Source organism: Phoenix dactylifera, chromosome 1 (assembly GCF_009389715.1).
Source record: "Phoenix dactylifera cultivar Barhee BC4 chromosome 1, palm_55x_up_171113_PBpolish2nd_filt_p, whole genome shotgun sequence".
Lineage (NCBI taxonomy): Eukaryota > Viridiplantae > Streptophyta > Magnoliopsida > Arecales > Arecaceae > Phoenix > Phoenix dactylifera.
This window is the reverse complement of record NC_052392.1, coordinates 20,829,962-20,964,461: the sequence shown is the minus strand read 5'-3', so window position 1 is coordinate 20,964,461 and position 134,500 is coordinate 20,829,962. Positions and strand designations below refer to the sequence as shown.

Below are 134,500 nucleotides of genomic sequence, written 5' to 3'. Positions count from 1 at the left end.
TTGTATTGTACTATAAATATAATATTATATTACATTATATCATAATACATTAATATGTTATGTTAAATAATTTAATATTATATTATATTATGAAAAATTAATGTATGCTAATAATTATAATATTTTGTATTTTTATTATTGTATTATACTATAAATATAATATTATAGTACATTATATCATAATACATTGATATGTTAGGTTAAATAATTTAATCTTATATTAAACTATTATGCTATAGTATACAATGTTATATTACTATATTATAATAATATTATATTACATTGCGGTAATATTATACTATATCATATATTTATATATTAATATATGTTATATTTTATTATGCTCTGTTGTATAATACTGTGCAATGTCCTTTATGATCATTTTGTCATACAAAAGTACTTTTACGGTTTGTTTACCAAACACATGTTAAAGTGCCGTAGCACTTTAGAAATGTAGTTACCAAACAGCAAATAGCTTTTTATAAAAGCTCTACTTCAGAAAGCTCTACTTTCAAAAGCTCTACTGCCAACAGCTCCTCCAAATAAAGCCTAACTTGTTGAAGAATCATAACCAGCCGGAAATGGACCTGACTCGATTGGATTCATTAAGATTGCTTGGATATAAACCTACTAGTTTGGCTCGTGTACTCTGTCCACTATGGTTTCGATCACAAAAAAATATTGGACTTTATCTCTTCCGGCCCCAATATATCTAAATTGGTAGAGATATTATATCCTACACTTGGTGCACTATATCGGTGGTGTCTAAGATTTTGCCATAAGGTTTGGATCCCGCCGATCATGTAGATGTCCTCCTCGATCTCTTTGGAGTTCCATTCCCATTTCTAGCCTTTCTAACATATGCCGTACATCAAGATCTTGGAGAGACAATGGGTTGGGAAAGTATACGGTTGGCACGAACCAAAAGCTATTAACTTTGCCCTATTTGGCATGTCAAATTGGTGAGAAGTTGGACGGAAAATTAAGGAGACTGAAATTAGGGAGCACTTGCCAAGCAAATTAAGGTGTCGTCGTTGGACTAAGGGTTCGAATTCATTCAAATCTAATCACAAACATTATGATCGGCCCGTGGTCAGCCTCAATGGATTCGTACTGTAGTATCCTCTAGTCCACATAAGTTATGGGTCGAATCCTCTCAGTATCATTTGTAACCATTCAGGACCTCACTCAAAATAACTAGCCGGAAGGTATTATTTAAATTTTTTGATTCTGTATAAGTATTTAAAATTTATCCAGCGAATAATTGATGTGTAATAAATATATATTCGTATGGATTTTTACGGTATTTGTTCAGAAAATCACCAATAGATTATCTATGAGTTGGACAGATCTCGACATTGTTGCCAGATGAATAACAACGGAGAATCCTGTTGCAAAGGACCAAGATTACGGAAATCGAGGACAGAATGCCGGAAAGGAAATGATGGCGATCTAAGAGATCTTCACGACGAAAACCAAAGCCAAAGGGGAACCTTTCATGAGGGAGAAGCTGGTCGGGTGGAGTCGTGCCAAGAGGATGCCTGCAAGCTCGCACAACTTTTTTTGCCACAAAGCATTGATAGGGTTCTGTACGAGTTAAATCATGGAGTACTCTCAATTGGAGGTCTCGTGATGACAGCTATCTTTACAACCAATAAAGAATTCGGAAGGGAAAACTGAAAAAATTTATCCATCCCTTTTTCTCTTGGGGCTTCGCCCACACATGAAGAAAAAGAGTATGGAAAACTAGCCGAGCATCCGTCCACTCTGAGTCTTCCATAATTTCAAAATAGTCAGAATTTTTCTCATATCTTCGATATGGTCGAATTATATCACGTCCAATTTCATCATAAGCAGTTGTTGTTGGAAAAAAATTAGGGAAATTTGCTTCGCGGTCCAAAGTTAGACCTCTGTATAACGAATAGTCCCGGTTGACTGTGCTTTTAATAAGCGGTCCATTGACGTATGAAATGTCATAAGGAGACCAAAATACCCCTGACCTGTTTCCTCTTCCATCGTTCCTCGTATGCATGTGTTCATTTGAACGAGCCCTATTCAAAGTTCACCAATTCCAGCCCTCGTTCGTCCCCAATCTTCGTATCCTAATCCTCTCTTCCGATGGAAAGAATTCCATACAAATCTCGCCCGATTCCGCTTGATTTTTACGCCCCGGTTTCGAACCCTAGAACTGCAAATCACTTCCCAACGGTACTCGATCTTCCTCTTTTTCCCTGTTAAGCCGTTCCCCTTTTGGAAAAGTAGAACCCTTCCGATCCGATTCTGAGGAGCAAAGAGATATTTTCTGTCCCGCCTCGGAGTCGACCTTCGAACCGACTTCGCCCTGTTCGTTTGTAGCGGAAGCTTAGGTGGACATTGGTCTCTCCAACCTTCTAATAGTCGTCTCTGCATTCCTTCAACAGGTTTGTCACCGCATACTTTCTCGAATAATGTATTGAACACGGAGGTGATATGCAGTATTGTACGGCATTCCAGGTAGTTGTTGGAATGGTCCAGTGGTTTTGCGGGATTAATGGACAGAGAGGTTGTGGTAGCACATTTGAGAAATTTGTTGTGAAAAATTTCTTCCATTCCGTACTAATTGTGTACTTTGTTTTAGTTTTTAGGATGATTTATTTTTTGTTGATATTATCAAAAACATAATTTGTAACTATATTTGTGATGCAGAAATCTAAGATGGCCCCAAAGCAGAGTATCGGCAAAAAATCCTCTGTTGGCCCGAGTACTATGATTAATGGAAGATGTTATTTCACCCACTTTGTAAATTTTATGGTCACCCTAATCCCATTCATGTCTGATGAACAGAAGGAAAGAATACGTGGCACTCCATTTGGGCACATGCTAGGTCTACCGTATATAAAACAGAGTAGGCCTGTCTTGGACACATTGCTCTCCCTTTGGGATAATGTTGAGGAGGGTTTTTGGTTTGGTAGGGTTATAGTGCCTTTTGTAGGGACTGATTTCGCACTAATCCTTGGTTTGAGTGCGACGGGTGATGAGGTGCAACTGCATAGGAAGGGGAGGGTTACGTGTGACCTCATCATCCGGTTTTTTGATGGTGACCACCAGAAAGCCAATAGAGATGTAATTAAAAGTAGATTACAATTCCTTGTCGGTAAGAGCAGTCGACAAGATATGGAGGATTTTACAAAATTATGGGTTCTTTATCTTTTTGGGACTATCCTCTTCCCAACCGTACGCTACTATGTCCCTAAGACATTATGTTCATATGTCGATGATTTAGACCGCTTAGGTTCGTATAGTTGGGGTCTTGCCGTTTTCTCTTTTCTTCGGCAGCAAATACCTAGTCTAGCCGATAGTGTGAAGTCTAGAAACCTCACAGGCCAAGGGGTTGGTAGATACATGGATGGCTGCACGGTCGCCTTGGTGGTAAGCATCATAAGATGTTTTTTTTAAATTTCATTGTTACGATATATATATTTAGATGTAATTTGATGTTTACAATGCATTTTTGGCAGGTATGGGCTGTTGAGCATGCTAACAACATTGTTGGAAGGCACCGGCCACCGTTCATGTATCCACGTCTCGTACGCTGGAAGAACACCCCATTTTCCCACAGGGTGGACGTGATTGCGGATGTTATGAAAAATTTAAAACGATTTGAGGTTTGAATGTTGAATTCTTACATTGGAAATATTTTAACTTGTACGTTAATTTAACTGTTCGAATGCTTTAGGTTATTGAGAAGTTAGAACCAAGAGAGGAGGAGTTGCACCTTCTCTCGCAAGGAAGGCCACAATTACTAGGGCCTGATGAGAGGCGTACGGAGACAGAACATCAACAATCCGTGCATGACGGAACTCAGGTATTAGCAGCTTACTGTGACATAGCATTTACAAACACAAATATATGCACTTTTGAATTGGCATGCACTTTTCACTTGTCGGCACATAGTTCAAGTCTGCACACATGGATGTATGCCTACAGTTTGTTGAATTCATACACCACATTCATTATTGTGTTGTTTTAGATTCCGTCATCCAGCCAAAGTGATCGACATCCACTGCGGGAAATTCACACACGTATCACAGTGCTTGAGACGTGTTTGGTACAACATGGTTTTAGTTTAGCAGACCCTCATCCTATTGGGGATGTTGAGAATACCCGCATAGAACAGCTCGATAAGAGGGTGTCGACAATAGAGAAGGTCCTACGAGATAAGGGCCTTCTGGTTGATGACAAACCTGGTGAGCATGCTACAGTTCCTCCTGAGGTTAGCATGCTTCCTCTGTATAAGGTCTGACAAGTTAACTACCAGTTCTAGTATGAATCGACTTGCTTGATTTAAACAACCTCTTCCTTGGTTACGTGAAGGAGCATACTATAGTTGATCCACCTATTCACGACGATGCTCTTCAGAAAGATCATATGCAGCATAGTGCTGATTCGGTGGAGGTATGTAATTTTTTGGTACGTAGTGTTCGCAGTTTTAAGAATGGTAGCATAAATTGTCTTGAAATGCATTTTCAAATCAGGTTATTTCGTCCACTGATGCTGAAGCTAAGAAGAAAGCTGGAGCTCCCAGCTCATATGTGTCCTCCTTATGCAAGCGCGTGAAGCTGGGAGCACGCGAGCGCAAGCCATCGGAGAAAGCGAAGGCCATATCACACCAGGCAAAGACCTATAAAAGGGCTAAAAAAAGGGTCAAAGTTGCCGAAAAAGGTGAGGTTTGTACGGGAATTACTATTGTGTCCGAGGATTCGCCCGCTCGGTCAACCAACATATTCGACCCACCGACAAGTTCATTAATGGAGCTCCAAAAATCGGCTCCAACATGGGAGGAAACCTCTCCCCCAGGAGCGGTATAGAATTGTTGTCTCGTCCATATGTGTTTATTTATCAATATTGAATTTGCTAAGTCTATACAGTTAAGTTTCCTAACCAAAATATCTGTCGTCACCATTTATTGAACTTAGCATATAGTGTCGTCCACTAAAGTTAACGATGTTCAGAGAGTGGCACTGAAACGTAGCTTTCATGGGAAGGGGACAAGTATACTCCCTATTAGTTATGAAGAAGCTATTAAATTCTTCCTCGAACAACATGAGTTTGGGTAAGTTAATTATATTAACTGACCGTTTTTCACAATTATCGCATTTAAAGTTGCTTAAACATAACTGTGTTATGTAGGGATATAATATGGGAGGACGAAGATCGTACCAAACCTGCATGCAGCCCTGATGCCTTAGTGCAGCTCCTGCATGACAAGGCACTACGGAGTGACGTATGCTCCTACAATGAACTACTACTGCAAATTGTAATTTGGTACTGAGTGCGTACTTCTTTTATTGCGTATAGGTAATCAATGTGTACTTTCGCATTTTGGAGCTTCTGCCTCGTGCGTATAATGAGATTATTGACAATCCATGTTTATATTTGCGCTGCGAGATCCAGGTTTTGAATTACTGCTCATGATGTCTCGTTCTTACATTTTTCCAATTGAAATTCAGCGTGCCAACTAAGCTGTGTTAAATAAATTGTATGCAGGCTGCCGTGCTCCAGCATCTACCATTGGATTACCTCTCAATTACCACTGATGTTACCAAAAGAATCATAGAGTCATTGGTGCCCAGTATTCAAACATGGCTTCGGGAATTCAGATGTGCCGATCTTCAAAAGTGTAGATATCTCTTCATTCCGATGAATACGGGATGGCATTGGTATCTACTTTCTCTGGACTTGAAGGACCAGCGTTTCGAATGCTACAACTCCTTGTGGAGTTTCGACGTTGGGGTGGACGCTGTTAGATATGTTGGTATCACTTGTGAATCCTAATATTACTGAGAACCTTCTTTACCAGGCGTATGTTCTTAAAATTTTGCATTCTTCACATTATTACAGGCTTCTTTTGTGAGATCGTGGCTAAAGGACGTTGTCGGATTTCGTATCCCTGAATTAGCATATTCTGAAATTCGACAATGTGCACAACAACGAAATGATAGTGTTGACTGCGGGGCATACATGCTTATGTTTGCAGAGGGACTTACCCGAGGCAGCACGAGACCATTAAAGGAAGAATTGAAGGATCCATCTTTATACAGGAGCTGGGCTGCAGGGAGTATTCTATTGCATTTCGGGAGCGTTGCCAGCGTTAGGTTTAGGTCAATGTACCCTGGGAAGACTTGTATAGAGAAATCGTAGACTACGTGTTGTATCTCATGAATGCAAATTAGTTGTAAAACTTGATTGTAAATGTGTTCTAAAGGATGTTTGTCCAACTGTAATTTTCTTGTTCTCTGTAATAAAACATTTTCAGACATAATATCATTATTCCCTGCAAAGTCCTTATTTATTGGCAATTTTTCCAACTCCCTGTCATGCTCATCGCTTAACCGAAAAGTCTACGGTGACTTATTAAACTGAGCCACTTAAAAATCGATTTGTACAGTACGAGTTTATCGTAACAATATCATCCCGCACTAAACTAACAATGATATGCATCAACATTTGTGGTTTCATAAAGCGTGTCGGAGTTTGAGAAACTGTCTTGCCTAACATTCATGTGGTTGAATCCTAAATTCAGAGGTCGACACTGGCACACTACGAGTCGAGTCTGGCACACCATCCTAAATTCAGAGGTCGACATTTGTTTGCGACGAGTCAAGCTAACTCACCAGCCATTCTTAAGGGATGCAAACCTAAATGTCCGGAGGTCGACTCTGGCACACCAGCCACTCTCTGTCTTCGCTCTGTGCCACTTAAGGGGTCGACTCGCCATTCACTGGAGTCGACTCCCTTAGACTGGAGTCGACTCCCTTATGTCCAAAGGTCGACTCCAGTATGCCTGAGGTCGACACTTATGCGCTGGCTATTTTTGGGTGCTCTCTGTCTTGTCTCTGTGCCACTTAAGGGGTCGACTCGCCATTCACTGGAGTCGACTCCCTTAGACTGGAGTCGACTCCCTTATGTCCAGAGGTCGACTCCAGTATGCCTGAGGTCGACACTTATGCGCTGGCTGTTTTTGGGTGCTCTCTGTCTTGCCTCTGTGCCACTTAAGGGGTCGACTCGCCATTCACTGGAGTCGACTCCCTTAGACTGGAGTCGACTCCCTTATGTCCAGAGGTCGACTCCAGTATGCCTGAGGTCGACACTTATGCGTCGCTGGCTGTTTTTGGGTGCTCTATGTCTTGGCTCTGTGCCACTTAAGGGGTCGACTCGCCATTCACTGGGGTCGACTCCCTTAACTGTGTTCCCAGACTCCTTAACTGTGTTCCGAAACTCCTTAACTGTGTTCCCAGACTCCTTAACTATGTTTCCAGACTCCTTAACTGTGTTCCCAGACTTGCTAACTGTGTTCCCAGACTACTTAACTTACACAAGTTCAGTTTTAAATTTTAATCTAGTTAACTTTTATTTCTTTCCCCTTTTTTTGCAATCTTCTGGATGTTACGAATACACAATTACCATAGAATAAAAATATCATTATACAAGCCATGTTGGTCAAAAATAGAACATTTCATTGCACTTGTAGACATTACATAAATATATTACAATGAGTCTTCTCGAGACCTATTAAACTCTTGCAGACAAAATAACCTTAGTTTCTAGGAAAAGAAGAAATCATGGGATAGTGAAACTCGAAGAAGCTCTTGGCAGTCTCCCCAATACAAGACCTAGAACCTCTGAAACTTTCTGCAGAATGGCTGCAACTTCAGAGTTGGACTGGAGATAGGACTTGTTCAGGTCAGCTAAAGTCTGATTGATCTTATGAAGTCCTTGTAGAAGTTTGTCGCATACATCCTGTGTATTTTCATTCAGATTCTCCATGTCCTTTCTGACAGATTGTTGAAGCTTTTTTGTCTCCTCTTCTATGTCCACAAATCTCTGGTACTGTCCTTGAACAAGACATCGAAGACTGACCATTTCTGCCCTCATATCAGCGACCAATTCACACACGGTTGCGTTGGAAGGTACCAAGTTTGTACAAGCAACATCTCTAGAATTTCTTAGCTCTTGCACGATATATTCCCTTAGTGCTCTGAACTGCTCAGCACTAAGTCTAACTTCAGTGGGCTGCTGAGGTTGGGCAATTGGTTCTTCAGTGGGAGGATGAAATGATTCTTCATTTTCGACAGGTCGCTGCTCTTCTCTATGGCACGCACTGCTCTTCCCTTCATCTTTTCTTATCCACTGACCATCTTTCTTACGAAAACCCATTCGATGTAGCGACCGGTCATTGTAAGTATCCCAATGACCAAGACTTGTAGATGGTTCCCCTTCAGTATTTACACCGAACTCCTCGAAGACTAAGGTTAAGAGCATTCCATATGGCAAGGATGCCTTAGCTCTAGAGGCAGACTCTAGCATGTGTCTAATCATCAGGTGAGGTAAACTAAGGGGGCTACCGTTCAGAATGTGGAACATAACAAGAATATCTCTTTCGGACACAAAATCAAACCTACCTGTTTTCGGAAAGAGGATTCGGCTAACAATATGATGTAATAGTCGATTTTCCACACTAAGTCGGTTGGCTGAAATTTGCTCAAGTGGACTGACATTTTCTGTGCCAAGAAGATATTGAATGCCCAACACTCTATTTTCTAAAAAATCTTCGGTTGAACCAGAGGTTGGCATGTTCACAAGACTCCCTAGGGTTTCCGGGTTTAGCAGAATTGGCGTTTTGTTTACCACACTTTCAAAGCTAGCAATTCCGGTTTTGAGATTGGCATAGAATTGGCGAACAAGGTTCGGGTACGTCGGAATGTTAAGGGAACATAGGGTTTCCCAACCCATGGCTTTCAGCTTCAGACCTATGGTAAAACCCTGGGCTTCTAAGAAGTCGAAATCTATTTTCCTACCGAGAGAAACACGACGAGTTACCAAGGATACTTGCCTAGGAGGAGATGAAGCATGCGGACGAGGAGGAGGAACGTCGTTTCTTGCCTTGGACCTTCGCTCGGTTGCTTCCGGAACATTACTTCTCTTCTTTGAAGACCGCACGACTTGCTTCCTCGGCATGGCGATGGATGGATGATAGATAGAGAGGAGGGAAGTAAGGAATTGGACGAACGAAGAGACGCAAGGAGCACGGGAAGGGAACTTAGGTCGACTCCACGAAAATAGAAGGGAAGAGGGAGTCGATTGACCTCAGGTTTTATTTCCTTATTCGAGTTACGGGTCGACTCGAATAACTGCCCGAGTCGATTCCTACGAAATGGAGTCGACTCCCTCATGATGAGAGGTCGACTCGTAGCTTGGCTGCGTACACAGGCGCTCTTTGGAATACTCTGAGAGAGTTATGGGGTCGACTCCACAAATCATTCGGGTTGACTCAATCGTAATAACTGTGTTCCCAGACAGGCTAACTGTGTTCCCAGACAAGCTAACTGTGTTCCCCGACAGCATGCTAACTGTGTTCCCAGACAGGCTAACTGTGTTCTCAGACAAGCTAACTGTGTTCCCAGCAACTCCATAACTGTGTTTCCAGACAAGTTAACTGTGTTTCCAGACAAGCTAACTGTGTTCCCAGACAAGCATGCTAACTGTGTTCCCAGATAGGCTAACTGTATTCCCAGACAAACTAACTGTGTTCCCAGACAGCATGCTAACTGTGTTCCCAGACTGGCTAACTGTGTTCCCAAACTAGCTAACTGTGTTTCAAGACAGCATGCTAACTGTGTTCCCAGACAGCATGCTAACTGTGTTCCCAGACAAGCTAACTGTGTTCCCAGACAAGCTAACTGTGTTCCTAGACAAGCATGCTAACTGTGTTCCCAGACAAGCTAACTGTGTTCCCAGACAGCATGCTAACTGTGTTCCCAGAGAGGCTAACTGTGTTCCCAGACTAGCTAACTGTGTTCCCAAACAGCATGCTAACTGTGTTCCCAGACAGCATGCTAACTGTGTTCCCAGACAAGCTATCTGTGTTCCCAGACAAGCTAACTGTGTTCCCAGACAGCATGCTAACTGTGTTTCCAGAGAGGCTAACTGTGTTTCCAGACTAGCTAACTGTGTTTCCAGACAGCATGCTAACTGTGTTCCCAGACAGCATGCTAACTGTGTTCCCAGACAAGCTAACTGTGTTTCCAGACAAGCTAACTGTGTTTCCAGACAAGCATGCTAACTGTGTTCCCAGACAAGCTAACTGTGTTCCCAGACAGCATGCTAACTGTGTTCCCAGAGAGGCTAACTGTATTCCCAGACTAGCTAACTGTGTTCCCAGACAGCATGCTAACTGTGTTCCCAGACAGCATGCTAACTGTGTTCCCAGACAAGCTAACTGTGTTTCCAGACAAGCTAATTGTGTTCCCAGACAGCATGCTAACTGTGTTCCCAGAGAGGCTAACTGTATTCCCAGACTAGCTAACTGTGTTCCCAGACAGCATGCTAACTGTGTTCCCAGACAAGCTAACTGTATTCCCAGACAAGCTAACTGTGTTCCCAGACAAGCATGCTAACTGTGTTCGCAGACAGGCTAACTGTGTTCCCAGACTAGCTAACTGTGTTCCCAGACAGCATGCTAACTGTGTTCCCAGACAAGCTAACTGTGTTCCCAGACAGCATGCTAACTGTGTTCCCAGACAGGCTAACTGTGTTTCCAGACAAGCTAACTGTGTTTCCAGACAGCATGCTAACTGTGTTCCCAGACAAGCTAACTGTGTTCCCAGCAACTCCATAACTGTGTTCCCAGACAAGCTAACTGTGTTCCCAGACAAGCTAACTGTGTTCCCAGACAGCATGCTAACTGTGTTCCCAGACAGGCTAACTGTGTTCCCAGACAAGCTAACTGTGTTCCCAGACAGCATGCTAACTGTGTTCCCAGAGAGACTAACTGTGTTCCCAGACTAGCTAACTGTGTTCCCAGACAGCATGCTAACTGTGTTCCCAGACAAGCTAACTGTATTCCCAGACAAGCTAACTGTGTTCCCAGACAAGCATGCTAACTGTGTTCCCAGACAGGCTAATTGTGTTCCCAGACAGGCTAACTGTGTTCCCAGACAAGCTAACTGTGTTCTCAGACAGCATGCTAACTGTGTTCCCAGAGAGGCTAACTGTGTTCCCAGACTAGCTAACTGTGTTTCCAGACAGCATGCTAACTGTGTTCCCAGACAAGCTAACTGTGTTCCCAGACAAGCTAACTGTGTTCCCAGACAAGCATGCTAACTGTGTTCCCAGACAGGCTAACTGTGTTCCCAGACTAGCTAACTGTGTTTCCAGACAGCATGCTAACTGTGTTCCCAGACAGCATGCTAACTGTGTTCCCAGACAAGCTAACTGTGTTCCCAGACAAGCATGCTAACTGTGTTCCCAGACAGGCTAACTGTGTTCCCAGACAGGCTAACTGTGTTCCCAGACTAGCTAACTGTGTTTTCAGACAGCATGCTAACTGTGTTCCCAGACAGTATGCTAACTGTGTTCCCAGACAAGCTAACTGTGTTCCCAGACAAGCAGGCTAACTGTATTCCCAGACAGGCTAACTGTGTTCCCAGACAGGCTAACTGTGTTCCCAGACAGTATGCTAACTGTGTTCCCAGACAGGCTAACTGTGTTCCCAGACTAGCTAACTGTGTTCCCAGACAGCATGCTAACTGTGTTCCCAGACAGCATGCTAACTGTGTTCCCAGACAAGCTAACTGTGTTCCCAGACAAGCTAACTGTGTTCCCAGACAAGCATGCTAACTGTGTTCCCAGACAGGCTAACTGTGTTCCCAGACAAGCTAACTGTGTTCCCAGACAGCATGCTAACTGTGTTCCCAGACAGGCTAACTGTGTTTCCAGACAGGCTAACTGTGTTCCCAGACAGCATGCTAACTGTATTCCCAGACAAGCTAACTGTGTTCCCAGCAACTCCATAACTGTGTTCCCAGACAAGCTAACTGTGTTCCCCGACAGCATGCTAACTGTGTCCCCAGACAGGCTAACTGTGTTCCCAGACAGCATGCTAACTGTGTTCCCAGACAGGATAACTGTGTTCCCAGACTAGCTAACTGTGTTCCCAGACAGCATGCTAACTGTGTTCCCAGCAACTCCATAACTGTGTTCCCAGACAAGCTAACTGTGTTCCCAGAGTCTCACTAGTCGACCTCACCGAGTTTTGAGTCGACCTCCGTGCAGTGGGAGTCGACTCCTTAGGTGGCACAGAGCAAAGAGAGAGAGCAGCCGAAATAAGCGAAGCCAAAGTGTCGACCTCACCGAGTTTTGAGTCGACCTCCGTGCAGTGGGAGTCGACTTCGGTGAAAGACGAGTCGACTCCTTAGGTGGCACAGAGCAAAGAGAGAGAGCAGCCGAAATAAGTGAAGCCTAAGTGTCGACCTCACCGAGTTTTGAGTCGACCTCCTTGCAGTGGGAGTCGACTCCGGTGAAAGGCGAGTCGACTCCTTAGGTGGCACAGAGCAAAGATAGAGAGCAGCCAAAATAAGCAAAGCCTAAGTGTCGACCTCACGGAGTTCTGAGTCAACCCCTGGGCAGTGGGAGTCGACTCCGATGAAAGGCGAGTCGACCCGTTAAGTGGGACAGAACAAAGTCAGAGAGTGGACCTTAGCTCAGCCAAGCCTAAGAGTCGACCTCTTTTCCTACCGAGTCGACATCGGGACAGATCGAGTCGACTCCAATATTTTCGGAGTCGACTCGTTAAGAGTCTCAGATTAGGCAAAGTCGAAGGGAAGCCGGGAAACGGGATTTTAGGTGTCAATATAAATTTTCCCACGCCATATTCAACTATTGTAATTGTCAGAGCTGACGTCGAATGCTACGCCAACTGTTGATTAACTGTGTATCATTACGTGTTAGTAACAATTTTTTAACTGCAATCCGGTTTGAAGTAACTGAATTAAAATCTAACAAAAAATCAACATATACAATTCAGTTTGCACTTCATTAACATCAATACAAGAGATTCCCAGTTAATATGCTGTGACTAACATGAAAATACATTGCAGGTATCTCGATACATTCTTCATAATGTCCATATTCTTTACTTGATGATCTCATTACAAGTCCTTCTATTGTGCCCAACCTTCCCGCATCGTCCACATCTCATTTCACGTACTGACTCCACTTGCGAAGTCTTCTCTTCTTTTTAGGCCTGCCGGGACGTGTCTTTCTTATAGGGGGTAGAATGTGAATCTCTTCAGAGGCACTTTGGGGCTTCTCCATGTCAGGAATTGGACTGATTGCTTCGGCATATGTTCCTCTATACAATTCAGCTTGGAAGCAATTGTCAGTGAATTGGTATAGTGATCTGCCATCCTTCTCGATGCATGCACAAGCATGCTTACATGTCATGCGGAAGATTCGCCACTCTCCACAAGAGCAGCTACACATATGCAGGTCAACTTTGCATGAGTAGTTGGTATCCTTTACGTCATATATCATTATGTTGGACGTAAATACAGCTAATCTCCGACCATCTTTCGCATTTTTTTGCAACACTTTCTCCGCATCAGGACAAAGTTGAGATTGAATGCTATATCCTCCATTACGCCGTTCATGCATCATCTGCATTATTTGGATCCTTATATGGTCAACCATCTGAGGCACAGGGAGATGACGAGCCTCCAGGACCCAATTATTAAAAGACTCTGCCACATTCGATGTCATGATGCCCCAGCGTGGACCTGAAAATACAGCATTCGCCCAATGCTCCGGCTTTGCATGTAGGAGAAAGGTGGTAGCACCAGGGGCTTCTGATGTAAGCTTTGCAATTAGCTTTCGGAATACAGTAAGCCTTGGTGTATAGGCAGCAGCATTTAGTAAATCAATGAGCCTCTTTCTCTCAGCTGCACGATAATGGACAAGGACCTGCATTGATAATTAAAATTAGATATACCACATGCTACATTACTTAGATACTTTGTAGTTTAAATTATTCATAATATGACGATGCAAACCTGATTCTTGAAGTTTTCTTTCACATGACGTATACAATATGAGTGGTAAGAATCAGGAAAGTACTTCGGCACGGATTTAATAATGCCCTGATGTCTATCCGTCATAAATGTGAACTGTTGACTACTATACTCAGTACAACTATGAATAGCTTCTTTCAGAAACCGGCAAAACCATTCCCAATTTTCATCACATTCTGTATCTACAACACCATAAGCTATAGGAAACATATCATCATTTCCATCTTTGGAAGTGGCTCCAAGCAATACACCTCCATCCTTATACTTTATAAATGTGCCATCCATAAAAATCAGAGGACGACATCCTTTTATGAAACCCATTAGTGAAGCATGAAAACAAATGAATAGACGTCTGAATCGACCATCAATTGTTTCATACTCTGCAATGCTGCCGGGGTTGGTCTGACGAATGGCATCGCAATACCAGCGAATCCGTTCATAAGATAGCCGGCTGTTACCATAAAGATCCATCATGGCCACCTCCTTACCACGCCAAGCTTGATGATACGGCAATTCAACACCATATTGTCGTCGAATATCCTTTACAATATCACTCGGCTTATATAACGGCATATCTTGAAGTTGATCTTTAACAATTTTGGAAACCCAACGTTTTGAAGCCTTTGGATGAGACCGCACTTGCAATCCTCCTCCACATGTGTGGTTACAGTGCATTTTTTTAATTGCAAACTTTTCACCATTCCCAAGGCGAGAAGCATGAATACGCCATTCGCAACCTTCATAAACACATTCTACAGTAACTCGATCACGATCGTTCTTCACGAAGACAAAATCCCTGCATTTTGCAATGCAATAGTTGCGAATGGTGTCACGTAGAGTTTCCACATTCATGAACTCCTGACCAACACCCTCTATACTATTTTTCCAATCATCCAACGAATTTTTTTGACTTGCTTCCTCTTCAATTGCGGCTCTTGTTTCTTCAACAACTTGACCAAAATTACTTGAGCTACCCTTCGAAAAATTTTTCCCTCTCGAACTGATTTCAGCACAATGCGATGAGCCACTGTTCATACAATAGGATAAACATTATTTTAGCAAACTTACTAAAATCCGTTGCACAAAACAAAATTTAAAAAAGGGAATACCTCTCAATTACCACAACAGCACCTTCGATCAAGGTTGGAGAATGAGTAACAACCATCTCGATCACCTTGACATTTAAGTTGACGTGTATTTAATGCATGTTACGAACATCCTTATCGCTCATGAGCATAACAAGCATTTTAGATTTGTTTGGAATATAAAACTTAACTTCTATCATTGTAGAAGATAAATGTCTCCACCTTTCAACTATTTTCTTAAAAATTTGATCAAGAATTGTGTCTTTTGAGATTGAAATAATCACAGCTTCGCTACCATAAGAACAAAATGGCCATAAAAACAGAGCTACCAGTGTCTTCCGAAGCCATGACAATGGAAAAAAGAGGAGGCAATGAACAGATAATTTCGAATTGCAAACAGACTTAGGAATATAGTGGAGCAGAGTCTCACTACACAGAGAAAGAGGGACTATCAGCATTCTCTCAAACAGGGAACAGGTAAAGAGTAAGATGGAGTCTCAACGTTTTTAGGTCAACACAAAGGCTCGACATGCTCTCTCCCTATCCATCTAGCATCCATCCTAATGGGTGCTTGTCTCTTCCCAGACCAAACAATCTCCATTGGCAAAGACAAAACAGAGAAGAACGGAGACAAAACGATACCCTGTTGCGGCCTATTTTTACACCTTTTTCCCGTTTCAAAATCTTCCTCGAAAGCCATCTTCGGTAAACACCTTCCGTGGGATCACCAGGGGCATCCACGCTTAAGGGCTGCAAGTGGGATTTTTACTTCGGAGCATCTTCGGTAGACAAAAACAGAGTGTCTTCCGGTTAGAAAACAGAACGCGGTACCTATTTTTTTCCCGCTTCCGGTATCATGGGGGTACTTAAGTAACCTGGGGGCACTTTGGGTACTATATTTTAACGCAAACAGTAACTTAGGGACCGGGAATTAAAGATCCATGAAGCGGTGGACCGGAAGTTCTTTTTTGGGTCAATCGGGACCTCCTGTTACATCGGGGTCTTTAGAGGGATGGGAAAGTACCCGAAAAAATTAACCGCGTGCACGATAGCCAGCAAGCGCTGGCTGCGGTTTTTTTTTTTTTTGAATTTTGACATTTGCAAGATTACCGCGAGCACGTGGCAAAAAAACCAATATATTTCTGCTTAAAACTTCTATAAATATTTCTTGTTTTCATCCTAATCGAAACACAAAAAATTAGAAAAAAAAATTAAAAAAAAATTGGAGAAAAGTTCTTCCTCTTAACCACTTCTGATTTTCATTTTTGCAATTATATTTAATTTATTTTATTATTTTTATTTCGTTCTTCGCTGGATCTGCAAGTTCGATCGGATTCGTTTTGACTTCTTCCGATACGTACCGAAAAAAAAGTTGTAAGGTCGTCGTATCTCAGAGGAGGATTGTCGGGAGACCCGTACGTGGGGCAAACACTTCTTTGGGACAGCGTCTACGCGCTTCGACCTACCTTCAATCAGGCTATTTTCTCTAACTTATATTTTTAATTTAATATTAGTAGATCCGTAGGATTTACAATTTTGTGATTTAATTTTATTAAATGAATAGATTTATTTTGTGCTAGAATAGATTTCTTTTGTGTTAAAATAGAATTATTTTGATGTCAAATAATATCTATTTATATTATTCTCTATAAAAATTTTCCATTAATTGTAATATTAGATTCATTTGTTTATTTAGATAATATATTACTAACAATCCAAAGAAGTGTTTGTTTATTTTTTTTTGTTAGTAATATATAATTCAGTAAATCATTATAAAATGGTAATAATTTGTTTAACCTTCAAGAGGTTTATCATACCTCCATTTGGACTCCTCAAGGAGTAATTTCTAGATCCCATTCAAACAGAAAATTCAGAAATTGGTTAATACATAATAATTAATTCATTGAATTGATATTTTAGATCTCAATTACAATAATTGATTTGCTAACACAAAATTACTAATCAATTATTCTAATAAGATAATAATTCTTATAATTCATTGAATTGAAATTTTAGATCTCAATTACAATAATTGATTTACTAGCACAAAATTAGTAATCAATTATTCTAATAAGTTAATAAATCTTATAATTCATTGAATTGTCATTTTAGATCCAATTACAATAATTGATTTGCTAGCATAAAATTAGTAATCAATTATTATAATAAGATAATAAATCTTATAATTCATTGAATTAATATTTTAGATCTCAATTACAATAATTGATTTGCTAGCACAAAATTAGTAATCAATTATTCTAATAAGATACTAAATCTTATAATTTATTGAATGATATTTTAGATCTCAATTACAATAATTGATTTGCTAGCATAAAATTAGTATTCAATTATTCTAATAAAATAATAAATCTTATCATTCATTGAATTTATATTTTAGATCTCAATTACAATATTTGATTTGCTGGCACAAAATTAGTAATCAATTATTACTAATTCGAAAAAGTCAAATGAAAAATTTGAAAATTAGTTAATTCGTGACAACAAATTTAAGTTTGCACTTAGGCTTTTGCAAAAATTGAATTTGTGTGATTTCTAGTGATTATATCCACTAACTAATAGTGTTAAAGAAAAACTTGTCAAAAAGGCATATGTGCCTAAAAAAAGCTGGTACTTAAATGAGCCTAGTGCTCCACAACCAATCTGGAGCTGATTTGGCTATTATTTTTTGGATATATCAACTAGACATTCAAAATTCAATACAAATTTTAGTGCAATCTTTTGACATAGACTTTTTGCCTTCATTCAGGTTTGTGTCCCTTCTCTATAACTTGAACCTATGACCTCAAACACTAGTGACCACCTTAGTGCCAAATCTGAAAAATTTGATGGTCATAACTTTAGAAGGTGGCAGAACCAAATGCAATTCTGGCTCACCATATTAGGGTTGATCTCAGCCATAGGTGAGAGCACCATTGAAGTTGATAACGGGTCCAAACTAACTACTTCACGATATGCTACTCGCCAAAACTCAAACTGAAATTCATCCTCCTCCCATACTGAATCTTCTGCCTCCACCAGCACACCCTCTAGGACACCTGATGAAATAGACTATCATTGCATTCATAGAATCCTAGGTGCCCTTTCTGAGAGGTTGTATGATATTTATTACACAGCTAAGAGTGCCAAAGAACTCTGGGACACCCTGGAAAGTAAATATGGTCTTGATGATGCTAGGGTGAAGAGGTTCAAGGCCTCGACTTCAATAACTTTAGGATGGTGGACTCAAAGCCTATGAATGACCAAATTCATGATTTTGAAATCCTGATCCACCAGCTTAATGCTAATGGAACCAATTTAGATGAATCATTCTAGATAGCCTGTCTGATAGATAAACTACCTAAGTCCTGATCTGATTTTGCTAAGATTCTGAGCCATACATAAGGAAGTCTCACCTAACCCAAGTTTTGAACTCCATTAAAATAGGTCAAAATGAGTTAAATGGGTCAAAGGTCTAAATCTAAATCCAAGCGATTTAATAAACAAATTTAGATAGATTGACTCGTTTATGATCCAAATTTATTTATATCAAATTCGAATCTATTTAAAATAGATCGTTGGTGAATCTAATTAACGAGTTGGATTATCAATTGTCATCTATTTTACTTATGGTTATTATCCTCTCCCTTTGCCCTCTTTACCTACAAATTTGGCACTACGCCAACCTTTTATGCGAGCTCCTCCGCATGTGCATGCCCTTCAAATGTTCCTGCACACCATATCTTATCTTTTTTTTTTGGTACAATGGCTGCTCATCCTATCTTGATGTAGGTGCAGCCAGCAGAGTCAAGAGTTACAAAATGGCATAACTATGAAAGACTGGTCCTCTGATGCATCCAGAGGACCTTTCCGAAATGTTGCATTGTATAGGAGGTGATCCAGTCAGCTGCTCTGTTTGTCCTCTTATACATTTACACCGTCTGAAAATTTCTGCAGTTTTGCATCATTCATTGAATGCCTTTAATAAAAGGGCATCCGTCCGTCCTTCTTTTTTTTTTTTTTTTTCTTAACAAATTGATCACCGAGGCCGAATGCGCCGCATCCCACCTTTGAGAATTCACTGCTTCGTGACTCACTCCACCGTCAAACGTTTGACTCCCAAGTTCCTAACTCGCCAAATTCATTGATAGCCCAAGCTCCTTTTTCTTTCAGAAGACACTCGCACCGGTCTTTCTCGTGATCACATGAGCGTGCACCTAAGAAAATAACGGAAGGCATTTATCAATTTGCTTAAATAACAAATTTCTTCCGGGATAAGATAATCTCGACCCGATATCCCATTACCACTCGGTAACGTCACCACGCCACTATCTAGAGTAAAATCCATTTATTATTGGGCCAATGTATCGGGACATCATTCGGTGAGCTGATGGATCCCTGGTCCCCCGCTCACGGGCGCCTCCAATGTTTCCATAATACCCAAAGTACCCTTACAGCTCACGCGACGCCGCGACTGCCTTAAAATAAACCATCGCCCCGCCCACAGCTTCGCCGTTGCTCCGTCAGTCCTTATCCGTCTTTTTCCCCAACCTATATAAACCCCCATGGCCGCTCCTCTCCCCGAATCCCATTCCCTTCTCTCGTCTCTCCTCCCTCTCTCTTTCGAGATCTTTATTTTCCTCTCCGAAACCCTAACCCTAAATCTGATGGAATATGAGCCCACCTCGTCTGTCAAGAACAAGCTCCGGTCCTCGATCCGCTTCTCCTGCTGCTTCCGTGGGGCCGGCTGCGAGATTCCAGTTGCCGTCGCCGCCGCCGGCGAGGAGCGGCCGCTATCGCTGATCCGATCGTCGTCCGTGTGGCTGCGGTCCAAGGCGCAGGAGCTGCCGGAGATCAAGGACCGGTGCTGTAGCCTCATCTCGCGGAGGGGGCGGCAGCGCCGCCACTCGAGCGACTTCGGGTACGATCCCCTGAGCTACGCCCTCAACTTCGACGAGGGGTTCGAGGATGACGCCCTCGCCGACGAGGAGTTCCGGTACCGCAATTTCTCCTCCCGCCTTCCGGCGTCCCCCCCGCAGCCCCCGCCGCCGTCAACGGCCGTCGGGATCGCGTGCTAGGATTCTCGAACCTGCTGTTTGCTTGTTCATTTAATTCTTCGATCAGATCGTGTGTTGTTTTGTGTGTAAATATTGGTGTACCGTTAAGTAACGATGAGAGGATGGAGCATTGTGGCCTCCATTGTTTCATTTCTGGAATTTTCGTCTTGCTAATCTCAAAGCGAGCGTCGAAATTTGAGCGTGCCCTTTTCTCTCTTCTCTCCTCTCCTCTCCTCTCCGTCTCTGTGGGTGCATCCAATCTGGTGGTGCTAACGTGCGCCAGGGTCGGGTGTTCCCTACCATTAACAGGAGGTCGACAGCTCCTTTTGTAATTTTTTTAGATAATTCATTAATCAATTCAATTGATCTCTTTAAGAAAAATAGCCAGAAATACGCGTTTGGGAGGAGCCTCTGGAGACCGGCTGATCGGAAGCGAAATGAAAAGGGGAAGATTTCGGATCGGCGAGGAAGAAATGGAAGGGTGATTACTTGAAGGTTGAAACGGAGTTTTGGCTGAAATATTTTTTTCGAAAAAATGATATATGATTATATAATATTAAAAAAATAATTTTATATAATTGATTGATCATAAAAAAATTTGATATATTCTAAAATAGGTTTGTATTCGGCCAGATATTTATTTTTCTGAAAAAATTATACAAACAGAAGGAACCCATCTCATTTATATCTAAAAACTTAAGCATTCTTTTTTTTAAAAAAAAACTCAATTTGCAACCAATAAAAATTAAACTTTTTAGTATTTTATATAATTTTTATATAAAATATAAATTATTTTTATTTTTAAAAAATTCTAACTAAATAAAAGAATATTTCTCAATTTTTTAATTTTTATTATTTTTTCCGGACTAAACAAATTCTAAATGAATGGATTTTTTTTTTTTTTTGCGCTAGGGTGGGCGTATCATACTATACGAGTACGGATATATCTAATAAAATCTAAAAACAAAACATCCAGAGTGCTCTAAACAATTTCTCTTTCTGGGTCATAGAGCAACGAACGAATGTTATTTTTTTTTGGTAAAAGTGGCTACTCATTTCATATAACTCTAACATGAGTACAGCCTGCTAAATCGCGGGAAAATAAAAGGTGCAAAGAAGGATGAACGTCTGATACAGACGTCCAAAAAAAATTTCCGGAGCGCCGAGCAACAAAGGAGGCGACCTAGTTTGCAGCCCTGTTCGCTTCCTTGAACACGTGTCCTATATGAACATCACCCATCAACCGCGCTATTCTACGGGTCTTCCGAATAAGGGGATGACCATCCCCAAACCGATCCGTCCCTCGGAGCCAGTCGATGACCACAGATGAGTCTCCCTCGAGGCAGACCCGTTTCACACCATGTACCTACCACGCATAGGATATACCCTTCCAAACTATCCGCAGCCCTGTCCCAATCACTGTAAGTCCAGGCATGGGCCGTCCTCCTCCTCCTATCATTCTACTAAAATGGTTCCTGATCACAAATCCAACCCCTCCGGTCACATCAAAGTAAGAAGGGGACATCCAAGGAAAAGAGAAGAAAACGGCATCAAGTGGGACGCTGTTTGTGGTGGTGGTGGGTTCCCCCCTTGCCCAATGATTGTACCTTGCTGTGGGAGAGAGAAGCGTGCCTCATGTGTAACGCAAGCATTAGAGACGTGCTTGATGTTATGGTGGCTGAGCCGGCATGGGAGCATGGAATTGCTGTGGAAGTGAGCCAACCAGCGAGGGCCTTCTTCTCCCACTTCCAGAGCTAGCAGAATTATATAATATTCTTGCGGATAAGGCTATAATAGGAGGATATCCAACAAATTTTGCTCCTGCTAATCTACTCAATCCTACTTAAGAATAAACAAATTAAAGGGGCTTTGATAATTGGATGGGCTGAGTATAAAGTTTAGCCCTTCGACCCACTAGATTACCATGAACTGAAAAAAGTTCTTCAAATCATTCTCTATACCTCTGAAATAGTAATGATTGTTTTAGATTAGCAGTGAAGGTTGTGCAATTAATGGTTAAGAGAATTTATCAAATATTTCGAGGAGACAAGTGAAGGAATTTAACATAGTTCTTTATCCACTTTATTTTAGTTTTTTTTCCTCCATATTTTCTCATTTTATTTGGATGCCTATTCCTAAATCTCCTATTTGTGATCCATTTTGTTTTTAGGTTCTTAACTATATGGTTGATGTGTGATGCGTTAGTTCGGTTGGCAAGTTAGGTTTATATAGGTGCATGTAAGATGGGTTAGGTATAGAATTATTTTTTCACACCAATTAAAATAGCGCATATGTGGGTTGAGACTTTTTTTATCTAATTTAAATTTAATTTCACCTAAATTGGATTTGATCCAATATATTGCCTTCTAATTGCACCATATCTTGAATTAATATATGCCATGTGGCAGGTACGTAAAAGAGGGCCAACATCAATAAGTTGCCTGAGATGAATAGGTGCCAGATGTCAATCATTGCACCAAAAGGGTAAACTTATTGGAAATTAGTAAGCCCAAAAATATAGCCCGCGGATGTTAGTGCCTCAACGGTAGAGGCGGGGAATTGAATGGGATTATGTCCAGATTTAATATTGGTTAATAGTTGGATGGGATTATGTCCAGATTTAATATTGGTTAATAACCATTGTAAAGGTGGGTTAGTGGATGTAACAATAAGTGGGAGAGTTCTGAGATACATGGGTGTATAAAAGGAAACGGAGTATGGAAGAAGAGGCCCGAACAATGAATGAATCATTATTTCTCATATTCATGTACATTTTGTTTTACACTGTAGTTTTATGGTAGCTTAGGTAGCATTCTGGCTATTAAAAAGTTTTCGAAGTTTCAAGGTGTTCAAACCAAGCATCACTCTCTCTAGATCTCTACAATAAGCCTGCGGCACGCTAGTACGCCCTTGATCGGCTATTAGCTTGTTATCCCATCCTTGCTATAAAATACAGAAAATAAGATTTTGGCATGACCGATGGGACCATTATATAAAATGCGGCTTAAAAAGAGATTGGATGTACCATCCTTCGGTACGAAGAAGAACATTCCTATATGAATGGTTATGATATGAAGACCGACTGATAACAAGCCTCAAATGGTTGTCTATAGACTGGCTAAGAGTAAGTTTTTAGAAGGGACGATTTTTGCAGGCAGAATAACAAGTTCTACAAGAATGACAACATTTGATCAAATACTAAGGTACGGATCGAAAATATAATTAGTAGGCTGAAGTACTTGGCCAGTACGCTGAAATACATGGTTAGTAGGCCAAGCTGTACTTGGTCAACAGGTTGAAGTACATGGACGGTAGGATGAAATACATAATTACAAAATCAATTACTAATAGAAGGACACCAACCTTAGACCAAGTATCAAAAAAAGTAGGCCGATACGCCAAGAATTCAAGCCAATATGCTAAAGGTGCAGGTTGATACGCCAAGAGTACATGCTGAGTAACTAGGATGTAGACTTAGGGGTGAAAGTTATCAGCCTAAGACGAGTTCTTAATGGAGCGAAGTCATAGGATGATAACTAGCCAACAGTTACCAGTACCTACGACATGGTAGAGGCATTCACACTACCTACCATGTATGCGAATAGTGGTCCATGTGGCACATGATAAAAAGATAAGTGTCCAAAATGAGTGGTGATACCATCTTTCCACTACTCATGACATGAGAGGAGAGTAACACTACATACTTAGCATAGCAATAGAGGTTTATGTAGCACACAATAGCAAAAATAAGTAGCCAAAATAAATAGGGGTTTGCATCTTTCCATTATCCACGACGTGAGAAAAGAGGAAGTGCACTGCCTACTTGAGTAATAGTAGCCCACGTGGCACAAAATAGCAAGGATGAGTATCCAAAGCTATGTATTAGCATATATCTTGCTAGTTAAGAGCACTCATAAGTATCAGGTTGCAACTATAGAAAGAGGACCACTTTTCTAGATAATGAAATGCGTCTTTTATCATTAGTATATATTTCTTCATTATTTCATTCCACATTAGTTTTACAGTAGTTTAGACATATCCCATCTACTAAAAGTTTCTGAAGTTTCAAGGCATCCGAACTCAATATCATCTTCTCCAAATTTCAATGACAAGCTAGTGGCACGCCATGCAAGCCCTCGATCGGTCATACCACCATTGAAAATTATCCCAACATAAAACACAGAAAACACCATCCCTAGTAGGGATTAGTGTGATACATGGATCGTCTAGGTGAATTTTGAACTTCATGCTAGAATAATATGGTTACATAATGTCACTCGTAACATTTTATATTGCCAATATTTAATAGAAAGTTGCAATTAAACTATCTCAAAGCCAATATTTAATAGAAAGTTACAATTAAATTATCCCAAAGCCCTATGGAAAATAATTCTTAAAGCAATTGATTGGGTTTTTTTGATGGAATGGAAGAGTCATATTGTCCTAGTATGAATACATCCAACAAAATTAAAAAATAAAATATCACGAAAGGTGGAGAAATCAAGTCATATCCATTCTAGCACTATTCACCTTAGTGCTCCTCTATGTAGGAGGCAACCTAGTCCATGGTCCAATTCGCCTCTCAATATGCATGAAATGCTCTAAAAGAGGGGCAACTCCTTGCAAGCCTCCAGATATCCTAGAGAAAAGGATGTCCGTTCATCAATGGTGCTTGTCTTGCAATCCACCAGATCACCATTGTTGAATCACCCTCAACATGAATGAGATCAGTTTTAAGAATATGCCTCATGTAGCTGATCCCCTTCTAAGCCGCTTGTAGCTCTGCCCTGGGTGCTGAGGTGTCATAAATCTATCTACCTCCTATTACAATGAATTTGGAGTCAAGGCCTCTAATCATAAAGCCTGTCTTTCCTCTATGACCACCATCTAATATACTTCCATCGAAATTCACTTTGAAAAAGCTCGGAAGTGAGGGGCTTCCAAATGATGAAAATCATTCAGATCGCAGCAACTGTTGATGAGGAACTCTAATTGTCCCTCTCTACCAATGGATATCGGATAGTAGAAAGGTGAACGATCTCAATAGCCTAAGATAGGTCTGCTCTAACAATTGATTAGTTGACTGGTTACAGTCTGCTACTAAGCCTTTGCCTCTTTTCTTATTGTTATCTTGATTGCGGACAACCCTTAATACAAGATTAGAATATTCTATTTAAAATGCACCTTTTACTACAACACAAAAAGGTCAGGTTACTCATCGATGAGTCCCATATTAATGAGGAGCTTCTTAACATTTTTATTAGTTTTTATTTTCATTTTTCTGAAAGGGGAATGGAGGAAATAAGCCCTAGAACTTGTTGGGATAACAAAAAAGTGTGCAAGGACCCATTGCAAAAGGAGATTGGCTGCCTAAGGTGCTACATATATCGACCCAGCTATCTGATAGCTTAGGTTTTCATGCTGAAATCTTCCACAGTTCTAAGGATAAAATTTTTCATATCACAAAGCACAAAAAGTAGATTTATTTGATTTTTTTAATTATTTTTGCTCTTCGATAGAGACCGTTAGACTTATCTCGTAACAACACACTCTCTCTGCAAGCACCATTTATGTGTCTTATAATTACTTCCCGTCACTACTCTTTTTCTCACTCCCTTTTAAGACTTCCTTCTTGGTTCAATTCGTCTTCTCCTTTCCTCCTCTCTTTAAGAAGAGAAAAAGAAATTCACTGGCCAAAAATGGAAATATATTTACCAAGATATATTTTTTTAAAAAATAATTGAACAGGGATGCAAAGTCATCCATATTTCTTCTCATGTCTCATGCTCATAACATTCTTGGAGTCCATGGCACGCTTCATAAATTTATTACTCAAAATTTTGCTCCACGCAATATTCCAAAAAATGAGAGGCCTCCAGGCTTCATGATTATATTCCTCAAAATTTTACTCTACATAATATTCCAAAAAATATTCAAGAAAAAGATATAAAATTTATAGATTCATAGAACGAGTAATAATCAAATGCTTCAACCACTAATAAATATTGATTTATTAATTAGTTGTAATTGTCATTGATGCTTTTACTTATTTATTGTAAGCACGATTAGTTGCTAAGTGTTTCGTTTGCCCAAGCATGCCTTCATGCTAACTACAATGCATCTTTTCAAATATTTTTTCTTACTTAATTTGTATTTATCAAGGATTAATATGGCATCAGCCATTTGCATGGCTGGCTGGCATCATGGACTTAATGATATGAAAAAACTTGCCAATTGTAAGCCACAACAAATAAATATATTTGTTAATTTTTCCCTAATTAAAATAATCATGTTCTCATTACTAGGAGAATAAGGCAAGTAATCTTAGCAAATGATCGTTTATTAAAAAGTATGCAAAATATGCCAACCATATGGTTACCAATATTAAGAGATTAAAATTATCGATTGAGACTATTGTGAGCACGATGTTTGTTAAAAAGGAGTTCCACTTTTTAATATCAATCCAAGGATCACTGTTCAAAGAAATATTGGCCTTATTTCCTGGTTGTTCACAAAAAAAAAAAAAAAAATCTAAACCATAAATAGCCATTTGTACCCAAAGTATTATAATGGTCATAAAAGGATTGCAGTTAAGCAAATTATTATTGGTTAGGATTTAAAAAAAATATTTGCTAATAAGGGAGTCCATCTGGAGGAGAGTCTGAGTTCAAATATTGGGATTTATTTCTCCAATGATTTGTAATTAACAAAAATTGTAAGAAATGCTATGTTAAAAGTTTTTAAAAAGAAATTCTTTAACTTGTCTGCCAAAAAATCACAAGATATAGCAGTTGAGGCTAATATATGATGATTTTAATTAATCAAAGCAGTTTTTATAGTCATTAACAAGTTGTAAATATATAAACAACAAACGATTATGTGCTATTTGTCTTAGAGACAAGTGCTTTAACTTGTAAAAGCTATGTGAGGGCTTCGAGACTGATACATTCCTTTGGCCATCAAAACAAACAATTATGTGGATATACATCCAAATATATTGTCTTAGTCGAAAAATGAAGATGAATAATTATATATGAATCAACCATTATATCATTCCAATAGAAACCCATGACCTAAGGCTTTGAGGCAATATCATAATAAAACACGATATATTAGTCTTTAAAAACAAATAATACACAAGCAGCATTTATTCCATTGTAGGTATTGTCCATACTCACGGGTAGCAAATTTTTTTTGTCCAGTTTAAATCTATTTTATATAAATGTTAATATGCTACGGGAGATCGATATTTATGCATGTCTTCTTGTAGCCACTGAGCTTATAGGATGTTGGGGGGCTACGGAGATAAATATTCCTCTTGGTAATTTATAACCACATCTGTTGAATGGAAGACACTTAAGAAGTTGATTATTTGAGTATATTTCTTGACATTTACTTCTGGAATTAGAAATAGTTACTCTGTTTCTCATGTTAGATCCCTTCATTAGGTTACAAACAGAAGTGCCAGTCTGAAGATAGAAATTATACATATAATCACTATAACTTGGCTATAGGGTAGTCATTTCTTCAACCTATCTAAGAAAAGCTACCCTTCATATTTTTCGTGAAGTTTTTTAACCAACATTCATATAAATTTACAATTTTATAATATTATCATTATATTACTATAAGCTGTATAACAATGAATATCAACTTCTATGTTCTATCAGATGAAAACTGCTAAAACATAGAAATACTATTCTCCAAGAAGAAAAAAAAAAAAGGGAAAAAGGGTTTTGCTACAGTATTTCACTATATTATTTTCATAGAATGAAAAAATAAATTGTGCCATTGCTTGTCCAATAATGCCATATAATATTGAAGTTTGTTGTTAAGAATGGGGAGCAGCACTTCATGTATCGAAGTTACTTGGCTGCCAGAGTAGATTATAATCTTCGAAGAAAAAAAATAAACTATTAATTTTTTTTATATTTCTTTGTATTATTTTGTTATATTTTTATTGTTAATGAGGAATTGAAGTGCAAAGCAGAAAGAACATGCCCAAAAAATGAAAAAGATAGCATCAAGGGGTTCCTTAGTTGGTTAAGGAGGAACATTGCATATCTCCAAAACATTATGTATAGAAATCTATAATTACTCCAATCTCGGGAGAGTTAGTATAATTTATTATATTATTTAATATAAAAATATTAATCAAGCACTGGGATGCGAATAAAAAATAATAATAACGAAACCTGTGTACGAAATGGATTAGAATATGTTTTTTCCATAACCTTTTCACCAAAAGCTAATCAAACCGGAATCTAAGTTGCAACCGTTTTTTACTCCGAAAGCTGTGCATAAATCCATGAGGGACAGCTCATACTCCCTTCATTCAGTTTACGTTCCCTCCATACGACGGGCGGCAGCCTTCGCTTCTCCACACCCTCCGTCTTTCCCCATGTAAACTAACGAATCCCAGCTCTTCTCCTCTATTTCACCCCCGAATTCCGTCGTTTCTCTTCCAGTTCTTGTTCTTCCTTTCGTGTAAATAATAAGACGATTCCATCGTGTAAATAATAATACGATTCCATTCATTCGTTTTCTCCGGGTCTCAGATCTTAGGCTAGGGTTTCCCCAATTCTCCTCCCCAAAACCCTAGGTTCCTATTTACCAAAAAAACCCTAGCTTCCTTCCCGCATGGCCGCCGATCCCAAGGACCTCCGCCTCCCTCCCGACGGCGGTGCCGACGACGACCACGCCTCCCCCTCCGCCTCCTGGAAGATCAAGCTTCTCTGCAGCTACGGCGGCAAGATCCTCCCCCGCCCCAGTGACGGCGCCCTCCGCTACGCAGGCGGCGACACCCGCATTATAACCGTCAGACGGGACTCTTCCTTCCCTGAGTTCGTGCGCAAAATGGCGGACGCCTACGGAGGGCCCACCCTGATCCGCTACCAGTTCCCCGGCGAGGACCTCGACAACCTGATCTCCGTCTCCACTCCCGAGGACCTCGAGAATATGATGGAGGAGTATGACAATCTCGGTCAGGTCTGCCCCGATGGCGCCACCTCGAAGCTCCGCGTCTTCCTCTTCCCCCCCTCTGACCTCTCCGCCAATTCCTCCTCCTCCTCCTCCGATCTCCACGACATCGGTCTATCCTACATCGAGGCCGTCAATGGGCTTGACGGTGTCATGTGGAGGAAGGACAGCATTGCGAGCTTGTCGTCGACTCAGACCGAGGCTGCTGCGAATGGCCACATTGAAGGTACGTCACCATCTCTTCTGTCTCCCACCGCCATAGCTCCTCACGACCCATCAAGATTGGTTTTTTGGAGCGCTGGTGGGCCAGTTGCATCGATCCCGGATGCACCTGGCGTGTCATCAGTTCCGAGTTCCAGTGTTCAAGCACAAATCTTGAACTCTAATGGCTCTGAATTGCCTCCTTCGATAGCACCTTATGTCCCTCAGGGCTACGTCGAATCTCAGCATGCCCATATTATGAATCCCCAATCTTTGGGGATGGCAGGAGTACCTCAGTCGGTTAACATACTTGGTGTTGCACCGCCACATTCATATGTGCCGGCCATGAACTTTAATATGGCTCTTCCAACTTCCCACGTTAGTAGCACAGGACAAGTGCAAACAAGGGTGGACTCTCATATAGAAGACAACCCATTAGGTGGAAGTGGAAGGTTAACACAGCTCCCCAGTGATCCAAACAGTAAGCCTCTGTCCCAGTTCCCACCTTTGCCACCAGTGTACTTGCAGCCGCAGACTGGGGAGCCATATGGGTTGCGTCCACTCTTGCCATCGGTAAATGGGCAGACAGTGAGATTAGAGGATTGCAACCTTTGCCAGAAGCCCTTGCCACATGCCCATTCTGATACTCTGATAACCGAGCACAGGAATGCGCCAGGAAGTGTCATTCCTGAGACTAGCCCGGTGCTCCAAAGTCACCATTCAGAGAGCATGGTGAGGCTGCAGGTGATGCCAAACATAGTTACTGGAGCTGTGGCAGACAGTGGAGTTGAAACCCAGGCTGAGAGTGTTGTCCCGGCAGCTGAGGTTGGGGCCTATGAGTTCACTAAAGTCCCTGAGATACAGCATGACAATGAGAGACTAGTGCTTCCAAATGCAGCAAGTCTTAGCCACGCCAAGGTTTTTATCCCACCAGTTTCTGTTGGTCTGCCAGGCAATAAGCAAGCATCTTATGGAATGTTCCTCCGTCCACAATCTCATCATGAAGAATTCGTGCAACAGCAATTGCCGCAGACTATGAGATTACCTCAGCATCTGGCTAAACAGGACATAATCAGTAAACCTTCTTTTGCCAATGGTGGTTCAGTTGGAAAATCAAATATTCAGGAAGCAGAGCAGTCAGTCCAAGATTCTGTGCCTGTACTCACACATGACTATGTTAAACCTATAAATGGGATGATGGAGGTGCTTCCTGCCAGTCCATCTGAGACTTCTAGATTTCCTGAGCAGTGGAAACCTGCTGTCGTACCTGATATTGGCATCCCCAATGATCTAAGATCAAAGAACTCGCCTCTGGTTGTAGATAACAGTCATCTGGTCAGACCCCAAGTTGGAGGAAATGTGATCCCTATCAGTAATGGCTCTATCAGTTGTAGAATTGTTCCAGAGGGAACGACTGGTATTCCAGTTGATCCACTGCCATCTACTTCTTTGGATGTATCTCGCCTGCATAATGTTCAACTGCCAAACAACAGCGGGGTGTCACCCATGACAGGTAACAATGGGGCATGCCCATATAATCTGGAAACTAGGGTTGGACCTGTTAGTGAAAAGTTGCTTGGAGTGTCCAAATACTCTAGCAATTTTGCCTACAGTGATAATACCATCCATAAAATTCCTAGTGGGGACTGCAAAAATGAAAATCCTCAGTTCCACCCAAAGGAAGTGATAAATAACATATCCATCACCATAAGTGACAACTCTCAGTTACCATCGTCTACCACCAGATGTCACTCTGGGAATGAAGAACGGTTGCAAGAAAAATTCTCACTGGACTCACTATTTTGCAATGAGGATCCTTGGAAAATTGTGGGGAATATGCATGGGCTGCTACCAAGACCTAGAAGGGTTCCTAGCAAGGAGTCTGTGACTATGGAGGATTTCTGCACTGAGAACCATTCAGTAAACAGCAAAGGGTCACATATATCCATTGCGTTAGAGGAAGGTGGTCTACACCATGCACAAGATTCTCTGAACAAGGACTCATGCACGGAACCTGTTCCACCCATGAAAGGTTGGGTGCTTATTTTCCCTTACTGGCAGTTAGGCTTGCATTCTCATGCATTTAATATTTAAATAATGTGATTCAATGATTGTTATTTTATATCCTTTTTGGACTAATAATTATATAGGAGATAAACATATTAAACAAGACGCAGGGTCTTTTACTGAGGGAGCAGCGCCATCAACAACCCAGTTGTCTGAACCTCCAGTGCCTGACATCTTTTCTAGTGAACCGAAGGAATCTGGTCCTTCATCCGATAAAGGAAGTGGGACTAACAAGACTAACTTAAACACCAATGATCTCAAGACTGGGGTATGTAATTTGTCCTGTAACCTTTTCTTATATTCCTAATGTCACTAGGTGCTGAATTGCATCATAGTTCAGGTTGTCAAGTCCAAACAGTCGGAGAAGATTATTCTTGGATTTCCAAATGCAGATGTCTTTGGACGCCTGCAGGTTAGGAAATAGAATCCTGTGATTCCCTTGGTTACTTCTTTCATGTCCAATTCTGTTAGATGATCCATGCTTGTTCTTTGCATTTCTTTTTTGTACAATTCCAGATAATAAAGAATAGTGATCTGGAAGAGTTGCAAGAACTGGGTTCTGGAATGTTTGGAACGGTGTATCATGGAAAATGGAGGGGCTCTGATGTTGCAATAAAAAGAATCAATGATAGATATTTTTCTGGGAAGCCATCAGAACATGAACGCATGGTCTGTGCCTATGTTCTGAAGATTTTCTCATCCTTTATATCATGTACATGTGATTCTTATAGCTATGCTCATGCATGTCCCCAGAGGGCTGACTTTTGGAACGAGGCCTGCAAGCTTGCTGACATGCACCACCCAAACATTGTGGCATTTTATGGTGTTGTTCTGGATGGGCCTGGGGGTTCCATTGCAACGGTAACTGAGTACATGATCAATGGTTCTCTCCGACATGCTTTGCAGAAGAATAACAAGTATGTTTCCAGCTCCTACTTCTATAATTGCTCCATACATTCTGTGATCATGCTATCAGTTGTCATCCTACCATTAGTGTAGAACATGACTACAATAGGAGGTTATGATTCATTACTAGTTCCTGACAGGCCATTTGATCGACGTAGACGCCTTCTAATTGCAATGGATGCGGCATTTGGAATGGAATACTTGCATAGTAAGCAAATTATACACTTTGATTTGAAAAGCGACAATTTACTAGTCAACTTAAGGGATCCTAAGCGGCCAATATGCAAGGTATATTTTATGATTTAAATGAAATGCTGTCCTGCCTTACTTTGTAGTGCCACTATGGGGCTATTCGCTTTTTTGTGATTTGGGAAAGCTCCATCACAATGACCAAGGTATTTATTGTTAGGATATTCTTGGTTACCACAAGTATGTTTGAACTCAAAAAAATTACTTGCATTAGCTAATCATGATGAAACAGAAAACAAATTAGATAAAAACTATTCTTATTCAAATACACTACTAATCTGATTATAGCTAGACTCAGTCATATATGATATCTTGCTATATGTTCAGAATAAATAATTTTCAAGCAAATTCCATTAACTGATTTCCTTGCTAAAGATAACGTATTTGGGATTGGGATGAGACCGGGGGCGCGTTTGGTGGTGGTGGTGGTGGTGGTGGGGGGGGGGGGGGTTGTTGATTTCATGTTGCCGTTGCTAAGCTATTTGTGTTTATAGTGGATTAATCTAGGGCACATATTTCTTATTTTTAATTATTCCAAATTTCTACTGTTGAACACGACTATACACAAAATTCATCTACTCTCTTTACGGAAGGAATCCTACCAACTCAAAATCAATAATGGACATTCTAAATTGAGAATCCACATCATTGCTCATGATCTGCATCATAAAAACTATCAACAAACAAAAAAAATGTTTTTTGGAAGCCTCATACTCATATATTAAATGGGCACAAACACCAACAATTGTAATAGTATTAGTGCAGCAAACTATAATGATCTACATATCATTAAACATGTATATACCAAATTCAATATATTTGGATGCTTTCAAACTATAATTAATTCAAATATCATATCGAGCCATTAAAATATTATAATTTTGGACCACTTGATGCATAGGCAAATGACCTCCAAAAAACATGATTTAGTATTAGTGTGGGAAACTTGTAACGTAGATAATAATCAAAACTGTGGATCCTCCAGACAGTCTCCATCATTGATTTTGGATTGGTAGGTTGAGTGTGTGTGTGTATATATATATAAACAAAATCAGAAGGTGGCTATGATTCTGAAAGGCTACAGAAACTGAAACAACTTGATTTATTGCAATGATCTGAGGAATTGGAGGAAATAGAGAATGCAAGGACATTTTGGTGACGGTTATCAGTGCTTCGAATGGAGGGGTGTCTAGTGCTTGTTTCTTCTTCATTTCCTGTAGTTGAAGAGTGTAGATATAAGGCCTTATCTTGTGCTAGTTCATGTTGATGGTGTCTCATCAGTGAGAAATGGGGTTTCCACCTCTAGGATGTAGAGGATTGTTAAAGTTCTTCACTACCAAGAGGCTGGGGTATTATCACATGTGGTTTTGTGTTGTCTGATTTGTGAATCAGGTTACTTTGGCCTATTGTGCTTAAGCAACTTACTTCAATAGCATGGTTATCAAAGGCTTGAGGTGCCCAGGTCTATTGGAGCTTATTTGCAAGGTGCAAAGTGAGGTTTGTAACTTGACAAATGAGGCATGAGTACATACATATATATACAACAAAAAGACAAAGACGCTATGTAACTAAATTCCGCATATCATACACAGATAATAAAAATAACAACATAGTCAAACACATGTATTGTAGCAAAATTATACACCCACAGTCCTTGCAGCAAGTCAAACATAAGCAGAAACAGTTAATATAGCACATACACAGAATCACAACCAGAGTCATCTATGCAGTCACACGATAAAAAAGCGCCCTTACAGTCACGAACACAAATAGAAACAAGGAGATATAGAGGGAAAGCAGGTCTATAACACAGACAGACAGATAGATACACACACACAGAGAAAGAGAAAGGCCACCAGCTTTTGTCAGTTTCTCTTCTTCTTTTGGTCATTCTTCTTTGGCTGTCAGAAAGAAGGATGGTTGATAGTCAGAAAACCCTATTGTAGATGGCCAGAGAAGCATGACTAGGAGATGGGAAGAAGAAAGAGAGGAAAAGAGGAAGAAGAAAAAATGATCACTCTAAGGAGGAAAAAAGAGGAAGAAAATGGGGAAGAGAAGAAGTGGAGACTTACCAGTTGATGCAGTGATGCTGGAAGATCACCATCTAGAAATAATGAAAACCATAGAAGGTCACCACTTCAGTCCGCCTCTTTTGCCTCTGCAATCTCTCCCCTTATCTTCTTCATTGAGGACCCTTTTTTTAAAATTTTTTGGACACTTAAGCCTCAAGATTTTCAATATGAACATCTAATTCACAACTGAGATTAACATAGATAAGGCCCACTATTTTTGCACTTTTTCCACGATATACATGAAAGGCATACTTTTGAGGGTGTACATGAACTTGCTTGCCTCGGGGGAGGAAAGGCATACTTTTGAGGGTCTACATGAACTTTATTGCCTTGGGGGCGGCAATGCGTTAAGGTGGCACCTAGGTGCTCCTTGTGCCTAAGGCATGCCTTTGATGACACAATTCCATAGTTTGCCTTCGTAACCTTTGAGACTGACCTGTTAAGGTTAAATTTGGTAATAGCTTTCAATTATGACCTGACCTAATTACTTGACTCATTTGGGTTAGTTAGGACCTTGTTGGATCCTGTTTCGTTTATGGGACAGAGTGGTCTCTTGGTCTTTTATATGATTATGTGTGGATTAAAGGTGTTAAGAAAGATTAAAGAGTTGGAAGGGTAGATGCAATTAAACAAAATTCAATCAAATCACAACTAAAATCTCAAGGTCTATGGTTCTTATTGTTAGTACTTGGTGCTCTATTGCAAGGTGTTCATAGTGGCAGTAAATGGATTTCTAAGAGGTTGAGCATTTGTTTTTGGAGGCATATATTGATCCCTGTTCGGCGCACAACCGGCGTTACCTGTTCGGCCCGCATCTGTACATCTTGAGGCATTCGAAAGGAGCATAAGGCGAAGGATTTGGTGTGGCGACTTAGGGCCGAGAGCCGCCCTCCATCACCTTGGCCGGCGCGCGCGCAAGCAAGGAGCAGGCGAGCGGCAGGCAGACCGTGCGCACATGAAGGCAGCAGGCGCGCGGGCTGGCCGCGCGCGCATGCATGGAGTAGGCGCGCGGCCGGCAAATCGAGCGCGCGCACAAGGACCAGGCGCGCGGCCAGCAGACCACGCGCACGTGCAAGGAGAAGGAGCGCGGCAAACGGCCCGCGCATGCGCAGCTCGAGCGCCTCAGGCCCCGGTGTTGCAGACCCCAAACGGCCACGCCGTGCAAAGGTCACACCAAGCCAAGAACCAACAAGATTGACCGAGGCCAACCTCGGCCAAGATCCAAGCTCAGGCCATATCCACTGCTTGGAGGTTTGTCTAAGCAGTGGCCAGCACGTCCAGCCCACGGCGCAGCCCCGCGCAGGCCATGCACAGCCCCTGCGCGAGGTTCTGCGCCCACTGCAGCAGCGCGCGGCCGACCGCGCGCACGGCCAGCCACAGCAGCGACAGCCCGCGCGCCCGCCTGCACGCGCCCAGCCCGCGCGACCGCCCGCCCGCGCGCCTGCCAGGCCGAACGCCCGCCAGCCTGCGCGCCCATCTGGGCGCGCCCGCCAGCCCGCGAGCCCGCCTGCGCGCGCCCGCCAGCCCGCGCGCCCGCCTGCGCGCGCCCGCCAGGCCGCGCGCCCGCCAGGCCGCGCCCGCCAGGCCGCGCGCCCGCCCGCAAGCGACCACCCGACAGCGCGCCTGCCTGCGCCCGCGCGCCCGCCTGCGCGCGCCCGCCAGACCACGCACCCACCAGCGCACGCCCGCCAGCGCGCGCCCGCCTTCCAGCCCCCGGCGTCTGCGCCCGGGCCATGCGCCCAGCGCCCTGCACCCGCACCCGCCTGGCGCGCCCGAACCTCGCCCAGCAAGGAGACGACCAGTGCACAGCAAGGCCGCCTCCCCGCCTCTCGCCAACACTCGGCGCCCGTGCAACGATGGGTTGCACGCACGCCGGACATGGGCATGACAACGGGCCTCATGACAACGCCCCGCCTCACCCTTGGAGGCCTCATGGCCGACATGCATGTGAAGGAGGAAGGAGGGAGGAACGGGTGAATCACTTTGATGAGGCTAGGGTTTTCGGTCCACATGAGAGGGGAGTCCGAAAACCTAAGATCGAGTTCCCAACGTTTGGAGGGGGAGATCCATATGAATGGCTCGACAAGGTCGAGCAATATTGTCAAGTTTATGAGATCCCTAGAGAAGAAAGAGTCACCCTAGCTAGCTACCATCTAGAGGGAAGAGCCAATCGGTGGTGGAGATGGCTAAGGAGTATCTATGAGAAAGAAGGGAACTACTTGGGGTGGACGGCCTTTGTCCAAGAGTTTATGAGCCAATGGGGACCCTCACCAACAATCAACCATCATGGTCAATTGGCAAAACTCAAGCAAGAAGGCAAGGTACAAGCATACATTGATGAATTCCGGCAACTACAAACCATGGTCGACGGTTGGTCGGAAGAAGCCCTACTTGGTACCTTTGTAGATGGACTCAAGCCATGGCTCGCCAAAGAAATAAAGCTCAAATAGCCCGGTCGCCTTCAAGAAGCAATGAGGATGGCAGAGATCCTTGATCTAAGCTACAACCAAGACCGGCGGCTAACACAAGAGCGAGCCAACCGCAGCCCGCTGCCACCCAAACTTCAGCCGGCAGCAAGCACATCCACACCCCATTCGGCCCCTGCATCCACTTCAAAACAGCAGCCCACTGATGTCAAGAGGCTCAGCCGGGAGGAGCTTCAAAGGTATTTCGATAAGGGCTTATGTTACAAATGCGGCTCAAATGGGAGAGAGGCCACCGCTGCAACCGTGGCCAAAACTTTGTCATAGAGCTCCTCGAGGAGGAGGAGCCAGAAATTTCAGATGGGATTCAAACCGAGGACCACTCATCCGACGAAGAGACCGGCCGTGCCTTTGCCATCCATGAATGCCAAACCACGGAAGGCCTAGAAGGGTCGAATGCCATCAGCACCACTGCAGCAGAAAATTCTGCAACCATGCATGCAGCCGGCGGAACCAAAAGGGAGCCAACCATGCCACCGTCAGCTCAACCACTTGCAGAACTTCCAGCAGCAACCAATGAGTCTTCATGCCATGCCATCAGCCGTGCCGATTGGAGAATCTGGGACCGGATCCAGGAAGCCGTCAAGCTAGACGTTCGGGCCCAAGAAATCCTTGAAAAACTTGAAGCGGCAGCCGATGGAGTGATCAACTTCAAAGTCCGGGATGGCCTCATCTTCTACAAGGGGTATGTCTATGTTCCTAATACTCCTAACTTAAGGCAAGACATCCTAGACCATTTTCATAATAGCAAAGAAGGGGGACATTCAGGGTGGTTTCGAACCTATGTTAGAATCAAAAACTTTTTCTTTTGGGAGGGTTTAAAAGCCGAAGTCAAGAGGGTAGTGACCCAATGTGATGTATGCCAATCAGTGAAATATGACCCTAGGGCACCCCCAGGACTCTTACAACCCCTTCCAATACCCGGGATGATTTGGGAAGACCTATCCATGGACTTTATAGAAGGCCTTCCCAAGAGCCACGAGTTTGAGGTCATTTTAGTGGTAGTAGACCGATTGAGCAAATACGCCCATTTCATAAACCTTAAACACCCCTATTCGGCCAAATCAGTTGCCAAAGCCTTTGTAGAAGGGGTAGTCCGACTCCATGGCATCCCAAGGACCATCATCTCCGACCGTGACCGTATCTTCCTAAGTGACTTTTGGAAGGAGATGTTCACACTTCAAGGCACCAAGCTTAAACCAAGCTCTTCATACCACCCCCAGACCGATGGACAAACAGAGGTTGTCAACCGAACATTGGAGCAATATCTTCGGTGTTTTTGCCACAACAAACAGAACCTTTGGTCAGAATACTTGGTGTGGGCTGAATATTGGTACAACACTTCATATCATTCGGCGATCAAGACAAGCCCCTACCAACTTGTCTACGGCCGGCCGCCACCAACCATGACTACCTATGAACCCGGGACGGCAAGGACTCATGAAGTGGAGCAACAACTAATCAACCGGGATGAAATGCTCAATCATGCCAAGAAGGAACTTCAAAAAGCTCAACAACGCATGAAGAAGTACTATGACACCAAGCATAGAGAGGTAACCCTTCAACCCGGCCAATATGTCTATTTAAAAACCAGCCCAAAGAAGCAAAAGGCACTCAAAAGAAAATTCAGCTTCAAGCTATCAAAGAAATACTATGGGCCATTCAAAATCTTGGAGAAGATCGGGGAAGTAGCTTACCGGTTGGAGTTGCCACCCAATTCCCAACTCCATCCGGTCTTCCATGTTTCTATGTTGAAGGAAAGAGTAGGAGACCCTTCCCTCATCGAAAGAGAGCTTCCAACATTCGATGAGGAAGGAAGGTTCCTCCTACAACCAAGAGAAGCCCTCAATTACAGAATTTGGAGAAGGGGCAGAGGAAGAAGACCCATTTGGCAAGTCCTTATACATTGGCGGAGCACCTCACAAGAAGAAGCCACATGGGAGGATTATGATGAGATTGCCCTTCGGTATCCAAACTTCACCCTTGAGGACAAGGGTGTTCTCCAAGAAGGGGGGGATGTTGCAGACCCCAAACGGCCACGCCGTGCAAAGGTCACACCAAGCCAAGAACCAACAAGATTGACCGAGGCCAACCTCGGCCAAGATCCAAGCTCAGGCCATATCCACTGCTTGGAGGTTTGTCCAAGCAGTGGCCAGCACGTCCAGCCCACGGCGCAGCCCCGCGCAGGCCATGCACAGCCCCTGCGCGAGGTTCTGCGCCCACTGCAGCAGCGCGCGGCCGACCGCGCGCACGGCCAGCCACAGCAGCGACAGCCCGTGCGCCCGCCTGCACGCGCCCAGCCCGCGCGACCGCCCGCCCGCGCGCCTGCCAGGCCGAGCGCCCGCCAGCCTGCGCGCCCGCCTGCGCGCGCCCGCCAGCCCGCGCGCCCGCCGGCGCGGCCGCCCGCAAGCGACCACCCGACAGCGCGCCTGCCTGCGCCCGCGCGCCCGCCTGCGCGCGCCCGCTAGACCACGCGCCCACCAGCGCACGCCCGCCAGCGCGCGCCCGCCTTCCAGCGCCCGGCGTCTACGCCCGGGCCATGCGCCCAGCGCCCTGCGCCCGCACCCGCCTGGCGCGCCCGAACCTTGCCCAGCAAGGAGACGACCAGTGCACAGCAAGGCCGCCTCCCCGCCTCTCGCCAACACTCGGCGCCCGTGCAACGAAGGGTTGCACGCACGCCAGACATGGGCATGACAACGGGCGGCAACCAGGGGCACCAGCCCATGCATGCGCACAGGTGCACGCATGCACAGCAAGAACAAGGCTCGGCCAAAACCACATCTGACTGAGCGCAATCAGACCAGCCAAATCCAAAGCCAGCGCACGGGTCAGGCGCAACCAGGAGCACAGCGAGCCAACCGAGCCCGCACACATTGGATCCAGACCAGCCCGCGCGCCTGCCCAAGAGCCAGACAAGGAAAGCCGAGGTCAGCCCGACCAAGCGCGCGGCCAAGGACAAGTGGCAACCATCCGCGCACCAGGCGCAAGGCCAAACAAGGAAGGACTCGGTCAGCCCAGCCGTGCGCGCGCCCAGCGACAAGTGGCAGCCATCCGCGCGCAAGGCCAAACAAGGAAGGTTGTCACCGGTTTGCGCCCAGCCCAAAGCAACCAACAGGGACACTTGGCAGGCCGCCCAGCATCAGCGCCCAGCCAAGCAAGGAAAGCGCACGCGCAGAATCAAAGGAGGAGCCGGTAGGCTCTTCCATAGCAAACCGGCAAGGATGAACATCAGCGGCCGAGATGCAGCAGGCCAAAGGATGGACGTCCAGCAGCAAGCTAGGGCAACAGGCCATGGGAACCAAGGCACAAGCGGCGCATCCTTGAAAATCAGCAAGCGCCCCTCGACCAAACAGGAAAGGCAACCAAATCAGGCCGCGCCCGGGCAGATGGCAGCATCAGCTCGTGACACGCGCGCAGGCCAAACCGAGGGCCAATCCCATGCGACCACCCATTGCAGCACATGGCCGAAGAGGGCCAAAGAAGGACAGCACCAGGCGGCCAAAGGAGGCAGCCATTTGAATTTCAAATTAGAGTCCAAATAAGCTAAGGCATTCGGCCTACAAAAGGAGCCATTAGGGCCCTTAGGTTATCATCTATCTTTTATCATATTTTCCAGCAAAGAGTCAAGGGTTGTATCCCTTTTGTATGTCGGCCGAAAGGCTTGGGCTAGGGTGGAGATCATCAACTCTCCTTAGATTGTTTTAGGCAAAGCAAGGTTCCTTCCGGATCTTGCATTGAGTCCTTGTATTCGTTGTCATTGGAATGAAGTTAAGTTCTTTTCAACATTAAGCCCCATACTTGATTTCTTCCCAACGCCGGCAGCCAAGAGGCAAAGCACACGGCTTGGATTCCAAGGCAGCAAGAAGGAAGAGAGATACCCACAAGCAAGCCGGTCCCATCACAAGCAAGTCCCTCTACCGTTGGCGCGGGGTTTGGGACCGCAAAGCCCCGCGGGTTCCAACACCCGGCCGGCGCACGCGCGCGCAAGGGAGGATCGCGCGGCAAGCGGCCCCATGCGCGTGCGGCCTTGGCGCCACCAGCCCAGGCCGACGCGCGCGCGCCAAGGAACGGGCGCGCGGCAAGCACGCGCACATGGAATGGGCGCGAGGCAAGCGGGCGCGGGCGCGAGGTTCTTGACCGCGCACACGGCCCGCCCGACCAGGCACGCCCAAGTCAAGCGCCGAGGCGCCCAAGTCAAGCGCCCCAACCAGCAGTGATCAGACCAAGCCAACCGGCCAAGCGCAAGAGGCAGCGAACGACACCAGGCCAGCCCACACCCACGCACGGACTGCCAGACCGCGCACGCCAAGAATCTGGCCAGCATGCCATGCCAGCGCCAGCCAACAACCATCAACTGCAGGGCCACAGCAGGATGCAGCGCCAGCCAACAGCAGGAAAGCACCAAGGCCACAGCCAACCGCAAAGCCACAGCAACCGCAGGGCCACAGCAACAGCAGGGCCACAGCCACAGCCAATCCGCAGGCCACAGCCACAGCCAAGGCAACGCCAAGAACCACCAGCCAAACCAACCAGCAACCAAATGAAAACTATGCCATCTTATCAGCCATCACAAGAGCAAGGTTTGCAGCGGTTACCATCAAGTTATCAAGCCATGAAGAAGATAAAACCGCAGCAACACATGGCGGCCTCCCATGCAATGTAAAGGCCTATATAAAGGCCTAAATGAGAAAAGTTTAGGAGACTTTTCAGCCATTGTATTAGCCACCATTGAGTGTGTTCGGCCGCATAGGCTTGGGAGGCATAGTGCCTAATTCAGTCCTAAGGGACTTGGGCTAAGGTTGGGTAAATCAACCATCCTTAGATTAGGCTAAGGTTGGGACGCCATTCCCTTCTTAGATTTCTTTGTAATTCCTTTCTATTAGTGGAATCAAAAGCAACCAATTGTTGCCTTCTTCATTACATTGAGTTGTCTTCAATTGCCGAGATTGCCTAAGGTTCCAAGGAAGGTTTCATCCTCCATTCTTAGCCAAGTGGAACTTGGAGTTAGGAGTCACAAGTGCCAAATCTCCAAATCAACATGGCGCTGCCTCACTTCGGTCAAGGCACAACAACATCAAAGGCCAACGCCGAAGGAGCAAAGGGAACACATTGGTGTGGTTGGCGAGTGACCGATGCTAGACCCCACCACCAAGATGGAGATTCATAGTGAAGCATGCATGTGTTAGATCACATTTCTTTGAGTACCTTGTCTAGGGTTTTAGGATTCTAATATTTGTCATGCCAAGTGGGAAGTTGAGGATCAAGTTGGAGGGGATTCTGCTGATAAATTTCTAGATGTCTAGTTGAGGAAACTCAAGTATGTCACAGTAGAGAATGGTTGGTCATTAAAGTTGGGGAAAAAACAAGTTGCCTGGAGAAATGAAAACAATTGACTTCTAGGAAGAATTGGGAACTTAGTCTAAAGAGGAATTAATGTGAAAATGGCTATTATAGTGGGCTTAATAGCTTAGTAGCAGGTATCTTCTACCTGGGACAATGAATTGGCTTGGAATCTTCATGGAAACTCAAACCCACTTCCTTGAAGTGCCTTCAAAATAACCACTTCATCGTGCCCATAGCCATCCAAGTTCTGATAACGAAAGGCTGTAGTATTTGATTCTAAAAAGACTATCATCAAGTGAAAAATTTAGTGTCAGCTTAGAAAGGGATTATCAGCAACTGATTTTCAATATTTTCGCTTTGCGACCAAGGTCTACTGGTACCGGCCCCAACCGGTACAGTTCGGCTGTGGAAAATGGTTCCGGCCTTGTGGGGGCTGGAATCGGCCATTTTTCGCTGTGACCGGTACAAACTAGTACTGATGTGAACCAGCCCAAGCGCGGCTTCCCCGCGCGCGGGGCAAGGTGCCCACACGGGCTGGCAACCCAAGTGGGCCATTTAATGCCACTCTGTGGCATTTAATGTGATCGTGCATTTTTTTTTCGTCCGTGCGCGGACATGCAAGCGGGGAATTGCGCACCCGCGCGCGATTTCCCGCGCAGGGAACTGCAGCCGCGGCTGGTTCCCCAGTAGGGAATCGCACCCGCGTGCGATTCTCCGCACCTGCGCGCGGTTCCCCGCACTGAGCCGCACACGCCTAGGCCATTTAATGCCACAGAGTGGTTGCGTAGTTTTTTTTTTGCGTCCGCACGTGCAGACGCGTGTGCATCTGCTCTGTTGGCCGGTTCGGTACCGGTTCCAACCAATGCCCATCGGTACAGTTGGTCCGGCGGACCTTGATTGCGACAAAAAAAACTGCAATTAATCCTTTGTGAACAATGGGATCTGGTGATAGGGGGTTTTATTTCGAAAGAGCTTTAGCCTTTCTCCATGAAAATATAAATAGAATCATTGAGAAGCAAAGCAGAGATTGATGATTTTGTTCCCTTAGAGTTTATGTTAGCCTTGAGGGCAGGCCTTGGCGTATGGTTGCTCCGTGACTCGGGTGTCATGAGTTCAAAACAAAGAAATATCTTTTCCTCACGCAAGGCTAACATAAACCCTGTAGTGGCGGGAGCTTCGTGCACTGGATGCCCTTCTTTTAGAGGTTATCTTGACCTTAAAAAGAGATGAACACAAACTACCGGTTGCCAACTGGTTTTTATCTCTAAGAATGATTGTGTTAACCTGTCCTTGAATGCTCGCCCACCTTGCCCTCATTTCCTATCACTCTGTTGGCCTACTTCTCAGTATATGGCCAGTTGATGCCTTCAACCGCAAAGACTATTGCCATCTCCAATATCAAGATCTGCCTCATCGGGGCATCCATAGTAGCCCGCCCTTGCAAGCACATCTCCATGCTTCATTGAAGTGTCTTTGCCTTCTTCTACCACCACCCTGCTCTTCGTCTCCTTCCTGGCATTCTCATCACTCTTGACCCCATTCCAATCCTCTACAGCAAGCAACATCTCAACCAGAATTCTGCCTCCACTATCGCCGCCTCCATTGGCATGCTGTCCACCCTCACTACCGACATAGTTAGTGATGCCGACGGCAGCTGCACCAGGACTTACATCTTAGCCACCGCTAGAGGTGCAATTGTGGAAAAAGATAAAAAAGAAAGGAGATAGGAATCAAAAAGGGCCACAATTTTAAGTCTAATTACAAGAATACCAATTGTAGTATCCAATTATCCAATCATTCATCTAAAACTATCCAGTTTTAAACAAATGGCCAGGATTTTGTACTTGTATGGAAAGAAAAAATGTACTGTAGCATTGCCACACAGAGTCTAAAAATTCTTGGAAGCAGATCTTTATGTACTTTGAGTGAATTGTTGCTAGCTAGCCATGGCAACTTGGGCAAGAGAGGGCTTGTCATGACATGAAGGGAAACCTACCTTCTTGGTACAGTTTTAAGCTTATGCTATCTAGAGCCAAACCTCCATTACCACCTAAAATTGGAAAACGCTCAAATAAAAAGAGAAGCCAATTTTTTATCATGGAGACATAAGCTAACCATGGCAACTTGGGCAAGAGAGGGCTTGTCATGACATAAAGGGAAACCTACCTTCTTGGTAAGTTTTAAGCTTATGCTATCTGGAGCCAAACCTCCATTATTACCTAAAATTGGAAAAAGCTCAAATGAAAAGGGAAGCCAATTTTTTATCATGGGGACATAAATTGATTTCTTAGTTTAAAAACCATAAGTGGGAGCTATTTTCACACCCACACACACAAAAAAAAAGAACCAATACAAGTGACAACATGGATCATATCTAAACCTTTGATACTAAATAGTGAAAGGCAATGTACCTTTGAAGGTGCAATTTGGGATCTTAGCCTTGATTACCTGCTAGACTCGGAAAGAGCTTAGACAAAGAGGAAAGGAGCCAAATTGTCACATAATCAGTACAACATGGTTCATATCTCAACCCTTGACACTTTGAGGACAACCGTTATTTCCTTGATATTGAGTTAATAGTATTTGAATTAGACACTATTATTACCCATAAATGAAGGTTTACTTTGCATAACAGATTTCTCTCTCTCTCTCTCTCTCTCTCTCTCTCTCTCTCTCTTCTTTTCCTTTTTTTTTATATTTTTGTACAGTGAGCCTCTTGGGTTCATGGTGGCGGAATTTGGTAGAGTTTATTATTAATAATAATATACATGTTGACGTTCCAGGTATTTGGTTGTATATTCTGCCAATTTTTTGCAGGCTTGGCAGTGAGCCAAATTGTGGATTAACTCTTAATGACATGTTAGCATGGGTCGTGAGTCAAGAGTTTATTTATGACTACTTTATGTGTGATCTGTAGTACAGACTTTATTCTTTTTGGTATGTTACCAAGGACAGTGTCTGCACAGATCTTTTATGCTTGTGGAGGCAATTGTTGTCGAAAGGCATTCAAGATCTCATCTAGGATCCCCTCACATCCAAACCCAAAAACTGAAGGGTTTTAGCATGTTATAATGCGCAGCGGAAGCTAGGGATTTTAAAACTTTCTTAATAAAATCCCTATGCATGAAACCCTTTTAAGCCTAGATCACCTTAATGATTACAATCAAATGATATAAAATAAATGCAGAATTAGTAGAATACCTCAAACGCTAATCCAAAGTGTACAATCTCCACGAGGCGTCCAAGTGTCCGCCCTCCAATGGTGATCCACACGAAAACTTGATCAAGACTTTAGCTCCAAAGACTTTTGATCCTTAATGCAGAATTCTTCTAAAGAACTCTAATGGCTTGCTTTCCTTCCTTTCTATTTTTCTTTAGCCTTCTAAAATTACTTCTAATCCTTTTGTCCTAAAGAAGACCACCTTGTCTTGGCTTAGGACACACTAGAAGCAATGCTAGAAAGAAAGAAACTAATATAAGAAAGAAAGAAGAAAGGAGTGGGGTGGAATTGGAATGATGAAACCCATGGAGTGCTAACCTATTTATAATAGGTGTAGGGATGCATCTCCAAGGGATGCATCCCGTCCACACATCCTCTCATGAAAGGGCATCATCTAAAGGGCCATATCAAATAAGAGGAGGTGCAGATCAAGTGAGGAGGTGTATCAAATGATATGTCCTTTCATGTGGTGCCATATTTTGACCAAGTCAACATCACATGCTAATCACATGTCCATCACGCCTCACCTCTTGATCTTTCATGATGATGATCCAAGGGCTCCAAAGCAAGGCGCCATTCACTTGACCCATTATGTCTTCATCCAATGGTGGGATTAAGATCCAATGGTCAATTATGGTAGCCATCCTCTAACCCAATCCAATTGGGTTAAACCAACTCTCCATTATGTCTTCATCCAACGGTAGATCAAGATCTAACGGTCTAGATTGAATGATTTATTAAATCTAATCCAATTAGACTCAAACCAAGCCAATTAGGTGCCAACTCTTGGCTAACCCATATTAGAATATGATCTAATCAAATTAGATCAATTAAGAATCAGATTCGAATCCAATTCGAATCAGATTCGAATCCAATTCGAATCAGATTCGAATCCAATTCGAATCAGATTCGAATCCAATTCGAATCAGATTCGAATCCAATTCGAATTAGGAGCTAAGGTTTGCAACACCTGCTAGGATGTTTATCTTGCAAACATGATCTAATCCAATTAGACCCTTGATAAGTTTCCTTGTGTGTGACCCATTGGGTTCCATACTTAGCCAGCAATAGGTGTGAGTGCGAGTTGACCCAACTTGATTAGAACTCTTCTAATCGATTTAAGTCCAAACTGCGCGAACCCGAACTTAACAATTAGAATCCTTTCTAATTGGTGATCGAATTAAACTCTTTAATTTGATCAAACCTATAAAACAAGATTGACGTCTAGCAACGTGTCATGTCTACCCGGAAAATATGGAATTTGGTGGAAATACCAAAAATACCCTTCAGTGGCAAGTTACCATGCAATTCAATCCTTTAATCAAACTGCATCCCAAATATATATATGAGTATGAATATATGTCAAACTCAATTTCATATTCATATTTTTCTCAATCTTTTAATGATAATTCAAATAATGAAACATTAGAAACTCTTTCTAATTTTCATTCTGCTATGATCAAAGGCTTCCTGAATTATCATATGATTAGAATAAATAGGATGCTATCTTCTCTTACTAGAAGTGATTAATTCCTTGTTGACCTACTCATAATCTTCGTACACAATTCACCATATCCAGAAGACCTCGTACATAACTTATTGTCATGAATGAGTGTAAACCAAAATATGGGTTCATGTGCACAAGATACCATGGTGATCTTAGGTCATAGGATCAGTTGCACAACTCCCACTAAGAGAATCATCTTTTGACATGTAAGTAAGACTTCATAAGATTTCTCTTTGTAGGTCAATTCAGTGAACTCATTCCTCTAATGAGCACCCACATCTTTGTATTAGTGTCTTCACACAAATGATTGTGAGATCAATCATCCTCTGCATCGAGCATACATAAGACATGCCAGTCTTTCCGGTAATCATTGATCCCCTACTCAATGTACCAATGACTGGGAATATTTAAGATTAGGATTTTAGGATTTTAAGTCTCACTAGTATGATCTCATCATAGTCTTAAAACCATTGCCCTAATCTAAGGAGTTTATCATAAATATAATCAATAGCATATGATAAAACATAACGCCTTTATTCATATTTAAATGTCATATACATGATTTGGACAAATCAAAAGAAAAAAAAAAACTTTCGCAATACATATTGCGATTGGCTTGTAGGGCATCTACTCTTTCAAAAACCACAGCGATCAAAAGAGTATCTGAATCATTTATAGTTTTTGGTAATTACTGTGATAGCTACTTTAGCTTGAGCTTCTTTGAGTTTTCATTTAATGTCTTCGATTCTAAAGCTATTAATATGCGGGTCACAATGTTTGCAAGATCTATTCGAGAGTTTCTTGGGTAGCATTAACTGCTGAAGACTTTTTGCCATACCGCAGGCTGTGGTGGCTCCCATTTAGAGGGTTAAGACCTTGGTACGATTTTGTGACCTAATATGCTCCATTCACATTTGCAGGTCTGTGACCTTGGCCTTTCTAAAGTGAAATGCCAGACCCTAATCTCTGGTGAAGTGCAGGGAACACTCCCCTATATTGCTCCAGAATGTCTGCATGGTAACGAGAGTCTGGTATCAGAAAAGGTTTGCTGAATCCCCCATCTTTTATTCTGTGAAACTTATAATATTTTACTTATCCTCTGTTGAAGGATCAGGTAGATATGATATCATTTATGACTGTTAGGGAAACTCTGTAGAAGCTTCTATAATTGGCAACTGAGGATCCATAAAGCTGATTTAGATATATGGGAGAAGGCTTGATGTTTATGGTTATGGTTACAATTTGTTTGACTCTGTGTTGTTATCCCAGATCGATGTGTTCTCTTTTGGGATTGTGATGTGGGAGCTCCTTACAGGAGAAGAGCCATATGCAGACCTGCACCATGGAGCCATTTTAGGTATCGTTTTGACCCCTGATAAGTTACAAGTTGCCACCAATTTTGAACACATCCCATTGTTTTTTGTTTAACTGTGATTTAGTGTTGGCCTGCTAAACAGGTGGGATTGTGAGCAACACCCTCCGGCCCACAGTTCCTGATTCTTGTGACCCTGATTGGAGATCATTGATGGAGAAATGCTGGTCTGCTGAAGCATCAGAGAGGCCAAGCTTTGCAGAGATTGCTAACCGGTTGCGTTCCATGGCAGCTTCTCTTCCTCAGGATTAGGCCACTCACACCCAACAGTCTGGGCACAGAGAAATGATTAGGGCTTACACTCTTTTATTTTTTTGCGAGAGGCTCACTCTTTTATCATCGGGGTACTTGGCTGCCTGCATGTGGCCTTCTCATGCCGCAAAACCTTTGGGAGGAAAGGGTATACCATTTAAAAAATGTAATAGAAGATTGTGTCCATAGTACTTGTGAATAGTGCTGTTGATTTTTTCCATTTTTTGTTATAACAGTACCCACCGATGTTCTCAGAACTACGATTTTGCTCTTCATCAATTCTCTTGGCTGCAACTTGATGGACAGTGACCATTTAATAACTCAGCCTAGTCTTCATGGCTGAAGATGTTTTGATTTGGTTCTTTCTTGATACTGAGTTTGCAGACTAATTTAAGTTCTGTTTGTACGATATCCTTGAATGTTTTGAGTGGGATCTATTTCATTGTTAGAATGCTGAATCTGTTGATACTGCGAGCTTCTTCAATGTTACTGTTAGCAAATTCGAAATGTGACTGAAATGAGAACTTTCCAGGTCATCAATTGCAGCATTACTCATGCACACGTGTAATCACCAGTTTATGGAGTATCCGAGGGATCCAGAGTTCTAGTAGTCAGCACAAACCCTGTTTCAATCAGCTAGCTTATTTGGAAAGAGCTTTAAGTAATTTCAGTAAAAATTACACTCTCATGATCCATGTTTAAGACCCTTTTTTCTTATTTAAAATTATTAGTCGACAAAAGGTTTTGGCATAGTAGAAATGAAAGGAAGGATGGATGATATTTGCATGATATTTTTACTAAACTACTCTTTGATAAAAAAAGGTGAGGTGTGGGTCTCTCATCTTTTGTCAAAAAGAAAATAATGAGAGAGAATTTTATCAAAGTAGAAACTCATTCTTTATGCACTCCATTCATTCTTAGGGAGGATGCAAATTGGTGGATCAGAATGGATGGATAATCTTTCCTTTTTCATCCATCCATTCTAAGATATTTTGAACCAAATGGTGGATGAAGACTATCTATCCATCCAACCTCATCCATCCTTCCTCTCATAACCCATCCAAACACAAGGTAATGAATGGAAAGGGCATTTTTATTTAATATAAGGTGATCTCTCTTTAGTTTGGACCGGAGTGCCTGGAGGTGTTGGTAGAATGTTTAATGTTTGCAGGTGTGATTGGAACTTTGTCATCCCTAGAAACCATCAATTGCAAAGAGGTGAGAAATAATGGCAGCAGCATTCCTTGGTTCCATTTTTTGATACTAGCAGCCCGGGTTGGAGTCCCACCTTAAACCCTACTAGCAATTTGGCACCTGCAATGCACGTGACAGTCCAAATGGATTTTCTTTTTCCTTTTTCTGTTTTCAAAGAAGATGGGGTGCCCATCATTTTTATTTCGGTGCACATCAACTACGGCAAATATACAAAACGTCCATGGGAGTAGAAGTTTTCTAAATAGTCTAGTTCTATATTACGTGGTTTGATGGTTCGCTTGGTTTCAATTTAGGTTCATTGGGAATTTTAAGACCAAGCAATTTGCCCTCAGTACGTATGTACCAGATTGTTTTCCTTAAAACACAGTCAGACAGATGTGTGGGATTAGACAATAAAAAGCACCTTCTTTTTTTATTTAAACACATCATAAGTGTCCACTTGCAGGATAAAAGTTGGACTCTTGTTTTTATTTTTCGATTCATTAGTTACAATCACAACCATATATCAAAATTGTCATCATTCAAGGGACTTAAATATAACAATTTTATTGAGAGCAATGGCTAGTGCTTCACCAACCATTTCAGAAAGAGAGAAAAAGATATGAGAATATTCAGGTTAAGCAGTAGGAGAAACGCCTCCCAAGAATTTCAGAGATGCAGGGCAAGAGCGGACACATCATAATATCTCAGATTGCGGAACCTCCTCTACGTAACATAGCAAGGTATGGGAAATTCCACATCAAGATCTAACCACTGTGCTCATATCCTTACTGAAACTTCATCTATTCCTGATTCTTCATTTTGGCATCAGCGATCAACTCATTAATGTATTGCAAAGTTCAAAGCTGTTATATGTAATTGTTTCAGAAAGTTGAAGGAAAAATGATTACCGATGACCTTTCTATAAAAAAGTTCTGTTTCAAGGGAACATATCAGAGCTTTCCCATAATCCTACTCCTTTTTCATAATAATACACCACTTAACAAGCTTGAGGCTGTGAATGATATACATTGAAACAGCAGCAATAATTCGAAGCAATTCGAGTAGATGCTTACCAAAAAAAGGGGAAACATGTATCATGTAGGATAGATATCAAATGCATGCATTACTCACTCCGAATCCACCAAACTGTTGATTGCATGCTAATAAAAATGCTCTGTTCATCAATTTTGTTGCGTGCCATGTAAACCTGATTTCCCTATCACTCGAGCCTTCAGCAAGGCCAAGCCCCAAAGGTTCCTGTAAGAACTAGTGCCTTTTCGACTATTGCAGCTTCGCAAGCAGACAGCATGCTTGCTTTGATTTTAAGCATAGAATAAGTCAGTGACAACAACTTTCACATATGAACACATATAACAAAATACATACATGTATATTTTAGTCTACTCCACTACACATTATAATTTAAAATCACTATTATCATGATAATTAATGCTAACGGTGTATCGTAACAATTTATTGCACTGTACACCCACACCTCTGTCTTTTTATTCAAATACATGAATAGGGGTAAAATAAAACTTGGTCCAACAACACTTGGGTAACGAAAAGGTTGAAGACAATCTTTGCACATTATAATCTTAAAAATCTGATAGTTCAATTGCACTACTACCGCTACCGCGCACATTAGTATATCTGACACACTTGTGGAAGCTGCTGCAAGGTTCAAATCAAGCATTTCTATAACTATCTCCTATTGTCTTACGTGCTAACATTAGGTTTATTTATAAATAATTTATGGGTCTTTATATGACGATCCCCGCAGATTCCTGTGCATCCCTTGATTTAGGTTTGTCATGCATAGATATTTGTCAAATTGTCCACTGTGACAGTGAGCAATGCTTGCAATCGAACATCGCTTCTAACCTCAGCTTGCCGTCTACATGAAGCGCCCAGCATTGTTGTCACCTGCATTACTTCTCTTCAAATTTAAATAGGCAGAAAGTAAAATTAGGGCTAGAAATGGGCCGGGCTGGGTCAGGCTATACCCCTATCCAAATCCTGCCCAAATATTCTTTTGGGCTTCAGACCAAGTTTAGGCCCGAAAATTTTTGGATAATCCCGAACCCGATTGGGTCGGCCCGAATTATCCATTTGGGCCAAAAATAGGTTCGGCCTGAATCCAATTGAAGTTTAATATTTCATAATATTACTTCACAAGAAAATAAGTTAGTTAAAAATTAGGCTCTCTCCTATAATGCAAGACATGATCCATTATTCTTAGCTAAACCCAGTTTAATTTGTCCTTTACTTCCTTATTATTCTCTCTAAATAACAACATATAAAAAAAATTGATTCAGGCTTTGTTTTGGGCCTTGTTTGGGCTCAGGCCGGGTCAGAGCCAGGCCAGTGACATACCCAAGCCCGTCCTGAAAAACATATGGGCTCTATATTTAAGCCCAAACCCAGTTCTAACTCTTTCAGGCCTAGATCAAGTCTATTTCCGGCCCTAAGTAAAATTAACCTTTTTAAGGTAAGGAAGTTTGCTATTACCGCACCTTTTGCGCTTACTCTTCAGAGTACTGGATGAAGATGGATTGTTGTGCCAGTTCCTTTTCCTTTGGTTGATGAACCAGTTATTGATCTGCTTTAGTTGTAGTCCTGTTTCCTGCACTAACCGTGCCTTGTCGTCCTCCTGGAAGCATGCAAAGCATATAAGAGATTTTTCGAAGCAGTGATGGACCACAAAACCAGTACGATGCCAAAGAAGGGGGAAAAATATGATTCATAAAATTAAAACAAATATAGAAGGATCAAAGGAAAATAGATTACAGCAAATAAGCTAGAGGAAGATCTTCCTAGTCTGTAATTAGATTGGAGTGACAAGGGCTAACAATTGATCTCTTCACTTACTGTTGGGTATGGCCACTTAGAATGAGACTGCCACCAAGCCTTTAGAGTAGAAGTGGTATCCCCTGGGAGTTTTCCAGCTCTTCGCTTGCGTAGAATCTCCTCCCTTATGTCTACAATTTTTTCTTTGTACCCCTACAAATTTATAAACTTCCATCAACAATCTATCCTTGAATGCAACCCTATAAAATGTTACTTTTTTACCTGTCTCAGTTCGTGCTTCAGCTCTTGCCTTACACGATCCATCAAGGACCGTTCAGTCTCTGTTGGAATAAGGGGACCAAATCCCATGCTATCAATTCCATCCCCCAAGCTTCCATCAAACAAGTTCGTGTCACTGTCTGCCTGGTCTTCATCATCATCAGACATAGTAGCACCTGTGCCTTCGCCAGGAGAGACACCTGCCATACCAACACATTTTAAAATAATCAATGCTCTTCAGTATTCCACACCATAACAGTAGGTAGACGAGTCGTAAAGAATGCACAACTAGTAAATCCATCATGAATTTGTAAAAGACAACACCATTGGTTACATAGTATGCCCATGTAGCATATCTTGGTCTAAGATCAAAACAAATTTGGGCAGTCTATCACATTTGCTCCTAACAGAAATAGAGGAAAGAGATTATTTGATGCAAGACTGCAGAAAACATCTAAATCAGAAAGAAATGGCATAGAAACAGGCTGTCCCAAAATGGTGCATAATGCTACAACCAAAATTCGCCGTACCGGCCCGAACCGGACAATATAGAGCATATCGTTCCGTACCATTTCGGGTGTCGAGGTACCGATATCCGGTGCACTCGGTACGCCAACAAAATCTCATACCAATCGTACCGACACTGTGCTAGTATGGCACCGGTACAGGGGTACCAGTATAGGGCCCGGTACTGAAACGGCAAACCTTGGCCACAACCTTCTTTGATCATGACACGTGCTGGAGATGACATAAACATATCAGGCTTTTATGGGAGATTTGGCAGTATAATCTTCATAAAGTTGCTTATTGAAGATGATGAACAAAATCTGGCTTTTATAGGAGAATTGCAGAACAAGAAAATATTTGAATTTGTTTTATCTAGTCAATCATATAAAAACATTGAAAGTATGCCAGGTGGGATATGATGGGGAAGTAATATTTATGCAGTCTAGAATGAAATGCATCATTATTCTACTAATGCAAAATAAACAAACTACTCCAGAGATTTAATTTCACAGATGACATTTAATTATTTGTTGCTAGCCAGCTTCAAGGATTGAGGTTTCCATCTTTTTGTTCCACTTTACCAGTTATATCTCCTTGGTACATGCTGGCTGTTTCAAGCTCTCGTTGACTTGAACAACCTTCCTTTCTAGTTTATAATTTCAATATCTCATCTCTTCTTCATAAAACTTGATGTAACTAAAATGCAATTGCAGAAGTAGGTTGAAAGTCTCATAAGTCTTATGAGCGACATGGAATTCAATATTTGCTAATAAATAATGCACTTAACATGTGTGTTTTATAATACACATGCAGGGTCGAGGAATTCCTTCTAATTATTAGGCTCGTGTTGCTCAAAAATAAAATAATAATAATGAAATATGACATTATGTGGGATAATGATAGAAGTATAACTTGTCAGAGATGAATAAATTAAAGATAACAACACCCAAATTTGCCATTACATATCATGTATTGCTGATTTTCACTCAAGAATATGTGGAATGCTAAGAAGAAACCTTCTCAAATGATGTTTTGGAGAAATTTAGAGCATCGATAATGTTCTGGATGCAATTTTGAGGAAGTATAACAAGAAACAACCAATAATGATGGCAAGGCAACATACATAAAAGAAGATAGATTAGATAAGGAAATATAGAATGAGCTCTCCATCACATGCTATTGAAGTCAGAAGGAAAATACTCTCAGGTATCCGTAAGTCCATATTTGTTGTAAATATGTCGGACAAAGAAGAAGATGCAGGTATCTGATATAAGCTAAAGAGAGAAGAAAATGAAAGGTTGGACAGAAAACCAACCTTTGGGATGAACTTGATGCCTATGTTGCAGCAAAAAGAAACCTTCTGATAATGAACATAGTAAATATGGTATGTGCAAGGACTATCAAATGGAACATTAGCTAATAGAAGATCTCGGAATTAAGTTGAAGAGTTGGTGAAGATGATAGGACCGCTAAGAAGTCTGAGTAAGAACTTTTGCGTAGCTTGTAGCTGGCAAGGTTCTATCGATCTATAAATGACAACTAAAGAAGGCTGTGCAGATTAAGGTACGGATGGAACTATCTATATGCGGCTAGTATGCAAGCAAACACAGAAGATTAAGAAACAGAATCAGTGATCATCTACACAAGCATTTTGAGTATGATGACACTTTCGGCTAGTAATATGGAGAAGAGGGGAAAAAAGATTGTTCGCAGTGTTTAACTGCTGTTAAATAATCCCTTGGCTCTCTTTAAGTTATTATTTATGAAGTCAGAGACTAAGAATTAAAGAAGTAATTTGAAAATTAAGGAAGATCAACAAATTATATATAAATGATGGATGGGTTAAAAAGGTAACTAGTAAGACTAGAAATAAAACTCAGTAAAGTATGACACCTAGACCTATTTTTTATGACTTGGTATAAGTTTTGTGAAATTCTTTTTGTCTTGAAACTTTAGACCACTAGCGGATTGCAAATCATAAAAGACCTTGAAGGTACATTAGTAATTGTTCTGCAGTTAGTCCTAGGTATGTCAGCGCATCTTTGGAATTGTAAGTTATCTAGACAATACCAGCTACATATATATTTAAATTAATTATCACATAGTTAGGTACAAAAAAAATCTCTGTTTTAGTGTCATATATCTAAACATGTTTTCAATCGATTTAGTAGTTATTTTCAACTACATATTTGAGCTACTCATACAGAACCTTCAGTTTCATGTGCTTTAAATGTGACATTAAAATGTGACATTAACAAAACATTGGATCTAAAAAGCAAAATATGACTCAGGTGAGCTACTATTCAATAATGACAGCCAAGATGAACTTCTTGTACTGGATCCACAGAGCCACTCTGAATTTTACCATAAAAAAGAAAATTAACATAGCAGTGCAAATAATAATTCTTCCTCAACATAGAATAATTTTTCAAGGATTTATGATTGGACACACACCAGCATGCACATACAATATGTGCCATTTTTGCCGGATATGGGCATGAAAAAATGGTCCATACTGCTGTACCATGCATGCTGATTCATGTCTACGGGCATTGACTAGCACAAAGCAATACCAAAGCATATATATTGAAATAAACCCCCGAACACATGATCGATACAGCATGATATGCAAAATATTGCATGGTAGTGAACCATATCAACCCCTTATCAGCATATGTACGGAATGTGATCCTTGAATCCTTATTATTTTTTAGATTATTCCTTTTTTCACTTCTATAACACGAGTGTTGTGTTTATTGAGCTTAATCCTATTCACAAATAAAACATGAAAGTCACCTGTGAGGCTTTGTAGAGACTGTTCAAGCTCCCAGCAAGCCATTACTGCTTCCATTGCATGAACACGCACATGCTGCTGTAGTTGTTCTTTGAAGGAACAGAGTAGCAACACATAATGTGTCTAACCAAAAGCAATATCAATAATTAGCATGTCAATAAATGATCCAAACAACAGATTTGAAAGAAGATTCGCTAGAAAGTATCATGATTCTTAATTAATATTGTATTAGAGAATACTGTATTGAGTTTCAGCATATTCCCCTTTAGATTCTATTTGTCAACTTTCCAAACAAGAATGTGGTTGATCTTTTCTGAAATAACATTCTCTATTTAGAAAAAATGGAAATCCATCCAGTCAACAAATGTCTTATTTTTTCCTTCTTGAGAAAGTAAATTTGGTGGTATACTAGCTCTCTCTCACCAGCCTTTTTTTTATATTTTGATTGCTTGATTCACTCATCTCTCCAGTCATGAACCAATTAACCTATTCTAAATTGATTAAAATTTCAAGTGAAAATTTTAGGTTGATGGAAATATTAAATTTAGAATCTTCCATTTCCATCTAGTAATATTTCCACTTTAAGTCTTTCCCGCATGGTAATCCAATTAATATATTGATTTCTTTATAAGTAATAATTCGTATAAATGTAATTTAAAATTGTATTTTTCTTTTTGCCCTAAAATGAGCATTGAACATGCTTGGTTGCTGGTTTCTATAAGAACTAAGCACAAGTTCAATGGAGTGATATAAATATAGAGAGATTTTTTTCAACATTATTTTCCCATCATTATATTTGTTTCACCATCACACAATTCATTAAGACATTAACCTTGGACAAATGTCATAACAAACTTCATCTGTAGTTACATCACCAATATATTTGAAGTCCCATGACACAAGCCTATGCCAGGTAAAAAATCTAAAGAAAAATGTGCATATTATAGACATATAAGCAAGTTCTACGTTTCATTATAAATTTCACTGGCAATTCAACTCAACTTTGTCCCTTAAGATGTATGATGCTTATGCATATCTTCCATGGCTCCTTGCAGTCGCATATTTTAGTGTCATTATCAAAATTCTTGTCATCCAAAAATTTTCACAAAACCCCTTCATTGTGAAACCTCCCAACAAGTTCTTGCTGGAAAGATCATGATCTGCCTTCATCACCAACTACTGTTTAGTTGAGTTTCATGGTTAAATTTCATTGATGCGAATCCTCCTCAATACTCATCATCATATATAACAGAAATATATCCTCTGTTTTTGCTCCAATTATAGTCAAAGCAAGGTACGCGAAACCGACCGAACTGACATACCGGTGGAGACCGGTACCGGTTTGGTCTTAGTTCGGTAACCGGTACCGAACCAGTTCAGGAAAAGAAAAAAAAAAGAAAAAAACCGCGTGGACACGCGAGCCCATGTGCTGCCCCGCGTGGGCTTTTAATGCGACAGAGGCCTCTCTCTCTCTCTCTCTCTCTTTCTTTTCTTTTTTTTTTCCCCTTCTCCTCCTCTTCTTTCTGAGCTCCTCCTCTCCTCTTCCCCTCTCTCCTCCTCTCTTCTCCTCTCTTCCCCCTTCTCCCGTGAGCAAGGGAGGTCTTCTTCCCTGCGAGGTGCTCGGGAGGAAGAAAGAGGCTTGGTAGCGCAAGAGAGGTCTTCTTTCCCTCTCTCCTTCTCTCTTCTCCTCTCTTCCCCCTTCTTTCCTGCGAGTACCGGTGCGAACCAGTGTAGTTCGCACCAGTACAAGCTCGGTACCGGTGCGAACCACACCGGTTCATATCGGTACAGACAAAAAACCGTTCGGTTCCAACCTCTTGGGGTTGAAACCAAATTCCATGGTTGTACCATACCGGTGGAGGCCAGTACTGGTACGGTACAGACTAAACCGGTCGGTTCCGACCGGTTCAGCAGACCTTGAGTCAAAGAATACCTATACCAATCAGTTTATTTGAATTCTCCGTAAAGATGATATTCTTTATGCTAGATCCACTAAAAATCCGATGCTATGTGAATTTCAAAATGTAAGGACTTGTGCTGGCGTATATTTAGTCCCACGTCGGCTATGCACTAGATAAATCTTGAGTACTTATACAAGGCAAAGAAACTCAAATAATACCTTCCAGCTAGCCTTTTTGGGTAAGGCCTGAGTCATTACAAATGTTATCAGAGCGGACCCGACCCATAGCCCATGTGGACTGGGTGAGATCTTAGGTCGTTACAAATGGCATCAGAATGGACCCAACCCATAGCCCATATGAACTAGGAGATATTGTAGCATAGGCTCATTGGAGCTAACCATGGGCCAATCATGGTGGTTATGATTAAATTTGAATGGATTTAGATCTATATCTTGGCAAGGACACTAGCTTAAAGAAAGGGAGTATGTGAGGATCCGTGTGAGCGTGTGGTAAGTCCCACGTCGGCTATGCATTGGGTAGATTTGGATACTTATATATAGTCAAGAAATCTAAATAATACCTTCTAGCTAGCCTTTTGGGATAAGGTCCTAGGTTGTTACACAAATGAAAGAGAATAGGATGTCCACTAATCTTGGTCAGTCATCTTTAGATCATGGTATATATGTATATTTATATTAACAAATGAGCTAGCAATTCCAATGGACATCTACGAACAAAATATTGGAATATATGTAAATTTCTAATCTAGGGGCATCATCAAATCTTCAACAATCCTGCGAGGATTAGCTAAATTGCAAGAATAGACACATCAGAGATAAACTTCACCACTATAAATAGCACAATCGTGCACTCACTATTGTTGACCCGTACCAAAAGTTAATATACAACCCAATAGCAATGGACAAGCAACGTTTGAGAAACAAGGTACAAAAAATAGTTTAAAAATCTATTATACATTTGGCATCTAAGATAGCCATTATCTTTTATTTGAAGTTGTTGGAAACATGCAGCTTATCATATTCTGCAAGGTTTTAAATACCATTATACGACCCCAGATTGTTTTTCCATTGAAACACTATGGCCTCAGTATGGTACCAATACTGATGGTACATACAAAAACTGTCAACTTTTAAAAAATTGAAAAACCATAAAAATCGACTAGAGTAGTCGGTATGATACCGCCGGTACATATTAGTATTGTTATTTCGGTATCCAGGCACCTATATCAGCATCGGTTTCATGCAAGAATGGGATGATACCAATTATACCATCTGTTTCAGCAATTTTTTAAACCATGGTATTTTGCATATTAAATACTTGGCCTTTCTACTAAACATGTGCATTAAGTCAAACATTTACCCTCTTGTATGTATTATTGCCTCAATATCCTTGGTATGCCTTAACGTGCAGGGAAGAAACGTTAAGACCTAACACCTTCTCATCAATTGGCTGGAAAGAAGAAATCACTAAGGAATATTATTATATACCTCTTTAGGCATTTTGCATGTGGAATACATTATATAGCCATTTGGCTTATATTGTATGTTTAGTAAATGAAACAATTTATAAGATAGCTTAAGTAACAAACCTGTCAATAAAATAACCATAATGCCCATGGTATATTAACTAAAACCTCTTGATTTGTGTATCATTTAATATGATACTATTTAGAAACACCTTGTTTTTATTGGGGAATTCTAATCAATAACACCTGACTACAAATTTAATGGCATATTTAACTAAACCGCTCCACTTATGCATTATTTGGTTGTGAAATATATAGAAGTAGTTTGTCATAGGGAATTCTAGTAAAGTCACAGGAGAAACCATTGATGATTTAGGGAAAAGATGAATTTACCCCATTCAAAAGAAGTCAATCCTAATTCAACTTACATCAGAATGCTTTGATTGATTAATGATTGAACAAGCACATCTATTTTTTTAAGCGTAACTCAAACACCAAAAAAAACAGATTTGCTTCAGTTCTCAATTAGCCATTCAAAACCTCTTTGCTTTAATTCATAATAGCAACGAAATTTTCCAACATTTTATGTTGATTGAACCAATTGATTCAATGCTATTTTGGAGCTTAAGCTACCAAATTATTGATGTGCCATGCAATCCTAATCCATTTAAGACATTGGAGAACTTCTATAGTTTGCCAACAAACTTCTATGGTCTATCACTATTTTTTGATGCACTTGTCTATATGTTGATTCCTTTTCCTTTGCATTCTAAAAAGAAGTATGTTAAGAAATATTCTCTAGCCCAGATTGAAGCCTCGAAGTCTTGACAATCATCACTAATCCTTTTGTTTTTGAAATGATGCACCTAAAAGCACACTCACATCGAGATGCAATAAAAATAAAATTGTTGACAAATAAATACCATGCACAAGATCACTCACTAAAATCATATAAATTGCAAAAGGTAAAGATAGAAAATAGACATCAAACTCGAGGTCTAGAATAATCCTTTTTTACCTACTACCAACCCCACCCCCACCCCCCCACCCCGGCGTAGGCCCTACCCTCTCTACAAACTTTTTGACACGCTTATAGTCCCATCTCTCTCATAATCCTTCATCACATGCCAAGCGCATGTTTGTACACTCTTTTCCAAGTCAAGAAGTAATAGGATTTCCTTGTTACTCAAGTAAGCACTAACAAGAACTTTTCTCACAAGTAGCTAAATAATGATCAAACAAAATAGGAATGTGGTCCTTAGGCTTCCACTCAATCTTAAAATACAATCATTTATCACTTACAGAATTCATCAAAATTAATCTTAGTCCATCAAAAACTTTACCGAGATTCGTTAAATCTGTCCTCCATGCATTTCCTATAAAGTAATATCAAATAAGTAAATTTTCATCAACCTATAATATTTATCAATTTACTCAAATGAACTTCAATGTGATTTTAGAGGCTAACATTTTTGCAAGATTTACTACCTTGGTCCCTTGCTCGAGTCTATCCCAATGCCTACAGCTATTCCAAATTCAGGTGAGCCCTAACCATACTAAAAAATGTTGATTGTATACAATAAGTAAATGTGTCAAACAAAGCCAACCCCATAATGTGTTTATTATGGATGCTAACAGCCCAATATGATTTGATGAGTTACTAGGGCAGGGACATTTTGGGTTGGGTTTGGGCAATGAAATGGAGCCCAAAAGGTAAAAAACACATCTATATTTTACTAGCCATCTTTAGCTCAACCCAACAAGAATAGCTGGCCCTTATTGTATCTATATAAAATCATAATAAAGTCTTATCGTGAGAAACATTATTAGGTTCAAGTGATATGAGATTTAGGGTTTAAAAAACAAAAGGGAAAAAGTGTGATATGCTGCATTAAATATATAAGTTGTAGAAACTAGGTTAGACTTGGGTCACATTAGGATTGTTGGATCAGTTTTGAGCTTGGATCTTTAAGCCCAACTTAAATCAGGTACATGCTTTACAAGTTGGCTGATGTGAACACCATGTCGACCAATTCAAATCCCTGAGATCAGTAAAGCTCAAAATTGTTGTTCAACAATCGCAAAATTCTTCAGGAATATCATGTTGGTGTTGAAGGATTTTAAGTTGGTTGTTAGGGAGTCTAAAAGTCCTTGTAAGCTTCGTTCTATGTTTTGTTATGAACCAGAATTAAGAGACCGACCCCATATAGTACAGCACCTTCAGATTCCTTCCTCCATTATAATCTTGTATTGTTAATATTTACTCCCTTCCCTCCAGCCATAGGAAACTTGTTTATCCTTTCATTGGATTGTTCATTTGGTAAGAAGTATGCTATGCAGGACAAGGGGACAATTAAGCACAATTTCTATAGCACAACTTGAGGAGTTATGATCACTGGCGATGCAATGGGCACCTTGACTGCAGAAAAGCAATCAGGGCAAGATGATGTGTAGAACAATTAGATCATGCAGCAAGTAAAAAGACATATAAGCTCATAACAGGCAAATATCATGGTGTGTGGCTACACTTTTGCCATGACAGTAGCAATTATCATTTGACTATTGGTTCAAAAAATGAGGGAGTGGGCCAAACCGTGCAATATACCATAACTGAATTGATCGAGCAATATCTGTCTTACTTAGCATCATAAATGCCTTTAGTTTGAGAGGAATATGGGATAAAGTGTGCTAAGTTAATGTAAAACAAGCTGACAATATGGACAAATTCCAGAATTTTTGCACAGAAAATGGAAAGAACACATGTGATGGTAGCGCACAGAATCTCTATCATCAGTCATAAACTTGAAATTCTACATCATGGAAAAGCAACTGGCCAAGTACAAAAAGAAGTGTCTAAAAGTGCATTACATTGCATATGCCAGACCTGAATGACAGACCTCTTTGTCTATGAGATATTTGTGTTGGAAGATCTTTTACAAGGATGTTCAGGGATGAAGGTCTTAAGAATAGTATTGGCATTGTGATCATTATTAGATGCACCAATGGCATCGATGTAAAGCAATACAACAGTAGGAGAACCCTTAAGGTACAAGAGAATAGGGGACAGTCAGCAACGGCTGCACAACATCATGCTTGCAAATAATCAAGGAAAGTTGGAGTAGCATGATGAATACAATTTACAGCTGAAGTCCATACACTTTTCATTAACAAGAATAAAAATATAGTATAGTCAATTCTTATGATCCTGAACTTACACAACTTTATAGCTACATTCGACTGTCATTTCTTGGTCTTCATGTTTGGGATTTCCTGCCTAGCATACATACACTCAATAGATAATACCTGATATCATAAGCTAATTGATATCCTGCCTAATACAGCAGGGCACAAAACTCTTTCCTAGTTGAAAGAATGTATTGTATCGAAGGTAAAGAGGGATGAAAAAAATTAAAGAGAAAGGTCTTTAATGACAAATTTAGACCAGCCACGATGGTGTAGAAGGAACATTGTTGATCTATTTTTCACAAGTAAAAGATTTGTTCAAAGCAGGATTCAAGGACACATCACAAAATGATACAGGGTGTAGATTGTTAAATATGTCGACATCGGTTAATATCAAAATTTATAGCATTCATTTCGGCTGTCTCTTCAGAATGGTTCATCTGAAGAATGATGAGTTCAATTTATATGTTTCTTAGCATACTTCTCTATAATGTAGACAAGCACATATACATATATCCATATACATATATAGATACATACATAAATGAAAAGGAATGTCAATCAGAGGACCAATCGCCAAAACCAACCTTCAGCTGTAAATCTTGCTATTGTGATGAAAGTGAAGCGAGCTGTTTTTGGTAATTGTGCTCTCATTTTCAACACCCAAACCCCTTAGCATTCTGTATTTGCTCATGAGTTAAAATCCATCTGTTTTAAAATCGTTTTCCTTGATATATGGTAAGATTAAGAGTTAACCAGAAATAACTCTGACATGACGCTCTAATATTTACCCCAAAGCCATGCTTTCTCCAGCCAGACATTAGTGCTATGTTGAATGCACTACTAAGATTGGACTACAGTATGTGGTTCCACATGATTCATGGGCAGTCAATAAGAATCATAGGGTGGATAGGTACATAGATACGCAGAAGATGAGAAGAATGAGGCAGGGAAAGTTGGCATAGCTGAAAGCATCAAGCAAACTTAGAAGACTAAAAAGAAGAGTCAAATCTCATACAGGAGCTGATCAAATGTTTACCTTAAGCAAGAATATCCAAAATATATGACCAACGAAAAACTCTTCTAAACAGATAGCTCCAAAATCGGCATTCCTAATCTTACGTTGTGATAAGATCCAATGGAAAAAAGAGAGAGAGAGAGAGAGAGAGAGAGAGAGAGAAACGTAAGAGAAACAAGAGCTTTCTTCTTTGTTCTTCTTCATTAAATGCTTCTGACAACTAAGACCAGAGCTTTCTAACTGTTCTCGATTCCAAATCTCTTCTTCAAGAGGAAAACAACAAAATAACCATTTTCAAAGAGTTGACAAACCGAAAGCATTAAATTTCTTGAGGGAGACAACAAGAAAGAGAGACGGATTGAGAAAGAAACGAAGGAAGATGGATTAGAAAGCAGAGAAGAAGCGAAGAAAAGAAAAGAGAAAAGAAATTACCATGAACTGATCGAGCTCCTTGTCGTCTCCGAGCATCTGGTTGCCGTGTCCGAGCACCGAGTACTTGGCCACCACGTGCTGAGATTGGGCCAGCTGAGCGTCGATCCGCGGGAGCTGGTCCACCGGCGTCGCGATCCGGAGGCACGCCACGTGCGCCGACAGCAGCTGCTCGTACAAAGGATGCGCCAGTATCTCCGCCTTGTACCTCGCGTTCTGCCACGAACCCTCTCCCACATGCTCCCCAGCCCCGCCGCCACCGGCGGCCGCCGCGGCTACCCCCTGCCCGGCCGCCTCCCCTTCCCCCAACTCCGCTCCGCGGTGGCCGTGGGCCTGCTGGCCACTCCCCCCGGCGTCGGCGGAGATCGCCACGGCGATCATGGAGTCGCTGGACACGGGCACCTCGTCGTCGCTCCCGCTCCGCTGCAGGATCGCCGGCCGCGGCAGCCACTGCCCCCCGCCGCCGCCGGGGGTGGTGGCTCCGCCCGCCGGCGACGCCGATGAATCGGAGGTGGTCTGGAGGTGGAGGAAGCTCCCGTCCACGTACTGGTGCCCCTGCTGCCGGAGAATTGCGCTGTTGAGCCACGTCGGCCCCCTTCCACCGCCTCCGCCGGCGAGCGGCGGCTTCCCGGCGGCCTCGGCCATGAGGCGGTCCTTAGCGGCGGGGGAGGCGTCGGAGGAGGAGGAGAGCTGGCCTCCAAGCTGGTCCATGGTTCCAAGCACCGCCGTGCCATCCCCCAAGCGCTGCTCCGCGTACTGCGGCAGCCCCATCTCGTGCGACAGGTGGTTGTGGAACGCCATCCCCTCACCCGCCCACCCTCATACACCGCCCGGTGCCGCGACTCCCGTTAACCCACCCCCCACCCCTCTGCTCCCTCTTCCTGGCGATAGAGGGAAAGAACGCGAGTGAGAAGACGTCGAAAACTCGAAAGCCACGACGAGTCGACGACGATAACGAGAGGTCGCTATAACAGCTACAAGACCAAGGACGACGGGAGGACTATTCGCTGCAGTTGCTTGCTGCTGCCACCCATTTGTTTATCTCAATTAAAAGAAAATTCGCTTTTTTTTATAATTTATAAATAATTCATTGGAATTTTATCGGATGATTAAAAAGAATGCTTACGATATCGCAGATTGGGTGCAGCCCCGATTTTTTTTTTTTTTTTAACATCGGCGACTCGTACCCAATGAACGTGGGTGCAGCTTATAAGCCCAAAAAGATAAAAAAAAAAAATACAAAAAAGACGGGATTAAGGAGTGGTCATTCCCGATCAAGCCTCCAAAATGCTGAGCCCCGGATATTTTTTCACTGGTTCGGGGTTTCTGAACACCGCTTTCCGACTCCTGCTCGCGCCGCCCGATCGGATGGTGGACAAGAGGTAATGCGCGGCTGCGCACCGGCAGGTGATGCGAGGGGATTGATAAATATACTCCTTTTCAGTCAGTGCACCTATTTCTGTGTCCGGAAAGGGAGTAAGTTTTATGCGGTTGTAAGAACTATGGCGGTGATGTAATAAAGAAGAACGGGGGTTAGTGGATAAACGGGGCGTAGGGTTGGGGGGGAGAGATCTTGGGGGCTTTCGTTTCCATTCGTTGAGGACTGCGACGCCAAGGTCACGTGGCGAAACGAAGGGTAAGGAGAGGGGGAGGACCACTAGGGTAGGGGACCGCGGTAGGAGCACGCCCGGGCGCGTGGACCAGTTATTGTGGGACACGTAGGGTGGGGCCCGCAGGAATTTGACCTTGGAGTGGTTTTGCTCGGGGCGGGCTGGCTGGCTGGCTCCACGTCTGCCGTCCGGGGCGCCGCCGGCTTAAATACGCCTTGTGGTCGCGGCCAACCTTACATTCGTAACGCCGTTACGGTGTTTCATGAATGTCCGTTAACTATTACGGTATCAATGATTGTGATTTTTTTTTATTTTCAAATAACAATTTTCCTAAAATATTTCTTATTCACATCTTTTTCATATAGAAATCACTTAATATATGCCAAGCATGCAGGCATAAATTGTACCTTATTGCTTTTTGCTATAATTATATTTGAATTTAAATCTACGGAAGTTTTTTCTAAACATATTAAATATTGAAAAAGATGAGGTGCAGTTGCTTTCTCCATGCATCTTATCTAAGAAGCCTATGGAAATTTCTGCATTACATAAATATCATAAAAATTTTTATATCATTTTTTTGACAAATTGAAAAGACGTTATAACTTTTATACACTATACTTTGATGTTGTTGCATTCTAAAAATAATTTCCCCATAACTAGCCAATATAAAGTTAAAAGAAAACTTGATAGGAATTTTTTTCCTGAACAACCATACAAATTGCTCAATATAATAAATGTACAATAATCTTCTTGTGTGATCGATATGGTTGATTTTTTAAGAGGTCTATATCCATAAATTCAAATTCATTGAACAACTTGTTGCAGCATCATGTAATTTTCAGTTAGGTACTATCAAATGAAAAAAAGAAAGAAATGCCACTCTTGCACTATCTCAAAATAAAATAAAATAAAATTCCTCTCTGTTAGTAATTAATATTGCTTAGTAAAAACATATTCTACTGTAATAATCTTTAGTGCTTGGTCCAGACTTGGAAACACGGTCATGCAATGCAAAGCATCAATAACATTACTAAAAATCCAAGAGAAAAAAAAAGGGAAAAAATTGATCTACCCAAAAAAAATTTTTGCTAGGCTTTTGTGACATATTTCATGATTCATAGTACAACTTATGCTAAAATGATCCCAAAAGAAAGACAAATCAAACTAGCAGCTAGAATTATTGCTTATTTAAAGCTTGCCTCCCAATTGAGCAATTTCTGCTTTCCACCCTCCTAAAAAGGTGTTGAACTTTCACTCTTCGGGGATATCCTTCAAGTCAAGTCTTAATGAAGCATTTTTTTCTTCTCTCCCTTATATTAGATAAATCAAGTTCTCCCTTGGTGGCCGCCGGCTCATGCAAGGGCATATTCGTAATTATACCGCATCCGAGATCCGCCTGGTGATCCCCATTTTGCTAAAATGCCCTTCCCTCCGGATGGACATATGGGCTGCGGTGGAGGGTGTTTTCGTGATTCAAGTACAACTTCGAGGCGAAGATGGACCGCTCCGCGTCGTGCCGATTTATTTCCGCGCCGGCGGGACCCAACTGGCTTCCTTCTTTTTCGGCGTATTCCCCAAACTGCCCCTCCGGGCGGCCGCGAGTGGCCGGAAGGTCGACGCGTGTCGAGTTGGAAAGTTCACCCCCATTCTGAGGAATCTGGCGGCAAGGCGGGGCGTCCGCGTCGAGGTTCCGTGTGGCATCCGCTACGTCCCCGCGGACCTGCCGACGTGGCGGGCCCACCACGGACCCTAGCTAGCCAATCACGCCCCGCAACGTGGAACGGGTGGAGACATGGCCGGTCGGTTGCCAGGCCCCTGGTAGAAGGCGGGAGAGTCGATACAACGGTTTTGGGAGACAGTCGGAAGCAGCGGGACGGAAAGCTCCCGGGTAGTTCTATATACACCCCCCCTATTGCTCAGGACACCCCCCAAAAACCAAAAAAAAATACCCAAACTAACCTTTAGTGTAATTACCATATTGCCCTTGAAATTTTCTCATACACCCCCCTTCCTCCTCCTCCGTTTCGTTTTGAAAAGAAAAAAAAACCCCCCTCAAACCCCCCTTAAACCCCTCGATCCATTTACATCGTTTAGGCGATCTTTGAAGGAGATTTAAGCCCCATTCGAAGCATGGACAAGCAACTAATGATTTGGGACGAAGAATCGGCCGCAAAGGTACGTGTTCCACCTTGTTTCGAAATTTTTTTTTTTCACGGTTCGTGCTCCGTTCGGCACTGGATCGCCGAACAAAAGGCTTCTGTTCGGCTGAACAGTGCCGAACAAAAGCCTTCTGTTCGGCTGAACAGTGCCGAACAGAAGCCTTCTGTCCGGCACTGTTCAGCCGAACAGAAGCCTTCTGTTCGGCGATCCAGTGCCGAACGGAGCACGAACCGTGAAAAAAAAAATTTCGAGAGAAGCCGGCGAGGTGGTTCCGGGAGAAGCCGGCGAGGTGGTCGGAGATCGGGAGAATGCCGGCGACGAGAGGGAGAAGGGGGAACGGGGGGGTTTTGGGCGTTGGCGAGGTGTTTTGGAGGGGAAGAGCGGGGTGGGGGGGGTTTGGGGGGTGTAGAGAGCAATTTAGGTGAGGGGGTGGGGAGGGTGGGGGGTAATTTAGGAATTTTTAATTTTTAGGGGTGTCCTTAGCAAATGGGGGGTGTAGAGAGTATTTAATTTTTTTTTAATTTTTGGGGGGTGTCCTGAGCAATAGGGGGGGTGTATATAGAACTACCCAAAGCTCCCCTGGGATACTTAACGATCGATGTATTTGTTAAGACACGTAATGGTAGGTTAATTTATTTGGTTACATGTATAAAAGTCCGTATGGTATTTTTGGAGTTTGTAGGTCATGATTAATTAATTATGTGGCCATGGTGATCTACCATTGCAAGTCAACTGCTATATCATCATTAAGAAAGACTTGTAAATTAGCTTGCTAATGATAGATTACGTCATGATGAACGTATGATAGTTTCGCTCGTGGTATAAGTAATTATTTAAGCTTCATTTTCTATACCAAAAAGTGGTTGGGAATTGGTATATGTATTGCTGTAAACATATTCCTTGACAACATGCCTTTATTTATCAAAAAAATTAAGAAAAATCTTTTTATATAACTTATGAGAAACCATGATCCCGATAAGATGCAAGAGAAATCTTGCCCATTTGAATCCAATTCAAGAAAACTAATTAGTTCTCGAGATAACTTTGGAAAGAAAAAATAGAAAGAAACGAAAAAGAATGCAGAGCCCTTAGCTTAAGACTAGCAAATCGTCTCTTAGGACAAGATGATCGGTCATAAAAGTATGAAATTTTAGTTCAAATATGTGCTTTATGTAGTTGTTTTTTTCTGAAAATTAAGAAAAAGTAAGCCCATAATGCAGCAAAAGTTCTAATTGCTTCGAGAGCCAGGTAACATAAAAAAAAAAAAACTTCTGGAAGGCTTATCGAGTCTCAATAGTCCCATCTCCAACCCAACTGCATTTTGGGACCCAAATTCGAGTCACATGTCCAAATTCTGGACTCCTTGCCTTCCAGGCCACCTACAGTCCAAATCAAACACGACTGACCCAACCAAAAGGAGTGTAGCATAATCTCTATCTAGTAGAAAAAAAAAATATTTTAATGTAGGATATTGCACTATATATGCATAAAATATAATATTCCTAACAGAGTTTGGTAGGTTAGGAAACATCTACCAAAAATTATATGGAAAGTGGGGCATGCATTATCCTTAGATGAATCATAAATCATGATATACCAACCACAAAAGTCTTGGTAGAACCTTTCTCCTTGCCATTCCTCTCTCTCTCTCTCTCTCTCTCCTCCTTTTTTTTTATTTTTTTTTTCTTTTGGTAACTTTCTCTCCTTTCATTTTTCATGTTTTTAAATGCACATGTGTTGTCTTGTTGGTTTCTTTATCAAATGAGTTGTTTATTTTTTATGCAACGTCAGCCTTGGATGAGTACTCACAGTAAACCTTCACTTTTCCTTCAGGGCATGCTCCTGGAAGAAGGCAGCGACCACTATTGAAACACAGGAGAAAGATAAATGGGGTTCTATTTCTCGACACCACCTTTCCTGTCACCCTTCACTGCTCTTGTGGCCCGAGGGACTGTACTTCCCACATGTGCCTTTGCATGAGGAAAATAAAAAAGAACATGGGTTGCGTGTGGATTTGTGTCCAGATGTGGTGGAATTACTCCATTGATCATGGTGGAATTACCCTTCACCTTTCCAGTCCATTTTTGAATCGAAACTTTTAGTTGTTATTGACTGATTTTATAGCAATCAGTCCAAGCGGCACTTCCATATTTCATCATGAGACGAAATTTTTTTTTTTTTTTTTTGATAAAAACGGCAATCACGTAACTCTAACGTGAGTACATCTACTACGGACGTCCAAAGAATCTCTCCGAAATGCCGCGCAACATAGAAGGCGATCCAGTCTGCTGCCCTATTCGCCTTTCAGAACACATGTATTGCCTGAAACTCGTCCAACTCCATAACCAGCCTACGAATCTCACGAATAAGAGGATGACCATCTCCATACCTGTCCGCATCGAAAATTCAATCAATCACTATCGATGAGTCCTCCTCAAGGTACACCTATTCGGCACTAAGAGCCCGCCTCATGTAGGATATATCCTCCGCTCTCTCTCTTCCATGAATAGCGATCTCTTTTTGGAAGACGGTGAGACTGGTGAGGCCGAGGGGTGCGCCGTCGGGCACTTCGGCCGCCCCGCGGGCCACGGTGGAGGTGGAAAATTAATTATCCATATATTTATTTTCGTCATGAGGGACTAGGGACGGTTGAGGCCGTACCCCTAGGTCTTCGCACCACAGGCTTTTGACTGGGGCTGTGCGAGCCATGCAATAAAGGTGGTAGCCATGTTAAAAGCCTTCTATTTTCCTGGGGCATCAGTTATGTGAGCTGGGTTTGTTGGTAATAAATTGAAGAAGGTTATTGTTCTTGAGTGGGGTGAAAAGGATCTGACTCCGTTAGGGCCTGGCTCTGGGAGGAGGTCCCCACGAATTCATTTGGCAGCGATTATCTCTTTGTAATAGTTAAAAGGAAAGGAAAAAAAAAAGGACATGATCATGATCAACTGGCCTCTTCAAAAGCTTCCAATCAAATATCATCATGATCCTTTAAAAAAAAAATAATAGATTATCCAAATGTAAGGCTACTGTTTCTTTTGTTTTTTTGGTTGGTTGGAAGGAGTTGGGCAGCAGAATAGAAATAGAATGAGTGTTTTCCACTCTAGTTGTTGTCGTTTGGTTGAAAGGAATCTCATTCTTGTTGGAATAAGGAGGTCCTAATTCTCTAAAATCTAATCTCGGCTCATGTTTACTTAAAGAATTAATATTTTAGAGATACTACTTTGTTTAATTGATTCTTCAGTAATGTAACCTTTGAGCTGGCTTTTCAATTTCAATCACAAATTCTCATTCCAATCCATTTTAATTCCGATTCTGGTTGCGACCCAAATACACCCTTAATCGATGTATTCTCTCTTCAATTCCTCAGTGTTTACCTCTCCATTTTTCAGGTTTCCTTCATAGGTCATTCATAAATTTGATAGAATTAGAAGGGAGAAGTCTTTTTCACTGAAAGGCCGGCTCTCAACCTTCGGGAGATCACTGCCTGGATAACTGGAAACAAATGTACAAAGAACAAACATACCGACGCTTTTAGATGTCGTGATCTCTGTCGACCCAACCATCCAATGCTTCCTAAATTGAGATGGCATCCATTCAACAATAGGAACCGACATCCGCCATAGAAGCAAAGGAGGCCTTTGTTTCTTCATGACTAACGCCACGAGTCCCACTGAGTTCAGCCTCACCATTCTCAAAACGCATCCCCAACGCAAGCTCGAGCTTTCCTCGTAGCACCATCTCGCTACCAGGAGATAGATTAGATTTTGGAAGGATCCAGGAGATAGATTAGATGTTGCATGAGCTTAGCCACTTATCCTATAGTTTTTTGAACAATCACTTCTCCTTCATTGCTTTTATCCTATGTCCATGTTTTTGGGCCACAAGTTTGGGCGTCTCTAAAAAATTAAAAAAAAAACTTCATGTTTTTAGAATGATTAATTGTTTGCCTTCTTTCAGCTGCAGCTGAAGGAACCTATCTAAAACTATTGTTTCAGTCTCAGTTTCATTAGCATGTCATGCCCAAAGGGATCATAAAAGCCTTTTACACCTGAATGAGCCAGAATGATTGTGCTACAGAAAAGAAGAAGATCTCGATCCATGGTAGCTTGAACCGGTCTCCATTTTCCACCTCATCTTCACAACGCCTTCAAATTAACAGTCAAGACATCATGATAGCCATATCATCATTGGAATTTGATGCAATTCTAAGTAAACAAACGAGTTTTTTGCACCTACACAAGAACTACTACTTTGACCCAAAGTGTGCTTAACTTATTATTATTGCACCTTACATTTCCTCGATCATGGCAAATCGATTGATGTCTGATGGTGACTTTCAACTTGCCCTTTTTGTGGCTCTGATAGAATTGGACTCGTCCTTCAACTTCAAGTCGCATTCCCCAAAGTCTAGCCACCAACAAACGGATCAAAAAGTAGCTGTCTTAACTTTATCATAACAAATTTAGCATCCTTCCATCATTCCTCAATAGCAAAAACGACTTACTGAGCTTTCCTCCTCCCATTTGAATGAAGTAGGTCAGCTAATTATTGAGCTAGAATTTGCAATCTTTACCCCAGAGGAAAAATAAAATCTAGATTTGATGTTTTTGTCTCATTGACCCTTGTTCCTTGGAAATGAAGACAGTCTCTCTCTCTCTCTCTCTCTGTTATCTATTCTCGGCCGTCTGTCTCATTACATTACATACTAATCTACTGGTGAGCGTTCGCCATCTCTTGCGAAGGGAAGCACCTTTTAGGCATATCCTATACCATGACATGACACCTTGCCATGTTTTATCCGGCCTCTTTGGCTGGCTGTCAAAAAATTCCTTGGCCTCGGCAGGACTTCACAACTATTTACAGATGAAGCATGACCCACAGCTCCATACTTGGACGATAAGGAGTTCTCCACTCCATGATTGTTTCCAGCCTGCTTGCTTCTTGAAATGTCGCCACAAAGGGAAGGAGTTGTCAAGTGTGGTGGGGGAGGCTTGCTTCTAAGGTTGGATATTGTTTGGTCCAATGGCATCTGCGGCCAACGACCCTTTGCCTCTCCTTTACGTCTATTTGGTGTCCAAACAAAGATGGGAAGCTTCCAAAGGGATGCATCAAGGACGGCTGGCCGGACACCTGATTTGTTATTAAATAAGTCTGTTTTTATAGAACAGTATATCTACCTACTAAAGTAGAACCCCCTTGGAGTTGGGAAATATCTCCGGGGGATGGTGGCTAAAGCTTTTGAAGACATTGGTTCCTAATAGTGTATTGGCACATGCTCATTTCTCCATGCTTGCTTCTTGAGTTGAACTTTAGCCTGGTATTCTGGTTTCGACATTAGGATCGTTCGAACTCATGCGTTTGATCGAGCTCGCATATATACCATTCGGTTAGCCTGATCTGCTCTTCTTCGTTCCTTGCTCGAAAGGTTCTGCTAACTATTTCTCCAAATTATTGAAAAATTCTTGAACTATTCTTGATTCTTCCCTAAAAGCTTTGCTAAATGATCGGATTGTGATTCGGCAATCAAATTAATCAATAATCATCAAATTATTCATGAAGTTTGCAGTTTGTTTACAAACTGATTATGACTAATATGAGTAAATCAAGAAACACTTCCGAATTGTCACGTAAGTTTTCTTTTCTTCGAAATTCTGTACATTTGAATTTAGCTTAATTTTTTTCAAATATCAAGATTGTGGATGGGATCAGGCTGACGAATGGTGGCAGGCATGCAGGGAGGCGAGTATACGTACTCTCCTAGTTATTGATGATGGGTTGGGCCCCCATGCAATAGACTGGGCAGTTAGGAATTCTCATCAAGTGGAGTCCTAGTACAAACACTATGTGTGGGTATTTGAGGCAAGTCAATAGCGCACTCATTGGTTTGAGGTCAAGACTCAAGCAATTGGTGTGCGCCAATTGGAGAAGGACATGGAGTTGTAGGCTGGTGGAACTGTTCTGTGAAAAAGATGAAAAACAAGTCTAGATATAGTCGATCGAGGAAGCACGTTGGACTTCATTTTGGTAAAAGAAATTTAAAATCTCTAACGGGTTAAGAATTATAAAAAGAAAGTGAGAAGGGAAATAATCATTCGCAAGTAAAAGAAACAAACAATATGATTGATTACATGGAGTAATTGAGTATGAGTCAATAATTCTCCAAGATTTTTGTAGAATCATCGCACCGATAAATTGCGCAAACCACTAAGAATCTAGGATCCGAATCTAGGGCAGAATAGAGCATTGCCGTCAGAGAATCTTGGACCAATGTCAGAGATGGAAAATTCTCTCAAAACTCATCATGACACATAGGAGAGGCATAGAAGCTTTATCTATGTCGGAGTAGTCAAATGTCCATGTATGTAGGATGAGCAAACCCAAATGAAGCCTTTTTATGGTGCAGATTGATTATTATTTTAAGCAATAGCTACTATCTTTTGGATGATTTCTTCTCCTGGAAAATCCTTCCTTGATGGCTGGTGGTGATTACCTGCATGAATGCCCCATCGTCTTAATGACTCCTCTAAATTAATTTTAACATCTGACCAGCCAATTGTGACCAATTCTATTAGCGACTCAATAAACCTTGGTTTATAATACATTCTTATAACTTACCATAGTTGGTAAACAGGAGCTAATTTGGGTTGGAAGTAGTGTTAAGGCATTGTAAAGTCTCATGCTTATAGAATTGGGCAGGAGTGCAATCACATCCACCTTCAATGGATCATGGAAGCACCTATGAAGTATCCCCCAACAAATAACAAATATCAAATCAAGCTTAATCTCATTTCTGTAGGATAAGGTTACCAATTTTCTTGTGTGAAGTTCTCCCAGAGACGGTTTCTTATCCGAATGGGTGAAATCTGAGTCTCAAGCCATCAAGATTTGTTGGTTTTACAAGACAACTCCGGTAACAGATCTATCCTAGATAGGAGTATAAGAGTACCCATCAAATTCCAATTTCAAGGAAAAGGGTCAATTGCTGGAAAAATTTGCAGTCACCAGGAGCTTTACCACGTATTTATATCACAAACACCCAAAAATAAAAATCCTTCTATCACAGCCTTGGACGCTGCAAATATTTGCAAGTCAAGTGTTTTCTTCTATCATGAAATTCGCGCACAAACTATTCATGAGATGCCACTTAGAACATATCAAATTCCCAAAAGATCTCAGTTTAAATACAGGCATGACCGATTCTCCCCGACATCCTTCAACTTCTACCCTATTTCTTTTCTTTCTAAATGATCCAACAAAAATTTATACTATACTGAAATATTAAGCATCTGAATTTCCCCCTTGTATGATCGGTGGTCAAAATAACACTTGTTTAAGAAACCGCAAGCTCGGTGGGAGCTCAAATGAATCCAAAATTCACGAGAGGGGCAAGTGATCTCTCGACTATCTCCGACTGCTTGCAGTCTTGGCCTCGTTGAGGTTTGCAAGCTCTTCTATCAGTTTCCTCTCTTCGCTGCTCAGTCTCTTTGGTATCTCCACCTGCACCCGAACCAACTGATCACCCCTAGCATTTGGCTTCCCAAGGTAAGGGACCCCCTTCTTCGCCATCACCAGCGTAGTGCCTGGCTGGGTCCCTTGTGGGATCTTCAGATCCACCATTCCATCCACAGTTGGGACCTTAATTGTGGTCCCAAGGATTGCCTCAATATATGACACCTTGCATGTGTAAAGGATCTTAATCCCATCTCGCTTGAGCACAGGGTCAGAGAGAACCTCAATTGATACATACAGGTCTCCAGGAGGGCCACCTCTTCTTCCAGCATTCCCTTCTGATCGGACCCTCAACCGGCTACCAGAGTCTACTCCAGCTGGAACTTTCAGACCGATCCTCTTAGTCCGCCTCACGCGGCCATCCCCTCTACATGTGTTGCAAGGGGTGGAGAACTCTCCAGTCCCACCACAAGAAGAGCAAGTCATGACTTGTTGGAATACACCCAGTGGGGTCCTCGCAGAAGATACAACCTGGCCTTGACCTCCACAAGTGTTGCATTTGCTCGGCTTTGTACCAGGTTTGGCACCAGACCCATCACAGGTCGCACAATTCTCTAGCCTCATTATTTCAATCTCTTTCTCCACTCCGAAGACTGCTTCCTTGAAATTTAAGACAAGATAATAGATCTCATCATCACCCTGCATTGGCCGATTACGAGCAGCTCTGCTTCCTCCCATACCACTCATTCCACCCATGCCTTCAAACAATGACTCAAAGAGATCGAATGGGTTAGTGAAATCCTGCAATAATGAAAGTGGTTAAAGCAAGCAGCAAACAATTTCTTAAATGATAAGTTCAGAAGATCAAGCAGAAAATCCATCTCTTGCTAAAACTCACCCCCATGCCCATGCCAGCACCTTTGAGACCAGCTTCTCCATATTTATCATATACAGCTCGCTTCTCATCATCCAACAACACCTGTAATACAATAAATGTTGGAGGTTTTTTTTCCTTTTTTTTTAATTTTTGCACTGGGAGGGGGCATAGTTCTTGCTGCTAAACATCAATATTCTAATAAAAGTAACCTCACATGAATTGAAACTAACCTCATAAGCATTGCTAATCTCCTTAAATTTTTGCTCTGCTCCAGGTTCTCTATTAAAAAGAAGATATTGGAAGAATGAGCCCCGGCCCAACTTTTAAGACAATGAACAGTAACAGAGACAATACAATAAATTATCTATGACAAGGATGAAGGAACATCAGAAGCAATCTAGATGCAACCCAGGGAGAAGAGAAAACGACCTATTCCATTTCCGTTCACAAATTATTAAACAAAATCAACATCCTCTACAATCTACATATATCAACAGTCATGGAGTCTCCTTTGCAGTGTCTTGCATTGCAAGTTAGTTTTGCAGATTCACATTTCATGGTAGTTTGGTGGGAACTATCTCGCTTAGCTTCGAAGTTCAAGCTAGCCCATGCTGCTTCTAGTAACTAGTAGATGAGTTTTTCTTTCAACTGCCATCTTACTATTATGAATTCCAGAGGCCCAATTTGCAGGAATTCATCTATGGAGGAGTTTGGCATTGCCAATCTTCACAAAGCGCCCTAAGAAGTGAATCATGCAGTTTTGGTTCTTCCAAACTATTATGATTTATGGCTTCTGCCTTTGCCAACATATTATGCTCTTTGGCCTATTTTTTTGACTTGGACATTAATGTTGTTCATGTCTACGTCCAACCATTCCTAGGGCATGGTGTCAAGATACTCAACACCCTCTAATCATGATTCGACCCCCCTCTGCAACAAGACACAATTAAAAGCAATCGACTATGCAAAAGTTCACAAGTAAACCCTTGCAACCAGCCCCCTTAGTTGAAAAGATGCCTGTGTTTAGTATTCAGATTTAACTACTAAGCTAAAAAAATTCTAATTAGGCTAATTATATTTTAAATATTGGACATCAAAAGCAAAATATTAGAAAATTTTATTAAAAATACTGAAAAACAATTCAATGGGTAGGGGAAATTTAGAGAAATCATCAAATAACTAATAATAATTGCAGAAACATGAAGAGATGTACTACATGCAAGAATTTAAATATTGAGGTATGGACCCATACAGTCATGGGTACTACAGTAAATCACATGGTCTGGGGGCAATACAGGGTCAACATGCATTCATTCAAACGAGTGCACGCCCGCACACACACACACACAAAGAGAGAGGGGATGTATCATGAGTACAGGGTCGCTATGCTTTAATAGACAGGCTATAGGATGGTACAACTCAACAGTGTGATATAGGGTGGCTCAGGCCCAAATTTAGGGTGCATAAGGGTTCCCTATATGATCCCCGCTGACTATAGTACATTATGGCTGATTCAGGGTCCGTATACTAAAAGTCTAAAACTCCCAGGTTAAATGTACCTGTGCATAGTAAATACCACCTAAAAATTACATGTACTTCACAAATCCCTTATTGTGGGGTCCCACCTAAAAAAGAATCAAATTGCCCACAATGATTAGGCAACTCTACCATACATGTAGGTTAAACATGGCTTAAAACTATAATTACTTGTAAAAGTCATTGGAAACTCATTAGCATGATTCTTCACCAAGTTAGCATATAATCAGGAAAAACATTCTCATAAAGAAATTTGAGAATAATTAGACAATTTACAACAGGTTGGAGAATTTTGTTACCAGGTTCAGAAAAGCTGAGGAATCTTGTCCCATATATAGCCCCTATCAATTCATGACCCTTGAAACCCGTATATAATCTCTGTTGGTCCTAGGATATCTAGCTGCTTTAATTTATTATCATGTTATAGGCATGATAAGCTCTTCAAAAAGAGGCTGTGAGGATCAGCGCCATATGGTGGCAAAAAGATGCCACGCAACAATACGTGTCTGATAGCCAACCACATGGATGGCTGACATGGAAGATGTACCATCAACTGTCAAAATAAGCAAAAAAATGGTCAACAAGCAAAGTTGGTCAGAAAGCTTTAGCACAGCACGTTGGGAAGTTCTTGGCAGAGTTTAGAACTTGTCCTCATCAAACAGGACATGCCAAGAGATGATGATGCATTTACCCATAATTGTTGCTACATTCGGCACCAGACAAAGTTTACTAGTGAGTAACCAACAATATGAAAAGCAAGTTTCTGAAGAAATGAAGGCACGTAACAACAAGAGATAAGAATGAAGTTGCTACATTGCATTGGTGTTCGCTAGAAAATTCAATTTGTTTATATAAGTTCAACCGGTAGATGTGCTTAGCAATTCCTGATTTGATGCTCAGGTTTTTGATTTGTCTGAACTTTCAGTTCAATGATCACATTTAGCAGTATTGTCTTGGCACAATATTCATTTTTTCGAGAGTTTGATCTGTTCAAATAATTTCAGGCAATAAATGTGATAAGAGGTTGTCCCCTTTTTTCTCGAAATTGAGGGGATGCAGACACAGAGCCTTCCTCCTTTTATTATGGTGAAGATGGGACTCTAAGCCAGGCCCATGGCAACAATTCCCAGTGACTTAAAAAATTTCACTTTGGCAACTTCCTGAGATGTTACTTATTAGACAGTACAGATGGCACTTTCTCTGGACTTTAATGTTTTTAATGTCACCAGGGTTATTGACAAGAGTAATTCTAGTCTGGACTCATGACAAGTTTAAAACTAAAGTGAACCACCATGACATCGACCTTATAGTTGATAGAGCTTGTCTGCAACATATTTAATATAAAAATGCTCAAAATGACTACTCCTAACCACGGTGTGAACACTCAAATCTCAAGATCAGAACAGTGATGAAAAAGAAGGCTCGAGCAAATCAACTCAACAGCAGCAGCAGTACTAACAATATAATAGTTGTAATAATAGTAGTAGTAATAATATTCAATTGAAATACGCACTGCAATGAAAATAGGTCAATAATGACACCATGTTCAATAGCAAATGCTATCGTAGCGGGGAAAAGAAGGGAAAGAGCACTTGTTATCACAAAAATGCATTTTAATTGCTAGAATAATAATGATTACATCCTTGTAAAAGTGCATATATTAGATTTTATTTTTTTACTTACTTGCTCACATCTGGATGATAAGTCCTCGCAAGCTTCCGATAAGCTGGGAACAGATGAAATAGCATATAGTACTATCAAAATCAAATGTAGCTAATAAACACATAAGCAGATAGTGATAAACAGCAATTATAAGAAAACAGAAATCAATGCCAGCTATATTAAACAAATAAATATATACAACCATGCATTGAATGTTACAGCATAAATTCATTCTAAACACTTTAACATTTGAAGAAAATTTAGCACAGTGAACAGGTCTAGTGACTTTGACATATATATTTCATTATCACCACAGAAACGACATAAGAATGGTCTATTAGAAGAAACAGATTTCTTGTGGATAAGGAGTGAGGCAGGTGACACGAGAAATTTAACATTAGTGATAACTACTGAAGATCAAACAAGGATTCAGAGAAAGATGATAGATATTGGCTGAATGTCAACATACCCTCTCGTGGACTGTGCCAACATTCCTGACACAAGTTTAAAGGAAGCAAATAAGGACGAAAGAGCGGGCACATACCTACAGATCCAACTGAGTCACACCCTAATGTTAGGATCTCCGATCAAATTACACAAGTTAAAATACATGATAGAGCATCTAAATTGGGAAACCACCTTGTTGATCATGATCTACAACATTTAAAACATTTAAAAACCAAATATCAATGTTTTAGAGGTTCTTACTATGCATCTGATGTCACAAAATGGAGAATTTTAATAATAAGATGCAGTGGTTAATTTAGAAGCAACCAAACTAGCTGAATTTTCACATGCATTTTGAGATAAGTTAATCATGACCAATCGTATATGATTTCAAATTATTTTGCCATATGACGTATCAACTAGCTGGTTTGTAGGCATTGTTAAGTCTGAAAATTGTTGATCATGATTAAGAACATTGATTCCCTATTTATATTGCCCATGCAGCCATCATATATTTTGTATTTATATTTTAGCTCAATCCTAATGGATAGAATTCTGATTCAAGTATACAACTCTCTTTCCTTGAATGTGTAAATGAATAAATGTACATATGAATAAAATGGAATCCTACCAGTAGAAGCCCAAATCTTATCAACACAATGCCTAAGATACCATTTTCATTGAAAAATCATGTAATATATTACAATCTACAAGAATTTAAGATGCCTAAAACCAGGGGGGAAAGATGAACTTTTACCTTTTCAACTGTGCATCAAGTGGTTGCAAAATGGATAGTTTTTTTTTTCATGGCAAGATAGAATAGACCAAGGTTTAGAATCCTTAAAAATCACCAAATCTAATCACTATATTTTAATCAATACATATTTTAAATATGCGGAAGATGATGTAGTATAGATTCTCAATGTATATGGCCTACCAGACATTTTGGCATCTAAGTCCACCAAAACCATTTGTGGGGAATGAAGACAAGATGCAATGATTTACATCCATTTACAGTTTGGAAGCATTTAAAACCACCAAAAATTGTTGGTAAACAGGTAATCTAAGAAGTATAGACCATGGTTAGTATTACGGTTTTAAACATAGCTCATCATTCACTTTGCTTTTGGAAAAAAATCCATTTTTTGTCTCATTTATTACATAAGCAACAATACATAAGAAATGTTTAGCCTATGGTTTACAAATATTTCAAATATTCAATTCATTTTATGTTCTGCATTTATAAAATTTAAGCTCAAATCCTCCTGATAGGATTTTAATGCAAATCATGTGAACATTCAACATTCTGAAGACTAAAGGCAATTATGTGTGTGCAAAAGGAATGGAAATCCATTCAAATTGATAGTCAAAATTAAAATTGATGATCCATAGAGTTAATTCCATCTTTTAGAATGCTTTAAAACAAATATATATATATATATATATATATATATAGAGAGAGAGAGAGAGAGAGAGAGAGAGAGACTAGGGTCTGGTCAGGTGTATCTCCTCTCAGATCCCATCAAGTCTAGATTAGAAAATGGGGGTCAAACATTGATAATCCGGGCCATAGGATGTAATCTAATATCTCCAAATTGCTTATACACCACAAATCATGTGATTTGGAAACTCCTAGCCTATGCATCAATTGGTAAAAAAAAGTATTATTTTATGTTATTTAAAATGTTTAATTTTTTGACCGCTTGATGCATAGGCTAAGAGTCTTGAAATCAGATAATTTTTAGTGTATAAGTAGTTTAGAGATAGTACATCACATTTAACAGCTCAAATCATCGATATAGGACCCTCATTGTCCAATCTAGACCTAACCGGATCTGAGTGGAGATCCACTCAATTGGATCCTAGTCTATCTATCTATCTACATATGTGCGTAGTGGATCCTGGTCTCTCTTCCTCTCTATACATACATTCATACATACATACATACATACATACATACAAACACACATACATACATATTAATGTCATAAAAACTTACAAGTGCATCAAGTGGTCATTGCAACTACTTGAATTTTAAGTCCCTGCATAACTAAGATATGTAGATTCTAATAAATGCTTTAGATCATAAATTTGGATGACTTCCATACATTTTTGTACAAAAGTATAACCACATAAGTAATGCCTTCAAAATTTGTGAGCTCACACTTACACATACACATACTGACATGCACAAGAACATATGCACAATTGGAACAATTGGATTACATGTGCACATTGTTGTCTTACATAGAAGGTCACACCACCAAGAATTCTATTACATAATAATCTAGCAGCATCTTTCCACTTCATTAATCCTGTTATAATTCTACTAGACTATCTTCCTAACCTTTTGGAGCAATAAATCCAAGTAATGTAAAGTCACTTTGGGGTTACTTCTTACATCAACTACAACAATGTCTCTTTCACATTGATTTCCATTGAGAAATTCATTCTATAACTCTGATTTGGTTTTTGATATTTATGTCTTGTTCTCCAAAATTTTCTCAACTATTTATCCTCACCCTAGAAATAGTCTACTTCATTAGCATCACATCATATGCAGGTTTATTCTATTATACAAGACAAATAGCTACAAATACAAACATGAACGCTCATGCATTAGACCTGACATGTCTCTGTTTCATTGCCAAAAATATGAACAATGCTCCTTCAGGCATAAAGTTTAGTAATGCTTTAAAAGACAGCAGAGTGCAGATAGTAGACCGGCATTCAAGGGGCTGCTCAGCATATAGATGCTAGGTGGTTCTAGAAGTGTAGTTCAAAAAATTAGTTAATAAATCACATAAAATATATACCCTGCAGAAGGCAGCAACCACAGCAACAACCAGTGCCTTGGCAGTGGCATCAATATCAGTAGACCCCTTCTCTTACTCTCCACTCTCACTTCTAGTGCACAATTGATATGGGGGCAGGAAATTGGAGAGGGGAGTTAATCAGGATACAAGGCTTCAAGTTATGGGACATTGGGTACCCAACCAGGTCAGCTCATTTTGCTGCCCAAGCAGTTACCTAAAACTAGAACTTAGAAACTAAGAAACACCCCAGCTCTATACACATCTCAAATAGCGCTAACCGAATCAAAAACCAAAAGTTGAAATTATGATGCATTCTTTTTAAGAAAGGATTATAACCTAGAACCTTCACATCCATGCACATAACAATAAGTGAATATGCGCTCTTTTAGTTGCAAGATGTCAAATGTTGATTCATTGAACTCTTGAAATTTTACAATCTAAAATTTAATATATTTTATAATCACAGAAAAAAGTAAAGAATAAAGATAACAAAATCTAAAACATTTTAGCATATATATAAATGATAATCATGAAGAAGATAGATCGAAGAAGTTGGTTTTTTACCTTTAAAGAAATAAACTATAACATGTATTTTTTTATATCTTGATTACAAATATATTTCCAGGTTAATCTCAAAACTTGATTTCCTGGTTTTGCCAAATCAGATACTCTGACAATCTAAACTTGATTCATGTGTTCATGCCACTACAAGTAACCAGATGAAACATGAAGCTGGTATCCATGGATCAAATGTTATCAAAAAGCTGTTAAACAAGCCAGGCAGTCCCTTGGACCCCAAAATTAGGCCCAACACATGTCTAAGCTTAAGCAGAATTTAAGACGGACAAGCCGGGGCCACAATCAGGTGAACAAAGATGTTCAATCTCGTCTAGAAGCCCAGGAAAAGCTAGTCTATCATAATACCACATGCATTTTAATGTTTATACTCATATGCATAGCGAAGTCCTTTAAACACATCTACCATAAGTTTATTTCAATCGGTTTCTTTACATGGGTCCATGACCATAAGGTCATAACCAGAAACCTATACGAAGGTTCATGCAATTTAATTATGGGCAGATCAGTCGCTTATGGATAGATTAAGCACCTGAGGCTTGGTCTAAAATTTAGAAGCCACAGGTCAATTTCAGACATAACTTGCCTGGCCAACAGACAACTCAATATTCTTAGTTGATAATGACTTAACCTATTAATTACATTACATAAAAACTAAAATAAATTACAAAATATGCAAAAAGAATTGATATGGAAAAAGGACAAAAGAAGAAACAGATGTCCTGGAAGGTTAAGTCATGAATAGTACCTTGACTTTGAAATTGCAAACATCATTTAAAGAAATTAACTGTAAGCCCAAAACCAACATGAGGGGTAGCAGTACAAAGAAATAGAAATCAGATAAGTAACCCGGTAAATGATACTGACCACTTTTTATTTCCGATTTACTGGCATTTTTTGACACACCAAGGACAGAGTAGTAATCCTGTATAATAAGCGTTTGGAGCATAAATACAACCAAGCGATATGCATTTGCATAAACACAAGAATTTGCATTCCACTGCCGTGGATCTTGATCATAGCAAAGGAAGTAGGAAATCAAAATTACACTCACGCTATCAGCTCTGACAACAAGTCTTGCCCCCGTATTACGTCGAAGATTTTGACATGGCCCATTATTGAATAGAGCAGAAGAATGCACTGGGGCAAAGAAACTGGCACATGATGATGCCAAATATTTTTCTTTGTTTAAGGTACTGCAAATAAACTACAATTAGTAAGATAAAGGATGCATAAATAAACTACAAACTTAAAACAGTAATATAATGAGAAAAAAATGGCATTGTCCAACCTAACGTCTGTGGAACCGTCCCAAACCACCCGGTCGTACCAGTGGTGGACCGGGACAATTCCGGCAAGACAACCGAGATGCATCGCCGGAAGGGGAGAAGGAGAAGAAAAGAGAAGAAGAGAGAGCGAGCGAGGGAGAGAGGGCGCGGGAGATGGAGAGGGAGAGAGGCAGGGGGAGGGTGGTGGACGCCAGCAAAGGCCGGGAAATAGGGATCCGGCCACGGCCTCCGCCTCCTTCCCCATTTGCCAACCTCCACCACCCTTCGCCAGCCTTCGTCTCTCTCCCTCCCTCTCTCCCCCTTCTCTCTCTCTCTTTTCCTCTCTCGTTCCCCTCTCCCACGCCTCCTCTGTTGTGTCGGTACAAGCCCGGTATGGCATGGCGCGGGCCCGTACCGACTCGTGCCACTAAACAACCAGTACGGTGCTCGGTACTAGCACAGTAGACCATGGTCCAACCAGTTTATCATTAACAACTGAGACTTTTTCCCCCTCCATCCATTTTATTTATAGTTATATCAGTCATCAACATAAGCATCATCTTTTTTTTTCCCACAGTCATCATCAAGCAGTGTTCCTACCCACTTCACATACATTATAACTTAGTCCAGTTACAAGATGTCATAGCAAACAGAAAACAACAAAGTAAGAATAAAAAGAAGAAAGGAGAAGATATCGAGAGTAGCTTAGCAAGTCAGAAAAAAAAGGACAAAGAAGAAAACCGTGAAGAAAGTAGCAATGACTATTTTTTCAGCAAGAAGACTCTAAAGAAGTTTCCTAGCAAAGAATAGTGAATCAGTAAATATATATTCTTTTTTATCACAGCAAGTATCATCAGAAGATCTGTCAGGCAAGGTACTGACAACAGATCGATGAGACAACAGAAATGCAGATTGTGTAACTCTAAAGACACTAATTTTTTCCCCTACTATCAGTAACTTGCTAACTTTGCTGCTGTACCTTCATAGGAAATTCAGATTAAAAAACTTTTTATTAATTAGTGATTTAGAATTAGTAATTCAGCACCACACAAATTAATTACCGTGCAATGAAGAAACCAAGGAAAAAAAGAAACCAAGAATATCATGAGTTAACTCATTTTAGATTGCATGGGGTCAAGGGTCCATATTAGATTTCAACATGACCCAACCATAGCCCTCTCGGCAATCCATCCTGAATATCCCTCAAAACCTAGAAATCATATGCTTATGTGTTGTTTCATGCTATTCATTTATGGTTTAGGCATTTCCATACCCCCCCCCCCCCCCCCCCCCCCCCCCCCGGGTTCAACCTTCCTTATCAAAAGAGGAAGTGAAATATTCCTCCCAGTTCTGACCTCTTAGAAGCACTCACATTCAGTGGCTGTTGCATGTAATTCTAACTGTTTAGCTCAATAGAGGTGATTAAGATTCTTACAAGGCAAGCTATAATTTTTTGCTTGTTCTATGCAATAATAAGGTAGTCATGAAATACAGGCATGTCTTCCATGATATCAATTAGACACTGCATAACCATAACAACAGTTTGTGACAGGCTAGTGAAAAGGTAATTTGATGGAAGAAGGCAAGGATAACACACAAGTACTGCCTTTTCAACTTATCTATAAAAAATCACTCATTTCAATCATCACCATCTTCAAAAAGACATCTTTGCTTACCTTATTATGAAGGAGATGCCATCAACACATACCAATCTAAAATAAGATGTATGCCAAACAAGCATATAGACAAGGAGAAAAACATGGAAAGTAGTTTTGGATCAAAACAAAGGCCTCAAACCTATTAAACTTTAATTACAAGGATAAAGAGATCCTTACTGAAAGCAGAGAATAGGCCTTAAATATGATCAAACACCATTTGAAGGCAAAGTCTTCATACATGATATTAATCTATCTAACCAGAGCCTTTGACACTAACCAATCATTAGGAAACAACAAACCTATAGATCTATAAGAAATATATGATTTCTGAGAAAATAATTAAGTTGCAAAGATGAGAGAATATTAATATACAGAAGTTAAAAGGGAAAAGAAAAGAGAATTACAGAAGTTAAGAAGGAACAGGAGAGAGAAACAGAGAGAGAAAGAAGAGAACACTTTGTTATTGCAAGTGGTCAAGCCATGCTCACAACTTAATGATAAAGGCCTAGTGTGTCCCCTGTAGGGTTGGTCAAATAACCAGCAGACCTCAGAGCACAGCCAACCATAGTAAGGCCAATTTAAAGTAGTCAGCTGCTCTAATATTGATAGTTTATTTTGTATAAAAAGTAAGATCTTGATATAAACAACAAAAATGCTTAAAACAAAATAAATTTGATGAAACATAGCCCCTAAAGACTGGCAAAAAACTAAAATACATAATAAATGAACAGTTCAAGTTAAACTATAGTATATGTGTCAATTCCATATGGTCATAAATCGAAAAGCATATCCAAACAACATGAAGGCTATAAATTTATTTCTACTGTAATAAATCAAAAAGAAATGCTTACCCAGTTTGGGGGATCAGCAGCTTGTTACTAAAGCAATATGCCTTTGCTACTTGAGACGTATATCTGAACATTAATTGAGGTTGTACTCCCAACTGGGGTACTGAAGTACCTCCACATGGTATAATTGCCATCATGCTGATACTGGTTATGCTATATAGAACATTTGACAAATTCAGTCTTCAGTTAACTCAACTAAAGCACAAAGGAAAACAAAAAATAGCTGAGAATGTTTTGATTATGCATGACTCATAATTGGTGTAAAATCTCAAAGTATATAACAGTTAACATGCAAACCAAAAAACAATGACGTAATTATTAACATTTTTGCTTCCCTTGAGTGCAATGATACTATTTCATGCTAGTAGGGTCATAATATTTTTACATGCCTAAATTAATTTGGAGTAGCAACCGCAATAAGTAGTTAACTCCTATATTCAAGAAAGGAATAACTTCAAGCTAAGTCAAACTTAATATATCCAAGTAAGTGCTTTCGAGTAAACTAATATTTGTTCCAACAGTTCCTTGGTTGATACAATAAAGAAGGGATATATCACAACTAAACTTCATGAAGATTTCACCCACAAATTGGACTTAAATGAATGTGCAGTTAAGAAATGTACAGTGGCAAACTGATTTACACAAGCTGACTGTTTTCCTGCTTATTGTTTTTTTTTTAACATCAGAAACTTGAAAAAGCACATATGCATGAGCATACAGCACCAGAAGATGGGTCTCTTATCTTCTTTGATCTTCATTCATGAGGTATTAGGTGATCTTCTTCATCCAAGATATATGAAGTTAGCTTCTTCATCATAAAGGTTATCTCCTTCATCCATGATGTGTGAAGTTAGCTTCTTCACCGTAAAGGTTATCTTCTTCATTCACAATGTATTAGGTGATTCTCTTAGGTCAAGGCTCTCTATGTACAGGTATTAGCTCCTAATAAAATAAAAATAAAATCAAGATTGAAATCTTCTAATATTCAGCAGTCTACCACTTTATCTAACCCAATATGTGTTCTTTCATGCACCTTTGGTACCATTTAGAGGGCTATAGTGGAGATCAAGATCAAGTTTGGGCTATTCCTAACCTCATTTTCTTGTTTACATTTTTCATTCCTATCCTTCTCATTCTTGTTCCTTGGCACTCGAGGTAAACTTTCAATCACTTTTCTTTCATGTAAAAAACTAATCATGGAGATCGCAATAGTCTTCTAAGGAACCTCTTACCTTATTTTTTTTAATTTTTATAGCAGTTCATTTATTCTACTTGTTACTAATAACATCATAATTACAATATGATCTCACAGATAGAATAACTCCATCAATTAGAGGATAGATGTAGAGTTTTCATTTAACTTTCTTTCTTAGCATTGCTATATCCAACTTAATGTCATTCCGACCGATCCAACCAGTTATTCAAATTACCCACATTTATATCCCCAGAACAGGAATATCCGTTACAGCTTCTGCTTTAAGAGGTTGTCCAACAGAGTTTCTATATACATGGTATATTGAATTTGATACTCTCTTCCTCTTTTTGACCATCATCTTCGCCTAACAAGATATCCACCTATATAAGTGGTGAAGAATAGTCTAACACATATGCTTGTTATTGGCTCATTGGAAAACATCTATAGTAACAGATAATCATCAGTCAAGAGATATATATGCTGCTAATCTTCTCCAAAGCAAAAGATTGGAATCAAGGCATTTGCCCTGAACTGCTTTGGGCTCCATTCCCGACAGTTTAATATTCATCCCAGCCTGAAGATTCAACTAGATTCACACATTTTGAGAAACCAAATGATTTCATTATAAACACATTTTTTAAGACTTTGATCAAAATCACATTAAAAGTAGCACTGTCTCCCCTTCTTTTTATCCATGCTTGGTAGCTTTTGTTCTATACAAGTAGAACAAACGAACCCTCGGACAGGGGATGCATGATTCACATTTCTTATCAAGCTCTACCAACATTGTCTAAAGAACCACCTATAAACTAGACCACAATGATAACATTTTCAATAAATGACCTACTATTGTGCTCAAAAGAATCAACACCACCAACGAGTACCTCGATTTACACAATGACCTGGCGTTGTGGCTCAGTTCCTTCCTTACCTGAGTAACAACAATTCCCTTAAACGAGCTGTTTGCTGCCATGCCACTCCAAACCCTCAAAGAACCAATCTTGAACTTGTTTTAACAGTCATAAAATACATTCTTTGCAAACCTTTATTGCATCAAAAGTGAACTGCTCATATGTAGCTATATTGTTTTGGACAGATTAATTACTTTCATGCAGTGTAGACATGATCACTTAAACTCTCGCCCCACCAGACCAATGAATAATCAGATGTCTAAGTCACTTTAAAACCTCCCTGCACCTGCAGTCCGGAATCTGTCCTGCCACCAGATACTCTACTGCAGTTGTCTCTCCCTCTTAATAGCTTCCACTTCATCTAACCATTCGACCCCGTGGCCAGAAACCAAATCCGTCACCCATTACCCTAAAATTTTGGATATCATCAAAAACAACACAAAACCCTCTACAACTAAATGGAACACTCTGCTGATCATGAAACAAGCCGCTTAAAGCAAAATCCTGACACATTTACCCGCTAAATAACCAAAACGAGGAGGACGAAAAAGAACCGAGTCCGCAGCTTTCGCCCGCATAAATCAAGAAGGCAGTCCAAGAAAAGGTTTTTCTGCCAAAACCTACTCAGTTTCGCCAAAAAGAAGGAAAATAAAAGCAAAGAAAGGGCTAAGAGACCATTAATCTCCACCGAAATCCTTTCGAATTCGGCTGTCGGAGAAGAGGATGGAGGGGGTCGGTACCTGAAGCGGAGGCGGGAGGGAGGGGGGTGGGGGGGAAGGTCCTTTTCTCCCTTTCCCCTCGGGGGCCGGGCGGGGCGGGGCGGGGCGGGGCGGAGGACTTCCGGAATCGTCTGAGCCGTTGGCCGACTTCGCTATGTGATAAGGGAGGGGGTGGAGGCGTCGGGGGTCTGGATTCTTGTAGTCTTGGTTTGGGAACCTACCAGACGGACCGCGCTCGGAGATTGCATTCGATCTGCGTACCTAAATAAATGCCAACCATCGGATTAGACTGATGATCTCCACGAATCACGATGTGGTGTCGGCAATGGTATGCCCGGTTCTTATTGACGCATGAGTTAAAAACCTTTTAATTTTTCTTTCGGGTATTACCTCTAAAATAATTATTATTTTATTTGTATTTTCCCCCAAAAATGGCCTATCATTTTTTTTTTACAAGGAAAAAATGGCCTATATTGAATTTAGGGTGACTACAAGGACATGTGCAACGTTTTGGAGAGCTTAAGAGTCGGTAAGAGTAGGAGTGTAGGACTTTCTCTTCTTTATTTTAGCTAGACAGTGTAAATGGGCTAAGAGTTGGTGACAGTGATAGCAAGTCTTATTCCGACTCTCCTTTTATTTTGTTAATAAAATTAGAATGGTATTTTTGGAGTTGCATAGAGCTTGCTCATTAAATAAATATCTAAACTTTTCTAATGGAGCTAATATGTTCATACTAGGCAAGTTGATGAAACTTCCATCAATTGGAAGAAGGAGGCAATAATAAACAATGTTTCTATGTTCACTCCTAGAGAAAGCAAGGTCAAGAAAAAGCTACACTCTAAGGCTCCACATTTTAAATACTTATAGCCAAAAGAAATCTAATAAAGTCAAAGAATGTGCATCATAGACTAAAGAAGGTTTTGATGTCACATAAGAAATACTAAAATTCATCCAAAACCTCTACAATTAGTAAAGAAACAAGACATATTGTAGCATGAGACTAGAGAAGTTTTTGATGTCACATATGAAATATAGTTTAATACTAAAATTCTTCCAAAACCCCTACAATTACTAAAGAAGTTATACATCTTGTAGCATGAGACTAAAGAAGGTTTTGATGTCGTATATGAAATATAGTTTAATACTAAACTTCATCCAAAATCCCTACAATTAGTAAAGAAGTCGTACATCTTGTAACATGAGACTAAAGAAAGTTTTGATGTCATATATGAAATATGTTTTAGTAGACTTGTTTGAGAAGTTCCCTTTCTTTTCCACCATGCGTTGACCTAAACACCATCTTTCTTTGGATTGGTACAACTCAAAGTGCAAGGCTTAGAAATTGACAAACTATCAAAATGATGCAACATTTGCCAACTAACCATCTACTGGTTTATGACACTCTTAAGAATGTGGAGGATGATTGTCTCAATTTGGTGGTTGAGCGAGATATGCTTTGAAAAGAAGCAGACAATGATTCTAAAATCATGTATAAATACATATGGGCTATTATAATATAGTGATAATCGCTTGATTCTTGATTCATGGCACACCAACTTAGAATGTAGAAGATTGATTTGACTCAATTTGGAGGTTAAGTGGTACATGCTTTGAAAATAAGTGAACCTTTGATTATAAACTCGTGTTTAAATCCATATAGAGACTATTGTAATATAGTTATAATCTCCTACTCAAGTGACTCCTCTTCTTGCATATTGTTAAAGTCAAGCACTTGCTTTGCATGTTTGTGATTCCAATTCACCTCAATCACTTCTCCAAACTACAATTTTTTTTCCAAGAAAAATCTTGAAATGTATAATGATATCAAGACACCCAATCAAATCATGCAACTTGCAAATCAATAATACCAGAAGATTTCAAGGAAAAGGTGGATCCATATAAATTTATATGTTTCAATCATACCAATGTTTGTCATCGAATCTTAGTTCAGTTGGTAAAATGGAGAACTGTACCTGATAAATCAAATAATTATCCTTAGTTTGCTGGTTTGAATCACATAGGTCAGAATTTTTTTTAGCTTTTTTTAATCAATTTAAAATTATTTTCCTTCAATGAAAACAATCATGATCCATAAATTTGAACTTTTTCTAAATTAATTCTAAAAGTATTTTCTTTATTTAAATTAAACCTCAGAAAATTTTCAACTTTTGCTAAATCAATTTTAAAACTTTTTTCCTTCAATTAAAATCAAATCTGAATCCATAATTTTTTAACTTTTCACTAAATTGATTTTAAACATAATTTCCTTCAATTAAATTAAAACTATTTTAAAATTATTCTTGATCCAAAACTTCAAAACTGTTGTCCTTCAATTAAAGTTAAATCTCAATCCATATTTTTTTAACTTTTTGCTAAATTATTTTCGAAACTATTTTCCTTCAATTAAATTAAATCTTGATCCATTTTATCCATCTCTGAATTAAAACCGAAGTTTCTCAAACCATTTTCCTTCATTTAAAATTAAATCTCAATCCATTTTATCCATGCGTAAATTAAAATTTGAAGTTGTGAGGAACTATGGTATGCCTTTTCTCGTTTCCATCTCCTTTATTCAATTGTTTCTCATAAAATTTTTAACTTCTTGCGAGATTAGTTTTAAAACCATCATTCTTCAATTAAAGTTAATTATAGATCCTTTGTTGTTTGTACTCATTTCATCTCAAATGAAATACGTGGTGGCTTCCCACTATTTTGCTTAAATAAATCAATCTCAAATCATCATAAATTAATTTTAAAACTATCTGCCTTTAATTAAATTTAAATCTCTATCCATTTTAGCTGTCAGTAAATTAAAATTTGAAGCCATGAGAATTTATGATGTGCCCTTTTTTTTTCCCCCTCCCCTTTCCATTCTCTTTTATTCAATTGTTTGTGGTCTATGCGCATGGATGTCTTGAGACCATGAGACCTGCGAACTATATTTGATGGGGAAAGCCATGAAAACAGCTAAAACTTTTGTTTTAATGGTTCGATATTTTTGAGGCAGAATCAATCAAGTGTTTCACATCAATCAAGCATGCCTAGCTGGTGAAAAAGATAATTCGGAGTATTCGTCAGCAAGCAAGCATGCCTAGATATATCCATCCACTTCCTAATTTAAGTAGAAGGCTTACGAGATAGACAGCTACAAGATGCACAATGTAAAGAATGAATGGAAGGTGATATTTTATTTTCTTCCACTTTTTTTAGATTTAGATTAGATGGTTTAAATGATTCTATTGGAGGATGGTTTTAAATATCAATCGTTTAAAAGAATTCCAAAGATATTAAGCAGATTGACTGATGCCAAGCACCATTAATGTACATTTTCAACATTAACCAAAAGTAAGATCCATATCCATGAACCTTAATAGTTTTCATGAAAAAAATCCACTGCAAGACCAATCTATCACTTATTAGTGTATCCCTTCCTCAACAAATTATAGAGGAAACAAAAGCATCCAGCAGAATCAGTAAAACCATGCAAAATCAAAAGAGTTGAAGAAAATAGACAGGATATTTTCAGTGTTTTTATCTTTTATGAATAGAAAATTGTAATGTTCGGGCATTAGCCTTTTTACTGTGCTGTCATAAACATCTCTGGCCGAGCTGAAAACAGGGTTGGAGAATCTATCCTGTCGACTCTGGGAAATGTTTCGTAGCTAATGGCATCAGCTGGACATATGAACATGAAAGAATATTCATCCTGGGCCTAACTAATGTCATGCTGCTGAAAAGAGACATCCTGGGGCTGCAGAAGAAGCATAAGCAAATCAATAAGATTATGAGCCACAGCAAATGACCCATAAAATGTATAGATGTACAGTTTTCTCAAACAAAATGGAGAAGTATTATTTACCCAGGTACAATAAAATTAATTCCCTCTTTAAGTTATACACATCACTCCAGCATGTCAAGGTAAATTGGGAGAAAGGGAAGGCTTTGCCACCTTGAGCTCTCCACAGTCGCTGATATAAACTGTTTTCAGAGGCCGATCCCACATCGTGCGAGCCACCTGAGCTCTCTCATCACCAATGAACTCAGCAAAATCATTGAACTGACGAATCCTTTCGGCTGGTTTATAGGTGGGAATGGTAGCTATGGTGGTAACAACATCCAGTCCTGAAAAATAAAATGACAGTCTATTTCTCAAGATAGAAAATATACATTATTCATCATAAGAACTGATCAGTCTGTTAGTTGATAGAAAGGAACAATACTGAAGCAATCTTAACTGTTAAATGAAGGCCTAAAAAGGAGCTTGTTGTATACATAAAGAATATATATGAGTGAGGATCGACTCCTCGGAATAGCAATGGCCTTTTCCCTTCAGTTGAGAATTTATAAATTACAGGGCTCCAGCGAGTGTAAATCTGCCAAATCCCCTGCTTGAGGTCATGAAGTCTTCCTCAAACATTATATCTAGGGCCAATTTTTAAGGAAAAATAATATGACACCAATTAAACAGCAAGGCAACACAAGAAAGGAGCATACTGTCAGATATTTAAACTATAGAACACAGGAAACTATAAGGATATACTCTTTATGAAGCTCTTACTCGCACCATCTGCAATGTCCTTAACCTCACTTATCACAGGTAATCTTCAGAGCTGCCACATTATCACAAAATGCAAATCTTCTGCAGCATCAGCAAAAGTAGCTGGCTATCCTCAAGCAATGATGCCAATCGTTCTATTCTTTTCTTCTCAGCCCTTTACATCATCTCCTCTTATAATCCTAAATAGCATCTTCTTAGCATACTGGGTAATTTCTGACCTTATCAACCTTCAAGCCAAGCACAATAACACCATATTATCCAAAGATGGTCGCATATGGCTAGATTTTGAACTGCTTCTCTGCAATAACTACCAACTAAGAATCACCAACTGCAGCATTTCAGACATCTAAGAGTAAGCGCATCACCAGACTGATAAATTTCCATTAATATTACAAGCAACAGCCAGGACAATTTTGAACCTGGAAAAAACATATATGCTACCCAAAAACCAATCTTTGTCTCGAGGTCTGCAGAACAATCAGATAACATAGTGACTCCATCCCCACAGGAGCTAATCAGACACAGTCCAACCCTCACTTAAGCACATGGTTTTCACAGTCAAAAGCTAGGCCTGTTTTTAATCATTTGGCTCCAAATAGTAGAAAACCTATCCAGATCAGACCAAACCTAGCTTAGAAAATCTTTCACTCAATTGTAGAACCACATAAAAACAATAAAAGTGGTTTAAGCATATGTGGAAATATATATCAAGATTCAATCTTAGAAGAAGGGATCACATAATTTGTGTATCGAACTCATAGTTGAACTTGTCTATCAGCTAAAGGGTAGTCTCATTCACAACTAACAAATGACTAACAATCAATCGACCAAGACGGTTATCGCATCCAAACTCACAGTGACAAATAACGATCAAGCCAAGCTCTGGTTGCTTGCTTATGGAAATTATATATTGCTTTCTGCTATACCCATTACAAGAAGGACCTCCTTTCTCACATGAAGCTACCAAACCCAATAAAGAGAAAAAAAGAACAAAACAAATAAGACAAATGGTTTCATCAAAGAAAATGTTGGATATATGCTTTAAGAGAGGCCAAATTTTGAAATGCTGCTTTAAGCACTCAATAGAATTGAATTCTATAGAATTATGTGCATCAGATGATATTTGTATCAAGTATATATGGACACAAACATTCAAGCATGTGACTCAAAACAGATACTCATAATTGTAGACTATTACACAGAAACACCTATTTATGGGTTTTTATAGAGGTTGAACCTGGTGCTGAACACTTGAGAAACTCAGATGCTTGCAGAAATCATAAATCAGACATTGGAACAAAATGAAAAATCTTTCACCAAAATTTCCGTACAAGTTAGCATTCTTCCTCCAACTTGAGCCATAAAAATATGTTTTTGAATACTAGAGAGGCGATTTCCATACATTAAGTGCAAGCATTTTTTCAGCTAGTGCTGAAACTGACTCACCTTCAAGCACGGTCCCGAAGACAATGTTCTCATTGTCGAGTTGCGGGCATGGGCCGGGCCCCGTCGTTACCAAGAACTCAACATTGTGGTAATTGGGATCGAGTCTGATCACCTCGTCATCGTCGTTTTGGGAGAGGCACAGCGAGAGCGTTCCCGGCCTCGAGTGCTTCAGCTGGAACGCCCTCGAGTCGACGGTCTCCATGTTCCTCGCGAGGTTCGGTGGCGGCCGGACCTCGCCCTTATCCCGTCGGCCCTGGCGGCCGGCGACGAAGAATTGTCCCCGAATGACCTTGTGGACGAGGGTGCCGCGGTAGGCGGCGGAGGCGCACATAGCCTTGAAGTTGGCTACGGTCTGGGGGACGAGCTTGCCGTAGAGGCCAAAGACCACGCGGCCGAGGGGCTCGGGGTCGGGGCAGGCGGCGAGGTCGGAGCCCACGGGGCGGTCGGAGCGGAAGTAGCTTGGACAGAGGCTGAAGTCCATGTAGACGCGCTCAGTGACGGCGGCGGCGGAGGGGGACGAGGGGGCGGGGGAAGAGGCAGATGCATCGGTGTCCGCAGCGGCGGGGAGGGGTAGGAGAGAGGCGGCCGCGGCGGAGGAGGAGAGGAGGAGGAGGGACCGGCGGTTGGGGAGGGGGTGGGGATTTATGGGGATGGGGATGGGGTTAGGGTTAGGGTTAGGGTTTTTGGAGAGGGGCGGTGGGGAGACGAGGAGGCGGCGGCGGCGGCGGCAACAACGGTGGTGGGGAAGTTGGGGAGGGAAGGAGACAGCGATGGCGAGGGAACCCATGGCATGGAGTCGTGGATGACATGATGTTACCCGGACGAGAGACAGAGAAAGACGGAGGAGAGAGAATATCTGTGCGAGTCCTGCATAGGAAAGAAAGAATGTATAGTAACAATTGACTTCTTTAGATGGAACAGTTTACTTTGGAAGAATGGATTAGAAATTCTTGACTTGATTTATTCTGCTTAACCTGTATGAGTGATGGAAATAAGATTGCCTTTGATTTTTTTTTTTTTTTTTTTTGGAAGGGGGAGGGGGGAATAAATATTTCTGAATATCTGATATAATCAATTATTTTTAAAAACATAAAACCAATAATAGTTATGGAAATACGAGCGACAATAGTGGCGGTAGTGAGGTTAATAATAGTGTTGGTGATGGTAATGAAGCGAGGATATGATGGTGGGTGACTATAGTGGTATGGTAATGGTCGTGATGTGAAGATGATAATATAGCGGAGGCTGCATATTTGATAATGATGGTGGCGGTGTCAAAAGACAATGATGGTGATAAAAAAATATAAATGTTTTATTTTTAAAATTTATGAAAGTAAGAATTTATTACTTATTTCTAAAAAATACTATTAATAATAACAAATAAAAATAATGCCAGTAAATAATTTTAACTTTTGTAATTTGTTAAATTAGAAATTAGATAAAATAAAAGTGATGCGAAATAGGCTCTATGACTTTTTTTTTCAAAAAAAGTTACACTCTTAATATCAATATTAATATGAAACATGTTCTTCAATTCGATCCGGAGATAATTGAAACACTCATGTGAAAAGTTTTTACGTGCAATAGGGGCTCGCAATCTTCCATTTCGTTCTCTTTCAATAGAATAAAATAATTTGTATGTAGAAACGGATAAGAGTAGTTATTATAGGTTGAAAAAAATGAGATGGTATAGGCTATCAACACTATTTCTACCAAATTCTAATTGATGGGAAAGTAAATCTCATCCATGTATTATGTTAAATTTACAAGTCAATTAACCATTAGCACTGGTCTGATATTTTTATTAAATTTTTTATTTCTATCCTCATGCTTAGCAATGCAGATCTAATCGAATATTATCTCTCTTTCAAGATTTTTCTTTAAAAAAAACTTAAAACAAGAGATTTGGAAATGAGAGTTGCAGCTTTTCCTTGTAACCTCATGCCATTCAGAGGATTTTATTTTTAATTCTATATTCAAAGCTCCTACAACACTCCTCTGCACCCTAATGAAGTGCCAATAATTTGTTAGGGAGAATTATTTTTCTTTGATTTTTATCTTTTAATCCTTTCAATTATGACATCCTTTTAGTTCGTTACAACTTTACTGTGAAAAAAGAAAAAATAAATACAACTAAAATAATTAAAAATTATCGATCACAATACATATATGCATGCATAATACTGCACAAGCTCGAAGGCATTGCACATGTTTGGCCTATGAAGAAAACAAATCATAACATCATGTTTTTTTAGGTTAGCGGACCCAAAACCAATTTATGCCCTCAAGCAAGAATCTATGGACAATTTCAGTTTTTATATTTCTGGTAGTGGCCATAGAACTATTATATAATCACTATATGTCAAAAATAACGATATATGAAATACAAAATTAATAATAGCCCTCTCTTACATGTATGAATCATGTTTTAGTATACTTCACAATACTTCTATAAGATTCCCATAAAATCATGGATTCTATGGTAATGAAAGGTTATTTTGCTCTAGCTTTACAAGAGCCAAGTGCAGATTCAATTCCTACTCCAGCATGCCATGATGAGGTCCCCTCTCTTCTTCTTATTCCTCTCCCCAAGTTTTCCCCTTTTCTTTGTAAACCGTTGGATTTGAAACCTATTACTTCGATCTTGTCAACTATCAAACGAAACACTTACTTTAGGAATAAAAAACGTAGATATTGCAAAGAGGGAGTTTGGCTTGGTCATAAGTACCAAGGATTTTTAAGTCTATATACTTGCTTAATTTTTTTCATTGCACAAAAAAATCTTTCCAAATCTTTCGGGGAACAATTGCTCTCTCTTTTCGAATAGGAGTTGGAATAATCTAGCTACAACTATGAGGCAAAAATCTATTTTAATGTCCAAAAGGAAGGATTTTGAGAACAAATGTGCTATAAAGGTACCATACTAAGAGATAGAAAGTGGATGAAAGAAAAGAGTCCCTAACAATGGATCATAGAAAGTTGAGCCTCGAGTGAAAATTCATTTTTTATGCTATTATTTGCTAGGTTTAATCAATGAGTTGCATTTTCTTGTCCAGCTATGAGGCAGAGCCTATCGAATGAAGAGAAAGAGAGTGACCTTAGAGATGTTACTGCTTCTTTATTAGTAAGATTGATTATGAGATCAATTTCTTTGATAGTTATAGGTATTTTTTTTACAATAAGCATATGAATCATCTGCTTCTTAACCATCCTATCTTATTAATAATAATAAAAAGGAGGGATTTAGGGTGTACTTTTGTTAACATAAACCTATCTGTGTATAGAAATGACAAGTGGAGTTCGCGCCTCCCTAAATAAGGCAAAGATGTTGATTCGAGAGCCTTTGAAATTGGGCTCCTCTTAATTTATCTTTCAAATAGTTGCATGAAATATGAATTATATATGTGAAAACCCATCTATAAAATTTAATCTCAGAGCCTCTATAGAATGACTTCTCCAAAGAGCTGGATTCTAGTAAACTATTATAGATCTTCTAACGAGAAAGCTTCACCCTCAGTTAACCATTTTTGGCGAAGACGGCAAAGTGCTCGCCGTAGTGTTTCGAAATTCGAACCCGGTGACGATAGAAAGACACGGAGAGGAAAACGGCTAGTATCCCGCCGTTGACAGGTTACCGACGTTCACAACGGCTAGTATCCCGCCGGAGCACCTCTCGGCGGTGTGCTAGGCGACGGGGTCTCCCCGGTGTTGCGGGAGGCCAGCCACCCAAGGTCTTCGGGCGGCGGGGCGAGCGACACGAACTGCTCGGCTCTGAGAAAGCGGCCCTGAGACGAGGCCGGCGCAGCGGACCAGGGGCACTGAGAAACCGGAGAACCCCTCGGCCGTGTGTAGGCGACGGGGGTTCTCTGGTGTTGCGGGAGGCCGGCCACCCAAGGTCTTCGGGCGGCGGGGCGAGCGACATGAACACCTCGGCGCTCCCTGGGCTACTCCAACTCCTACTCACTTTCCTCTTCTTTGCAGGGCTCCCGATGGATCCGAAGGGGAAGCAACCGGCGGGGACGACAACGGAAGGACCGGCGAGAGGAAAAGGTAAGGGCCCTGACGCTTGGACGAGGCCGGGGCCGTGGGTGACTCAGTGGCCCACGGCCGCGGAGGTGGAGCGGCTGAGCCGCTGTTTCCCGGAGGTATTGACTCCTCCGGAGGAACCGATTGCGGCGGCCCGACTCGAGTGGGAAGGGCGGGCGGCGGTGGCCCGTAGTTTCGGCCGCCGCGTCCCAGCCGAGTGGGTGGCGAAGGATGTCGCCGCCCGCTCAAAGTTGAAGGAAGTGGTGGCCGTCCCGCTTGCGAACGGCTACCTGGCCCTGAGGTTCCGGTTGACGGAGGACCGGGACCGGGCGTTGAGCGACGGCCCGTGGGTGGTGGCCGGGCAACTGCTCGCCATGACCCCATGGGTTCCGGACTTCGAACCCGGGGAGGAGGCTGTGTAGACGGCTACCGTGTGGCTCCGCTTGCCCCATTTGCCGCCGGAATACTGGTCAACGTCGACCATTTTCCATATAGCCGCTCGGGTGGGCCGGCCGGTCGCCGTGGACAGCGTCACGGAGCAACGTCAGGCGATGGGATTCGCCCGGGTGAAGGTGGTGGTCGACACCACCAAGCCTCTGCTACCTGGAGTGCTGATCCAGGGGAAGACGAAAGTGCGATGGCAGCCTTTCGTCTTCGAAAGTGTCCCGGCCCTGTGCTCCCGGTGCGGGCGAATGGGTCACCAGGCAGGGACTTGCCGCTTTCCGGCGACTCCTTGCGCTACTGGGGCTTCAGGTTCGTCCCCGGCGGAGGCAAACCCGGGGGCTGGGCCTGCTCAATCGTCTTCGGGCGGTGGGGAGGAGGCACAGGGACCGATCTATGGTCCCTGGATGGTGGCGTCACGGCAGAGACTCCATCGGGAGACTCTGCCGCCGCGGCCGGGGAAGACGAGCGAGCCGCACTCGGGGCCCGGTTCGTCTTCGACTCGGCCGCCGCCCCCAGTGGCTCGCCCAACCACGCCAGTGTCCCCGGCGGACACCGACGGCTGGCAAAAGCCAGCGAAGGTGGCACGCCGTCGGTCTCCGCTCGCCGTTGGGGGGGATGGGCACCCGGCGCTCTCCTTCGGCCCCCTCCAAGCTGACTCGGCCGACGATCTCCTGGTCGAGTCGGGGGACCCGGGGACGAGTCTGTGTCTCGGCGAAGGCCCGAGTCGGGCCGATCCGGCGCCCAGCCGGGCAGTTGCGGCCCGAGTCCAAACCCAGAAGCGGCCGAGGCCGCTGGTGGGCCTTGGCCCAGCTGGGGAATCTCGGCAGGGGGCCCAACTGGCCCTCACCGTTGTGGGCCGGGGCCAACAGCACGGGCCAGCCCAGCGCACCCGGGCCCATAGGGCCGGGCGCCGGGGTCGGGGCCGTGGGCCGGTGGGGGCGGCCCAGGATGGGGCCCGTGAGCTCGGCGCGGCTGACGCCGTTGGCGCGCCGCGCGCCGTTGTCGAGCCGCGCGCCGTCGGCGCGTCCAGACCCAGGGACGCACCGGGCGCTGAGGCCGCGCCCGGTGCTGTGGTCGCGGGGGCCCAGGTTCCGCTGGGCCCGCGCGAAGTTGCGCGCGGCCAGCAGGCCGCGCGGTCTGCTGTGGAGCCGCGGGTGGTGGGCCTTCCGGCCCAGCCCGCGGTTGTCTCCTTGGGCCAAGCTGTTGCTGGCCCAAAGGCCCAGCCAGCTTCGGGCCCGGGGAGTTGTGCCGTACCCGCGGTGCAGGGCCTAGGCGACGAATCTGCTGGGCCATTTCGGTATAGCCCCCCCTCTCGAGGAGAGCACGGTGGCCATGCCCCCCTGAGTGAGGTACAGCCATGGGATGTGCAGGGTGGTACTGGCCCCGATGGAGTCTTCCGGTTTGGCCCTATGCCCCTGGTTGCGGGTGAGCAGGGGGAAGCCTCCTCTAGTGGGAGTAGGGCCAGGGATCACCTCAGGCCTTTTTCGGAGGGGTGTCAGGCCGCGCCACTGAGACCAGGAGAGGGTACGGACCACATGACTACTGTGCAGCGTATCAGGGCGGCAGTCATGCAGACCACATCTGACGAGCAGGGGGTGGGCCCAGGCATCGTACTTGAGGCTGGGCCCGCGTACCAGGGGGAGGATGGGTCTGAGGCCGACTACGTGGACTGTGATCCATGAGGATCCTAGCTTGGAATTGTAGGGGGGCGGCCAAGCCGTCCTTCATGTCTTTCTTCAAACGGTTAGTGCAAATTCACTGCCCAGAGATCTGCCTCCTTAGTGAGACCCGGCTATCTGGTGAGGGGCTTGCACGTCTGAGACGACGTCTGGGGAGGGACTGGGAGACATACGCAGTCGAGTCCCAGGGGTTGTCGGGAGGTATCTTGCTCCTGTGGAGGCGTGGGGTGGCGACCTTTGATGTCTTCCATAACTGCTCTCAACAGGTAGTTATGGTTGTATCGGCACCTGACGCTCCTCCGTGGGTTTTGTGTGGGGTGTATGCGAGCACGAATTACAGGGTCAGGAGATTCCTCTGGCAGGAGATTACCAGTCTCACTGCCCAGGGTGTCCCGACAGTTGTAGTAGGTGACTTCAATTGCATCCTGAGTTCGGGTGACAAGAGGGGAGGGGCAGCCTTCACGGATAGAGTGTACAGGAGGGAGTTCCACGATTTTGTGTCACGTACGGGCCTGGTGGACTTAGGTTACTCAGGACCTCAGTTTACTTGGTGCAATAATCAGCTTGGCAGTGCTAGAGTTTGGGAGCGCCTGGACAGGGTCTTTACGTCCCCAGACTGGTTTCTTCTCTTTCCTACCTGCAGGGTCACTCACTTACCGCGGATCGCCTCGGACCACTGCCCCCTGCTGATTTCTACATCATTGGGACCCAGGCATTACAGCCCCTTCCGCTTTGAGAAGGTTTGGCTATCGTACCCCCAGTCCTGGGATATTGTACGTGATGCATGGCGCCTCCCGGTGCGTGTCGATGCTATGCACCGGGTATCACGCAAACTAGAGTTGGCCAAGAGGCGTCTCCGGCGATGGAACCGCGAGGTTGTGGGCGATATCTTCCGGAGAGTGGAGGGGGTTGAGACCGCGATCTCCGAGTTGCAGTCGAAAGAAGATTTGGAAGGCACGCTTTCGATGAACGATATGAGTGACCTTCGGGGGCTCCTAGCGACTCACCACTCCCTTCTATGACAGCACGAGATCTTCTGGCGTCAGAAATCTCGAGTCCAGTGGGTGCGGGAGGGTGACCGCAATACTAGTTTCTTCCACCGGACTACAATCATTCGGAGGCAGCGGAGCACGATCCACTCGCTGCGAGATAGGTCGGGACATCGGGTGGAAGGTGAGCCCTCCATTCGTCAGATCTTGTTGGATTTCTTCCGCACTAGATGGACGGAGGAGGAGGAGTCCGACGACAGTAACCCCCTCCCTCCTCCGCGGGTGGATGTGAGGATCGAGGATGATGAGAACGCAGCCCTGGTCCGACCGGTGTCGGCACAGGAGGTACAGGAGGCAGTTTGGGCTTTGGCTCCAGACAAGGCTCCGGGACCAGATGGGTTCCCCCCGTTCTTCTTTCGACGATATTGGGGTATTATTCAGACAGCGGTGGTAGAGGCCATTCAGTGCTTCTTCTCCCAGGCGGTGATGCCAGGGGATTGGAAGGCTACCTTCATCATGCTCATTCCGAAGCGTCAGGAGGCGGCCGAGCCCTGCCACTTCAGACCCATTAGTTTGTGCACAACCTTGTATAAGGTAGTGGCCAGAATTATGGTTCGGAGGATGAAGCCCCTTCTGCCTGGCATCATCAGTCAGGAGCAGGGGGCGTTTATAGCTGGTAATAACATTTTCCATAATGTTCTGCTGGCTCAGGAGATGATGTGGGACCTTCAGCGAGCATCGAAGCGACATAGCCCGATGGCTATTAAACTGGATATGGAGAGAGCTTATGACAGGATCAGATGGAGATTTCTTCAACAGACACTGGAGCGTACGGATTCCATAGGCAGTGGATCGGTTGGGTGCTGGGGTGTGTCAGGAGGCCAAAGTTTTCGATTTTGGTCAATGACACACCTTCTCCTTTCTTTGAGTCTACTATGGGGCTGCGTCAGGGATGCCCTTTATCTCCTTACTTGTTTATTCTTTGTGCTGATATTTTGTCTCGTGATTTGCAGAGGGTGTGTGCCCGTAGGGAGCTGGAGGCCTATGTTCCCGCCCCGGGGGCTAGTCCTCTTTCCCACTTACTCTTCGCTGACGATTGTCTTCTTTTGGCCAGGGCGCGGGTTTCTGATGCACGGGTCCTTCGTAGGGTGGTAGCAGATTACTGTATGGCGTCGGGCCAGAGAGTTAACTTCCAAAAGTCAGCTGTCCGCTTCAGTCCGAGCACGGAGAGCAGGGTTAGACAGGAGATTCGTGGGATCTTGCAGATTCCTGAGCAGGAGGAGACATTGACCTACCTGGGAGTTCCCATCACAGGCCGCAGATTACGAGTGGCAGAGTGTTCCAGCCTGGTGCAGCAGGTGGAGAGCAGGTTGGAGGGATGGAGAGCAATTTCCCTATCTATGATGGGGAGACTGACTTTGATCAGATCAGTGTTGGGGTCCATGCCAGTTTATCTCATGGCCAACACTGTGGTTCCGAAGACGACCTTACTGAGGATCGAGCGACTGTTGCGATGCTTCCTGTGGGGGTCACATAGCGGAGGCCGCGGGGTGCATCTGGTAGCCTGGGAGCACGTTTGCCGGCCTACCAGCGAGGGGGGTCTCGGGGTGCAGTCCCTGCTGGAGCGTCGTGAGGCTTTCATTGCTCGGCATGCAGCTCGGTTCCTGCTAGAGCCACACGGGCTGTGGAGTCAGGTGATGGCTGCCAGATATGGACGCGACGGCTCAGAGGTGGTATGGAGTGGGCGGCGAGTCTCCTTCATGTGGCGTGAGATTGGGAGGTATGTGCCGACGGTGTCGGCAAATACCAGGTGGATAGTCGGCGATGGGCGGAGTATTGATGTGACTGCGGACCCATGGGTGGACACTGTCCCACTGAGGTGCTGGCCGACTATGATTGATGCTGCGGCTGCGGAGGGACTGCGGGTTTTTGATCTTCTGGCCCCAGGAGAGTCAGCATGGGATGATGCCAGGTTACGTCAGCTGTTCGGGGGACACCTAGCTGAGAGGATCCGGTCTCTTCCGGTGCCAGGCTGTGGGGGGCCTGATGTCAGGGTTTGGGGCACCTCCTGCCGATCCAGGGTCCGACTGGGAGATCTCGCCGGTGTTATCCAGCAGGAGCATGAGCCAGGGCCGGACTACACTTGGATCTGGAGGTCAGGGCTTCACCCGAGGGCTGCACTCTTCCTATGGAAGGTGGCGTGGGACCATCTCCCGACGAGAGCAGCGCTGAGTAGGCGTGGATGTGGGATCCCTGCGGAGTGCGGGACATGCAGTGTGGAGGAGTCGGTCGACCACGTGCTTTTCCAGTGTACGTGGGCGAGGTCGGCATGGCAGTGGGCAGGGTTTCCGCAGGAGGTCTGGCATGGGAGGCCTCAGTTTTTACAGACGATGCAGCAGTGGTTGGTCCGCCCTCGGACATGTCAGGAGGCTATTCGAGCGACTTGCACAGCACATCAGATCTGGCTGGCAAGGAACGCTCGTACCCTCGGTGAGCGCAGGGTGTCACCGAGGTTCGTGGTGGAGCTAGCGCGCGTACAGGCATTGGAGATCAGATCCTCTTCAGATGGACCTCTGATAGCTCGGGACACCTGGGGTTCTCTTTCTGCTTCGGCAGCTTCTCAGATGGTGTTCTTCACCTGGGAACCCCCACCCCCGAGTTTCCTCAAGGTCAATTTCGATGGATCGGTTTTGGATGGAGGCGCGCGAGGCGGTGCGGGTTTTGTGATACGGGACCTGCACTCCAGAGTCGTGGCAGCAGGGGGCTGTCAGCTGTTCGGCACGTCGGTCCCCGGGGCAGAGTTACGAGCTGCCTGGGCCGGTCTTCGATATGCGAGGCAGGCTTTGCAGGCTGGCTCGGTTGTTTTGGAGGACGACTCAGCCACAGTTATCAGTTGGATTCAGAAGGGGCTGAGGGGTGAAGGCTCAGACCACCCCTTGGTTCGGGACATAGGGTTGATGTGTGGGGTTGGGGTGGCCATTCAGGCCAAGCATGTATTTCGAGAAGCCAATGGGGCAGCCGACTGGATGGCTGCCTTCGCGGCTCATCATTCAGGATATACCCTTTGGGTGGGGGAGGGGGAGCTGCCTCTGGCTCTCCGTGAGTTAGTATTTTTTGACTTTATTGGGTGTATTCGTACACGTTTTGTATGAAAACCCGTTTTTAGCAAAAAAAAAAAAAAAAAAAAAAAGCGCTTCACCCTCATATTTACTTGCTTTATCCCTCTCTTTTTTTTTTTTTTCTAAAATAAATCTTGATCAATTCTAGTAAACTAGTATCGACACCTAACGATTAATCACAGCCGTTTGTATAAACTGGGAAGTGGTAATCACAGCCGTTTGTATAAACTGGGAAGTGGTAACAGTCCAGCTGGAAGTGTTTGCTCGTTGGAGGTCGTCGTACTGATAGCCGTCGAGAGGACTCGCCGTGGAACTCTCGCTCTCCCTAAGCGGCTCCTCTTCCTCTTCGGCCAACCGACCGGAGGTCACCGAGATGTCTGCCGACGCCTCTCCCGCCCCCGGCGGGATCGATCTCGGCCGAGTCCACCTCCAAGATCCCTCTCCTTCTCCCTTCTCCCTTCGCCTCAAAGAAGCCCTCGATTCCTGCTCCCAGGTACGAACTCCAACCCCACTTCAATCCCACCTCTAGGGTCTTTTTCTTTATCCTCACCGCCTTCGGTCCATCCCTCTCTTCGCTATTAACCCTAATTATCTCCTCTCCGTCACAGTTCTTCGAAACCGGCGATTTTGGCAAGTCCGACACGGCGGTCGCTGCCGTAGTCGGCCTCCTCAATTCCATCGTCGAGCCCCCGCTTTCCGATTCGGAGAGTCCCGCTCCTTGCGAGAGAGCATCGGAGGAGGCACTCGTCGAGATCCAAAGCTTTCTCTCATCCCCTTCTTCGGATCAGGTTCTTTTGAGTTCTTTTTTTTTTATTAAAAAAAAAACATATCCGATTATTTCTTCTGCGTAGATTACAGAATTCAGTTATATTGTTTATGACTGCAGATGGCTGTTGATGCGCTCTCTCTCGAGCTGCCGAAAGTGGTGGCAAAGTTTGCAGCTTTGTCGGATAGGTGTCGGGAGATCGCAGGGAGCATTATCGACTTCCTCGTGTCCAGCTGTAGCCCACGCGACATGCTTTCGATTCTTTGTGAGGTGGGTACTCTAAAATAAGCGATAGCATGGTTTTTGTATGGATACCGACCAGACTTTCTGGTAGCTCTCTATATTTTGTGTGTTGTTTTGGATATATAAAGAATTGCACAACAGAATTGCTCAGTATCTTTGTTTCAAATAATTCTTGCTAATTGTTTCTATATTTTATGTACCCTGTTTTATTATCTGGTTTGATAACATCCTCATGTTTCTAAAATTTAGGCAATAGATACCCATATCAGGGAGTCGAAAGAACAGACTTATTTTATTCTACTCTTAGGCGGCCTCTCAAAAGGTACATTCTCATGACTCCTCACTATATGATACAAGTACCTTGTGAGGATATCTCAAACAGTCGGATTTTCATGCATTATATGGCACATGAAATGAATACTTTTGTTAAGAATTCGGGCCATCTTATTTATGAATTTTGTGGGCTATGCTTGTATATTTTATGTTCTCGTATGATATTTTCTATGGTCATCTTCAACTGTCTGTTATTTTTATGGCAACAAGTAGTTGCATATGCAAAACCTATGTTAGGTCTATGATTCAAGTCATGCACATGGTTAACCGATATATCACTAAAAGATGTCTAGAACTATACACTTCAATATCTGTTACAATTATGTTCTGAATTTGTTGTTATAACTAATTATCATTGCATCTTTCTTGTTATATTGTTTCATACCTGGTACTTGGTTCCTGTCCATGTCATTCAAAATTTTAAGTTCTTAAGGAATCTCTATTTATGTTATGCCAAAGTTTTCTTTTCTTTTTCTTTTCCTTCTTCTTTTTTTGTTTAACCAGCTGGCTCCTTTTCACATATTGCTAAACTCTTTTTGGCTGGATTTTTATTATGATGGTAATTTGAGTACATCATTTGATAATAAACTGTATTGATTTTTGTCTTCTAAATAACTATAGTTCAATACTACCAATCTTACCTTCTGTTTTGATTATTGATTTTCTCCATAAGTTCCAAGATTATCATGTTTTTGCGATAACAAAAGATTTTTTTAATTACCATTTGCGAGTCATTTGAATTGGTTATGACTTACAAGATCTTGGAGCTCTGGCTGCAATTCTATTCAAAATGTGATACACTATACAGAATGTGATGTATTTATAGCAATCGAATGTTTCTATGTTATTCCTTTGTTTGGTATCAAATTTTATTGAAAAGACATGCGTGCACATACCCACATGGGCACTTTGTTTGTATATATATATATATATATATATATATATATATATATATATATATATATATATATATATATATATATATATATATATATATATATATATATATATAATTGTTTGATGTGTTTGCCTGTGAATTTAGATTGGTTGTTTAGTCCTTGTTTGCTTCGCACGATTCTTTCGTCAACTTCAATTTGTTGTCTCAGTATTAGATCGCACTCAGAGGCGTCATGTTGAGCAAGTAAAGGTGGCAATCCCTGTTATTTTGAAAGTTTTGAATGTGATCTCGTCAGAGCCTGATGATGAAGATAAAGATTCCCTCAATGATTTGTTTGGTGCAGCGATAAGCATAGGCACATCCATTCAAGCAATTTGTGAAAAAATGGTTTGCATCTTTTTAGTTGTTGCAACCATACATGCACTGATGTTTGTGCTTATGGCCTTGTTTATGTTTGGCACATCTCTTTGTGGTGTGCAATAGGTTGGAAGAAGGCAAGAAGAGCTTCGTGCTATACTTGGTCTTTATGTCCTACAAAACATGGTTGAGTACTATCAGATCTAATCCTTCAATATCTTCTCCTTTATTTGTTATCTCTTATAACATGCAATGGTAACTTCGGAATGTGTTCTTATTTTCAGGCTCTTATATCAAAAAGCACACAATCACATATTGTTTCAAGCTGCTGTTCGCTTGTTCTACAATTTTCCAAGTTCCTCCCATTTTGTGAGCTCTCCTATTTTGGCCTTATAACTGGATGTGCTGTGGCTTCAATTACTGATGAGGTCTCTAAAGGTAACTTCCATCTTATATGAGGTCATCCTAGCTGATATCTCTGAGCCTTTGCTGCTAATATCTCTACCTCCAGTCCCTCTTTTCTGATACATCTTCTCCAAAGTGATGTAGAGGATGGCGATGACTTCATGGCCTGCTTTTCCTTTGCCATGAGTGGAGCAACTCTTGCAGGTATTATCTTACATATTTTACCTTTCCACTCTTCGTGTACTCTATTTAATACAATACCAGTTCATCTTCTTGCATTCACCTTGTTGAGTCTAAAATATCTATGTTTGTTTGATATGATCCTTGTAGTGATTTGGGGCCATATCTCTGATGAAATTGCAAATGCTGCTGGAGAACAGTTAATTTCTGTCCTGAACAAAATCAGAAATGATTGTACTGTAAGGTGGCGAGCTATTGGGATGTTCAAATATATACTCTCCTCAATTGATTATCCCTGGGAAATAAAATCACACGGTGTAGAGTTACTATTGTGTATGATGGAAGGAATTAATTCAGAAGTGTCTAGTGATAACCATACGGACTTCTCTTCCTTTATGCCCAGTCTTTTTTCTGCTCTCCAGGTAGTGTTTTCTTATTTCCTTGAAGTCTGATGTACCTAATTAAATTAATTTAATTGTTCAAAGAAATATTACAGGCTGTTGAAAGAATAATGATTGGCACTTCAGATGCTTCATTACGGAAGAAAGCCTATTCTGCATTAAAAAAAGTATGTTACTAACTACATGTACATGTTCGATGTTTTAACTTTTACATGCTAGTTGTCCATATACACTTGCTGTCTCATTGTGAAAAGTGTGTTTAAAATTGGTCTGTTTTGGCCTTTTTTATGAATTAAGAGTCTTATGTTTTTAGATGTTATCATATTAATTGATTGCAAAGTATATAAAGATGCTTGGTGCAAAGGAAATGATCTTAGGTAAGCTTTTTCAGGTAGGAGGGACAAAATCTGGCATTGCCAAGCCAGCCAGTCCACTTGATTTTTCACCATAAATTGTGACTTGAAATCTTCAGACTGAAGCTTTTAAATGTTATTCAGCAAGAAGCTGTTATAAAGTATATGTCCATATTGAGCTCTATTTTAATAAATTTTGTCTCAAACTAAAATTGGAATTGAAATTATATTAAACACTAGAAGATTCTCTGAATTCTTCAACAAGAAATGTTTTTCTTCATTGTGAAGTGTTTCGTCACTAGCCTCAGTAATGCTTCTATTTTTTTGTTTATGCATGTGCTGAGATGTTAGAATTTAGATGATGTATCTGTCTTTACTCTTTCTTGGTATTTCTGTGAACTCCTGGTTCATGCTGCAAATTCTTCCGAACAAAAGCTTCACTGGATGTTTTTTTTTGTTATGTTTATTTTTTTTTTCTTTCAGGGCATATTGATGTTCTTTGAAAATTTATTTATAAGCATCCTTTGTTATATAAAATGTGGTCAGGTAGTCTCAGATATCCCATCTTCTCACCGATTTGACATTTTAAGGGCTCTTATTACAAATAGCAATTCTCCTTCTATGGTAAGTGTTGTGAAGCAAAATGATTAGGTTTGTACATACAAATACTCGTTTCTTACTGATACTTATAATTGCATTTCCACAACAGATTGCAATTCTTATTGATCTTGTGAAGGAGGATATTCCCAGGGAAGTTCGTCCAAGTGACATGTCTGAAGATAATGACATCATTCACCGACAAAATAGGAACATAGGTTCACCATTTTGGAGCTCTCATGCCCTTGAAATAGTGGAGCTGATACTGAAGCCTCCTAAAGGGGGTCCTCCTCCCCTCCCTGAGCATAGTGAACCGGTAATGCATTAAATTTTTTGTTGTGATGGAAATAATATATTGTTTTATTATTCTTGCATCCCTCAGCAGATGCGTGAAAGCCTTTTTAATTAATTTGGACAAACTAGGGGTGCAAATGGGTCGGGTCTTGAGTGACTCCGACCCGGCCCAGTTTCTTGTTTGGGTCCTAATTTTGGACCTAGACCTGATCCAATTGAAGATCGAGTCAGGTCGGATTGGGTCTGCGGCTACAATTTTTGACCCAACAGGTCATTCGGGTCGGGTCAGGTCCATGTATAACCTAGCCTGACCCAAAAAATTCGGGTCCGAGTCGGGTTTAGTCCAGGTCAGGTCGGGTCGGGGTCGGGGTCGGGTCCGGGTTATAATAGAGAATTTTTGGGTCACCCTTCGTCACACTCAGTTAAACTGACCCTCATCTGGAACTCCATCGTCGCCGCTTCCACCCATCCTGCTTCCCCACCCATTCTCTCCTCCACAGGTGGTGGTCGTGGTGGCGGCAGAGACGTATGGAGGAGAACTCCATGGAACCAGCATTATAGGAAGGAATAAAAAAGGAGGGATGAGGAGGATTACGAGCATGGAGGAGGCGGGGGACGGCCTGTTGAGCTCGGCCTTCCACTCGCGGAGCATCAGGTGGACCTGCTCCTCGAGGACGACGACATCGGCTGTGCGGCTTTCCTTGTGGGCAGACTGGAGGTGAGAGGTCACTAAACATTCCTTGGAGGTCGTCCACCCGGTTCTTGGCCTTGTCCTTGAAGCTGGTAGGACGCCGACCGACACTCGGTCTTCGAACCCCGCCAATAGATCACGGAAGAGCAATCTAGAGAAGGGGCAAGACAAGGAGAACAAGATTGGGGGAAATCGAGAGAGAAGATAGAAGAATCGAAGAGGGGGAGAGAGAAGGAAAGAGACGGAGATTGAGCAAGATCAATTGGGACCAAAGAGAGAGAGAGAGGGGGGGGAGGAGAAGGGAAGGCAGAGGGAGGGTGGGGAGGCATCCCATCATCATTAAGGGCGACATGACATTCTGCCATGGGGAGTGGGGAGTGGTGAGTGGTGAGGTGTTATAGGGCTCGGGCAAGTACTGCTTTACCACTTCTCCCACCTCCTTTTCTTTTCTTTTTCCTTTTTCTTGTCTATTTTTTTTTAAGAAACTTAGTAGACTATGGTCTGCGAGTCTAAACGTGTAATTCGGGTTCGGGTCGGATTGAGTCGTTGGATAAATGATCCAAAATTGACCCAAAAAAATTTGGGTCGGGTCGGGTCCGGGTCAAGTCGAGATTCAGTAAACACAAACCCGACCAAAAAATAGAATGGGTCCAATTTTAGGATCCGACTCGGCCCCGCGGGTCCAAAAATTTGGGTCGGATTGGGTCTAAGCGGGTCGGGTCGGGTCGCAGGTCAACCTGACCCATTTGCAGCCTTAGGAGAAACACAATTACGTATCTTTTTAACGGCTTAAATTTTTACTTGGTTGAATATGTAAGACAATCAACTTTTCAGCATTTAATTGAAACATCTTAGTTATTAATGGCTCACTATGGCTTAAAATGAAAAGCATTTAAGCAGGTTGACATTTTACACCCTTCCTCTTGGAAAGATCTTTTACGAAAAGGCTACCTTTTTATCAGATTGACATGCAATAGGTTAACTGACTGTATATGAGATACAATTCTGGAATCTCCAATCTGCCACATGAAAGCAAAAGGAGTTTCTTACTGTTCACAGAGGGTTTGGAGTATATTCTATTGAATTCTGTGATAGGAGGGTATTATTAATTAATGGTTTGAATCCACAGCTTCCAGTAGGGCGTAAAAACATTCTGTTGATCACCATTGAGAATGGGGAATTTTCAACCATGAGACCTTAGGTAAGTGTTGAAAGAAAAGAAGACTGCAAACCAATGTAGAACCTTAAATTTGATAAAATGCTGACTCATATTAAATGACTTGACCAAAGGCATTACTCCAGTAGAAATTGATGAACAAACACATGATTTCAGGATTCATGTCATGTACATTGTCTTAACATAGTGCCTAGTTCAGGGGCTTGGAGGCCTGTCATGCCCGGTCTATGAACTGCAAGGTTCTTTGTATTTAAATTTTCCACTTCAATAACATAAGCATCCATGATATCTAGTTTAATGGCATGGGGATCAATTTTGTTCTCCTATTCAGTTTTAATTGTATATGGTTATTTTGCCTGAAAGTTTACTTTGACAACATGAAGTGCATACCATACCAATCAGATCAACAAGTCAGTTATGCCGAATTTATGGATTTTGAGTTTCTTTGCATTTTATTTATCCTTTTTATTGGCATACGGCACATTGTCTAGTTTCTAGTGACATGGGGGTGGATTTTAGTTAATTGCACAAGTTGAAAAACATTAAGGTTATTTCATATCGATTAGGCACAGGATTATGCTCAGGATATTTGGCGCTAAATTTGGAGAACTAATTCCAGACTGAGGGCTTGATAAGGTCTGAAAGAAAAGGTTGTTGCTTTGTCAAGTTGAAATCATGTAGGAATCTTGCTGATTCAACCCCTTGAGCTCTAGGCTGTTTGCACACAATTGAATTTCTGCCCTTTGGGCTTGTTTAAATTGAACTTGGATTTACTCCTGCTGGTTCAATCATAAGAAATTAAGATTAACACATTGAAAGCCACCAACTTTAAAATGAGTTTATTCCTCATGGATCTAACTGTGTGCAATTTGAATTTGTCGTTTGACTCCTGCCAAGTTAAATCTAGACTTAGTTCTTGGAGTCTAGCCAAGTTAGAGTTAGAACAATTAAACTTGGATTTTGTCCTCTGGTCTGGCTGGGTACGCATCTATCTGCATTTTATTCTTTTGATCAAATCCTAGGCATGGATTTGGTCCTTTCAATCCAGCCATATAACTAGACTTAGTCCTCTATATGAAATGACCTCCTTATTGTTAAATCAGGTAGAGTTCAAAAGTTTTATGCAAAATGATTTGAGATTGATCCCGTGCTGTTAAACTACATAGAATGAATTTGTATGCCGTGAAGAGGACCTGTAAAATTTATATTCATTTGTACGTTGCTATACAAATAGGGTTATGGCCCTAAACGTGAGTGATTAGCAAAAATTAATTATTTATATTTATCTATTTTTGTGACCCAAATGGTTGGGGTAAGGCATCATGGTTATGGTTGTGGTCTTTTTTCTTTCAGCACTTAACATTAGGCCTCTCTATCGAAGTCTCTCCAGTTTCAAGAGATAATAATGAGTAAATAATGAGTTCTTCGATTCACTAGAAGCCGTGGACCTACACAGATGATAAAACTTCTCCCATGATGAACTTGACATTCTAATATTCTAAATCCTTTGTCAATCATATTTTTTCCCAAGGAAAGCTTTTCCTTCAAGGGGTAGAAATTGTGATCTCACAACAACATGCTGTGAGACGAGAGATATGTGATCAACCATAACCTGCTTACCATTTAAATGAGTTATGTTATCACATGCAAGTCACAAGGGTTATACCTATTTTTTAGATAATGTGCTTGCTTCTCCTAAAATGAAAGTTGATCCTTGCCCGATATTTCTTTAGTTTCCAGGTTAATCTATCCCAAACTATGATAATGCCTATGTTGTAAACCAGGTAGCCTCATCTCTCTTTAGTGTGCTTACCTCAATCAAGCATTTGCATCAATATGTTATAAGATACTTATTTACTTGCATGTGCAGGTACTATCTGCTCTCAACTTGTTCAGGTTTATTTTGATAATAGAATCTACAGGTATATTACATACTAGTTGTATATTTGAATGGATGTGCTTGGTATGTCTGTTGATCCTATTTACTTTCTAGATATTTCCACTACATTGCCTGTTGCTTAGAAATTTCTCCGTTTTATATTTTGATCTGTGATTTTTGAGGTTGACCAGACTAAGTTGAATTCAACAAAAATAAAGCATCTACTACACTTGTTATGTACCCTCTGAGAATCATTTATGATGTTGTTGTATGACTATACACCTGTGACATTTTAGTTGGCTTGCTATCTCGCTCCGTGCGCAACTATTATTTGTGTTAAAATTTGAAATCTTGGTTTTGAACAAGAGTTCTACTAAAACTTAGGCTGAACTATCCATCTTTATGCTTAGTTTGGAATAAACTGGCCACAAACAAAATTGTTTAAATGACCATATACAGCAAGCTGAAAAGAATTTGGCAGAATGGTATATTTTGGTTAAAATTAGATGTCATTTTGAAACTACTTATGCATACACTAAGCTTTTTTTTGAAAGAGGAAAAGATTTAACATTTCCTGCTTAGTAATTGTCGGAGTTACAGGTTTTTGAAGGGGCACATACTCTGGCTAAAAAGTTTTACAATCCTCTTCTACTCAACCTCCACATATTTGTGTGTAAATCTGTATTAGTTGGTCGAGTCACCCACTATAGTGTCATGGAGCATCCAATCTCAAAGTTTATCTTTTGATTGTTATATCATTTGTCCAGCATCTTACATATCTTTTACCCCCTTCCTGTGTTTAATTAGACATCCATATCCGAGGTTTCAAATCATGACATTCATGTCTTTCATATTTTATTTTTTTCTCTTTTATCTTCTCCAGGTCCTTTTTTTTGGTTGGTGGGGTGGGGAAGGGATCTTTTCTGGTTCGTTGAATTGTGATGACTAAAGAACAAGATGGTTCTGTTAAATGTCTAATGGCTCTAGCATCCACTGATTGACTGCAGGAAAAACAAACCGCACCAGTATCCTCTCAGCAAATACATTGCGTAAAGTTTATTCAGAGTGGCTCCTACCTCTACGAACATTGGTCGCAGGAATTCAAGCAGAAAATGAGAAAGATGACATTGAAATAGCAGATCACATTCTTTGTGCTTTAAATCCTGTTCAGCTGGTACTATATCGTTGTATCGAATTGGTTGAAGACAACCTGCAACATTCGGCGTAGGTTTTATCCATATAAAGATCTACTGACTTGTTTCCAGTTTTGTCACCTTCACATTTGCTTGCTGCTTGTCCCGGACACCAAAATCTTTACACCTCTCTGTACCGTTAAGCAAAACCTTTTAGAAGGCTGTAGATTTTGACGAGATTTCTATTCATGATGAAATGATCAGCCCTTGTTGCATGCCAGCTAATATGGAAGAGGTCTCTGCGAACTCTAGTTAATGCGGCTGCAAAGGCTCATCGCCCTTGGAAGTTTGAACGAGCAAGAGTAAAGAGGCACTACATTGCCCTTTCATGCCCAAGCCTTGTAGCTGAGTTTGGAAGTCTCTAATGTAGAGTATTTCACAGTGAAAACATGTTGCATATTGGAGCTAGCACCTCCTTACAGGAAACAGCCAGCTGACTTTTTAGCTAGCACTGTTTCAGCCTTAAACTTGTTATTTGTTTCCCTGAATCTAGAGGGGTTCGCCACGTTAAGTTGCCTCTTAAAGCAGCATCAAATTAGGTTACACACAAGGATCTAAGAATTGGTTTTATATCTATAAATTTACAATAAGCTAGTAGTCATGCTTGGTTATCAATGAAGGATATACCATGAACCAGTATGTGTGTGCATGGATGGACGGATGAATGGATGCATTACAAATCAATGTTATCTAGAAAAAAAATGTTTTGCATCATTCAATGGAGTTGATTTCTTAGTATTTGTAATTGTTATGCTTTAACACAGCCTCTAGCTAGTTTCCATATAACTTACTCTTTGTTATTGATCTGTTTATTAGGTCGCCCTAGACAACTTGGTTTTGATTGTTGCTTGGACTCTGATTTCCTTTTGAGGCTTTTTCCCTGTGTGATACATCCGTCTTAGCAAAAGAAAAAAGAAAAAGGCTTTCAAAGTACTGGTTGTTAAAAGAAAAAAAAAAATCCCATGTACGTTCAGCCAAGCAAAGTCCAAATGGTTGAGCCACAAAGATTCTTTTGATTAAGCGGCACAGAGTCGCATCGGTTGGCCGTGTGTTCATGTTCAAAGAAGGATCCAATGAGGGATATTTCTTTTAATAAGAATCATATAAAAACAGAAGAACGGATCATTCAATGCACACCAAAAACCCAATGATTCAGAGAAAAACCAAGTCATTGTTTTCACAAGACTACTTCAACTAGACTGCTAAAAAAATTACGTCTCGAACGAATAGATTTGTGAAATATAGCAGCAGAAACATGGGAGCATTAAATAACCAACAAAACAAGTAAGTTTCCTCTTTGTTACTCCTTTTGAGATGAATATCTTGAGACAAGCAAAGTCCAAATGGTCGAGTCACAAAGGTTCTTTTGATCAAGCAACACACAGACTGCACAGCGTCAGCTAGCTCAAAGAAGGATCCTGCAAAGGATATTTCTTTTAATTGAAACCATATAAAAACAGAAGAATGTATAATTCATCGCATACCAAAAACCTTATGACTCAGAAATAAAAAAACAATTCATTGTTTTCACAAGATTACTTCGACTAGACTGACAAATTAATTACACGTCTCAAACTAATAGATTTGTGAAATAGCAGCAGAAACATGGGGGCATTAAATAACCAACAAAACAAATAAGTTTCCTCTGGTACTCCTTTTGAGATGCTAAAGCAACTGCCTATGTCCTCTCTATCAGCTATCAAACCGTCACAGTTTTTAATGTCCTCCACCGGGCTCTTTGTTATGTACAGTTGGGGTTATTGAATGAGTCAGCAAAGCCCTGCCTCTATAAATCCAGTACCGGTTCATTGAGATCAGGTAGGACAAAATCTCTGTGACCCTGTACAGCAGAAGATGGGGCGATATGGTTGAATGATTCAGGCGGCTTGGTTTCTACGAACACCATAGAAGATGTTTGCTTCATCCTCAGCAACTCCAAGCACAGCTGCATGAAACAAAGAAAGCTCATTAAGAAACAATTTATTTTTCAGGGTTTTAGTGGCTAGACTGGCATGAATAAAAATCAAGTTATATGGTAAGAGAAACAAAGAAGGATGGAGTTTTGACAATAATTCTCCAAAGAAAGTTGTTTATTTTGACACACTTCCAACTTGACCTAAGATATAGCTAAAAGCCATGCTTGTGAAAGGACTACATAATTAACGTGAAGACGTTAAATGCTATATCTACTGGTGAAATTGATAAATAATTTCAAGTCAGATAAAAGCTTGTAAAACTAATGCATCACATCTCTGCACTAGTTCATAATTTGCTTTATCGAATATCCACTACCACTGCTGTCTCCGCCACTTAAATAATTCTTAGAGGAGATCTACAGTCTCACTGAACTTTACATTGTGTCGAATTCTCTTGCTAGGAAAATTGAACAACAAAGAGATTAAACAAAAAAGAGGCACATCGTAAGTCTAAGAAAGCATGGCACTTTGAGCAGCAATGCCTTAACCAATCAACCTTCTTCCAACAGGAAATTGTTATATGATAAATGGTGAACTTGTTTTCTGTTCACTTCAATCCATTGCATCTAACAAGCATCTAAATGTTGCAGTAAAGAAGTGCATATATGAACCTAGTAGAAAATTAGGAGTCCCCAAATCTAGCAACTTTGTGTTCCATTTAATGCAATAAACCATGAGATCTAGCAGGATATGAAAGTCATAAATGAGCTAATTACAAGCATAAATTTTAGAGGGTCCATGGCAGTGAAAAGTCATAACAGGGAGGCAGCTTAGGCACCTAGGTGTCCTTACAAGCAAACTAGCATAGTTGATGCTGCTAGACCACCCAGATTATCTACCGTGTTTGCACACAGCTATAAAACCGATTCCATTAAAAAGAACAAGTCCAGGCAGAGTCCACTGCCACTTGGCTGCCCTGACATCCAGTTGGTGATGTTAAAAACATGAAGGGGAAGAACTAAAATTGCTTCAGCTACTAATCATTACATATTATATATAAATATGACCCGATAGACCAAAATATTACGATGAACAAAGCAAGCTGTCCCATTTCATGATATTCAGCTCATACAGGTTACGAGTGCATATAATAGCACAATGTACCCTATAAAAATTGTTAACAATCGTTCTGCTAATAAAAGCAAGGGTTTCAATCAATACTCATACCACATAAAGGAATGGCAACGCGTCATATTAGGAACAAGTACTACATGGATCCTGATCTACATTAAATATATATCTGCATAATCAAGAGCCACATGCACATCTGTGAAGATTTGTATATGAATTTGGAGGTGAAAATGCTGAATTGATCTAGATTTTGATAGCCTTTCTAGCTCGTGTTCATTATTCTGTGTGCAATTAATAGATTCGTCTCATGCGGTCATGCAAACAGTGCAACTCAAGCCATACATTCTAAGTCAGCTATAGCCTACAGGCTATAACAACGTCATTTCCGTCATGTCCGCGGCCAGCCAATGACCCAGTTGATGAGTCGATGAGTTTTCCCACAGGACGGAAGTCCACGATCCGTTAGTTGTTTGATTTACCGAATTAGCCTAAACATACTATCTTTCAACGATAGCTTTACACCTTTCTTTCGTGATGACGAGTCAGGCGCCTATTGGTTTAAAAAGTGGGTGGCGTGGACATAAACGCGTGGGCCCACATCTGTGCCAATAGGCACTTGACGGGGCATAGGCGCAGCCTAAAACCGCCTGAGATCAGACAGCGAAGGAAGAGAGAGAGAGAGAGAGAGAGAGAGAGAGAAGGGCGTGATGAGGTTCACCTTCAGCCTCCGGTTCTGCTCCAAAAGCGCCTCGTGATCCTTCCGCTGCGCTTCCACCTCCTGTTGACGTACCCATCCCCATTTATTTTTGTCAGCAAGTATTCCAAACAAGCCAGTAATCATATAAAAACCTCTCTCCACACAAAAACCACTAGAGACAACAGATTCAAATAGAAAGAAAAGGGAAAAGAAAGACATAACCTTCTGGAGGTTTTCTCTCTGTTCCAGAAGCGCTTTCTCCACAGCCTGGAGCTCCGGGATCGCCTGCTCACCAAATACAAAAGGCCCACTCCATGTTTTTATTAAAACAATTAATAATTAATAATATCCAATAGACCCACAGGTAAAGCTTACCCACCACCCACCTTCCACCTTCCACCTTCCACCTCATCATATAACCGTCCACTGGGTCGGTAAGGGGTGGTGGGTCGTGCAAACCGCATTTAGTTGCGGGCTTTTTCAACCTTCACCACTTGCTGGCGGTAAAAGTACGCTAAAACTTACCTCCAGGTGGACTATTCATTACGATGACCACTGGTTGGCTCGGCGAGAAAAGAGAGAAAAAGAAGAAGAAAAGGGCAAGAAGGGAAGGCTGACCTTTTTCTTCCCCGAAGGTCTGATGGATTTCCGTGCCGGAACTCTGGAAACCAGCGGCGGCCGCTCGCTCCCACCCGCCTGAAACACAGCACACCAAATTAAAACGAGTTCAGCCAAACACCGCTACAAGCCTAAGAAACAGATGAAGAAGAATCCAGGAACCCGCTTCATGCGCCGCGCGAGATGATACCACGGAGCCGATCAACAAACCAAACCAACCCAAATACGGCCTCTCCGCCGCTGAGATGTCCACGTGGCGGTTTGTGGTCGGTTGCAGATAGAACGACGCTAGGGATCAAATCCAATTCACCAGCCCCATCCAGTGTGAAGTTTCACCCTCCGGCATGATTTTCCAACCACAAGCTGCCACGTGTACAGGTCGCAGTGGTTTTCTTATGAAACCAGCGTTGAGGCGATCTAAAACCACGTTCGGTCCGAGCACAAACCAAACGTGGACCTAAAGCTACCCCGTCGAGGACCCCTTTTCCCCGCTATTTCTCCCGGGAATATATATATTTATATATATTAATTTTGGGACAGTGGGGCCCTGACCACACGCGAAGCGGCGCAGGACTCATAAAGAGGGGCCGTGGGCGTTTAAACAAGTAAATCCTTAAGCCCTGGAGAAATGCCTGGATCCCCCGATTCCTGGGGGCGTTTTGGTCATGTTGGAGCGCCAGCAGGGCTTGGGTAGTTCTATATACACCCCCCTATTGCTCAGGACACCCCCCAAAAACCAAAAAAAAAAAACCCAAACTAACCTTTAGTGTAATTACCATATTGCCCTTGAAATTTTCTCATACACCCCCCTTCCTCCTCCTCCGTTTCGTTTTGAAAAGAAAAAAAAAAAACACCCCTCAAACCCCTCCTCCCCCGTTCCCCCTTCTCCCTCTCGTCGCCGGCATTCTCCCCATCTCCGACCACCTCGCCGGCTTCTCCCGGAACCACCTCGCCGGCTTCTCCCGAAATTTTTTTTTTTCACGGTTCGTGCTCCGTTCGGCACTGGATCGCCGAACAAAAGGCTTCTGTTCGGCTGAACAGTGCCGAACAGAAGCCTTCTGTTCGGCAACCCTCAACCGAACAGATCTGTTCGGCTGCACAGTGCCGAACAGAAGGCTTCTGTCCGGCACTGTTCAGCTGAACAGAAGTCTTTTGTTCGGCGATCCAGTGCCGAACGGAGCACGAACCGTGAAAAAAAAAAAAATTTCGGGAGAAGCCGGCGAGGTGGTTCCGGGAGAAGCCGGCGAGGTGGTCGGAGATCGGGAGAATGCCGGTGACGAGAGGGAGAAGGGGGAACGGGGGGGTTTTGGGCGTTGGCGAGGTGCACTGCACCGACCGGCGACGAGAGGGAGAAGGGGGAGACGGAGGGGGTTTGGCCGCCGGCGAGGTGCTTGAGGCGAGGTTTTTTGGGCGGAAGGGAGAAGCCGGCGGGTGTTTTGGAGGGGAAGAGCGGGGTGGGGGGGTTTGGGGGGTGTAGAGAGCAATTTAGGTGAGGGGGTGGGGAGGGTGGGGGGTAATTTAGAAATTTTTAATTTTTTAGGGGTGTCCTTAGCAAATGGGGGGGTGTAGAGAGTATTTAATTTTTTTTTAATTTTTGGGGTTGTCCTGAGCAATAGGGGGGGTGTATATAGAACCACCCCTTGGACTGCGGGATGCGAGGAAACTCGCAGCCAAAGAAGAGGGAGGAGGGACCGGGAGAGCGGAAGGGGCCGGCGGTCGGATTGGGAGACGAACCAACTTCTTTGTTCCACTGACAAAAATACCCCTCCGAGCAACCGGTCAGCTCCAAGAAAATATTTCATCTAATAAAATGCTTGAAAATAAATAAAGAAAAAGCTAAAATTAGAATAATAGTGAGATCGGTGAAGGAGTTGTTGGATTTCGAGGCAAGTGATGGGAAATTCGGGAAAAGAATGGAGATAAGAACAAAAGAAATATTTAGAAGAAAAGGCAAGGGAGTCCAACCGGTTCTTTGGTGGAGTATACTCGCGATACGAATAAAGAAAATACTAAAAGAGAGAGAGAGAAGGAAAGGAGGCGGAGCCTGACCTTCGTTGGACGAGAACTGCCACCGCGCACGGCGAGGGGTTTGTCGGGCCTCGGCCGCTTCGCCGCCGCAAACTCCTCCGGCGAGCTCGGCCCGTTCTCACCGCCGCTCGTTGACGCGCCAGATCCGCCGCGATAGTCGAGTGGTGACGGCGGGCTGGCCCTCATCTTCCCGTTCGCCTTGGCCAACGCCTCCTCCTCCAGTATCCCCTCCATCGTTATCTTCCGGGACCTCTTCCTCTTAGATCTCCAGTCCAGCGGCGCCGGTGGCGGCGCCGGAGGCACCGCTGACGGCCCCTCGTCGTCGTCCGACGACGGAGGCGGATCGGGCAACCTGCCGTTTTTGAAACTCAGGAGCACTTCAACGGCAGTCAGGTCGGCCTCCTCCTCCGTCGCGCCGCGGCGGCGGTCCTCGAAATCGTCGACTTCGGCCATGGGAGCTCGGAGAAACCCTAGAGAGAGAGAGAGAGAGAGAGAGAGAGAGAGAGAGAGAGAGAGAGAGGAGGATTGGATGAAAGGAGCGAAGTGGTGATGGATGCCCGAAAACCTCTTGGTGGGTGGTATTTATATTGGGGGAATAAAGCGCAATAAAATAGTAGGGTTCGTCCGGACGCTCGGCCTTTCTGCTGCGGGCTGGAAGCGCTTGCCCGATCGGACGGTATTGCCCCTAGTTACGAGGGACGGTGATCCCAGTGCCACCGCTCCGAGGGTAATTTCGTCTTTATAAATCCTCAAGGTAGAAGGATTAGGAAGCCGTGTTAGTTTCCGGTAAGACTGTGAAATCATCGCTATCTCGTGCTGTGGTCTTTTGGATTTCAACTAATTGTGATTCATTACGGCAGATTTGATACCTTAAAATCTTATCCTGATTTCGTTGCTTTCCTTTCCTTTTTTTTTTTTTTTTTAAACGTCCTTTCTCCGAGGCCATACATGTATGGAAGGAAAATCGAGAACATGTCTGGTCTCACCCAAGAGAGCAATTTTGGAATTTTTCGTAAAAGTGCACCCTTCCTCCTCGTGGGTTCGATCCCCCCTCGGCATAATTTTATTCGGCAATAAAAACTAGGTTAGTGTACCGGCAGTCATTTAAATTGGTAAATACGGAAAGATATATTTATTACATTTGGGTGTCTTGCCACGTGTCCAGTAGCCAACTGGGGGAGCCGGAGCCCACTTAAACCACACCTACTGGCTTAGGTTACCATGGTTTCCGTTTCCAGATACATCATCAACTTACGGGATATGTTGTCCAAGAGTACCAGCCTCATTGTCTTCTCTAAATAAATAATAAAAAATTAAAGATATTCTTGTTGTTGGGGGAATAAGATCTTTCCCCCAAGTAACACAAATGCCCCCAAAAAGCCGCACAATCGCCGACCCTGAACAGCCGAAGTCGGCGTCCGACCTCGGAACGCCCGACCTCAAGACATCCGACCTAGGAAAATCTTGATGCTCAAGGTCTACCCTTGTCAGCCACCTACTACGGCCGTACTCCTCCGAGGTCCAACTGAGGACCATACCCTGCCACTGCTTCAGCATTTATTGCGCATGGCCGCTGTAACCCTCCGGTTCACTCTACAATTAATGTGGATCTCCGGCTTACTCCACCATTAATGTGGATCTCCGGCTTACTCCACTATTAATGCGGATCTCCGGCTTACTCGACAATTAATGCGGATCTCCGGCTTACTCGACAATTAATGCGGATCTCCTGTCATCTACGGACTCTCAGCTCTCCACGGCAAGTTGGCCCAGCAAAGTCTGGTCAACCATGATAAGTCTCTGATCTCGGCCATATCTCCGACACCAATGCAATAATTCGCCTGGTAGCGTACTGGTTCGGGTCGTACGACGCCCTCACCGCCGACATCAGCACAATGATTCGCCTGACCGTGCGCCGACCTGAGCCACATGCCGAGCCGTACTATGGCCTCGCCCTGTTACATCACAGGTAAACCGACCCCCACCTATAAAAGGGAGCCTTGGCTTCTCAGGAGGGGGTTGGGAAATTCCGTGCCTTACAAGCACTGTTCATCTCCTCCTTACACTATCTGCCCCCTCCCTGACTTGAGCGTCGGAGGGCCGGCGCCGGAAAACCCGGCCACCGGTTTGTCTGCAGGCACCCAGACGGAGGACGCCGCCCGCTGACGGATCGCTGCACCGCTGTGAGGACCTCCTGCTCCCTCTCTCCGGCCACCCCAAGCGGAGGACGCCGCCCGCCGACTGGTTGCCGCCCCGCCGTGGTGACCCGCAGCTCCCTCTCCCTCGACCGAAGATTGCCCCCGGGTCCAATTTCCAGCAACAGTTGGCGCTAGAGGAAGGGCCCGAGTAGCAGTCATGAAGTTGAGAAGTAAGGGAGCCTCCAACGTCTCCCGGCGTCCCCCGCAAAGTCCTGGACGCTCCGTCCAGAATTCTCCAACTCCGGCTGACCCAATTCCTCAGGTCCAGCCGGAACAGTTCAACGCCTTAGTACAGCAAGTCTAGGCCCTGGCCGCCGCTGTTCAGGGCCTGCGACGCGAGAAAGCTTTACCAACGCTTCCCCCGCGGGCCCAGTTCCCGCCGGAATTTCCTCCCAACGGCCCGGTTCTCCCCGGCCAGAATCTACATGGCTCCTCCAGAGCCAATAACGAGGAGCGGACTTTCCCCCAGAGAGAGCTGCCGGGGGAAGATCTCGATAGAAGACTCCAGCCTTCTGAGGCTGAGTCAGCTCCGGACCGCCGTGAGCCGGTGCAAACCACGGCAACAATTCCGCAGGCAGGGGAGCTCGACCGAAAAGTTGAGCATCTGGAGCGCCAGATCGCGGCACTCCACAGCAAGAAGGCGAGGCAAGAGGGAGACTTTGAGTTCACTACCAAGTCCCCCTTCTCCAGCCGGATCGAGGATGAGCCGGTTCCCGCGAGGTTCAAAATGCCTCAGATGGAGCCCTACAGCGGAATCACCGACCCTCTCGACCACTTGGAGAGCTATCGGGCCCTCATGGCCCTACAAGGGTCCTCGGAGGCCATACTTTGCAAGGCCTTCCCAGCAACCCTCCGAGGGACCGCTCGGCTTTGGTTTTCTGGACTGAAGCCGAACACGGTGTCCTCTTTTGAGCAACTCGGCAGGCAGTTCGCCACCAACTTTGCTGCCAGCCGGCGCCAGCGACGGACGTCAGACTCCCTCCTCGACATCAAACAGAAAGAGGGGGAGTCCCTCAAGGAGTACCTGGACCGCTTCACCGCCGCCACATGGGAGGTCCGCGAGCTCGACCAGTCGATAGCCATGTCGGCTCTGAAGACTGGGGTTCGCTCCTACCGATTCCTCTTCTCCATCGAGAAGAGCTTCCCAGCCGACTTCACTGAGATGTTGGCCCGGGCCCGGAAGTATGCCAAGGCCGAGGAGGCAGTCGCCTCTAGGCGGGGAGCAATTGAGCCCGCCTCGAAGAAGCAGAAGAAGCGCCGCGAGGAGCGCGGCCAACAGAGGAGCCGATCCCCCCGCCATGAGAAGAATCTCCCCCGACTGAGGAGCCCGCCCCGTCAGCAGGGGCGACCTCAGCAGAGGACACCTCCCCGACCGAGGTCCCCGCTATGGCCTTGGACGCACCCAGGGAGGTACGATAACTACACACCCCTCAATGCTCCCCGGGCCGAGATCCTGATGGAAATCGAGGGTCGGGACTTCTTCCGACCCCCGCCGCCTATGCGAGACACGGGATTTCCCCGTAATTCCAGGAAGTACTGTCGCTTCCACCGAGACCGTGGGCACGACACGGAGGACTGCTTCCAGCTCCGGGACGAGATAGAAGCACTCATCCGTCGAGGAGTACTCAACCGGTTCGTGAGAAACCGGCGCGAGGAAAGGAGGCCGGCGGAGGATGTCGTACCAACCGAAAATTCGGACGACAACAGGCCCATTGCCGGCACCATCAACATGATTGGAAGGGCCTCAGCAGGAGCAGCCACCCCGGGAGCACCCCCGAAACGCCCACGCACTGATGAAGTCATCTTGTTCTCGGACGAGGACTTAGAAGGGGTCGAGACCCCTCACGATGACGCTGTGGTCATCTCAATGATTGTAAATAAGTTTGATGTAAAGCGTGTCCTAGTTGACAATGGGAGCTCAGCCAACATTTTGTATTATCATGCCTACCAAAAAATGGGGTTGACAGAAGGACATCTCTGGAGGATCAACGCCCCACTGGTCGGGTTCACCGGAGATTCGGTCCCGGTCGAAGGTGAGACCAGCTTCCTTGTCACAGTTGGCCTCGCCCCCCGGGAGAGCACTGTGAGGACGGACTTCCTGGTGGTCCGACTGCCCTCGGTCTACAACGCCATCCTTGGGCGGCCAGGGCTGAATGCCCTTCGAGCCGTAGTTTCAACCCACCATCTGCTCATGCGGTTCCCCACCGGCCAAGGAGTAGGCGAGGTCCGAGGAGACCAGCTGGTCGCCAAGCAATGCTACACGGCGGCCCACGGAGTAAAGCAACCGACCGAGGCGACAATTCAGCCAACGGGCCCTTCATTGCCCATAGAAACCCTCGATGCGAGGGACACCCTCTGGAAGAAGCAAGTAGAGCCCGGTGAGCTTCTTGTTCAAGTTCCACTAAAAGAAAATTTTTCCGAGCTAACCGTGCAGGTCGGCTCCGGCCTCGGCGCCCGTGAGAGGGATCGCCTCGTCAGCTTCCTGCGGGACAATGCTGACGTCTTCGCCTGGTCGCCTGCGGACGTGCCGGGAATTGACCCTGAGGTCATGGTTCACCGACTCCAGGTGAGGCCAACCAGCAGGCCTGTAAAGCAGAAGAAAAGGGGCTCCGCCCCGGAACGGCAACGTGCTGCGGCCGAGGAGGTGGACAAACTCCTCGGAGCCGGCTTCATCCGGGAGGTCTCCTACCCGGACTGGCTCGCCAACGTAGTCCTCGTAAAGAAGGCCAACGGGAAATGGCGTATGTGCGTGGACTACACCGACCTGAACAAGGCCTGCCCGAAAGACAGCTTTCCCCTTTCAAGCATCGACCAGCTCGTCGACTCTACTTCAGGGCACCAACTGCTAACTTTTATGGACGCCTTTTCAGGGTACAATCAAATCCGAATGGCGCCAGAAGACGAGGAGAAGACGGCCTTCATCACCGACAAGGGCACCTACTGCTACAAGGTGATGCCCTTTGGCCTGAAAAATGCTGGGGCCACCTATCAGAGACTAGTCAGCCAAATTTTCAAAGACCAGATCGGCCGAAATATGGAAGTCTATGTGGACGACATGCTGGTGAAAAGCCGAGCGGCGGAACACCACATAGCCGATCTCGACGAGACATTCGCCAAGCTCAGAAGATACAAAATGAAGCTCAACCCGGCGAAATGTGCGTTCGGGATCACCTCGGGCAAGTTCCTGGGTTTCATAGTGACCCAGCGCGGAATTGAAGCCAACCCGGAGAAAATCCGGGCACTGCAAGAGATGTCGCCTCCGAAGACAGTTAAGGAGGTGCAGCGGTTCGCAGGGCGAGTTGCCGCCTTGGGAAGGTTCGTCTCTCGATCAGCCGAGCGCTGCCTTCCTTTCTTCAAGAGCCTCAAACGGCCGAAAGACTTCCGGTGGTCAGAAGAATGCCAGCGAGCCTTCGAAGAGCTCCGGAGCCTTCTGGCCTCTCCCCCGCTGCTCACCAAGCCCCAGAAGGGCGAGGTCCTTTATTTATACTTGTCCGTCTCCCCAGCTGCAGTGAGCTCAGTCCTCGTCCGGGAAGAGGACAAGCTCCAAAAGCCGGTCTATTACACCAGCCGGGTTCTCAGGGATGCTGAGACCCGATATTCTAAACTTGAGAAGACCATCTTCGCTTTCATCATCTCGGCTCGGAGACTCAGGCCTTACTTCCAAGCCCACACAATAGCTATATTGACCGACCAGCCTATGAAGCAAATATTGCAAAGGTCGGATCGTGCGGGGAGGATCGCCAAATGGGCGGTTGAGCTCGGGGAATTTGACCTCGAGTATCGGCCCAGGCCGGCTATCAAGGCCCAAATACTCGCCGACTTCATCGTGGAGTGTACTCTGCCGGACGACCCCGAGTTGCCACCCGTATCCGCGGAGGAAGCCCCGAGGCAGCCATGGGTCCTGCACTCGGACGGGTCTTCAACCTCGGGGGGTAGCGGAGCCGGACTCGTCCTCACCAGTCCAGACGGAGTAGTGGCCGAGCAAGCCTTGCGCCTCGAATTCCCGGCCTCGAACAATGAGGCCGAGTATGAGGCTCTCATCGCCGGGCTCAAGCTGGCGAAAGAACTGAAAGTGGAAGACCTGACGGCCTTCAGCGACTCCCAGCTGGTAGTGAACCAGATCCAAGGAGACTTTGAAGCTAAAGAGCCATCCATGCAAAAGTATCTCCAAAAGGTGCGGGAACTTACGTCTGCCCTGAATTCTTTCAATATTCAGTACATTCCTAGGGCGGAAAACTTCAGGGCAGACCAGCTGTCCAAATTGGCAACCTCCCGCATGAGCGAGCTTCCCAAGGAAACAACGCTCGAGTATCTTCAGATCCCCAGCACGGAGGAACCCGAGCCCACCATGTGCATCGACTCCGAGCCAAGCTGGATCGATGGGCTCGTCTGCTACCTCCAAGACGGGACCCTACCTCATGACGAGATGGAGGCTCGCCGAATCAAGCGCCAAGCCCCCCGGTATGTCCTGTACGAGAATAGACTTTATCGTCGATCATTCACTTCTTTCCTTCTCAGATGCCTCCGCCCCTCCGAGGCGGACTATGCCCTCCGAGAGGTCCATGAAGGGATCTGCGGAAATCACATGGAGAGTCGGGCACTGGCCCACAAGATCCTGCGGCAAGGATATTACTGGCCCACACTCCAGAAGGATGCGACGGATTTCGTCCGGAAATGCGATCGGTGCCAGTGAAACGCCAATATCCAGCGCCGACCTTCGGCCCTGCTGACTTCTATCATCGCCCCCTGGCCATTTGCCCAATGGGGGATCGACATCCTGGGGCCCTTTCCCCAAGCCTCCGGACAAAGAAAGTTCCTGGTCGTCTCCATCGACTACTTCACCAAATGGGTCGAGGCCGAACCTGTCGCCCGGATCACCGAGCAAAAGATGCGGGACTTCGTGTGGAAGTCCATAATCTGCAGATTCGGACTACCCCGTATCCTTATATCCGACAATGGTCGACAATTTGACAATGTTCATTTCAGGGAATTTTGCTCCGAGCTCGGCATTGATCACCGCTTCACCTCGGTTGCTCACCCCCAGACAAACGGAGAAACTGAGGTAACTAACCGCACTATTTTGCAGGGACTCAAGGCTAGGCTTGATCGGTCCAAAGGACAGTGGGTCGAGGACTTGTACAATGTCCTTTGGGCGTACCGGACCACGTTCTGACTGCCCACGGGAGAGACCCCCTTCAACCTAGCATACGGCACTGAGGCCGTCATCCCGTTGGAGATCGGCCTGTCTTCTCCAAGGGTGGAGCATTATGACCCCGACACCAATTCCTCCCAGCTCAGGAGCAACTTGGACCTCGTCGAAGAGACACGAGAGGTCGCCCGGGTCCGCATGGCAAGATACCAACAGCGAACGGCCCAATACTACAACTCCAGAGTCAAGCCCAAGCTCTTCAAAGTAGGGGACCTCGTCCTCAGGAGAGCCGAGGCTTCTCGACCGACCGAGCACGGAAAGCTCGCCCCGAATTGGGAAGGGCCGTATAGAATCGCCCGGGTACAACGACTAGGGGCGTACAAATTGAAGTCCCTGGAGGGGACTCTGATCCCGCGAAGCTGGAACTCCGAGAATCTACGAATGTACCACCAATGAAACTCCTAGGGGTTCAAGACAATTAGGACAATGGATTCAGCTTCCTTTTTACAAATAATTCTCTCATTTTGATTCTCTTCTAATGTTGGGTCGTCTGTGATCCTCAGATTTCCCGGCCAAAATCGGGATGCCCCGAGGCTCGACCGTAGAGTCCCAAACTCCCTCGACCTCGAGAAGTATCGCAGGACGACGAAACGTCGACCGGTGCAAGATTTCCTCGACTAAGATCGGGATGCCCCGAGGGTCGACCGTAGAGTCCCAAACTTCCTCGACCTCGGGACGAAGCCGTGAGGGGTGGAAAGGGTGGTTCCACCCGGGGCGCCACAAAGTGGACCCCCGGGAGCGGTCGACGATCCCCGATCCCCTGACAAACGATTCCTCGACTAAGGTCGGGATGCCCCGAGTGTCGACCGTAGAGAACCAGACTCCCTCGACCTCGGAAAGCGTCGCAGGTTGGTAGAGCGTGCCCAGACCCACCGACCTGACGAACGATCCCTCGACTAAGGTCGGGATGCCCCGAGGGTCGACCGTAGAGTCTCAAACTCCCTCGACCTCGGGACGAAGCCGTGAGGGGTGGAAAGGGTGGTTCCACCCGGGGCGCCACAAAGTGGACCCCCGGGAGTGGTCGACGATCCCCGATCCCCTGACTAACGATTCCTCGACTAAGGTCGGGATGCCCCGAGTGTCGACCGTAGAGAACCAGACTCCCTCGACCTCGGGAAGCGTCGCAGGTTGGTAGAGCGTGCCCAGACCCACCAACCTGACGAACGATCCCTCGACTAAGGTCGGGATGCCCCGAGGGTTGACCGTAAAGTCTCAAACTCCCTCGACCTCGGGACGAAGCCGTGAGGGGTGGAAAGGGTGGTTCCACCCGGGGCGCCACAAAGTGGACCCCCGGGAGCGGTCGACGATCCCCGATCCCTTGACAAACGGTTCCTCGACTAAGGTCGGGATGCCCCGAGTGTCGACCGTAGAGAACCAGACTTCCTCGACCTCGGGAAGCGTCGCAGGTTGGTAGAGCGTGCCCAGACCCACCGACCTGACGAACGATCCCTCGACTAAGGTCGGGATGCCCCGAGGGTCGATCGTAGAGTCTCAAACTCCCTCGACCTCGGGACGAAGCCGTGAGGGGTGGAAAGGGTGGTTCCACCCGGGGCGCCACAAAGTGGACCCCCGGGAGCGGTCGACGATCCCCGATCCCCTGACAAACGATTCCTCGACTAAGGTCGGGATGCCCCGAGTGTCGACCGTAGAGAACCAGACTCCCTCGACCTCGAAAAGCGTCGCAGGTCGGTAGAGCGTGCCCAGACCCACCGACCTGACGAACGATCCCTCGACTAAGGTCGGGATGCCCCGAGGGTCGACCGCTGAGTTCCAAACTCCCTCGACCTCGGGACGAAGCCGTGAGGGGTGGAAAGGGTGGTTCCACCCGGGGCGCCACAAAGTGGACCCCCGGGAGCGGTCGACGATCCCCGATCCCCGAAGCGGACAACACTTTCTGAAGCAGAGCTCTGCCATTGAACTAGCGCGCACCCTACTTCGGTAGAGCGCCCACAGGCCCACCGACCTGACACAAGACTCCTCGACTAAGGTTGGGGCGCCTCGGGGTCCGACCAGAGGGTCTCAAGCTCCCTCGACCTCGAAAAGAACTGTAGATCAATAAAGCCTCCCCAGATCCTCTCAACTTCGGTGGGTGTCGTCGGGTTCGTGAGAAGCCCGAGCCCCCTTACAAGTCAAAATGACTCCGGAGGACGACGAGGAAGGGAAGCAACCTACTCCGCCATGTGAAACACAACTCCGAGAATGCAGGAGGTACATCTAACTCGATGCCCTCCTTTTCAAATTTTATCTATATACCGCTAATCATCTAACGTTGGAGTCCTATCTCGCCCCAAAGTCGGGCTACTCCAATGGGTCGGCTTAAGACCGATCTCCTAATTACATTATGCATGCTCCGTTCGACAAGTCTCCACTCGTCAAGTCTCAACTTGAACAAAGTCTTCGTAAGTTAGGGCCCAACTCGGCCCCCATACATAGACTCCGATGTCTAGCTGAGAAAGCGGTCCCGGCCGCAAGTGCACCAGCCGAACACAGATACTAAGGCGATCTTCAGAGATTCCAGCCTTACTCACTGAAATCTCGGCAGAGTCCGAGAACAATAACTATGAAAACCTTCGGCGATAATTCGACTATTAGCCCGCGCTCCCTACAAAGGACCCGGAAGTCAAGTTTGGAAACCCGACTAGACTCCCCCGAATAGCGGCACAAACAGACCTAGCCCGGTCCTACTCGAAGGGCTAAGGCCCGACCTCAATGCCTTGGGATTTTCCTAAAGGCCGAACGTGACGACTTTCGCGATTCTAAGATCCGAGTTATCGGACTTAGAAAATTTTCTGGAAACCTAAGCTCGGAGCTCTCTTTGCTCGGAATGACTAAGATCCGAGAAGGCTAAGATATAACTCAGGAAAAGGGCAACTTCGTTAAGTAGCCCGAGGACTAAAATACAGAGTTAGAGGTCGTCGAGGCGGTTAGCTAAAACTCTAGCCTCATTCACGACAAGGAAGGGAAAGACGAGCACAAAATGACAAAAGTATTTTTCATTGACAAAGGGCCGGAAGGCCAATTACAAAATTGGAGGTCGGCCATTCAAGAGCCGACCTCGGATACAATGAAAAAGAAAAAATACGCCAAGTCTTAAGCGGCGGCAGCTACATCCGGGGGATCGTCTGGCACTGTGATGACCTCGGGATCTTCAGCCGGCACAGGCTCGGGATCGGGGGCAGGGGCCTCGGGTGCCGCCTCCGGGACGTCGTCCGTCTCGGCCGCCGGTGCTGCCTCCGGGACGCCGTCCATCTCGGCCGCCCTCGTCGAAGGCTCGGCGGGGTCTTGTTCGTACAATCCTGCCTCGGATGTCAAAATGGCAGGAAGGTCTTCCATGTCGGACCCGTAGCCCAAGTCCATCCTCGGACGGACCGTCGAAAAGTCGTACTGGGGGCAGTACCGGATCACCTGCAGCCGGAAGTTCTCGAAACCCCGGAGAAACCCGTCGACCGTCTCCTCCTCTAACATGTCGCGGAACTCCTGCGACCCCTTGAAGAGCTCCACGGTATGATCAGCTCGCTCGAGTGCCCTCCTCTCTCGGGCCTCGAGCTGCTCGATTCGGAGGCGGGAAACCCCGTCCTCATACTTGAGGCCCGCAACCTCGGATTGGACCTCCCCCAAGCGCGCCTCCGAGGCGCGCAAGGCCGACCTGGTTAGGGCATGAGCAGCCTTCTCCTCCTTGAGCCCCTCCGCCATAGCGAGGCGCTCGGCCTCGGTGGCCGCCCTCCGAGCCTCGGCCTCGGCCAGTGCCGCCTCCAGCTCGGCAACCCTTTTCTTAGCCGGCTCCAACTGCCGGCTGACCCGCCGGGTCTCTTCCTGACATCCCTGGGCGATGAACACCAGGGTGTCGAGCTCGTGAACATGCTGTAAAGAAAGAGACAAAATGATCGTGAGTTAAAAACATCTGGATTCACTAACAACTTTAAGGAAATCAAGAAAAGGACTCACCCGGGCAGTGTTGCAGTAGGCACTGTCAACAATGTCCTCCAACGGAATGTTCCGAAACTCGGCCCGGTCCGCCGGAAGCATCGCACGCCGAAACACGACGCGTGCGACCTCAGCATCATGAATAGCCGAACTCCCCACAGGGATAGGGGAGTCCGGCTCATCCGACTCCTCTTCGAAGTACCTTGAGGAGCTCGGCACGTCCGGCCTCGGGACCCTGGGGCCGCTTGCCTCAGGGCCCCTGGTCGGCTCGGGCCCCGGGCGCTGTGAGGAACCCGAAGCCGGGCCCTCCCGCTGGGAAACGGGGGCAGGGCAAGGAGGGGCCGACGGGCCCGCGTCGTCGACGACCCGCGCCCGCCTCGGGTCGGCTGAGGAGGCCCCGCCTCAGGGCCGCTCGTCTCGGCCGACGTAGAAGCGCCGGCCAGCCTCGCCTTCTTCCGAGGCTGGGGCATAGCTCCCCCGGCCTCGGCCTCCCGCCTCCTCAGGCGAGAAAAAAGCGACGTGTTGCTGGTCGGCATATGGGGAATATCTGAAATCAAAAATATCATCAAGTGTTAGACCATTAGCAGTAAAAACAAAGGACAAAAAAAGTAATGTAACTACCCTTACCCTCGGGGCGCGCCGAGCTCAGACCCACGCTCGCCAGGGCGTCCTCCCATAGGAGCTCGGTCAGGTCGTAGCCCTTCCCGAGGGCTCGGAGAGAATCCAGGGTCCTCTGCTCCCTCCCCGAGGGCTCGG

General features: G+C 43.2%; 9 protein-coding genes across 27 annotated transcripts; 4 read left to right on the top strand and 5 right to left on the bottom strand.

Moving 5' to 3' along the window:
• Positions 1-13,014: 13,014 nt before the first annotated feature.
• Positions 13,015-15,051, bottom strand: LOC120110822. Its single transcript, XM_039126616.1, has 3 exons — positions 14,996-15,051; positions 13,869-14,913; positions 13,015-13,779 (listed from the first exon to the last, which is right to left on the bottom strand). The coding sequence occupies exons 1-3, from the start codon at positions 15,049-15,051 to the stop codon at positions 13,015-13,017; spliced, it is 1,866 nt and encodes a 621-aa protein (XP_038982544.1).
• A 4,444-nt stretch (positions 15,052-19,495) lies between these two features.
• LOC103715980 lies at positions 19,496-20,231 on the top strand. Its single transcript, XM_008803793.4, has one exon. The coding sequence runs from the start codon at positions 19,534-19,536 to the stop codon at positions 20,044-20,046; it is 513 nt and encodes a 170-aa protein (XP_008802015.2). The 5' UTR covers positions 19,496-19,533; the 3' UTR covers positions 20,047-20,231.
• An 8,106-nt stretch (positions 20,232-28,337) lies between these two features.
• On the top strand, positions 28,338-49,158 carry LOC103715979. 6 transcript variants are annotated; one of them, XM_026808058.2, is made up of 9 exons: positions 28,344-31,237; positions 31,377-31,540; positions 31,613-31,684; positions 31,789-31,941; positions 32,026-32,189; positions 32,319-32,466; positions 47,973-48,095; positions 48,322-48,409; positions 48,510-49,158. In XM_026808058.2, exons 1-9 carry the CDS (start codon positions 28,666-28,668, stop codon positions 48,674-48,676), a joined length of 3,651 nt encoding a protein of 1,216 aa, XP_026663859.1. In that variant the 5' UTR covers positions 28,344-28,665; the 3' UTR covers positions 48,677-49,158. The 6 variants fall into 6 exon arrangements, with proteins under 6 accessions (XP_026663860.1, XP_026663862.1, XP_026663861.1 ...); XM_008803791.3 differs by having other exon boundaries at positions 28,345-31,237; positions 31,383-31,540; XM_008803790.3 differs by having other exon boundaries at positions 28,345-31,237; positions 31,356-31,540.
• A 1,609-nt stretch (positions 49,159-50,767) lies between these two features.
• LOC103715977 (homeobox protein knotted-1-like 13) lies at positions 50,768-65,699 on the bottom strand. 4 transcript variants are annotated; one of them, XM_026808056.2, is made up of 7 exons: positions 65,387-65,699; positions 64,264-65,283; positions 56,246-56,366; positions 52,946-53,142; positions 52,745-52,876; positions 52,390-52,526; positions 50,768-51,187 (listed from the first exon to the last, which is right to left on the bottom strand). In XM_026808056.2, the coding sequence occupies exons 2-7, from the start codon at positions 65,059-65,061 to the stop codon at positions 51,055-51,057; spliced, it is 1,518 nt and encodes a 505-aa protein (XP_026663857.1). In that variant the 5' UTR covers positions 65,062-65,283; positions 65,387-65,699; the 3' UTR covers positions 50,768-51,054. The 4 variants fall into 4 exon arrangements, with proteins under 4 accessions (XP_026663857.1, XP_017700412.1, XP_008802008.1 ...); XM_017844923.3 differs by having other exon boundaries at positions 64,264-65,699; XM_008803786.4 differs by lacking the exon at positions 50,768-51,187 and adding an exon at positions 51,292-51,770 and having other exon boundaries at positions 64,264-65,691.
• Positions 65,700-75,076: 9,377 nt separating this feature from the next.
• LOC103715976 (chaperone protein dnaJ A7A, chloroplastic-like) lies at positions 75,077-90,163 on the bottom strand. Of its 2 annotated transcripts, XM_026808055.1 has the most exons (9): positions 90,017-90,163; positions 87,174-87,323; positions 84,451-84,592; positions 84,264-84,321; positions 80,027-80,113; positions 79,579-79,621; positions 76,590-76,638; positions 76,381-76,461; positions 75,077-76,283 (listed from the first exon to the last, which is right to left on the bottom strand). In XM_026808055.1, the coding sequence occupies exons 2-9, from the start codon at positions 87,305-87,307 to the stop codon at positions 75,435-75,437; spliced, it is 1,443 nt and encodes a 480-aa protein (XP_026663856.1). In that variant the 5' UTR covers positions 87,308-87,323; positions 90,017-90,163; the 3' UTR covers positions 75,077-75,434. The 2 variants fall into 2 exon arrangements, with proteins under 2 accessions (XP_026663856.1, XP_008802007.1); XM_008803785.2 differs by lacking the exon at positions 80,027-80,113 and having other exon boundaries at positions 90,017-90,162.
• A 3,167-nt stretch (positions 90,164-93,330) lies between these two features.
• On the bottom strand, positions 93,331-96,823 carry LOC103715991 (peptidyl-prolyl cis-trans isomerase CYP28, chloroplastic). 5 transcript variants are annotated; one of them, XR_005513114.1, is made up of 4 exons: positions 96,000-96,823; positions 94,231-94,851; positions 93,855-94,117; positions 93,331-93,746 (listed from the first exon to the last, which is right to left on the bottom strand). XR_005513114.1 is itself a non-coding variant. In XM_008803810.3 (2 exons), the coding sequence occupies exons 1-2, from the start codon at positions 96,784-96,786 to the stop codon at positions 93,909-93,911; spliced, it is 996 nt and encodes a 331-aa protein (XP_008802032.1). In that variant the 5' UTR covers positions 96,787-96,816; the 3' UTR covers positions 93,748-93,908. The 5 variants fall into 5 exon arrangements, 2 of the variants coding, with proteins under 2 accessions (XP_008802032.1, XP_038985343.1); XR_003387338.2 differs by lacking the exon at positions 94,231-94,851 and having other exon boundaries at positions 96,000-96,816; XR_005513113.1 differs by lacking the exon at positions 93,331-93,746 and having other exon boundaries at positions 93,748-94,117.
• A 3,753-nt stretch (positions 96,824-100,576) lies between these two features.
• LOC120110817 (collagen alpha-1(I) chain-like) lies at positions 100,577-102,151 on the top strand. Its single transcript, XM_039126576.1, has one exon. It carries the CDS (start codon positions 100,577-100,579, stop codon positions 102,149-102,151), a length of 1,575 nt encoding a protein of 524 aa, XP_038982504.1.
• A 4,350-nt stretch (positions 102,152-106,501) lies between these two features.
• On the top strand, positions 106,502-116,442 carry LOC103715975 (aberrant root formation protein 4). Of its 6 annotated transcripts, XR_605458.3 has the most exons (15): positions 106,502-106,749; positions 106,865-107,044; positions 107,143-107,292; positions 107,515-107,587; positions 108,705-108,883; positions 108,980-109,039; positions 109,138-109,291; positions 109,403-109,462; positions 109,589-109,860; positions 109,935-110,006; positions 110,739-110,816; positions 110,902-111,105; positions 114,685-114,735; positions 114,822-114,873; positions 115,838-116,442. XR_605458.3 is itself a non-coding variant. In XM_008803783.3 (14 exons), the coding sequence occupies exons 1-13, from the start codon at positions 106,630-106,632 to the stop codon at positions 114,694-114,696; spliced, it is 1,614 nt and encodes a 537-aa protein (XP_008802005.1). In that variant the 5' UTR covers positions 106,502-106,629; the 3' UTR covers positions 114,697-114,735; positions 114,822-114,874. The 6 variants fall into 6 exon arrangements, 5 of the variants coding, with proteins under 5 accessions (XP_008802005.1, XP_008802004.1, XP_026663853.1 ...); XM_008803783.3 differs by lacking the exon at positions 115,838-116,442 and having other exon boundaries at positions 114,822-114,874; XM_008803781.3 differs by lacking the exon at positions 114,685-114,735 and having other exon boundaries at positions 106,503-106,749.
• Positions 116,443-117,428: 986 nt separating this feature from the next.
• LOC103715974 lies at positions 117,429-122,966 on the bottom strand. Its single transcript, XM_039129410.1, has 5 exons — positions 122,435-122,966; positions 120,386-120,463; positions 119,990-120,052; positions 119,789-119,848; positions 117,429-117,968 (listed from the first exon to the last, which is right to left on the bottom strand). The coding sequence occupies exons 1-5, from the start codon at positions 122,864-122,866 to the stop codon at positions 117,810-117,812; spliced, it is 792 nt and encodes a 263-aa protein (XP_038985338.1). The 5' UTR covers positions 122,867-122,966; the 3' UTR covers positions 117,429-117,809.
• Between the last annotated feature and the right edge of the window lie 11,534 nt (positions 122,967-134,500).

Excerpts from the sequence above, each read along its gene's own strand:
- LOC120110822 (XM_039126616.1), bottom strand. The coding sequence starts at position 15,051 with ATGGTTGTTACTCATTCTCCAACCTTGATCGAAGGTGCTGTTGTGGTA. Across the intron at positions 14,914-14,995 it reads GCTGTTGTGGTAATTGAGAG|TGGCTCATCGCATTGTGCTG; the intron begins GTATTCCCTTTT and ends TTGTATGAACAG. Across the intron at positions 13,780-13,868 it reads AAGAAAACTTCAAGAATCAG|GTCCTTGTCCATTATCGTGC; the intron begins GTTTGCATCGTC and ends TTATCAATGCAG.
- LOC103715976 (XM_026808055.1), bottom strand. The coding sequence starts at position 87,307 with ATGATGGCAATTATACCATGTGGAGGTACTTCAGTACCCCAGTTGGGA. Across the intron at positions 76,462-76,589 it reads AGATTAGCAATGCTTATGAG|GTGTTGTTGGATGATGAGAA; the intron begins GTTAGTTTCAAT and ends ATTGTATTACAG. Across the intron at positions 76,284-76,380 it reads GTGCTGGCATGGGCATGGGG|GATTTCACTAACCCATTCGA; the intron begins GTGAGTTTTAGC and ends TCATTATTGCAG.
- LOC103715977 (XM_017844923.3), bottom strand. The coding sequence starts at position 65,061 with ATGGCGTTCCACAACCACCTGTCGCACGAGATGGGGCTGCCGCAGTAC. Across the intron at positions 56,367-64,263 it reads AGGAGCTCGATCAGTTCATG|ACACATTATGTGTTGCTACT; the intron begins GTAATTTCTTTT and ends GCTTTTGGTTAG. Across the intron at positions 53,143-56,245 it reads GTCTCTACAAAGCCTCACAG|GTGTCTCTCCTGGCGAAGGC; the intron begins GTGACTTTCATG and ends TTGGTATGGCAG.
- LOC103715991 (XM_008803810.3), bottom strand. The coding sequence starts at position 96,786 with ATGGGTTCCCTCGCCATCGCTGTCTCCTTCCCTCCCCAACTTCCCCAC. Across the intron at positions 94,118-95,999 it reads CTTCGGGACCGTGCTTGAAG|GACTGGATGTTGTTACCACC; the intron begins GTGAGTCAGTTT and ends TTTATTTTTCAG.
- LOC103715974 (XM_039129410.1), bottom strand. The coding sequence starts at position 122,866 with ATGGCCGAAGTCGACGATTTCGAGGACCGCCGCCGCGGCGCGACGGAG. Across the intron at positions 120,464-122,434 it reads GCAGTTCTCGTCCAACGAAG|GCGGGTGGGAGCGAGCGGCC; the intron begins GTCAGGCTCCGC and ends GCTGTGTTTCAG. Across the intron at positions 117,969-119,788 it reads AGCAGAACCGGAGGCTGAAG|CTGTGCTTGGAGTTGCTGAG; the intron begins GTGAACCTCATC and ends TGTTTCATGCAG.
- LOC120110817 (XM_039126576.1), top strand. The coding sequence starts at position 100,577 with ATGGGATTCGCCCGGGTGAAGGTGGTGGTCGACACCACCAAGCCTCTG.
- LOC103715975 (XM_008803781.3), top strand. The coding sequence starts at position 106,630 with ATGTCTGCCGACGCCTCTCCCGCCCCCGGCGGGATCGATCTCGGCCGA. Across the intron at positions 107,293-107,514 it reads TGCTTTCGATTCTTTGTGAG|GCAATAGATACCCATATCAG; the intron begins GTGGGTACTCTA and ends TCTAAAATTTAG. Across the intron at positions 108,884-108,979 it reads AAGCAATTTGTGAAAAAATG|GTTGGAAGAAGGCAAGAAGA; the intron begins GTTTGCATCTTT and ends GGTGTGCAATAG.
- LOC103715980 (XM_008803793.4), top strand. The coding sequence starts at position 19,534 with ATGGCCGCTCCTCTCCCCGAATCCCATTCCCTTCTCTCGTCTCTCCTC.
- LOC103715979 (XM_008803790.3), top strand. The coding sequence starts at position 28,666 with ATGGCCGCCGATCCCAAGGACCTCCGCCTCCCTCCCGACGGCGGTGCC. Across the intron at positions 31,238-31,355 it reads ACCTGTTCCACCCATGAAAG|GAGATAAACATATTAAACAA; the intron begins GTTGGGTGCTTA and ends ATAATTATATAG. Across the intron at positions 31,541-31,612 it reads CCAATGATCTCAAGACTGGG|GTTGTCAAGTCCAAACAGTC; the intron begins GTATGTAATTTG and ends ATCATAGTTCAG.